Below are 129,699 nucleotides of genomic sequence, written 5' to 3'. Positions count from 1 at the left end.
GTGGGCAACACCGAGGAAACTATTTCAAAACACTTCGGTAAAGTTGTAAGAATAACTCTTTAATGAAACGTCATCAACACATTAACAAAGCTTCTTTCAATCGGTATGAGGTGGACGACATGCTACCAGCTGATCTGATCTAAAGTAGCAGCAGAAACAACGTTGTTCTGTACTAGTAGCAGCTGTGAGGCAGTGAGCAGGGACCGTCTGCAAATTACCAACCTGCAACAGTGAAGACAGAAACTATAGAAACATCTACTATCATCACTGTAGTCTCACGATCATCACTGTAGTGCATCACTGTCGTGCATCACTGTCGTGCATCACTGTCGTGCATCACTGTAGTGCATCACTGTAGTGTATCACAGTGTTTCTGGTCTCCTGTTGGTTTGACCTCCATAATGTCAATATTCTGATTGAATAAATTAACAGTGAAATCTTGTGAGAAGGAGCCTGTTTGTTTTTCCTCCCCTTCATCATTCTGAACACGTTTTTGTTTTTTATTCATTCATTTCAGGCATGTGGCAATTCAAACGTTTGTGCAATCACATATCCATATACACACACACATATCCATACACACACACACACATATCCATATATACATACACACATATCTATACACACACACACACACACACACACACACACACACACACACACACACACACACACACATACATACATACATCCCCATATACACACACACACATCCATATACACACACATATATCCATATACACATACACATATCCATATACACACACACATCCATACACACACACATCCATATACACACACACATACACACATATCCATATACACACACACATCCATACAAACACACATATACATATACACACATATTCATATACACACGCACATATCCATATACAAACACACACATATCCATATACACACACACACACACACACACACACACACACACACACACACACACACACACACACACACACACACACATAGCCGTATACACACTCCATCCACAACGCTGACATCTGCAAACCGCTCACCCACACGACGCCACACACTGCCATCTGCCCCGAACAGTAAAAACCAGGATTCATCCGTGAAGAGAACACCTCTCCAACGGGCCAGACGTCGTCCAATGTGAGCATCTGTCCATTCAAGTCGGTTACAATGAGGAACTGCAGTCACGTGGAGACCCCGATGAGGACGAGGAGCTGCAGTCAGGTGGAGACCCTGATGAGGACGAGGAACTGCAGGCAGGTGGAGACCCCAATGAGGACGAGGAGCTGCAGGCAGGTGGAGACCCTGATGAGGACTAGGAGCTGTAGTCAGGTGGAGACCCCGATGAGGACGAGGAGCTGCAGTCAGGTGGAGACCTTGATGAGGACGAGGAGCTGCAGGCAGGTGGAGACCCCAATGAGGACGAGGAGCTGCAGGCAGGTGGAGACCCCAATGAGGACGAGGAGCTGTAGTCAGATGGAGACCCCAATGAGGAGGAGGAACTGCAGATGAGTTTCTGACAGTTTGTGCAGAACGTATTTGGTTCTGCAAAGCGATTGTTGCAGCAGCTGTCCAGATGGCTGGTCTCAGACCATCATGGAGGTGAACATGCAGGAGGTGGAGGTCCTGGGCTGGTGTGGTTACACCTGGTCTGCGGTTGTGAGGACGGTTGGATGTAGTGCCAAATTCTCTGAAACGCCTTTGGAGACGCTTATGGTGGAGAAATGACCCTTCAATCCACGGGCAACAGCTCTGGTGGACATTCCTGCAGTCAGCATGGCGATTGAACGCTCCTCAAAACCCGTGACATCAGTGGCAGTGTGCTGTGAGATCGGACTGCACATTCCAGAGTGACCTTTTCTTGTGGCCACCCCAAGACACACCTGTGCAATATCCATGCTGTCTATCAGCATCTTGATCTGCCACACCTGTGAGGTGGGCAAAGGAGAAAAGCTCACTAACACACATTTAGACAGATTTGTGAACAATATTTGAGAGAAATAGGTCTTTTGTGTTTTTAGAAAATGTTTTACATCTTTGAGTTCGGCTCATGGAAACTAGGAGCAAAAACAAAAGTGTTGGGTTTATATTTTTGTTCAGTGTAAAATCAGCAATAATGATAATAACAACATTAAAGCAAACAGCACCCTGGTATCGGCATAGTATCGGTATCGGCAGATATACAAATTAAGGTATCAGGATCGGATCGGAGGTGAAAAAATGTTGATCGGTGCTTCCCTAATCCCAACGTGAAAGGCCCCTGAGTTGCCATGAATGTGTGCATATTGTGACTTTCACTGGAACCGTCTCAGCATTGGTGGACTTCCAGAATGAAGGAGCCTGTGAGCCTGAGCTCAGGGCATTAAAACCCAGGCTTTACAGCTTTGAATCCTGTCAAGACAGAACCACAGCAAAAGTCACATGTAGAAAAAAATAAAACAGCCAATTGTCAACCTGCTCTACTCATAAATGGGGAGTTGTCTGTATTTTCAGCATTTGAAGCTGAAAACAGACTTTTCAGCGACAAATATCTTTGTAAGCATTGACAAATCTTATTACATGTACAAATTCTAATACAGATAAGCATATTTTTTTTACATATTTAGATACCTTATTACAGACAGACAAATTATAATACGACTTTTGCAGATTCAGTTTCACATTGATGAATTCTTTTACACATTGACACTCTGACTTTGGACAGATGGATTGAAATACAGACAGACAACTCTCTGTACGCATTGACAAATAGCTTTAATACAGTAATGCCCCCATAGTTGCCAGAATTCCCTTGTCGCAGTAGAGTCAAGCCAGAAAAACACAGCTTACATTCGCTATAATGTTTCTGTCTTTATGCTCAACTCGAGTGAAATAATGAGCGTATTTCTACTTTGAGTAACTGGCCTTGCTCTCGCCTTGACTCTCCATGACCTTAGCAGAGCACACTGATAAAAAGAAACACACCCACAATAGGCCAACACTGTACACAGGAAGAAACACAATGTGTCTTGTCAACAATTAATACATTTACCAAGTAACGAACAAACGCACTATGTTGTAACGGTAATTGAGTTACTTCATTTAACAAGTAATACCTTAGAGTATTAGTTACTATCAGTTACTAGTTGCCTCCTAGATTGAAGGGTTTTTTCCAAAATCATGCAGCAACAGAGGGTAACAGGGTCACCAAAATTTCCTAAATGAATTACATATACATTTTTTTCTCTATGTATTTTTGTATTCATTCTCTGTGTAGGTCTGCAACACCATTCTGGGACACCAGGGAGCGCTTCTCCCTCACAGACCATCTTGTTGCAGGGTTGCAGGTTTGAGGAACATCACAGGTCACTTCCTGAAGCTGCACTGGGCAGCACTTTGAAGGCCGACCCAATGATGAATGGAAGCAAGCAGAAGACAGAACTTGGTCTCATCTACAGCAAAGAAGTGTTCAGAGCCTGTTGTGGTGCTGTGGACCTATTCCAGCTCTTCACGGAGAACAATGTTGAAGAGGTCTTTTCAGAAACTGTAACTCTTTTAAAAATCATTATCACCACACCCGTGACCACAGCAGAAGCTGAGAGGTGCTTCTCAAACTTGAAGAGAGTAAAAGCTTTTCTCAGAAACACCATGGCCCAGGAGAGGCTTAATGCACTGGCCATGTTCTCCATGGAAAATACACTTGTTTGAGAAATGACAGATTTCAATCAGAAAGTGATTGAAAAATTTCCTGGCCTGAAGGAGAGGAGAGCAGAATTAATGTTTAAGTAGTTTATTGTTTTGTTGTAATACCCGCCCTCCAGTGCGCCCCCCAATTTTCTTTTTTACCACCAGCTGACAATGGCTAAAGCTGTGCCAGGATATTCAGACCTCTGCTGACTGTGGGAAGATCCGCGCCATGTACCATGGCATCACCTCGGGATCACAGACCGCAGCAAGCAGATGGAGAGCTGGGCAGAGCACTACCAGGAACTGTACTCCAGGAAGACATAGTCTCCCCCACAGCCATGGAGAACACCACTCCATTGCCTACCATGGAGGAGCTTGATGCCCCACCCACCATCGAGGAACTTGGCAAAGCCATCGACTCACTGGACAGCAGAAAAGCACCAGGTAATGACAGCATCCTGTTGGAAGTCATCAAAGTGTGAAAGGACAGCTGTATCCTCTACCATCTCCACCAACTCCTGCTGCAGTGCTGGGAAGAAGGGGCAGTGCTCTATGCCAAGATCATCTCACTCTACAAAAACACAGGGGACTGTAGTGATTGTAACTAATGTCCTGGAGTGTCCCTCCTCAGTGTTGTGGGAAAAGCCTTCGCCCGAGTTGTCCTCAACAGGCTGCAGCTGCTCGCCGAATGTGTCCACCCAGAGGCACGGTGCGACTTCAGAGCCACAAGATCGACGATCGACATGGTCTTCTCCCTGAGGCAGGCGGTGGGTGTTACGACCCAGTCTAGGGGCAAGGCCGCAACATAAAAGATTAAAAGAAAGTAAGGAACATAAACCGTGTTCCAAAACAAACACTTGACAAAACAAGTCAGATCACTTCAATGGTGGATTTATTTAACAAAAAGAGGCCTGATTTCCAGGTAAAAAGGTAATTAAATCAAAGTAAAACAAAGAAAGTACTGAATATGTACAATGGTACAAATAATCTCAACCAATACGAGAGCCACCAGTTCTCACACAAAACTCTCACCGAATCACACAGAAATGCTGCTCAGGGGGACAGCACCAGTTCTGACAAAAACTCTGACAAGAAAACACACAAACGCAACACAGCTGCTGTCAGGCCGAGTCCCCCCTTCCTCCACACTTCCTGCACCTTTTGGCTCCTGGCAGGTGAAGAGCTGACCAATAGGGGCTTGACTCCACTTGACGTCTGGAAGTGGGCGGGGCGAGCAGAGCTGCTATGAAAAAAACAGGACTCACACAGAGAGGTACGAAGTAAAACAAAAACACAGGAGGACATAAACAGAACTAAAACATACGGCCAAGGCCGTAACAGTGGGATCCTGCATTTGGAGCTTTGACGGCTAATAAAATAGAAACCACTTGACTAGTCTAGACTAGCTTCTCCTCAGTCATTTAATCATGTTTTGAAGCCGATACGATATTCGATCTCAAAGGAGCAAGCGTTTGCACAAGGGCCTTTTTTGGGTGAAAATCTTATTTTGAAAGGCAAATGGTGTATTTCCTGTTAAATTTAAGTGAGGGGTATCGGCCCGTGATTTTTAAGTGATAATGAGACGAACAATTGAGTTTTGGTTTGATCGCTCTACGACATTCCTACAGGCCTTGGTGGCCATTTTAGTATTTCTCGATGGCCGTTTTAGTGTTCTAGGAGGTGGTAGAGAGCACATTTTGGCACTCTGGGGGTTCATTTTTACATTTTCTTAAATTTCTAACATTTTTTGCCACTCCTGATAGGGATGCCAAATCTGGTGAGTATTCGAGCGTGTTTAGGGGGTCTACTTTGGGCCTAATGACGCACAGAAGGATGAGGTCAGAACCAGACCTTGAAACGGTCATCACACTTTCATTTCGTGGCCTTGACAACTGCAGTTCTTTTTTCACCTGCTTCAATAAGACTGTCCTCGCCTGCAAACTTTTGACAGGTTCGCCCAAAACAGCCCACATCACCCCCATTTGATCTCCCATTTCTTCATTGGCTCCCAGTCAAGTTTAGAAATGACTTTAATATTTTAATTCTCACTTTCCAGGTGTGCATAGTCAGACCCCTCAATACATCACTGACATGCTGAGCCTGACACCTCAGGGTCACCCTCCAGTCCTCAGGCTCACCCTCCGATCCTCAGGGTCACCCTCCAGTCCTCAGGCTCACCCTCCGATCCTCAGGGTCAACCTCCAGTCCTCAGGGTCACCCTCTGATCCTCCAGTCTTCATCTTCAGGGTCACCCTCCGATCTTCAGGGTCACCTTCCAGTCCTCAGGGTCACCTTCCAATCCTCAGGGCCACCCTCTGATCTTCAGGGTCACCATTCGGTCCTTAGGGTCAGGGTCACCCTCCGATCCTCAGGACAGAGTCTCCTGAAGGTCCCAACAACACATTATAAACCCCGGGGGACCTGTCCTATCAGGATGTAGCTCCTCCCCCAGGGGGGACCTGTCCTATCAGGATGTAGCAGAACCAGACTGAGAAGGAGAAACCTGCGAAACCAGACTGGGCGAAAGAGGCTTTTTGCTGGCCGGTTGGGGTGAGAGGATAGAGGAGAGAAAAGGAGAGGACAGACAGATTGGGGGAGGTAGAAATAGGGAAGATGAGAAGGAGGTGGGGAAAGGCTGAGAAAGAGAGGGGCTTCAGAGAGAAGGGGTAGAGAGAGAGGTAAAGGTACAAAGAGAGGGGTAGAAAAAGAGAGGCTGAGCGGTACTGTATGTAGAGAGGAAGAGAGAGGTAGAAAGAGAGAGTGGGAAGAGAGGTAGGTAGAGAGAGGTAGCGGTCATGAGAGGTAGAGTGGGGTTGAGAAGTATAGAGAGGGAGTATAAGAAAGGCAGAGAGAGAGCAGCAGACGGGGCAAAAAGAGAGTTCAGTTAGAGAAAGATAGAGATAGAGGTAGAGAGGGGGTGGGGGACTTTAGTAAATAGAAAAGTCTTGAGTCTGGCCTTTAAAATAGTGAGCAGATGAGTCCAAATAATTCCTCCTACCTCCCAATAGTCCCTCCTATCTCCTAACAGTCCCTCTTATCTCCTAACAGTCCCTCCTGTCTCCTAACAGTCCCTCTTATCTCCTAACAGTCCCTCTTATCTCCTAACAGTCCCTCCTATCTCCTTTCCTATCCACTTCTCCTTAACCCCAGAAGTGTTAAAGTTGTGGCCATGATAAAAAGCGTTGCAATTCTCACCAAGCTGAGGAAAGGAGGCTAAATGCTTCCTTTAGAACCTCCTTTAGCCTAGGAACCACTGATGCTTCCTTTACCAAAGGAGACCAGCTCATGCTGCCCCACAATTCCTTGCGGTGACAACATTTAAAGGGACAGGCTAATCGGAGTGTTCAGGGAAACTCAGGATGACTGAAAAGGGAGCAGATCATGTAAGTTACCAAAGCGATAATCTGCCTAGAACAGCTTGAAAACATCGAGAACCCAGATCCCAACTAAGAATGTTCTGGATGTTGTAGAACCAACACAGTAAAGTTTTAGTGCAGCCTATTCTCACTCTGATTGGTTCTTTATTCACGTGGCAGTCGTTTACCGTTAGTTCCTCTTTTCCTTTGATTGACATTCAAACCTTGAGATATTTGACATTATATCAGAGGTTAGAACCTCAGGGGAAAGTGAGCGGAATCACCTTTATACTACTTTTTATCACATTTCTAGTTTTTTAACCACCACAGACGTCACTAACCTTCACCGCCATCGGATTATCATTGCGCCACCTAGTGGAAGTGTGGTCTGATTGTCACAACATGATCGCCTTTCCTAAACTCCTTTAAGAACCCTCCTAACACTTCTCCCTGGATGATGTCACGGGGTTAATGAGAAGTGGATAGGAAAGGAGATATGAGGGACTATTAGGACACACCCACAGTGTCAGCCTCCCTAACTGAAACTGGGATCTGGTTCCACATCAGAGGAACCTGAAAGCTGAAAGCTCCGCCTCCATTCTACCTTAGAAAAGCTAGGAACCTCCAGTAAGCCAGCACTCTGAGAACCAAGTGTTCTTCTGGGGAGATCTGGGACTAGCAGTTCTTTAAGATATGATGGAGCCTGGTTGTTAAGAGCGTTCTAAGTTAGAAGAAGGATTTTAAATTCTATTCTAGATTGAACAGGGAGCCAATGAAGCGAGGTTAGTATTGGAGTGATGTGATCTCTGATGCTGGTTCTTGTCAGGACTCTGGCTGCAGCATTTTGAATCAACTGAAGACTTTTGAAGCAGTTTTTGTTTCACCCTGATAATAGGGAGTTACTATAGTTACTCTGGAGAGAACAAATGATGGATTAATTTTTCAGCGTCACTCTGAGTCAGCATGTTTCTAATGTTGGAAATATTACGGAGGTGAAAAAAAGCAGTCGCAGTCCTGGCCCTGGCCCTGGCCCTGGCCCTGGCCCTGGCCCTGGCCCTGGCCCTGGCCCTGGCCCTGGCCCTGGCCCTGGCCCTGGCCCTGGCCCTGGCCCTGGCCCTGGCCCTGGCCCTGGCCCTGGCCCTGGCCACAGTACTAAATAAAACTGATGACATCACATTGTGTGTATTACATGGTTGTTACCAACATCTGGTGGAACTTCATGTCAACAGCACCTGAGGAATGTATTCACTGAGAAAACTGCAGAGGTGTTCAACATGTAGCAGGATGAACTTTGACCTCTGCAAAGTCTTTGTTGCTCTTTGACCCTGATTCCTGATTAGTGGGCAGAGCCCTGGGGGAGGAGGGTCAGACCAGGACAAGTTACCAGTTGTGTTTTTTTTTAATAAATTCTTAGTCTGAGAACAGAAATATTTACAACATACAGGAACATATATGGAGCCGTCACAGGCCCTTGTCTCTGGAACAGCTGGATAGACCAGGTGTGTTCCTGTCACTCCAGATGTCTTCTTGTCACTCCAGGTCTGTGGCGTCCAGTTGGTTGAGGAAGCGTCGACACTTCACCATCAGGACTTTAATGGCTTCAGTCACCAGAACGTCAGGAGGAAGGATTCCAGTGGACTCCACTGTGACTGCAGAAACAGGGACAGAGCAGGTCAATAACCCCTACTGTGACTGCAGAAACAACCAGACCCTCCACTGTGACTGCAGAAACAACCAGACCCTCCACTGTGACTGCAGAAACAACCAGACCCCCCACTGTGACTGCAGAAACAACCAGACCCTCCACTGTGATTGCAGAAACAACCAGACCCCCCACTGTGACTGCAGAAACAACCAGACCCTCCACTGTGACTGCAGAAACAACCAGACCCTCCACTGTGACTGCAGAAACAACCAGACCATTGTGACTGCAGAAACAACTAGACCCTCCACTGTGACTGCAGAAACGACCAGACCCTCCACTGTGACTGCAGAAACAACCAGACCCTCCACTGTGACTGCAGAAACGACCAGACCCTCCACTGTGACTGCAGAAACAACCAGACCCTCCACTGTGACTGCAGAAACAAATAGACCCTCCACTGTGACTGCAGAAACCACCAGACCCTCCACTGTGACTGCAGAAACAATCAGACCCTCCACTGTGACTGCAGAAACAACCAGACCCTCCACTGTGACTGCAGAAACAACCAGACCCTCCATTGTGACTGCAGAAACAACCAGACCCTCCACTGTGACTGCAGAAACAACCAGACCCTCCATTGTGAATGCTGAAACAACCAGACCCTCCACTGTGACTGCAGAAACGACCAGACCCTCCACTGTGACTGCAGAAACAACCAGACCCCCCACTGTGACTGCAGAAACAACCAGACCCTCCACTGTGACTGCAGAAACAACCAGACCATTGTGACTGCAGAAACAACCAGACCCTCCACTGTGACTGCAGACACAACCAGACCATTGTGACTGCAGAAACAACCAGACCCTCCACTGTGACTGCAGAAACAACCAGACCATTGTGACTGCAGAAACAACCAGACCCCCCACTGTGACTGCAGAAACAACCAGACCCTCCACTGTGATTGCAGAAACAACCAGACCCCCCACTGTGACTGCAGAAACAACCAGACCCTCCACTGTGACTGCAGAAACAACCAGACCCTCCATTGTGACTGCAGAAACAACCAGACCCTCCATTGTGACTGCAGAAACAACCAGACCCTCCACTGTGACTGCAGAAACAACTAGACCCTCCACTGTGACTGCAGAAACAACCAGACCCTCCACTGTGACTGCAGAAACAACCAGACCATTGTGACTGCAGAAACAACCAGACCCTCCACTGTGACTGCAGAAACGACCAGACCCTCCACTGTGACTGCAGAAACAACCAGACCCTCCACTGTGACTGCAGAAACGACCAGACCCTCCACTGTGACTGCAGAAACAACCAGACCCTCCACTGTGACTGCAGAAACAAATAGACCCTCCACTGTGACTGCAGAAACAACCAGACCCTCCACTGTGACTGCAGAAACAATCAGACCCTCCACTGTGACTGCAGAAACAACCAGACCCTCCATTGTGACTGCAGAAACAACCAGACCCTCCATTGTGACTGCAGAAACAACCAGACCCTCCACTGTGACTGCAGAAACAACCAGACCATTGTGACTGCAGAAACAACCAGACCATTGTGACTGCAGAAACAACCAGACCCTCCACTGTGACTGCAGAAACAACCAGACCATTGTGACTGCAGAAACAACCAGATCCTCCACTGTGACTGCAGAAACAACCAGACCCTCCACTGTGACTGCAGAAACAACCAGACCCTCCACTGTGACTGCAGAAACAACCAGACCCTCCATTGTGACTGCAGAAACAACCAGACCCTCCACTGTGACTGCAGAAACAACCAGACCCTCCACTGTGACTGCAGAAACAACCAGACCCTCCACTGTGACTGCAGAAACAACCAGACCCTCCACTGTGACTGCTGAAACAACCAGACCCTCCACTGTGACTGCAGAAACAACTAGACCCTCCACTGTGACTGCAGAAACAACCAGACCCTCCACTGTGACTGCAGAAACAACTAGACCCTCCACTGTGACTGCAGAAACAACCAGACCCTCCACTGTGACTGCAGAAACAGAGACGAAGCAGGTCAACAACCAGACCCTCCACCGTCCTTCCTTAACAATGTATAGTCTCTCTGTGGTGACGGCACACCTTTCAGGTGTGAATCCCGCCCCCCTCTGTCCCTCCCTCTCTCTGTCTCTCCCTCTCTCTCTAGAAGATGATTGGATGAACTGTTGCCATGACTTATAACTATCAGTGAAATGATGAATTGATGAAATGTGTTAAATGCTTGAATGTTGATTAAACAATAGCGTCTGCTCTAACTGCTGAACACATGACTTCTGTACTGTCTCACTGTTGAACACATGACTGCTCTAACTGCTGAACACACGACTTCTGTACTGTCTCACTGTTGAACACATGACTGCTCTAACTGCTGAACACACGACTTCTGTACTGTCTCACTGTTGAACACATGACTGCTCTAACTGCTGAACACACGACTTCTGTACTGTCTCACTGTTGAACACATGACTGCTCTAACTGGTGAACACATGACTTCTGTAGTGGCTCCCTGTTGAACACATGACTGCTCTAACTGCTGAACACATGACTTCTGTAGTGGCTCCCTGTTGAACACATGACTGCTGTAACTGGTGAACACATGACTTCTGTACTGGCTCACTGTTGAACACATGACTGCTCTAACTGCATGAAACACACGACTTCTGTACTGGCTCACTGTTGAACACATGACTGCTGTAACTGGTGAACACATGACTTCTGTAGTGGCTCCCTGCTGAACACATGTCTGCTGTAATGTCTCCCTGGTGAACACATGACTTCTGTAACTGGTGAACACATGACTGCTGTAATGTCTCCCTGGTGAACACGACTGCTGTAGTGTCTCCCTGGTGAACACATGAAGAGGGTGAAAAGTTGAGTCAGCGTACAGATGAAGTGGTCCCGCACTCGGCCCAGCTTCACCAGGTCCTTCAGGTCATTGTGTCGGAGAACTTCACGGCTGCACGTGTCCAGACGACTGTTCACCACCTTGGCCACTCGTTTACCTGAGGATGACAGGTGAGACAGGACATGTGTGACAGGTGAGACTGGTGAGATAGGGCTGGTGAGACAGGTGAGACTGGACAGGTGAGACAGGACAGGTGACACAGATGAAACAGGACAGTGGACACTGGACCAGTAAAATGGTGTGAACGTACATCTACAGGCACTTTCCTCTTATAGATCCAGTCCACCTGGAAGGTGGCTCCGCCCTCAACACGCCCACTTTCTACCATAAATGGTCAATGCAAAGGGCCTCGTCAATATTTTTACAACTCAATCAGCCTGTTGATCGCCGTAATTTTACGCTAAATCAGAGAGTGACATCATTAAGGAGAGTGACATCATGGAGGAGAGTGATGTGATGGAAGAGAGTGACGTCATGGGAGTGTTGTAGAGGAAGGAGACATTTTGGTGGAGACACAGCAGACTGATAAAGTTCAGTTTTATCTGTTTATTTAAGGTATAAATTAAATATTTGAATGTGAAATGGTTCAGTGGACTTTGTGTTTTGTCCTCAGTCACTAGAGGTGGAGGAGTATTCAATCAGTTCTATCCGCTCTGTATCATTAGTAATCAATCAATCAACTTTATTTGTATAGCACAAGTTTGACATATGAACATAGAGCTGCTGATTCAGCAGTTCCGGCAGGACTTGACATTAAGGATTTTGAGCAAGTGCTTTCAACTTTGTACTTGCCTGAAGTTTAATGAAAATTTATAAGGTTGGGTAATGTATGAATTTGATCAATAAATACATTGTAATATGTTTCTGTTAGGGATGTCCCAATCCGATCGGTAGATATCGGATCGGGGCCGATATTGGTTATTTGTGAGTGATCGGGATCGGCAAATCCAGCCGATCACCCCGGCAATCTAAAAAAAAATAAAATAAAAAAAAACGCGGTCCGCAACGTCACCTAATAACCACAACAATCACGGACTACAAGCAGAAGTCCGAGTTGCAGAAGAAGCGGGGCCATAGACCTATAAAACTAGAGTTATATATAGTGGTTTATGTGTTTTTGTGCAGAAGTCTACTTCTACATTTCTATGTGGTCTGTCTTCTTCTGCCTTTTTATTGTGTTTGGTGAGTCACAGCGCCCCTAAAGGCCTGGCATGTGTACTACGTGCCCTGAAGCCTCGTGTTGAGCCGTGTTCATAGTGAGGTGTGGACGGTTTTTTGGGAGAAGGCCAGGGAGGACAAGGATCGTTTGTTCGTCGTGTGGATGTACCCTCAGTTTACAACAACAACTAAAGAGAAAGAGAAGAATTTTGATTCAATAAGTGAGTTTTACAATAATTTCTAGCTGAACAAAGCTTCTGCCAATAGTGCTTTTAGCTTCAGACATCTTAGTTACTCCAAAAATAGACTACTGAGTATATTTGCAATAGCAATGTGAGTATCGGATCTGGAAAGTATCGGTATCGGCCGATACTCAATTCTGAAAAATCGGATCGGAATCGGGGGCCAAAAAGTGTGATCGGGACATCCCTAGTTTCTGTAATTGTTTTTTGAATAAGCAAGTACATGTACTTGAATTAATTTGACTCTAGTACTGGACCCTAGTGAAGGAGTCGGGGGGTCAAACATGACTTGGGGTCCAACTCGCTTGCTTTAATGTTTGAGTGTAAGTTTTTCGATATTTACTACATTTACCCACCCTTGAAATTTAACTACTGATGTATGTCAAGTTAGTCCCCCGGCTAGCTCAGTTGGTAGAGCATGAGAGTCACAATCTCAGGGTAGTGGGTTTGTGTCCCACGCCGGGCGCCACCTTCCTGTGGGCTCACCACCTGCAGGAAGGTTCTTAAATGGTGCAATGTGATCTGGGTGACGGTGCTCAGACTGTCACCCCCGCGACCCGGAAACGGATAAGCGGAAGAAAATGAATGAATGTCAAGTTCCATGTTATAATCTCGCGAGAGCGAGAGAGAAGGAGAGAGAGAGATGAGTGGATGTCACTACACCATCCTGAATAAGTTCATATATACTTTTATTGTCCCTATGGGATTTTTATTTAATCAGTCTGTACTGCAGTACATGTATTGGGTGTAATTCAAGGTGTGATTGTGAAAAAAAGCTTTAGTGAATCCATTTGAAAAGTGACCTCGAGGAACCTGGGGTCATGTAGGAATGGACAGGACAGGAACCTGGTGCAGTTTGCTGAAAACTATTTGAATTGAATATTTCGGAAATATTCTGCCTGTAGACCCCGGCTCGCTCAGTTGCTTGACTGACAGTGCTCAGACTGCCACCCCCGTGACCCGGAAACGGATAAGCGGGAGAAAATGGATGGATGGATGGATGGTTGGTTCTGCCTGTACAGTATTATAATGATTTAAGTGTGTAATTGTGAAAAATGTCGATCACGTCAATATGGGCCACAGACAGTACAGTGTAAACTATTTTTAAAAAACAAACATAAGCTGCACCCACCATATTAAAAAATAAAAAATCTATTTATACATATACAATATAAGCTGCACTTGTCTAAAAGCATGTGTGTCCACGTTGTAACAGGGAATGAATTTCACTGTGGGGTTGCAGGTTTTTCTTCTTTCTTTTTTTTTTTTTTTAAGAGAGAGTTTTAAACTGCTTCCGTGGTGGGGCCACGGACTGGACTGGGGGGGGGGAGAGGGCAAGTGAATGACTGCAAAAATACACAAACACTATCTCTGGTCATAAAGTATTTGCTGATTGTGATTGTGAGGAGAGCAGATTTTCCTCTGAGATCGACTGGTCAGCCCCGGAGCGCAGAGTTACGTGATGCACCTGAACGCATCACCATGTATTGTCGGCATGAATCTCGTTTACCAGTAAAAATCCATAAATTAACCTCATTGTTTAAGTCACTGGGTTCATAGTGTGTGAATAAAGTAGTGGCTGACAGTCATGACATGATGAAAAGTTCCGGTACGTGCGGTACGCCAAAAACAAAGTCCCGGTACGCTGAGGGGTCAAATTTAAAAGTGCCGGTACGGCGTACCGGTTCATACCAGCCCACTTAAAGCACTGGATGGTACCAATAAAATACGACTATATTACCAGCAGCGAGAATCACGTGATCACGCTCTCGGGGCGAGATCTCGTTGAAACATGACACAAAAATGGCCACGCCCAGCGATGTTGTGATCCTTTGGTGATACCAAGTGATGTTTGCCCAAAAAATATCAAAATATCGCCAAAAAACCACTAGCCCGTTCGGGCAAGGTGGGTAGATGATTCACTTGCCCGAGCAAAGCTTTTACTAGCCCCGGAAGTTCGGACAAGCCTTAATGTAGAGCCCTGAACGTCTCAAGCAAGAAACATCTAGAACACCGCAGCTTGGCCGTTTATGATTACGAGGATCAATAAGTCTGATATTTGAAGATAATAAATGTATGAGATGAATCTGGTTTAATTCACCGCTTCACCACCAGGTTCCTTGTCTCCAGAATGTGCTGCTCAAGGTCCAAAGTTGTCAAAGTTTATTTTAATAGATCCCAAACTTTGCGTGGGAAGTGCCGTACGCATCTTTCAGGACCTTTTGTGCTTCAGCAACCTTTATAGATGAGGCCCCTGGTGAGACAGGTGAGGCAGGACAGGTGAGACTCCAGGTGCTCTCGCTCCCTGCAGGTGTTCATGCTCACCGTGGCTGTCCTCCAGATCGATGACTCCTCTGGAGAAGCAGCTCTTCAGACGTTCAGCCTGCTCCCCCTCCACCACCTGCAGCAGACTGACCTCTGGCAGCAGCCGGTAGCTTGCTGTGGCCACCGGGGAGAACTTGGCATGATCCTTCCCTGAAACCAGAGGAACCAGATGAACCAGAGAAACCAGAGGAACCAGATGAACCAGAGAAGCTAGAGGAGCCACAGGAACCAGAGGAGATAGAGGAACCAGATGAACCAGAAGAAACAGATGAACCAGAAGAGACAGAGGAACCAGATGAGACAGAGGAACCAGAGGAACCAGAAGAAATACAGGAACCAGAGGAGATAGAGGAACCAGAGAAACCAGATGAACCAGAAGAAATAGAGGAACCAGAGGAGATAGAGGAACCAGAGGAACTAGATGAACCAGAGAAGCTAGAGGAACCACAGGAACCAGAAGAGACAGAGGAAAGAGATGAACCAGAAGAACCAGAGGAACCAGAGGAGATAGAGGAACCAGAGGAACCACAAGAGACAGAGGGACCAGATGAACCAGAGGAACCAGAAGAAATACAGGAACCAGAGGAGATAGAGGAACCTGAGGAACCAGAAGAGACACAGGAACCAGCAGAGACAGAGGAACCAGATGAACCAGAGCAGATAGAGCAGGGGTCTCAAACTCAAATCCTGGAGGGCCGAGCCCAGCATGTTCTCCATGTGTCCCTTTTTTAACACACCTGAATGTTCCTGATGGTTCATCACCACGTTCAGCATAAAGCCAGAAAACGAGCTGCTCATTGTAATCAGCAATGTTGAAGCAGGGAGACATGGAGAACATGCAGGGCTGCGGTACTCCTGGACCGGCGTTCGACACCACTAAGATAGAGGAACCAAAGGAACCAGAGAAGATAAAGGAACCACAGGAACCAGATGAACCAGAGGAGATAGAGGGGCCAGATGAACCAGAGGAGATAGACCAGGGGTCTCCAACCTCGGTCCTCGAGGGCTCCTGTCCTGCATGTTTTAGTTCCTCCCTGCTTCAGCATACCTGAATCTAATGATGATGTCTTCACCAAGGTTGTGAAAAAGCCCAATAACGAGCCTTTCATTGAAATCAGGTGTGTTGCAACTGGGAGGAGCTAAACCTGCAGGATGCTGGCCCTCCACGACCGGGCTTGGACACCCCTAAGATTGAGGAACCAGAGGAACCAGAGGAGATAGAGGAACCAGAGGAGATAGAGCAGGGGTCGGCAACCTCCAACACTCAAAGAGCCATTTGAACCCGTTTTCCACTTAACAGAACACACTGGGAGGCCCGCCCGAATTTAAGCATATTACTAAGCGGAGGAAAAGAAACTCAAACTATATTATGACTCAGGGTGTTATACACATTGCACGGCCTAAGTCAGCCTTAATAGACTTTAATACACGTGTATTGACAGCAGGAAAAATAACGACATCGACCAATCAGAGCTTTTGCCAGAAAAATAGCCAAAGTCGCTTCAGTTCCGTGACGGAACAAATATACACTGCCTTATTGAAATATGGCAGCACCGCGGTCTCCTGACGAGGTTCAGACGCTCCTCTCAGTAGCAGGATAGGACGCTGCAGTCCAGATTGAGAAAGTTTCCACTGTGTCACAGATAAAGGAAGCTCACGGCTTCAGACGACCGTGGAGCTGCTGCTGCCGGGAGCTGTGACCGCAACTACTGCGCTCTTCACGCCACTGTTGTTGCGTAATGACGTTACATCCCCGCGTCGGTCACAACCAGCCTACATTTTACCATACTCTCTGTAGTGGGACCGCGCAACACAGTTGGTCGGGGTGTGCTTTACCTTACTGTACCGCTTTACCTTACCGTACCGCTTTACCTTACTGTACCGCTTTACCGTACTGTACCGCTTTACCTTATTGTACCGCTTTACCTTACTGTACCGCTTAACCATACCGTACCGCTTAACCTTACCGTACCACTTAACCTTACTGTACCGCTTTACCTTACTGTACCGCTTTACCGTACTGTACCGCTTAACCTTACCGTACCGCTTAACCTTACCGTACCGCTTTACCGTACTGTACCGCTTAACCTTACTGTACTGCTTTACCTTACTGTACCGCTTTACCGTACTGTACCACTTTACCTTACCGTACCGCTTTACCTTACCTTACCATACCGTCGCGGCCCACCCTGCTAAGGGATGAACTGCAGTGGGACCGAGGCTCAAGGAGCCGCAGCAGAGGGACAAAAGAGCCGACCCCTGAGATAAAGGAACCAGAGGAGCCAGAGAACACGTCAGCTGCTGCAGGACCAACCTTTACAACATGTACTTTAAAGTTTTTTCAATACTTTAAAGTTCTAGAGCCGTTACATTTCAACATTTTCTCTTTTGGTTCGGCTTCCATGTCAGGAGAGGTTCTGCTGGTCGGCTTGGTTCCTGTTATACACTGGTTGTTCCAGATTCACATGGGTTGAGTTCGGTTCTTCTCCACTCGGATCAGACGTAGTTTACATTGCAGTTTGTTTTTTCATCACCCGCTCCTTCTGAGCTACGGCTCTACATAACACTCCCAGCTGGCGGCCATGACACTCCCAGCGAGCTGAGCCACCTGAGGACGTGATGTCACAGCGAGCGGCGTTCTCACCGAGTCCTTTGATGCAGTGCATGGTGATGTCCAGCTCCTGACCCGGACGCAGCTGAGCGATCAGGATGTCTGGGTGAACAGGGCCGATGCTGCAGTCCGCAAACACGTCGGCCTGGTTCCCGATGGGAACCCACTGGATGTCCCTGGAGTACACTGAGCAGAAGAAACGACGGTCAGCAACTCCTCACTGTAATCCCATTACTTTCTTCAAGTAACCAGCAAAGGAAGGGATTACCGTTACTTTCCTACAAGCAGGCTGCGTTACTAAACAACGATTTTGTCTTGTCTTGTAAGACTGATGTAAACAACTCAGTGTAAACAACAGACAAGAACAAAAACAGAGAACGAGAACAAAATGAAGAACGTGAAGAACAACATGACAGCTGATCAGGTCCAGACCAGACTAATCATCTGTACTTGATGAACCGTTGTTATTGATTCACCCGGTCGACCTCAAGGACGTAATAACATCATCGGCGTATAATTATCCATCTGTATGTCTGTTAGCAAGATGACCTGAAAACTACTGCACGGATTTAGTGGAAATATTCACCACAGACAGAGATCAGGTCCTGGAAGATTCCATTACACTCTGGAGGTGATCCGGATTCTGGTTCTGGATTCTGGATCCGGATTCCATTTTATAGACCACAGACTTTCACCTTCAGACGTTGCAAATCTCTGATTGTTATTGTACTGATTTACAACACTGATTGACCTCAATTCATTTGTTAATACTAATACTAATACTAATACTAATACTGGTGTTTTTTGCTGAAACTGACGGAAACCTTTTCGAGCTTTCATCGACTAAAACTGAACTAAAACTATCACGTATAAAATGACTGAAATGTGACTAAAACTAAAATGGCCAAAAACTACATGGTGGAGAAGCTATGTGATGGGGGGAGCAGCAGGGTGATGGGTGGAGAAGCTGTGTGATGGTGGAGAAGCTGTGTGATGGTGGAGCAGCACGGTGATGGGTGGAGCAGCGTTTCACCCACCCATGTGGTGGCGGTACAGCTCCTGGGGGTCGGAGGAGTCTTTACTGGCTGCAGGGTTCCTGCTACATTTAATCTTCAGCTGCAGCTGGATGGTGTCGATCTCTGAACCCTCGTCTTCTGCAGCCTGGTCACCTGGAGCAGAGGTCACAGGTCAAACTCCCGGAGGTCAAACTCCCGGAGCAGAGGTCACAGGTCAAACTCCCGGAGCGGAGGTCACAGGTCAAACTCGTGGAGCAGAAGTCACAGGTCAAACTCCTGGAGCAGAGGTCACAGGTCAAACTCCCGGAGCAGAGTTCACAGGTCAAACTCCCGGAGCGGAGGTCACAGGTCAAACTCGTGGAGCGGAGGTCACAGGTCAAACTCGTGGAGCAGAAGTCACAGGTCAAACTCCTGGAGCAGAGGTCACAGGTCAAACTCCTGGAGCAGAAGTCACAGGTCAAACTCCTGGAGCAGAGGTCACAGGTCAAACTCCTGGAGCAGAGGTCACAGGTCAAACTCCTGGAGCAGAGGTCACAGGTCAAACTCGTGGAGCGGAGGTCACAGGTCAAACTCCTGGAGCAGAGGTCACAGGTCAAACTCCTGGAGTGGTCTCCAGAACTGTAAGTGTGTACCTGAGCTGCGGTACTCAAACAGACGAGGGTCTGCTCTGATGGGGATGAGTCCCAGGCGGTGGGCCAGCACTTCGTCCTGGACGATGGAGGTGTTGTTGTAGATGAAGACCTTCTCGATGGCCATGGTGGGAACCTGCAATTCAATTCAACTTTATTTATACAGCATCAAATACACAGTCAAACAGGCAGGGGCGGCGCTGACTCGCTGGAGCAGTCAATCCAGGAAGAGGCCTGGTGCAGCTTCCTGCTAAAGCTCCACACTTCCTGCTGCGGCTCTACACGTCCTGCTAATGCTCCACACTTCCTGCTGCGGCTCTACACTTCCTGCTAATGCTCCAAACTTCCTGCTAAAGCTCCAAACTTCCTGCTGCGGCTTTACACGTTCTGCTAATGCTCCACACTTCCTGCTACGGCCCTACACGTTCTGCTAATGCTCCACACTTCCTGCTACGGCTCTACACGTTCTGCTAATGCTCCACACTTCCTGCTACGGCCCTACACGTTCTGCTAATGCTCCACACTTCCTGCTAAAGCTCCAACCTTCCTGCTGCAGCTTTACACGTCCTGCTAAAGCTCCAAACTCCTTTCTGTGGCTCCACACTTCCTGCTGCGGCTCTACACGTCCTGCTAATGCTCCACACTTCCTGCTGCGATTCTACACTTCCTGCTGATGCTTGACACTTCCTGCTGCGGCTTTACACTTCCTTCTAATGCTCCAGACTTCCTGCTAATGCTCGACACTTCCTGCTAATGCTTCAGACTTCCTGCTGCGGCTCTACACTTCCTGCTAAGTTTATTTTAATTTGAAGAACAGAAGGTAAGACCAACCATAGTGGAGAAGGTGATTATGGAGTTTCACTCACTGACTGGAGGCTCCTGTCTGACTCTCATGTGGAACTGATGGAGGGCGGAGGGTAGGTGGAGTTTATGAAGGGACGAGGGAATGGAGGAGGGAAGGTGGAGATGATGGAGGGATTAGAGAAGGTGGAGTTTATGGAGGGAGGAGGGAAAGTGGAGATGATGGAGGGAGGAGCGTAGGTAGAGATGATGGCAGGAGGAGGAAAGGTGGAGATGATGGAATGAGGAGGGAAGGTGGAGTTGGAGGGAGGAGGGAAGGTGGAGTTGATGGAGGGAGGATCGCAGGTAGAGATGATGAAAGATCAAAGGTGGAAATTATAGCGGGAGGAGGGAAGGTGGAGATGATGGAGGGAGGTTCGAAGGTGGAGATGGTGAAGGATCACCACTTCCCACAATGCACTTGTCATTTAAAGTGACAGGCTCAGCATGTTACATATATAGTGAAATTAATTTTTAATCTGCATCCCCACCAACATTTACTGGGTTCTTCCTTTGATTGATCAAAATGCTCCTGAGGACCAATGTTCATGAAGGCTAGCTGGTAAATTGATAAATCCTGTTACCAGACGACTGACGGGTGATTTGAACCCCCGATCAGGAAGAAACACCTGGAGCTTCATCTATAAAGGCTGCTGAAGCACAAATGGTCCTGAAGGTCCACGCAAAGTTTGTGATTTAAAAAAATAAACTTTGTGGCAGAATGTTCATACCGGTACGCAAACTTTGAACCTTGAACAGCACATTTTGGAGATGAGGAACCTGGTTGTGCTGATGGTGAGGTGGAGAATTGAACCAGATTCATCGAATACATTTATTATCTTCAAATAGCAGACTTATTGATCCACGTGATCATAAACAGCCAAGGTGCAGTGTTCTAGATCAGTGGTTCTCAACCGTTTTGGGGTCCTGGACCCCCTGCAAATTTAAGATCAACCCTGAGGACCCCCTGTAAATGTCATAGGACAGGGGTCCTCAATTATTCCCCCCCGAGGGCCAGAATCAGACCAGCATGATCAACCAAGGGCCTGAACAGTCGCAGGTGTTTTGCTCTATGTCAGTAAAAGTTGTTTTAATTGCAAATATTTTATCTGATGTTACCATTATTACTATTATCATTGTTGTTATCATCATCATTCTAGTAGTAGTAGTCAAGGTGGTTGTAGTAATAATTTAACCCTGGGATTTTCAAAACTTAAGAAAAGTAAGTGTACAAGCAGCCATCTAATTATTTACTCACTGAGAGACGGAGACAGAAATACAGGGAGAGATTTTCAGTTTGTTACTTTTTAAATTCCATAATTGTTGTTTCGGTGCTGCTTTTGTTTCTGCTCTCACTTCATTATTTTATTGTTATTAATTGTGCTCTGTTGTATTAGAAGTATGAAAACTGCTATATAAATGAACTTATTAGTGCTATTGTTGTAATTTCTGTTCTAATACACCAGTTAGATACCAAATAAACAAAAAGGAATGAATTGACTGACCAATCAGATGAGAAAAGTGACGGATGAGGAAATCCCTCTGATGTTTGTTGCATCAGAAAGTCTGTTTCTGGATTCTGTTTCTTTAAGTCGGTGACCAGAGGTGAAGAACACTCCTCCACTAAATCTTCCACTCTTCTTGTCGCAGTATTATCAGACAGTTACCAATATCATTTCCCATCGTTCCTGCCACATTCCTGATGTTCTTTATGTGACCTACTGCATCTGAATATAGATCTTAAATGGGCCTGACATTCCTGGAACATCTTTTTGGCTCCAATCAATCTTCAAGAATGTCAAGAATCACCTGTATGATGAAGTTAGTAACTGAGCGTGTGGATTAGTAGTGATGTGTGTTGATATGTTCTACAGAGTGACAGCATTCGCTCCCTGCAGCATCCTCCTCTCTGATCAACTCCATGGAGTTTCTCTGAATGCTGAGCACTCTGGAGTGTGTCCACTGTTCAGTAGCTGCTGGTAGAATAACTGGGGGGGTGGAGTCAGATGTTTTTAAACTCAGTTGCTGATCGGACTTGTTTTACGCCCTGGGCGAACCCCCGCCTCCACCAGACGCACCTGAGACGGTGATTCTTATTTCCTCTGCTGCGCTCCTTCACAGATTGAGCCCTGGGCGGCTGCCCACGTCTCTCACAGCAAAATCCACAACTGAATAGAACAAATTCTCCAGATTCACCACATTCCTGACAGATTAATCAAAGTGAGGATGAGCAACGGCCACAGCAGCCCGCCGCAGCGCAGCTTTGGACATATTAGTTTACAACACGGTGGAACAATAATGCTGACGGTGCGTAACGACTGGTGATGATCCTCCACGTTTCCTGCTCTTGCTTATAACTCATGATAAAAGGTGACGACTGTCCGTGATGGCGTGACGCCTCGACCCTGAATCATAGAATTCAGGTCAAAATCCTGTTCCTGGTCAGGAACTGAGATTCCTGCCAAACTTGTGGTCGTCGTGTGTAAACGCTCCTTTACCAGCGCCACAACCATTTTCTTTCTTTTCTCCTCGTCACTTCAAACTATATCAACCATATTAATGGTTTTTTGAATTACCTCAGCATCAGCAAAAAGTTTCTTAGCTTTGACAATGTTCCATGAAACAGGCGATGATGCCGCTGTTGCGTTTTCTTGTGCGGATGTTGATCTACATATCGTAGACTCTGAGTGATTTTATGACGTCATATTTTCAATTTCTGTTTTGTGGCTGTGGGACTTTGGAGGATCGTTGGTATTAAAGCTGTTGCATGCAGAGAGTTGAAGTGCTGATCCACTCTGCTGACAACTCTGGTCTGCTGCAGATCAAGTATGGGCCGGTAATATCAAACTAAACTGTTCAGTCCAGTCAGAGTTCAACTGAAGTTTTTGCTGCTGCAGCTCAGGTTGTTTAATTTTTTAATTTTGACTCACTGCTGGATGACGGGGGGGGGGTTCACGGGTCGTGAAATTGAAATCCGTGGACGTCCGAGCGAAGTAGCATTGACGTGATTACGTCAGATGTGCTCAGACTCGGTGTGGGATGAGGATTAAAAAGGTAGAGCAGCACTTTTTTTTTTTACCACAAATCACCCTTTATTTCAGGTTGATGTGCAGCTAATGGGCCGCGGGCCAGACAGGTGGCTCCCGTGGGCCGCCGATTGAGGACCCCTGTCATAGGATCTTTTTTTAAGAGATGTTTGATTTTCACAGACCCCTTCCAATTACACCACGGACCACAAGGGGTACGCGGACCCCCGCTTGAGAATCACAGGTCGAGATGTTTCTTTAGTTACTGCTGAATCAGCAGCTCTATGTTCATATGTCAAACTTTCATCTTCTAATGATACAGAGCAGATAGAACTGATTGATTAATATTGATATAGAGCAGATATAACTGATTGATTATTAATGATATAGAGCAGGAATGAGATAGATGGCAGATATATGGCAGAAAGATGTTAGCAACACATCTTTAACAGTTGTAGTTTACAATTTAACAGAAATTAGGTAAGTTGAGAAGGAATAAAACACAAACAAATGAATTAAACTAAGGGCAGGTTTATTGACGTTCCCCTCAGTCACAACAAGAAACAACAGTTATTCAACGCCAACTGGCGAGAAACAAGAACTTATTACAAGACTCGTCCAACATCAACACAAAGGGTCCAGCTTTGTTGATGCTGTCAACAAGCTGCTGCTTAAAGAACGGTGCTGACCCAAATCTTATCACGTATCCAGTTTTGTCCTTGCCCCAGGTGAACGTCTTAGCAATGCCCGGAAGCATCGACTTAAAAATATCTGCAATACCTTCGTTTAAGTTCAATGAGTGGTGATTTGCTGCTGTGTTGAGACACCAGATAACCTCTGAACACAGCGTTGGTGCGCCGCCCATAGTCACCCTGATGTCAGCAGACGATGAAGCTGAGGTCGCGGTCGTAGCTGTGTTGGCTAGCTCACCTGACACGTTACCAGGTGGTCGTGTTGCTGGTGGACCAAAGAAAGATGCTGCCAACAGCAGTCTTGTGGCTAGTACCTTGCATACGGGACTTCGGGCAGGTGCTTTCAACTTTTTACTTGCTCAGGCAAATATTTACTTGCCCGAAGTTTAATGGAAATCTATAAGCTGGGGGAATGTATGAATGTGACCATTAAATACATTGTAATATGTTTCTGTAATTGTTTTTTGAATAAACTTGAGGTATATTTGACTCCAATTAAAAATGACTAGACAAACATAGTAGGATTTCACAAATTATTTTTACAATTTAACTTCTTTCCATGAGAGTATCTGTGCAGATTCTGACATAGTACTGAAACATTTAGACATTTAGCCTATCAGAGTTCATTTACATATTTAATTTATTTACACATTAACAGTTATTTCAATTACCTTAGAATACTTGAAAACAACTGTCTGTATTATATACAAGTACTCCACTAATGATTTAAAGGGAAGAATTAAATTCTTGTGCATACTAGAGGATTATTGACTAGTTTTAGACAAAAAATAAATTGTAGTATCACACATTAACTGATATTATTCAGTGACGAGAGTACACCAATAAAAAGACACAAAACTGAGGCATGACAGAGTCCAGTACTGTAGAACACAAACTGACAAAATGTGGATCCAGTTTGTCTCTAAAATATTTTGAAAACAAGTATTGAAGCATAATTCATGAACATTCAAATGTTCTTATTTCAGGTGTCTGATGGAGGGACAGCTTCAGGAACTTGTTCATCTACATTGCAGTAGTGATGCACTGATCCACGTTCTTTCAATTCCGATCCAATCCCGATACTTAAATTTGTATATCTGCTGATACGATTCAGACACCAGAGCTCTGTTTGCTTTAATATTATTATTATCATTATTGTTGACTTTATATGAGGCTGTAATAAACTCCTCTCTACAGTAAAGTATGAAATGTACTAATGTATGCATGTATTCTCTCAAAAGACAACTTGAGGTTAGTATCAGGTCAGAAAAGGAAGCAGTACAAAGTATTTTTGTTCCATTCGGACAATGTGGGGGTCTGCGTGACGTCATCATCTCATAATAAACTAGTTCTATCTTTAAAAGCTCAGAATCACTTTATTAATTCCTGGAGAAATTCTTTAGCAACGCAGCACCAACAGAATGTTTCCAGCTCTAACGCAGCTCCAACCATTGGGACTATTTTCAGGGAGTTTAGCGCGGAGTAGGACGCAGCTTCACGGAGGTGTGAGTCGGCTGCTGACAGCCTGGAGGAGCTGCTGTTCATTGTTTTGATGTCAGTGCTGTTCTCCTCGGAGAGCTGGAGTTTTAAAACAGTGACGTCTGACTGCAGAGCGCCGCCTCGCTGTGCTACGGCTTTGTAAACATCCACGTCGATGTTTTGAGATTAAAATCTGTCCAAACAGCAACATGTTGTCATGAAAAGTTGGATAGCTCAGTGCCACTTCCCTAGCCTGCTCGCTGGCTGCAAACTGTGGAATGGATTTCCTGACTCATTCCTCCTGGTCTCATTGAGACCCGCCTCCCTTCAGGAAATCCAGTCCACAGTTTGCAGCCAGCGAGCAGAGCAGCAGCAGGGAAACACTGTGGATCATTTCAGCAACAGTGAAGCAGACGAGGATCATGGATCAGAAATCTCTGCAGGTTGGATCGGAAATTTCTTCTTGTCTGTTTGTGCGCCGGAATATTCGCTGTGACATGATGACGTCGCACCCATACGCGCGGGACCCGGAGGCGATCTAGCTCCGAGAACGCAACCCAGTCAAAGCGTATAAAATTCAATACCTGATAGAGTCGCGATTAAGAATGTTTTAATACTTTTAATGGCCTCAATTTTCCCACAATTGATTTCTCAACTTTTAATACTTTTTAGGACACCCTGTCTGACCTCCATAATGTCACTCTCCTCCACCAAAATGTCTCCTTCCTCGACGACACTCTGACACAAGGTGGTGTCACAACCATGATGTCACTTTACTCTGACCCTGACGATGTAACTCTCCTCCATGATGTCACTCTCCTCTGAACCCCATGATGTCACTCTCCTCCATGACGTCACTCTCCTCTGACCTCCACGATGCCACTCTCCTCTGACCTCCATGACGTCACTCTCCTCTGACCTCCATGACGTCACTCTCCTCTGACCTCCATGATGCCACTCTTCTCTGACCTCCATGACGTCACTCTCCTCTGACCTCCACGATGCCACTCTCCTCTGACCTCCATGACGTCACTCTCCTCTGACCTCCACGTTGCCACTCTCCTCTGCTCTCCTCTGACCTCCATGATGTCACACTTCTCTGACCCTCATGATGTCACTCTCCTCGGACCCCATGATGTCACTCTCCTCCACCAAAATGTCTCCTTCCTCTACGACACTCTGACACAAGGTGGTGTCACAACCATGATGTCACTTTACTCTGACCCTGATGATGTAACTCTCCTCCATGATGTCACTCTCCTCTGAACCCCATGATGTCACTCTCCTCTGAACCCCATGATGTCAGACTCCTCTGACACCATGATGTCACGCTCCTCTGACCCTCATGTCACTCTCCTCCATGATGTCACTCTCTTCCATGATGTCACTCTCCTTTGACCCCCATGCTGTTACTCTCCTCCATGTCACTCTCCTCCATGATGTTACTCTCCTCTGACCTCCATAATGTCACTCTCCTCCATGTTGTCACTCTCCTCTGACCCCCATGTCACTCTCCTCTTCATGATGTCACTCATCTCTGCCCTCCATGATGTCACTTTCCTCCATGTCACTCTCCTCTGACCTCCATGGTGTCACTCAAATTTAATCAGTGAGAAACAAACATTTCATGCTCTGTAAAAGAGCTATTTTTAATTATAATAATTTTATTTTAGTTTCTGAACTAGATTTAAGTGTTGGTGACCCATGCTCTATTGATTGACGATGAAACAGGACTACAGTGACAGGAAGAATAGGGTTGTAGGAAGTAAAGAGTGACAGGAAATGAACAGACAGGAAGTAAACAGTGACAGGAAGTAAACAGTGACAGGAAGTAAAGAGTGACAGGAAGTAAAGAGTGACAGGAAGCAAACAGACAGGAAATAAACAGAGACCGAAGTGAAGACTGGCAGGAAGTAAAGAAAAGCAGGTAGTAAAGAATGGCAGGAAGTAAACAATGACAGGAAGTAAGGAGTGACAGAAAGTAAACAATGACAGGAAGTAAAGAGTGACAGGAAGTAAACAAAGACAGAAGTTGAGTGACAGGAAGCAAACAGACAGGAAATAAACAGAGACCGAAGTAAAGAGTAGCAGGAGATAAAGAGAAGCAGGTAGTAAACAGACAGGAAGTAAAGAGTGACAGGAAGTTTACAGATAAGAAGCAAAGCGTGACAGGCAGTAAACAGAGACAGGAAGTAATGATAAACAGGACGTGAAGAGAAGCAGGAAGTAAACAGTGACAGGAAGTAGAGTGACAGGAAGTAAATATAAGCAGGAAGTAAACAGTGACAGGAAGTAAAGAGAAGCAGGAAGTAAACAGTGACAGAAAGTAAAGAGAAGCAGGAAATATAGAGAAGCTGGAAGTAAAGAGAAGCTGGAAGCAAAGAGAAGCAGGAAGTGAAGAGTGGCAGGAAGTAAAGCTCTGACCTCTGCCAACAGGATCCTCCTGAAGGCGTTGGCAATGGCGGCGTCGATTCCCACCATGTCGAACTCCAGACTGCTCTCGTCCAGCTGCACGATGTCGATCCTGAAGTTCTGACAAACATCTGGGATCAGTACCTGCACCAGAGGCGCAACTACCTGTTTTCATACAGCCCCCCCCACAGACTTTTTACTTGCTTTACTTTTGTTAATATTCACATTTATTAACCATATTCATTCATTGTTTCTTGATTGACACGTATAATAATGAACTAACATGTAGACGCAGTGATGCCCAGTCAGCATATGCAGCATTCTAATGCATTGTGGACTACTAAATACTGCGTTGTGACATGTGATAAATTGTAGTACCAGTCGAATAAACCAAACACCAAATAAGTTATGGAAGGAAAGCACAAAACTGAAGATGTATACAGTATACAGACCCTTTCCAAAAAATTAGAATATCATGGAAAAGTTTATTTATTTCCATAATGCCATTCAAAAAGTTGAACTCTCATAGATTATAGATTCAAACGATTTCAAGTATTTATTTTGACATACTTTGGGCTTCCAGCTCATAAAACCCATGAAAACAGGAATTCAAAAAATTGTAATACTGTGAAGAAATCAGCCCAAGTTTTGCAGGGCCTGAAAGAATGTTTTAAACTGAGTGTCACACTAATCATCTACTAATTCAAAGCACCTGCACAGGTTTCCCCAGGTGTCATTAAATTGCTTCAGTTGGGTTTAACATGGGGAAGACTGCAGACTTGACAACTGTCCAGAAGACCATCATTGATCCCCTCGATAGGATGGGGAAGCCACAAACATTCCTCGCTCAGGAGGCTGGCTGGTCAGAGTGCCTTGTCCAAGCATGTCAATGGAAAGTCTAGTGGAAGGGCTAAATGTGGCAGGAGAAGATGCACCAGCAAAAGATATGGCCGTGGGCTTCAGCGGATTATCAAACAGAGAAGATTTAAGAATCTGGCAGAGATCCAGAAAGAGGCGAGAGGCACTGCTTCAAAAACCACCACATTCAGACGCATCCGGGAGATGGACTCCAACTGTCTGGTTCCTCGGGTCAAACCACTTCTGAGCCTGAGCCAACGTAGGAAACGCCTCAACTGGGCCAAGGAGAAGGACAAGACTGTTGGCCAGTGATCCATTGTCCTCCTTTCCCATGAAAGTAAAGTGTGCCTTTCATTGGGGAATCAAGGTCCAAGGGTTTGGAGGAAGACGGGTGAGGAACAGAACCCAAGCTGCTTGAGGTCAAGTGGGAAATCTCCACAGTCAGTCATGGTTTGGGCTGCAATGTCCATGCAGGTGTTGGTAAACTCTGCTTTCTTAAATCCAAGGTTACCGCAACGGTCTACCAGAATGTTTTAGAGGGCTTCATGATTCCTTCTGCCGAGGATCTGTATGGAGGTGCAGAGTTCCTCTTCCAGCAAGACCTGGCCCCTGCCCATGCCGCCAGAAGCACCTAAACCTGCTTTGATGCCCCCGTGCCATCACAGTGCTTGACTGGCCAGCCAACTGGCCGGACCTAAAGCCCCCTGAGACTCTCTGGGGTATTATGAAGAGGAAAATGAGGATCACCAGACACAAAAACAAAGAAGAGCTGACAGCAAGCATCAAGGAAATCTGGGCTGCCATCACTCCCGGGCAATGCCACAGGCTGAGTGCCTCAATGCCACGGCGCATCGAGGCAGTGATGAGACAAAGGGATTCCCAACCAAGTATTGAAGATTGACTTATCACTTTGAAAGTACCATATTTTGATTGATTTCATGTGATCCTAATTTCTTTCCTTTTTTTCCTGCAAAAACTGATAAGTAAATGGTGGTTCTCTTCACAGTATTCACATTTTTTGAAGTCCTGTTTTCATGGGTTTTATGAGCTGGAAGCCCAAATTATGTCAAAATAAACAAATAAATACTTGAAATCGTTTGAATCTATAATCTATGAAAGTTTAACCTTTTGAATGGCATTATGGAAATAAATAAACTTTTCCATGATATTCAAATTTTTTGGAAAGGGTCTGTATATACATCTATAAACACGTATATAACATATACAAAGATATGTGCATAATAAATCCTAAATAAAACTACTTCAGGGGCCACATACAGTCCAGTTTCATCTTGAGTGGCCGGACCAGTAAAATATTGCTATAATAACCTTTATGTTTACTCTTGAAAGTGTTTCTTTGTTGTGGTGGTACACAGTGTATGTGATTAAACTGTCTAGAATTCTGCAAGATCAAACAATTAGTACTCAAAAAGACTAAAATCATTAAGTCTATCAACTAAATATGACTATAAACATAAAGTCAATTTTAATGAAACATTCTGGTGAAAATACAGTGAAATGTCAAAATCTCCTATAAATCCTATTTAACCTCCTCGCTTGGTGGAGTAGAACCTTCAGCGGCCGGTTCTGGCCCGCCGGCCTCATGTTGGACCGAAGTGAGAGTTAGAGGCCAGTGGAGACGTTTACCTGCTGGAACTTCTTCATGTCCCAGGTGTCATCGTGTCCCGGGTAGTTTCCAGGGAAGTCTGTGGTGTGAGTCTGTGGGGAACCGGAACCAGAACACTGCGTCATGTCTCAAGGTACCTGGTTTACAGTAGTCAAGGTAAAATCACAAGTAACAGACATCTGCGGCAGTGAGGAGGTACAACACCTACCACCAGGTGAGGAGAACAACAGAGACTTTACTTCCCCTCACTTAACCCCTGCTGATGAACTTCTACAGGAGCACCATGAATGCTCCTGACCTCTGCTGCAGGTGGAGAGGCTGGAGAACCACTGGGACCACACCACCTCTCATTAAAGACATTTACAGCGGCTCCAGAAGAAGCTACCTCCATCTCCAATGATCCCACTAACCTGGACACCCCCCTCCAGGTGTCCCCCCTACCCTCTGGCAAAAGGTCCCGGGCATTAAAGACCAAAACAAACTGCTGCAGGCAAAGCTTTTAGGTTCAGGGAGTCCTACAGACTTTTATGCTATTCTTCTACAGACAACCCCTTCCAGTCTCCCTCCAGTTCCCCTCCAGGACCCTCCCCAGTCCCCCTCCAGCCTCCCTCCAGTCCCCCTCCAGCCTCCCTCCATTCCCCCTCCAGTATCCTCCCGAGTCCCCGTCCAGTATCCCACCAGTACCCCTCCAGGACCCTCTCCAGCCTCCCTCCAGTATCCTCCTCCGTCCAGTCCCCCTCCAGTATCCTCCCCAGTCCCCCTCCAGGACCCTCTCCAGCCTCCCTCCAGTCCCCCTCCAGTATCCCTCCAGGACCCCTCCAGGACCCACTCACATTCTTCACACCGAACTCCCCCAGTATGACCCGTGTCCGGATCTCTTCCACGTTCTTCGTGCTCGCCGCCATGATGCCTCGCAGTCTCGGTAGCTCCGCCCAAACTTCCGCTGCGTTCACAGCAAATCCGGTTGCGTCGATGTAGTCGCCATATTGGACCGGGCAGGCGAGACGTCGTGGTCGCATTGACGCGCAGACGAGCCATGGAGCTGAAGGAGGCCCCGAGGGACGGCTGACATCAGTCAATTTCAATGACAAAATAATGTAACTGCTTTGAGACGCTGCAACGACAGCGCATCGAAAATCCCCCGCACGGGGCCCTTTCGGATGTAGTCACTGGCTCATTGCGAGTAGGGGGCCCCCGAGAGACGGCGGATATCAGCGACACAACTTGAAACGCCCAGGACACATTACAATGACACATCGGGAACCTCCCTAATGGGGCCCCACTACTACCCTGCATCAACGTGCTGTCCTTGTCAAACACCGAAAAAATGAAGAGGACAAATCCGTCAGGACACATGAAGAGAAAAGAACATATGAAAAGAAAAAACGTGATCGTGGTAAGTGAGAGTGTGTAAGCTGTGTGTGTTACATTTTAAAAAGTTAGTCCCAGTTAGTCCCAGACACTTTGTCCCAAACTCCCAGTCATCCACCAAGAAGCAGGAAAGTTCACTGCACGTTTAAGTCCATGTAAAGTGACTTCAGCCATTTTCTTCTAAACACATTCATAAAGTGTGTATATATGTATTTAGAAATGATTCAGATTTGACAGTGTGGTTAACAATACACTTCTCTGGTATGACAAACTTAGAGCAGATTTCTATTCTAACGTTATACCAATTTAAACGGGTTTATTTAAGAAGTAGTCCAGCTTTGCTTACACACTTTGTCATGAGTCTTGTGTTCATACATTCATAGCCACACAATAACTTAGTCCTTTGCTGACAATGATATTTTCTCCCAGAATAAAGTGTTTGTTGTCAAATGCTAAAACTAATACCAGCATCAATGCTGCTGTCAGTTTATAGACTGTGGTGATAAGATAGTAATATAGTAATATATTCATCAATTTTCTGCTAGAGTCTAAATGTTACATTAAATGAAATGTTAACATGAAGCATTAAAGTTGTTACTGGAATTGAATGTTCATCAATTATTCCATACGTATCTCAAATGTTGAGTATTTGTATTGTTGTTTGTTTTGCTTAGTTGCATTTTTATCGTCCTTAAAATTTTGCACAATTGAGTTCTGTTTGTTTTTCTGGAATTTATATATTGTGTGTAAAGTTTGCATTCAGTTTAGATAGTTATGTTAGTTCTTATTTATTTGATATGTTAATTATTTAATTATGTATTTCTTTACTAATCTGTTGTGCTGGACTTTATCCATCATCATTCTGGGGCCGGGAGGCCCCATAGTCCTTCTTGCCTCGGGCCCCCAGGGGGTCTGGAAACGTCCCTGCTCTTGTCTACTCATTGTGCTGCTTTGCAGTGAAGTCTGTTTGAAGATTTGAAATGAAATGATATAATAAGTCCACGTCATAAAATAACTAAGGAGTTTAATAAAGTGTGTAAGAATAAGATGAACAGGAATTTCAAAGTTCTACTTTCATCTAACCAGAGTAGAAACTAAGCTTCTCTTAGGTTCCTCCTTAATGAGGTTCTTTTACCTCGAACCCCCAAAAGACTCTCCAATGTGTCTTTGTCACACACACACACACACACACACACACACACACACACACACACACACACACACACACACACACACACACACACACACACACACACACACACACAGTATATAGAAATATGTATTTCACCCTGTGATTGACAAAAGAATATTTACATTCATGAATAATAATAGTCTAGTGAAGATCCTCCTGCTTTTTGGAGGTGAAGAAGCTGAAGATGGAGGGAATAACATCCTCTGAGTCTCTGAGTCTTTGGCTAAATAAAGGCTAATTAAAAACACAACTTGTCCTGCTGAACTTGTCCAGTTGAAAATGGTCCCTCCAAACCTCAAAGCCACCTCCCTCTTCTTCCTCACATCTTTGTCTTTGGGAAACCTTCAAAATAAAAACAGGAAATGTGAGAGAGTCAAAACAAAAGCCTTTTAAAAAAGAAGATTAAGCTTGTTTTCTTCCTCCTTGCTATTTTCTTCCCACCTAACCTTTCTTCAACAGAACTCCTATTTTGATGCATAAATGCTGATAACGAACCAAAGCTGCTGAAGCTGTAGTAAACCTGTTTCAGTCTTTTCTCCACTCACATGTCGTCAGTGTTTCTCCGTCAGCGAGGACGAGGAGACACGAGAGGAATCTGACTTCTGTTAGGGGGAAAGAATTACATGTGAACAATTCAGCCTGTGTCAGCTGGTAAAAGGTGCTGGTCCATGTTATACCTGCAATATTTGCTTTGTTTCTACAACAGCCTTCTTGAGTCAGTTATAACCTCAGTCTGTATTGTGAAACATTTGATTTATAAAGTCTCAGTTGGACTAATAGCAGGAGAACAAGCTGTAACCAAAGTCTCAGGCAGCTGCTATGAGTTCACTGGTGGACAGAAATACACAACAGTAAGTTTATATTGGCAAAAATTCAAATAATTGTAATGTTCCATCTTACCTGTGAAAAGGAATGCCCCGAGCCCTGCTTCCTACAGCCCATTGATCTGCAGAGAAATACTCCACACGGTGCTCTGGTGTAGTTTGTGTTTACAGGCTTGACCATAGACATAATACACGCCTCACTGCCTGCTGCCTAGCAGAGCTGACGTCGCAGTGCGACACCATCTTGGATGGGTCACCCTCGCCTCAAGTCCTTTTGTTTCTACTGTAGTCCAACTATAATAATCATCACTCGCCCAATTTTCGCACACCAAAATATGTGCTTTCATGCTGAAATACTTTGTATTATGCTTCTTCAGAAATACTTGACATATGATATGGAATGTTAATAAATGTATAAATTAAGAAACTGATTGATCATTTGAAGTTGTTTCTCTCGCTCTGTCTCGCACACACCAGACATCTCATACAACCTGTTGGCATTAGTATGTTTTTAAGTTTTATGGCCACTGAAGAAAAAAAAAAATTTGGAGGCTAAAAAACCCCAAAACCTTCGTGCGCTTCAGAAAAAGTCAAAAATCAAAGTTGAGATTTTTTTTCTTTTCACGGAGAGACGTCTGTCCAGCCCTCATCATTTGTCCGTCGATGTGAATTCACATTAAATCACTTAATTCAGACTATATAGGGGTTGATTACTGCTTATGGACATGTGATTTTACACAGGACACAGGTTGCTATGGAAACAGAAATACTAAATGTGTGTGTGTGTGTGTGTGTGTGTGTGTGTGTGTGTGTGTGTGTGTGTGTGTCTAAAAAGAGTTGCACAAAGCAAAGGAGAGATTTTAATATGAGCAGATTCATGATGCTCACAGCTTTATGCAACTTATCACAGACTCACATCATCAGACTGAGGTTCACGTCCAGAGAAAGGCTGAGGAAGGTCCACTGGTCGGTTCTCTTCAGCTTCTTCAAGTTTTTGTAAACAAAGCACGGACAAAGTTGCTCGTTCAGCGTTACCTCCTGTTGGTTCTGGTGCTATCGAGAGCGGGATGCCCCATCCAATATGGCGGTGATGCTACATCGCTCTCCAGCACGGAACGAGGCGTCTATCCTTTCTGTCTATGGGCTTGACCACCGGACCAAGATGGCTGCTGTACTTCCTGCTCCTCGACAGCCAATGAGGAGTCTGCTCTTTGTAAAGTCTATGGTTTACAGGTCAGCGCATGTTGGTTCTGTTCAACGTCACTGAAGGGAACCACAAAGTCGTTGGCAGCTACGTCACTGAAGAGAACCACACGGTCATAGACAGGAGCTACGTCGCTGAAGGGAACCACACAGTCGTAGGCAGCTACGTCATTGAAGCGACCCACACAGTCATAGTCAGGAGCCACGTCACAGAAGGGGGCCACACACTCGTAGACAGGAGCTACGTCACTTAAAGGAATCACACAGTCGTAGGCAGGAGCTACATCACTTAAGGAGACCACAAGTTCGTAGGCACGAGCTACGTCACTTAAGGAACCCCTGCAGTCGTAGGAAGCTACATCACTGTGGGGAACCACACAGTCGTAGGCCGGAGCTACGTCAATGAAGGGAACCACACAGTCGTAGGCAGGAGCTATGTCACTTAAGTGGACCACATAGTTGTAGTCAGGAGCTACGTCACTGAAGGGAACCACACAGTCGTAGGCAGGAGCTACGTCACTGAAGGAGACCACACAGTGGTAGGCAGGAGCTACGTCACTGAAGGGAACCATACAATTGTTAGCAGCCACATCACTGAAGGCAACCACAAAGTCGTAGGCACGAACTGCGTCACTGAAGGGAACCACATAGTCGTAGTCAGGAGCTATGTCACTGAAGGGGACCACACGGTCGTAGGCAGGAGCTCCGTCACTGAAGGGGACCACACAGTCGTAGGCAGGAGCTACGTCACTGAAGGGAACCCCTGCAGTCGTAGGAAGCTACATCACTGTGGGGAACCACACGGTCACAGGCAGGAACTACATCACTGAAGGAGACCACAAGGTCATAGGCAGGAGCTACGTAACTTAAGGAACTCCTGCGGTCGTAGGAAGCTACGTCACTTAAGGGAACCACACAGTCGTAGGCAGGAGCTACGTCACTGAAAGAGACCACACAGTCGTAGACAGCTATATGATGGAAGGGAACCACATGGTCGTAGGCAGGAGCTATGTCACAGTGTTTCGTCTGTAGTGGTGAAACATAATTGTGACATTTGGAACATGAAGGGAAAACAAACAAAGAGGCTGAAACATGAACCTGTAGCTGCTCACTGCTTCTTCTTTACCACTGAACTCTGCTGCTCCACCCACAGCAACCTGTACCACTGGTCGACTCACCCAGTCTCTCAAATGGATTGAGAGCTTAGCATTAACAGCCTCTTAGCATGAGCAGCCTGATAGCATTAGCAGGCTCAGCATTATAAGCCTCCTAGCATTAGCAGCGTCCTTGCATTAACAGCCTCCTAGCATTAGCAGCCACCTAGCGTTATAAGCCTCTCAGCATTTAGCAGCCTCCTAGCATGAGCAGACTGCCGGTGGTGGAACCGGTTCGACTGCAACTCTTCTCCCATCAAAGACCAGAAACTAATGCTGATTAGATAAAGCTCATGTTTTTCAGATTGAAACTGAACATTTATTACTTCTTTAAATATATCGATAATGATTCACTGCCTTTTTTCACCTCCGTAATAATTCTAACATTAGAAACATGCTGACTCAGAGTGATGCTGAAAAACGAATTCATCATTTGTTCTTTCCAGACTAACTATTGTAACTCCCTATTATCAGGGTGAAACAATAACGGCTTCAAAAGGCACTCTCTTCCATGATGGAGTCACTCTCCTCCACGGCGGCGTCACTCTCCTCCACGGCGGAGTCACTCTCCTCTGACTTTCAAGACGGAGTCACTCTCTTCCATGACGGAGTCACTCTCCTCTACGACGGAGTCACTCTCCTCCACGACGGAGTCACTCTCTTCCATGACGGTCTCACTCCCCTCCATGATGTACCACTGTGAGGAACCTGGGAGTTCTTTTGGACCAGGATTTATCCTTCAACTCCCACATTAAACGAATCTGCAGGACTGCTTTTTTTCACCTCCGTAATATTTCCAACATTAGAAACATGCTGACTCAGAGTGACGCTGAAAAATTAATCCATCATTTGTTCTCTCCAGAGTAACTATAGTAACTCCCTATTATCAGGGTGAAACAAAAACTGCTTCAAAAGTCTTCAGTTGATTCAAAATGCTGCAGCCAGAGTCCTGACAAGAACCAGCATCAGAGATCACATCACTCCAATACTAACCTCGCTTCATTGGCTCCCTGTTCAATCTAGAATAGAATTTAAAATCCTTCTTCTAACTTAGAACGCTCTTAACAACCAGGCTCCATCATATCTTAAAGAACTGCTAGTCCCAGATCTCCCCAGAAGAACACTTGGTTCTCAGAGTGCTGGCTTACTGGAGGTTCCTAGTTTTTCTAAGGTAGAATGGAGGCGGAGCTTTCAGCTTTCAGGTTCCTCTGATGTGGAACCAGATCCCAGTTTCTATCTTTCTCTCTACCTCACTGTCTCTACTGCTCTCTACCTCTCTCTCTACCTCTCTCGCTACCTCTCTCGCTACCTCTCTCTACCTCCCTCTACCCAAACCAGGGTTTGTATCCCCCTCAATCTATCTCTCTGTCTATCCTATCCTTTCCTCTCCTCTATCCCCTCCCCCCACCCGGTCAGCAGGAAGCCTCCACCTCTGATTCTGGTTCTGCAGGTTTCTTCCTGTTAGAGGAAGTTTTTCCTTTCCACAGTTGCTCTGCTGCTCATGTGGCTCTGTTGAGTTTTTCTCTGTAAAAAGCGCCTAGAAATGACTGTGTTGTATTTGGTGCTATATAAATAAAGTTGAATTGAACTGAATTGAATTCAATCTTTAACTCTTTAAATTTGTGGGTTAAAATAGTCTTTTATTGTGAAGCTGCTCATTGGTTCCGACACACAGACTGAATCTGAAACGGTCCTCTCAGCTTGTGCTTAAAGGGAGTTTAACTGGAGCACAGTGTTGGGTTCCTATTCCTTCCAGACCCTGTCCCTTCCAGACCCTGTTCCTTCCAGGCTCTGTCCCTTCTATGCCCCGTCCCTTCAAGGTCCTGTTCCTTCCAGACCCTGTCCCTACTAGGTCCTGTTCCTTCCAGACCCTGTCCCTTCTCGGTCCTGTTGGTTCCAGGGGCCCTATTCCTTCCTTTGGGTCAGTCCTTGGTGGTAGTCCTGCGACTGCAGCAGCCCGGACCTCGGAAGGAGTCGACCAGTCGACTCCTCTTGTGGGCGGAGCCAGTCTGCCGGGAGGTGTTAGTGTCTTGGCGGGCCAGCTTGGCAGCGCGGCTTGCCGTCTCCTTGATCTGCAGCTCCAGGTGCTTCTGGATGGCCAGGCCCAGCTCCTCGGGGTCTACAGAGGCCCCGTACACCTCCCAGGTCATCCCCTCTGCGTCCCACTTCACCTCTTTGACCGGCGACTTGAGAGTGCCACCCTGTTTCTTGTTCCGGTCACTTTTTGGGGTCTTTGCGGCAGAAGTGTTGCTCCTGCTGTCGTCTGCCAGACAGATGTGAGGGAAGACGTGAGAAGTTTGACCGGTCTGACCGGTCTGCACCCCGACGTCCCTCAGGACTGTGGTGGTCGTCATGGTTCCCTTGTCCCGGGACCAGATTGGTGCTCCAGCAGGACTTCTGCAGCACTCTCTGGATTGTTGACATGGCGGGGTAGGTCCGGGAGGCGGCGGTCCAGGAGGCAGTGGTCCGGGTGGCGGCGGTCCGGGTGGCGGCGGTCCGGGAAGCAGCGGTCCGGGAGGCAGTGGTCCGAGAGGCAGCGGTCCGAGAGGTGGCGTACTGCTCCACGTGCAGTTGAGGTTGCAGCATCGCAGCAGGTGTTTACTATCCAGGCCTGTCTCGCTGATGGAGGACATGAGGCGGGGCAGGCTGAGGTGGGTGGAGGCTGCAGGTGGGGCCATGACTCGCTGGGTGGTGCAGAGTGGCTCCATTCCGGCCAGACGGGGCAGCAGCGGGGCGGGTGCTGGGATTGGGTTGGGGTGGCAGTACGCAGCCAAAGTGTGGTAGAAATTGGTGTTGTGGACATAAGAGCCACAGCAGACGGCCTGGTCACATGGAGGGGGGCGGCGGTGGTCTGTCTTGCTTGGTGAGATGCAGCTGCACCTGCTCTTGGGTGGAGATGCTCCACCTTCTCCACCACTGGATCCTCTGCACACTGTGGTGATGGTGCCGCTCTGCTGCAGCTGCAGCGGTTGCTTGCAGACCAACATGGCCGATGACTCTGTGTGAACCTGCACGTCCAGGTCCTGGCTGACCGGATCAGAGGGAGTCCTGTGACCCTGTGCCTGCTGGAGAGCACCTACCGCCCCCTGTGAAGGGTCTAGAGACGTACAGGGCCTGGACCGGCTATGTTCATCTGGCTCTGCAGTAACAGGCCCTCCACTGAAGGTCCTGTCTTCACAGTGTTCAGTCATGATTTCTTCTCCCAGCTGCTGCCGCCAGATGTTCTGGTGTCTGGTTCTGTCCTCCGCCGTCGACCACCTTCAAGAAAAAAACACAACATTTAGCTGACGGCTGATCAGCTGGAACAGAGACGATGGGAAGCCTGTGTGAGACGGAGTTTTAAAACAATAGTGTCATGCCCTGCACCTCGGCTGCCACAGGGGGGCGCTGTTGCTTCAGTTCAGAGCTTCTCCCCATCCTCCCTCTGTTCTCTCCAGGTGGGTGTGTCAGGGCTTGTTTATGGAAGCGGCGATTGCTGACGGTTAGAGGCGGTCACCGTGTAGTTTACTGCTGCTAGTAGTTTACTGTTGCTGGTATTTACTGTCGCTGGTGTTTACTGTTGCTGGTGTTTACTGTCGCTGGTGTTTACTGTCGCTGGTAGTTTACTTCCACCGGTAGTTTACTGCTACTGGTAGTTTACTGCTACTAGTAGTTTACTGTCGCTGGTGTTTACTGTCGCTGGTAGTTTACTGCCACCAGTAGTTTACCGCTGCTGGTAGTTTACTGCTGCTGGTGGTTTACTGCTACTGGTAGTTTACTGCTGCCGGTAGTTTACTGCCGCTGGTAGTTTACTGCTACGAGTAGTTTGCTACTGCTGGTAGTTTACTGCTGCGGGTAGTTTACTGCAACTGGTAATTTACTGCCACTAGTAGTTTACTGATACTAGTAGTTTACTGCTGCTGGTAGTTTACTGCTGCGGGTAGTTTACTGCCGCTGGTAGTTTACTGCCACTAGTAGTTTACTGATACTAGTAGTTTACTGCTGCTGGTAGTTTACTGCTGCTGGTAGTTTACTGCTGCGCTGCCGCAGCCAGTACTGCAGTATGATGCTCTGCAGCTCTCTCTAGTGGACGGAGGCTTTATGATAGTTCATCTTGAGCAGTGGAAGCTCAGATACTTAAACAGCCAAACTAATCTGCTGCTTCCAGTAAACTAATCCAGAGAGCTGTGCTGCAGCTGCTCCTCCATCAGCAGACAGAGTTCGAGGAGTTCCACCCTCCGTCAGGATGCTGCCGGAGCATGGAACTGCTCCGGCAGCATCCTCCGTCAGTTTTACTGGTCATCCGGTGTGATCAGCTGGTTTCTCTCGTCAGTGTGAAGCTGAAGCCTCGTTGTTTTCATTCTGTTCAGCCTCATCATTCCTCCTCAGCAGGTGGAGTCGCCTCCGTCAGGTGGAGTCACCCGGTCTGGCTGGTCTATCATCAAACACACACAGCTCCCTCACCTCACACAGCTCCGTCACCTCATACAGCTCTGTCACCTCACACAGCTCCATCACCTAATACAGCTCCATCACCTCACACAGCTCCATCACCTCATATAGCTCCATCACCTCACACAGCTCTGTCACCTCACACAGCTCCATCACCTAATACAGCTCCGTCACCTCACACAGCTCCATCACCTCATACAGCTCCGTCAGACTCACCTCTCACAGTGAGCCGCCTCCATCTGCTCTCTGCTTGTTGTCTGAAGGTCTGTTCCTCCGAAAGCCTTCTTCCTCCTCCTCTTCCTCTTCCTCTTCTTCCTCTGCTTCCTCCCCCCCCCCCCCCCCCCCTCACATCCACAGGTGCCTCCTCCCCCCTTTGCTCTGTCTTTATCTATCTACATCGCTTTCTCTCGCACAGCCTTCTTTTGTCTCAGCAGCACCGCCCCCACCCACCCCCCCACCCACCCCCTCACCCCCACCCCCGGGATAATCCTCCTCTACATCTGATTACAAATGTGACAAAGCAATCTCCAATCTCCAATCTTCAATCTTCAATCTTAATCCCTGCCGCATGACGAGGAGATGGGGAGGGGGGGGGGGGGGGGGGGGGGGGGGGGGGGCTTTTTGCTCTCTGGTATTTTCCTACTCCACTTCAACATTTCTCCATCTCTCCATCTCTTCATCACCATCTCTCCATCACTACATATCTCTATCATTCCATCTCTCATCACTACATCTCTCCATCTCTCTATCACTCCATCTCTCCATCACTCCATCTCTCCATCACTGCATCTCTCCATCTCTCTATGACTACAGCTCTCCATCTCTCTATCACTCCATCTCTCCATCACTCCATCTCTCCATCACTGCATCTCTCCATCTCTCTATGACTACAGCTCTCCATCTCTCTATCACTCCATCTCTCCATCTCTCTATCACTCCATCTCTCCATCTCTCTATCACTCCTTCTCTCATCACTACATCTCTCATCAGTACATCTCTCCATCTCTCCATCTCTCCATCACTACATCTCTCCATCACTGCATCTCTCCATCTCTCCATCATTCCATCTCTCATCACTACATCTCTCAATGTCTCCATCTCTCTATCACTCCATCTCTCCATCTCTCTATCACTCCTTCTCTCATCACTACATCTCTCATCAGTACATCTCTCCATCTCTCCATCTCTCCATCACTACATCTCTCATCAGTACATCTCTCCATCTCTCCATCACTACATCTCTCCATCACTGCATCTCTCCATCTCTCCATCATTCCATCTCTCATCACTACATCTCTCTATCACTCCATCTCTCCATCTCTCTATCACTCCTTCTCTCATCACTACATCTCTCATCACTCCATCTCTCAATCACTCCATCTCTCATCACTACATCTCTCCATCACTACATCTCTCTATCACTCCATCTCTCTATCACTCCTTCTCTCATCACTACATCTCTCATCACTACATCTCTCCATCTCTCTATCACTCCATCTCTCATCATTACATCTCTCCATCACTACATCTCTCTATCACTCCATCTCTCCATTGTTCCATCACTACATCTCTCTATCTCTCCATCGCTCCATCACTACATCTCTCTAGCTCTCCATTACTACATCTCTCCATTGTGCCATCTCTCCATCACTACATCTCTCCATCTCTCTGTTACTACATCTCTCCATTGTTCCATCACTACATCTCTCTATCTCTCCATCACTACATCTCTCTAGCTCTCCATTACTACATCTCTCCATTTCGCCATCTCTCCATCACTACATCTCTCCATCTCACTGTTACTACATCTCTCCATTGTTCCATCACTACATCTCTCTATCTCTCCATCACTACATCTCTCTAGCTCTCCATTACTACATCTCTCCATTTCGCTATCTCTCCATCACTACATCTCACCATCGCTCCATCTCTTAATGACGACATCTCTCCATCACTCACCCTCCTCTCACCAACTCCAACCCACTCCCCATCATGATCCAGGTTGCTATGGAAACAGAAATACTAAATGTGTGTGTGTGTGTGTGTGTGTGTGTGTGTGTGTGTGTGTGTGTGTGTGTGTGTGTGTGTGTGTGTGTGTGTGTGTGTGTGTGTGTGTGTGTGTGTGTGTGTGTGTGTGTGTGTGTGTGTGCTGCTCGTCACAGAAGGAGACGCTGACTCAGCTCGTCATTGGTGTTTTAGAGAGTTTCCTTCATCAGGATCATCAGCGATGTTGAGTTTGGGCAGTTTGTCTAACGATATGAATAATCAGTGGTGCCGCCAGCAGGAATCCTGTACACACCGTGTGTACAATGTTTTTAAAGGTGTGAAAAACAATTTTTTAAAGGCAGTGGCATGCCGTCAGGGCCTGCCAGGCTTCTCTGGAGGCCTAAGAAAAAGATCTAATTATAAATGTTGATTATATTTTGTCCATGAATACTTAATAAATAATTCCAAACTGTCTGTCAGCTTCCTCTCACAGCTTCTCCCCTGGCTGCTGCTTCCAGACTGTACTTCCATATTAAAGCATTTGACCAATCACATTGCAGCCATCACCTGTTGCCAGGTAAAGAAATCTGCCTGAGGCCTTCAGATTAATTTTTTTTTTTCTTTTTCTTTGTCCTTGTCCTGTTCGGCAGCTTGGGCCAACAATATGATGTGATTGAGAGCCTTCGGAGTCAGAACAGTTTTTGGTCTTGCAACAGGGAGAGACCCGGAGTCTCCTCCTGTTGCCTTCTCCGTCAGAAGTTGGCATGGCTGCCGTACACGACCGGGGGGGAACGCTCAAAGAGAGAGAGAAGAGAAAAGAGAGAAAAAGGTTGAGGGAGGAGGGGGGAGGGGGAGGGGGATAACATACAATATCCTTGTTGTGCTACATATATTATTTGCAGTTATCACACTGATCCAAATATTTTCCAACTGTTTTTGGATTAAACCAGCCTGAGCAGCTCTATCTAGACAGTAAAATGATTTCTTAGATTAACCAGCCAGAGCAGCTCTATCTAGACAGTAAGATGATTTCTTAGATTAACCAGCCAGAGCAGCTCTATCTAGACAGTAAGATGATTTTCCAGATTAACCAGCCAGAGCAGCTCTATCTAGACAGTAAGATGATTTCTTAGATTAACCAGCCTGAGCAGCTCTATCTAGACAGTAACGTGAAGCAGGAACATGAATTAACAAAGAGGTGACAACAAAAGAGGAACATGATTTTTAAAGTTTGAGCAAATGATGATAGAGAACAAGCAACTTCAGAAGCACCTTTCGTGAGGAGTGGAAGTGTGTGTGTGTGTGTGTGTGTGTGTGTGTGTGTGTGTGTGTGTGTGTGTGTGTGTGTGTGTGTGTGTGTGTGTGTGTGTGTGTGGCTTGTCCACTGGGTGTGACCGGAACTGTTGTGGGGGGACCCGTGGCGACACCCCGGGGTCCGAGGCCATCGGGCCCGGACACTGCCACCCCGGCAGACGGAAGCCCCCCAGGCCCGGGGAGACCCCAGCGAACCACCCCAGAGAGCCACGCCCCCGCCCAAAAAGCACCCGACGGAGAATGCAGAGAGGAATCCCCCCCAGGCAAGAGGAGCCCACAAGAGAAGGATAAAGGGCACAGGGCCCCAGGCCCCGACCCAAGCCACCAAGCCGAGCGGCCGGCCTAGGACCCGGGGGGGCCACACCCCCCCCAACAAGGCGCCGTAAGGGGACCCGGGCAGGAGCCCCCACCCCACCCAACGGCCAGACAGCAGAGTCTGAGACCCGCAGGGCCCAGTGCGAGCCCAGCCGGAGGCCAGGGCACCCCCCCTCATTCGCCCACACACACACATACACACACACACACACACACACACACACACACACACACACACACACACACACACATCAGGCCCTGGAAGTCACTCTCAGTAAACCGTCCATCCACAACCCGGAGCCCCCGAGTCCCCCGCTCCCCCCAATCCGGGAATGAGGCAGACCCGGAGCGCGGCAGCAGGGGCCAACCCGCCCCACTGGGGGAGGGGGCCAGAGGGAGGACCCACCCCCAGCGCCGCAGCGGGCACTCAGATTTTTTTCATTCATAAAGGTATTTATTCTGGCTACACGAGTATCTACCTGTGATGCGAAGGCTTTTTATACTGCATTTCTGCATGATAACATGGTTTTTGTAGCCATAAAAAAAGTTATTGAGTGGGGAGTGGGGGGGGAGTGGGGGGGGGGGGGGGGGGGGGGGGTCTGTGCGTACTATGAAATTGAATCCTGGCGGTGCCACTGTGAATAATGATGATCAAAGATAGTTATTATTTGATTAAAAATGGAATCTAGAGCAGGTCTCCGTCGGTCGGTGTCCACCATGGATGATCCACCCTGGTTGACATCTGGTGATGCTGTGGGTCCAGACTGGAACCGCCAACATGGACACTGTGATGGCAGACCATCACAGTGTCCTGTCTTGTCTCACCTGTTCTGCCTCACCTGTCCTGTCTCACCTGTCCTGTCTCACCTCTCCTGCCTTACCTGTCCTATCTCACCTGTCCAGTCTCACCTGTCCTGTCTCACTTGTCCTGCCTTACCTGTCCTGTCTCACCTGTCCTGTCTCACTTGTCCTATCTCACTTGTCCTGCCTCACCTGTTCTGCCTTACCTGTCCTGTCTCACCTGTCCAGTCTCACCTGTCTCACCAGCCCTATCTCACCAGTCTCACCTGTCACACCTGTCCTGTCTCACCTGTCATCCTCAGGTAAACGAGTGGCCAAGGTGGTGAAGAGTCGTCTGGACACGTGCAGCCGTGAACTTCTCCGACACAATGACCTGAAGGACCTGGTGAAGAGTCATTTGGCTACTTTCTTTTGTCATTTTGATTTAAAAAGAGTAAACACAGTTGTTTGCCAATAAATAGCTTCACCCAACCATCAACCATGTGTGGAAGAAAGGTTTTTGTGTTATCATTCATATTTTCTGAAGAATGGCCAAGAAATCATAAATTCTCCCAGGGTATGTAAACTTATGAGCACAGCTGTACTACTAAACTCTAATGTAGCTCGTGGCAAATCGGCCACCACCTAACCCCAACCTGAACCCAAATTTTTCTGGTTTCCAGAGAAAAGGATCTACTCTAGTGGGCGTGGATGGTGGGGGGTGTTGAGAGAGACCTTTTTCACAACAACCGGAAGTAGCGTCTCCTGGAGCAGGTCACTTTCTGTTTGTGCCGGTCTCATTAAAAATGGACCTTATATTTTCACCAACGCTCCTGAACTTGCCAGTTTTGTCATTTGCTGATGCGGAGGCCATCGCAGCGGCACATACACAAGCAAATAAACTTGAAAAGGGTTAGGGTTGTTTTCCTTTTGGAATATCATTTAGTATGTGACAATCTCCTTAGTAGTTTTAGCAATTTAAGTAAAAATCTTAACTCTCGCAAATCTATCCCTCCATGTCCTACCAAATTGCTCACCTGTCCCTTTATTTATTTGTTTACTTCTTGTAAGGGGCTCCATCCTGAACCTGCCAGTGAGGTGGTGGTGGGAAACAGATGTGTGCAGTCCAGCTGTGCAGAGCTTACACAGGTATTATTAATTAATGTTTTTATGCTTGTAATGTTTCCTTTGTCATAACTTACTGTGATTCTGTCACTCGTGTGTTTGAAGGACCACTTCCTGATCCCGACATCCTGACATCAGGAGAAAAACTACGTCCACTGGAGTACCAACCACTCAGTGCTCTCCTTTTAGATTTCTTCTCAACTTTGGAGTGAGTCCCAAACAAATGTGTCTCAGGTTGCTGACCTCAAGGTTCAGGATGACCACACAAGTCTGAGGCGTTCACACACATACTACTGGCAGGGACAGGGTCAGCTGGTAATCACCGGATTGGAATGGTGCCACTTTGTCACTGACATCCGGTTTAAAACGTGGAAGTGTGAAAAGGCCTATAAAGGAAAGCAAGCCACTTTCAGCTCTAGTTGGTCCTGTAACCCTAACCCTAGGGTGGGGTGAAAAGTGGATGAGACCCAGCTAATTAGCTAGTGATCCATAACCCTAGCCCCCCTTTAGGCCACTCCCAAAATATCGGCTGAACTGAACAAACTTTGTTGGCATGCTAACTAGCATGCTAGGCTAATACTTGTTATCTACCCGAAAATGACACAGGTTACTCCCCAGGTGTCCCTGACCTGGAATCTGGTCTTATCTCACATGCTAATCTGCTAAGCTAACTAGCCTAGCATTAGCATTAAAAAGGATGCCAGCGAGCATTTGCTAACGTGTGTGTGTGTTTGTGTATGTGTGTGTTCCTTTCACCTACCCCCTCTCAGCAGGGAGCCTGCACCACTTATAGTCAGAGAGAGAGAACAGTCGACAGACACCTCCCGAACAAGTCATTGTGAATCGAGAACCATTTAAAAGAAGGACAAAAGTAGCCCCTCATTCAAAGCACAAGACCTCTACCTACGTTTTGGTGTTATTTCATCAACATCAGCGTGTTTAGCGGGTGAAATGTGGGCTCAAAGCCCCGTGAAGGAGGCGGGATTCGGCGTTCTTAGACGGTTAATAAAAACAAAACCGTTGGACTAATCAAAAAGTTGTTCTGGATTAATGAGCAGGAGAGTCTCCTCTGTCATTTAATAGTGTTTTCAAGCCGATACGATGTTCGCACTCAGAGTAGCTCGCGTTTGCAAATCTTATTTTGAAAGGCAAATTGCAGACTTCTTGCTGGATTTAGGTCAGGGGAACCAGCACGTGATTTGTAGGTCTCGATGAGACGCACAATTCAGTTTTTGTTTTAGGTGGCCATTGAAGTGTTTGCAGGTGGCGCTAGAGAGCACATTTTGGCACTCTGGGGGTTCATGTTTACATTCCCGTAATTTTTTCACCAGGCTTGATGAGCGTGCCAAATGTTTATCAACATTTGAGCGGATTTAGTGGGTGAAATTTGGGCTCAAAGCCGCCACAGGAGTGCAAAACATGAAGAAGAACAAAGAAGAAACATTCTAAATACAACAGGGTCCTGGACTCCAGGCCCAGGCCTCCTTGGCCTTTCTGCTGGGTCCCTAATAAAGATTAGAAAAACAATAGGGCCTTTGCCTCCAACGCAAACGCAGCTTCAATGTCTGCGTGTGTGTGTGGTGTGCACCCCTAATTAATGTCCCCCTCTGCTACAGCAGGTAAGTGGAACCATTTCAAGAACTTTGTACATAAACAATATAAACTAAATAGTGTTGAGGCAGTCCGTTATATTCACTTTTAAGGCAGAAAATATCACAAAGTGGTTTTGAGAATGTTCACAGAATGAAATAAAATAATATTTCAATATAAAATGTTTACTCAGCTACATTAACAGAGGTCAAAGTTCATCCTGCTACATGTTGAACACGTCTGCAGTTTTCTCAGTGAATACATTCCTCAGGTGCTGTTGACATGAAGTTCAACCAGATGTTGGTAACAACCATGTAATACACACAATGTGATGTCATCAGTTTTATTTAATACTGTGACAGTGTAGTACTGTGATGTCATCAGTTCTGTGTACTATGGAGACAGTGTAGTACTCTGAAGGGAATCAGGAAGTATTGATCACACAGAGCAGCAAGACATCAAGTGACCGTGTTGTCACCTCCTTCAGCTTCAGTTCTGTCATTTCACTCCCTCATTATTCTGTCATTTCACTCCCTCATTATTCTGTCATTTCACTCCCTCATTATTCTGTCATTTCACTCCCTCATTGTATCATTTCACTCCCTCATGCCGTCATTTCACTCCCTCATTCCGTCATTTCACTTCCTCATTATTCTGTCATTTCACTCCCTCATTCCGTCATTTCACTCCCTCACTCCCTCATTTCACTCCCTCATTCCGTCATTTCACTCCCTCATTATTCTGTCATTTCACTCCCTCATTCCGTCATTTCACTCCCTCATTATTCTGTTATTTCACTCCCTCATTCAGTCATTTCACTCCCTCATTTCACTCCCTCATTATTCTGTCATTTCACTCCCTCATTCCATCATTTCACTCCCTCATTATTCTGTCATTTCACTCCCTCATTCCGTCATTTCACTCCCTCATTCCATCATTTCACTCCCTCAATCTGTCATTTCACTCCCTCATTCCATCATTTCACTCCCTCATTATTCTGTCATTTCACTCCCTCATTCCGTCATTTCACTCCCTCACTCCCTCATTCCATCATTTCACTCCCTCATTCTGTCATTTCACTCCCTCATTCTGTCATTTCACTTCCTCATTCTATCATTTCACTCCCTCATTCCCTCATTCCATCGATTCACTCCCTCATTCTGTCATTTCACTCCCTCATTCTGTCATTTCACTTCCTCATTCCATCATTTCACTCCCTCATTCTGTCATTTCACTCCCTCATTCCGTCATTTCACTCCCTCACTCCGTCATTCCATCATTTCACTCCCTCATTCTGTCATTTCACTCCCTCATTCTGTCATTTCACTTCCTCATTCCATCATTTCACTCCCTCATTCTGTCATTTCACTCCCTCATTCTGTCATTTCACTCCCTCATTCCGTCATTTCACTCCCTCACGCCCTCATTCCATCATTTCACTCCCTCATTCTGTCATTTCACTCCCTCATTCTGTCATTTCACTTCCTCATTCCATCATTTCACTCCCTCATTATGTCATTTCACTCCCTCATTCCGTCATTTCACTCCCTCACTCCCTCATTCCATCATTTCACTCCCTCATTCTGTCATTTCACTCCCTCATTCTGTCATTTCACTTCCTCATTCCATCATTTCACTCCCTCATTATGTCATTTCACTCCCTCATTCTGTCATTTCACTCCCTCATTCCATCATTTCACTCCCTCATTCTGTCATTTCACTTCCTCATTCCATCATTTCACTTCCTCATTCTATCATTTCACTTCCTTATTCCATCACTTCACTTCCTCATTCTATCATTTCACTCCATCATTCAGTCATTACACTTCCTCATTCTGTCATTTCACTTCCTCATTCTGTCATTTCACTGCACTCTCCCTCATTCTGATATTTAACTTCCTCATTCTGTCATTTCACCCCCTCATTCCATCATTTCACTCCCTCATTGTATCATTTCACTCTCTCATTCCGTCATTTCACTCCCTCATTCTGTCAATTCACTCTATCATTGTCATTTCACTGCACTCTCCCTCATTCAGTCAATTGCACTCTCCCTCATTCTGTCATTTCACTCCCTCATTCTGTCATTTAATTGCACTCTCCCTCATTCTGTCATTTCACTCCTTCATTCTGTCAATTCACTGTATTCTCCCTCATTCTATCATTTCCTTCTCTAATTCTGTCATTTCAATGCACCCTCTCGCTCAATCAGTCATTTCACTTCCTCATTCTGTTATTTCACTGCAGTTTCCCTCATTCCGTCATTTCACTCCCTCATTGTATCATTTCACTCCGTCATTCTGTCATTTCACTCCCTCATTGTATCATTTCACTCCCTCATTGTATCATTTCACTCCCTCATTCTGTCATTTCACTCCTTCATTCCATCATTTCACTCCCTCATTGTATCATTTCACTCCCTCATTGTATCATTTCACTCCCTCATTCTGTCATTTCACTCCCTCATTGTATCATTTCACTCCCTCATTCTGTCATTTCACTCCTTCATTCCATCGATTCACTCCCTCATTGTATCATTTCACTCCCTCATTCTGTCATTTCACTCCCTCATTCTATCATTTCACGTCCTCATTCTATCATTTCACTGCACTCTCTCCCTCATTCTGTCATTTTACTACCTCATTCTATCATTTCACGTCCTCATTCTGTCATGTCACTGCACTCTCTCCCTCATTCTGTCATTTCACTACCTCATTCTATCATTTCACTCACTCATTCTGCCATTTCACTGCACTCTACCTCATTCTGTCATTTCACTCTCTAATTCTGTCATTTCAATGCACCCTCTCGCTCATTCAGTCATTTCACTTTCTCATTCTGTCATTTAATTGCACTCTCCCTCATTCTGTCATTTCACTCCCCCATTCTATCATTTCATGTCCTCATTCTGTCATGTCACTGCACTCTCTCCCTCGTTCTGTCATTTCACTACCTCAATCTATCATTTCATGCTCTCATTCTGTCATTTCACTCTATCACTGTGTCATTTCACTCCCTCATTCTGCCATTTCACTGCACTCTACCTCATTCTATCATTTCACTCTCTAATCCTGTCATTACAATGCACCCTCTCGCTCATTCTGTCATTTCACTCTCTCATTCTTTCTTTTCAGTTTTTATGTGTCCAATCCATCAGGAGGCAATAACTGTAAGTTGTGTGTTGGACTAGTATGACAATGACTTATGAGAGAATATGTTAGCATAAGCGCTAATGCGCATTCACACTAATTAGCATAATTACCGCAGTAGGCAGTTTGTGTTGTGACAGTTATATGTACCGAGTTTGACTCTGTTTGATTGTCAGTGACTTACCAGGAAGGAGTCATTAGAGGAGCAAGGCTGCTCTCTCCCCTGCCTCTCAGAAGAGTTTGGCTGCTCTTTCAACTGTGTCAACACTGCAGCAATAGAACACGGGTATAACACAGTACAGTGAAAAGTTATATCATCAGATGGATTCACCCGTCAAAAACTATGGAAGACCAGACAAAGTTAAAAGAAGAAAAGGTGTCATCAGTGTCCAGTTCAAGGCACTCCTCCTCCTCCTCCTCCTCCTCTAAGTGTTGAACGGCCAGTGCTGCTGCAGGAGCCAGAGCTAAAGCTGAAGCTGCACACCAGGGTCACATCTGAACTAAAGGAGCTGGAACTGAAAAAAACTGAAGGCTGAGTTAGATTTAGAAAAGGCTACTCTCCAAGCAGACTTAGAAGCACTGTTGCCAACTTTGTCACTAAATCTGGTGACTTTTCAGGTCCTGTTGGCGACTTGTTTGGTGAAAAGCGACTAGCGACAAATCTCCTGACTTTCTCTGGTGTTATTGGCGACATTCTAGTGTGTTTGGCGACTCTGAGGTGAAAGCAGGTCTGGTTCTGCAGTCACTGTGGTCAACGAGCAGTGGGTCCTGCTGTGAGCCCCTCCCCCGTCCTGAAGCATTGACAGACCTGTGGTCAGTCTGACAGTCCCTCCTTCCCTGCTGCAGTCAGACCAGAGGAGACCCTCACCACACTGCGTCCACACTGAGAAGGAACCACACAAGGCCGCCGCTGGTTTACTGAGCGGCAAGTAAATATAAATGTTTCTTCAATCACATTAAAATAGATCCAATAAATCACTGCATTGGACTCACAGTCTCAGTCCCTTCCTCACCTTGCCCGAGTGTGTCTCTCTGTGACATAAGCCAGCTCATCATGTCTCAGTCAAACTACTCTCAAAAATACAGAAAGGTGTGGGAATCAAACACAGAATTTAAAGGCTGGTTGAAGTCGTTTATTGGAGACGAAGTAAGGCTGTAAGGCTGATTTCTGTGCCAAAATATCAGATATTAAAAAAAACACATGACAACTCAGAAACATACCCAAAAGGCAAATCCTCATATCAGTTCCACCCAAAGCAAGCTGCCATTCTTCAATAAAAAAAACTGACTATGCAAAACAGGCTGAAGCCACTATAGCACTAGCTATTGCTGAACACTGCTCCATGCTGGCATGTGATCACATTGGGGAAGAATGTAGAGCTGCGTTCTCAGACTCCACTGCTGCTTCTCACTTCAACATGCACAGGACAACGTGTACTGAAATGATTAAAGGTCTTCTTAGCACCGTACTTCCTAAAGAAGTTGGTTGCAGATGTAGGTAGGCAGAGATTCAGCCTCCTCCTTGATGAGGAGGAGGCTGATGAGGCCACAGATGTAAGTGTTTCTAAATACCTGGGGGCTGTGATAAGGTATTTTATTTATTTCAATGACAAAAATAAAAACAAAAAAACACTAGAATCAGCAGCAGAAAGCTCATTTGCAGTTCTAAACATATTAAGGGCGGGTTTTTTTTTACTAACTTTGTCTCCTCCACGACGTTATTTCTCTTTCCTACAGCAGGGAGAGAATGTGAAGACATATGCAGCACAAAGAGCAGCATCTCCTCAAAAACAAAAAGAAGTCAAGTTGGCGCATATTTAGAACAACAAGCTCAACTCAGCTTTAACACTAATGCACTCCCTCCAGACCAGCCAACCTCTCTCTTTGGAAAAGACCCCCCACCACAAACACGACGGGAAGCCCCTGCATTGAGCCGTGCACACCACGATGATGTTTGCCTTCACCATGAAGGCACACAATGCAACCTGAGTACTTGCCAGCCCGAGAACACCAAATACACCCGCCGCAGCACCGCAGCACATATCCTCGCTTCCCCTACAAAGACGGCCAGGATCCGGGCCCCTCATCATCCAGACATGGCAGCTATCCAGACCACTCACCTGTTGCTCCAGCCCCCCACATGATGGACTTTGCAAAGTATCTTGCCTGTAAAGAGCTGGTCACCACTGGGCTCATTAAAATTGATGATCAGCAGAGCATGGCAATCAAGAAATAGGTAAGAAAAGCAGCAGTGACCCAGCTAAACACTGTCCCCTTCACAACAAACTTCATCTCCTGGACAAATGTAGAGCTTTTAAAATGAAACCTCTGATGGAACACAAACAGCTCCTGAGAGAATACCCACGATGTTTCAGATGTTGATCTGCTCGTCAAGTCGCCAGAGAATGTTCAGTCCAGCTCAAAAGTAATGAGTGTGAGAGTGACCGCCACTGCACCATGATGCATCCAGACTCAACATCCCCACGAGCAGCTTCTCCAGTGGTGGAGCCCAGCAGGCAGCATCATGACAACGTCCCACCAGAGGTAACCTCAAGGTGCACTGTGTGGTGAAGGCCTCCCAGCTCGATCTTCTGCAAAAATATGCTTGGTGTGAGTTTTCCCACACGGGCAAAGAGAACGCTCAGTCAAGATGTATGCAATCCTTGACGACCAAAGCAACCGCTCGCTAGCCTGAGCTGAGTTTTTCCAGCTGTTTGGCATCAACGGTGGTCATTCCACATATCTAATGAGGACGTGTGCTGGCACCACCGAAATGACTGGTAGGAAAGCATCTGGTTTCCAGATCGAACCACTGAATGGCGGCACATGCTGAGACTCCACTTATTGAATGTAATGAGATAATGTTTAACAGAGCAGAAATCGCTTCACCTGATGTCGCTCTTTCCCACACTCATCTAAGGCCTGTGGCTCCTCACATCCCGCAGCTCGATCCTGAGGCACAAATCCTACTCTTACTGGGGAGAGACATCATACGTGTTCACAAAGTGAGACAGCAAATTGATGGGCCTGACAACGCACCCTCTGCCCAGCGCTTGGACTTAGGCTGGGTGATAGTGGGAGAAGTCGGCCTCAACAGCGCTCATAAACCCACTGTGCCCGTCTTCAAGACTAACATCCTGCAAAATGGACGCCCATCTTTTCTGACACCGTGCCAGAAGCACATCTGTGTTAAAGAAAAGGAGAGTCTGGTTTCTCCCATCATTCGTCCAGCTGCTCTGTTCCATTTGTGCCAACTGAAGATGGACTTGGATCGAAGGTGTTTGCAAGAACCGAAAATGAGAACTTTCTTGCTTTGTCTTTTCATGACGAGACCTTCTTGAACATCATGCACACAGAGTTCCACGGCGATGAGGATAACAGCTGGACTGCACTACTTCCATTCAAGTCACCTAGGCCACGTCTCCCCAACAACCGTGCTGAGGCCCTCTCCAGACGACACTCCCTGCAACGCACGCTGAGGGAAAACCCTGAAATGAAAGAGCCGTTTGTTGCCTTAATGGAGAAGCTCTTTGAAAATGGACATGCAGAGGAAGCAGCTCCACTTCACAAAGATGCAGAGTGTTGGTGCCTGCTGATTTCCGGGGTGTACCACCTCCGGAAGCCTGGCCAAATCAGAGTAGTGTTTGACTCGAGTGCAGAAGAGTGTGGCGTCTCCCTAAACAGCGTGCTGCTCTCAGGCCCCGACTTATACAACTCTCTCCTGGGAGTGCTGCTTAGGTTCAGAAAGGAACCCATCGCACTGACAGCAGACATCCAGCAAATGTTCTACGGATTTTTGATGAGCCGAGACCACAGAGACTATCTACGTTTCCTGTGGCACAAAGAAAATGACTTGACAAAGAAGGTAGCTGAATTCCGAATACGAGTGCACGTTTTCGGAAATAGCCCTTCGCCGGCAGTGGCTATATACGGTCCCCGGAAAGCTGCACAATAAGGTGAACAGAAATACTCCTCAGACTCACGCCACTTTGTTGAGAGACACTTTAATGTAGACGACAGGCTTGTTTCCCTCCCAAGCAAAGCCAAAGATATCGATCTGCTCAAGCGCACGCAAGCAATCCCTTGCAAAATCAAATGTTAAGCTGCACATAATCGCCTCAAACAGCGTCATGTCATGCAGTGTCATGCAACCGTTCTCACCTGGTGACCAGGCTGCTGGCATGAAAGATTGAAAGCCTTGACGACGAAGCTCTTCCTGTCCAAGGGAGCCTTGGTTTGTGCTGGGACATAGACTGTGACGTGTTCACATTCAGAGTACGAGCAAACCAAAAGCCATTTACCCGCCGGGGAGTGCTATCCACAGTGAACAGTCTCTGAACCACTAGGTTTTGTGGCACCAGTAACCGTTCAGGGACGAGCATTACTGAGAGAACTTTCTGCTGATGTGAAAGACTGGGACTGAGCTTTCTGCAGACCACCTTAACAAGTGGGAAACTTGAGTAGCCTTCAACTTCCCGGCTCGTACATACAACCAGTGCTGCATACACTGAACTGTGCCTCTTCTCAGATGCTTCCTGCTGGGCCATAGGAGCAGTGGCTTACATAAGAGCCATCGTGACAGACGGACAGTGCAGAGTTGGATTTGTGCTCGGGTAGGCAGCGTAAGCTCCTCCACCAGAGCCCACCATCCCTCGCCTTGCATTGTGTGGAGCTGGACTCGCTGTCAAAATGGCTGAACTGATTCTCAGCGAGCTTGACCACAAGCTGGATGCTGTCAAGTTTTACTGTGACAGCAAAGTCGTCCTAGGATATATACACAATGACTCCAAGCGGTTCTTTGTGAATGTGAATAATGGCGTTCATCGCATACGCCTGACGACTTCCCCCCAACAGTGGCATTATGTGCATACAGATCAAAACCCAGCAGATCTGTCCACCAGGTCTGTACCCGTATCACAGCTTACCAACACAATGTGGTTCACAGGACCAGAGTGCCTACACAAGCCGTTTCAGTCTGAGACGCAGGAGTCTTTTACTCTTGTGGATCCAGAAAACAATATGGACGTAAGATTCCAGCTGACCACCTTGGCTACCCATACATTTGAAGACAAACTCAACTCAGAGCGGTTTCAGCGCTTTTCCACATGGCAGTCTTTGCTGAGAGCTGTGTCTTCCTTGGTCCATGAAGCCAATTCTTTCAAGTCAGACAACGCAGAGTGCAAAGGGTAGCATAAGTGCAACAAACCTCGTACTCCAGAAGAGCTGGTCACAGCTAAGTCAGTCGTACTTCGATGTGTGCAAAAAGATGAATATCCAGAAGAGTATGCTGCACTTCAAAAGAACAGAGCCATCTCAAAATCAAGTGCAATCCTGAACCTTGACCCTTCCATGTGTGACGGTCTCTTGCAGACTGGAGGACGACTGAAATATGCACCTGTAGAAGCTGAGGTGAGAAACCCAGTCATTCTTTCAAAACATGGCCACATCACAAAACTGTTTGTGAGACATTATCCCGCCAAGGTAGAACACCACAGGTGACTGTTAACAAAGGGAGCAGTGAGGGCAGCTGGCCTATGGATTGTTGCTGGGAAAAGAATGATAGGCGCAGTACTCCATCACTGCGTTACCTGCCGTAAGCTCAGAGGGAAGCTTGAGATCCAAAAAATGGCCGACCTCCCTCCAGAACGCCTCAGCTTGGCCCCACCATTCACTTATGTGGGTTTAGATGTTTTTAGCCCGTGGACCGTGGTCACCAGATGCACCAGAGGTGGCGTAGCAGAGAATAAGAGGTGGGCTATACTTTTTACGAGTGCCAGGGCGGTGCATGTGGAAGTCATTGAGTCTATGGACACAGACAGCTGCATCAATGCCCTCAGAAGGTTTTTTTGCTGTGAGGGGGCCAGCAAAACAGCTTAGGTCTGATCGAGGTACAAACTTTGTTGGAGCCAGTGTAGAGCTGGACATGAGGAAGGAGGATCCAAATCAACAAACAATCCAACGGTACCTAAATGCACATGGCTGTACATGGGAGTTCAATCCCCCACACGCATCCCCCATGGGGGGCCTATGGGAACGCATGATTGGCGTAACCCGCAGGATACTGGATCACAAACATACTTAGCTGACTCATGAGGTCCGTTGTAGCTTGCTGGCAGAGGTGTCTGCTATCATCAATGCGAGACCATTAGTTCCTGTTTCCTCTGATCCCACTTGTCCGATGCTGCTGACTCCGGCTATGCTCCTCACTCCAAAACCAAGTTCTGTTCAAGTGTCAGTGGAGACAAGTTCAAGCGTTGGCAAATGAGTTTTGGAAACGATGTGAATACCTCCACACTCTTCAGCCATGTCTAAAGTGGCTCACCGAATGCCGAAACCTTCAAACCGGGGACATTGTGCTCCTCAAAGTGACTCTCTCATCTCGCAATGAGTGGCCAATGGGCGTGGTCATTTCTACATTCCCAAGCAATGATGGAAAGGTCCGAAAAATAGAAGTCGGGACAACATCACAAGAAAAAGATAAGACGTCTCTGACGTAGGTTTGCTTGTGCCAAAGGAAGGTTAAAGGACAATATGGACCGTTGTTAAGTGGCATCCGTCAATGCCAGACAGAGGCTGTTCTGCCTTCAATAATAAATGTTCAATAACTAGATTGTAAATTGCTAGGTTCAGACTTCCTGTTCATCAGAATGTATTTTATCTTATTTGTTGTTCATCTTTTCCATAGCACCTTTATTTTGACACAGGAAGTGATTCACCTGAAGGAACAACTAAAGTTCAGTGACAGCTGTATGATTCCTTCCCGCATCCTCTTTCTTCAGTTTTTATGTGTCCAATCCATCAGGAGGCAATAACTGTAAGTTGTGTGTTGGACTAGTATGACAATGACTTAAGAGAGAATTTGTTAGCATAAGCGCTAATTAGCATTCACACTAATTAGCATTTGCGCTAATTAGCACTGAAGCCGCTAAGCTTTTAATCTGGCTCCCAGGGTGGAAGGATTCTTTCACGGCTGCTAATCCCTCCTGCAGAGACTGATGGAGGCTACAGAGCCTGTTACTGCACATGCGCATCTCTCCCCCTCCCTCCTGCTGATCCAGTTGTAAACAAACATGGCCGACCCCTAGTGGTTTGACTGGTGGTCGTATTCTAGATTTATGGTCCAGATCAGTAGTTTAATAGTTGAGACTCTCCCCTGATAGCATCCGATGCGTCATCAGTCCATGCGGATGTCAAGTGCTCTCCATTTTCTTCATGTTTATAGTGTTTTGTTCTCTGCACACATCTGTGTAGTTTCCATTACAAAATCAAGCAACAGCGCCCTCCAGTGGCCCGGCATACTAACTACATCGTTGTCTCTGTGTCTGCTGCTGCAGTGGAAACACGCTCATTTTTTTTAACGGATTAGGTGTCACGTGAAACGTTGTGGTGGAAACGGGGCCTCAGTCTGTTTGATTGTCAGTGACTTACCAGGAAGGAGTCATTAGAGGAGCAAGGCTGCTCTCTCCCCTGCCTCTCAGAAGAGTTTGGCTGCTCTTTCATCTGTGTCAACACTGCAGCAATAGAACACAGGGAGAACAGTGCAATTATCATGAAGCGTGTTCTCATCATGTGATGAAGAATCATGAAGCATGTTCTTTTCATATGATGAGGAATATCATGAGGCATGTTCTCATCATGTGACAGATTATCATGATGTGTGTTCTCATCATGTGACTGAGGAATATCATGAGGCATGTTCTCATCATGTGATGGAAGAATATCATGAGGCGTGTTCTCATCATGTGACAGATTGTCATGAGGTGTGTCCTCATCATGTGAAGGAGGAATATCATGAAGCGTGTTCTCATCATGGGACAGAGGAGGAATATAATGAGGCGTGTTGTCATGTGATGAATATAATGAAGCATGTTCTCATCATGTGATGGAGGAATATTATGAGGCATGCTCTCATGTGACGAGGAATACAATGAAGCGTGTTATAATGTGACAGAGGCATATCATGAGGCGTGTTCTCATCGTGTGACGGGGGAATATCATGAGTTCTCATCATGTGACAGGAGGAATATCATGAGGTGTTCTCATCATGTGACAGAGAAGGAATATCATGAAGCATGTTCTCATCATGTGACAGGACTATCATGAGGCATGTTCTCATCATATGACTGAGGAATATCATGAGGCATGTTCTCATGTGATGGAGGAATATCATGAAGCGTGTTCTCATCATGTGACAAAGGAATGTCATGAGGCGTGTTCTCATCATGGGACAGAGGAGGAATATAATCAGGTGTGTTTTCATGTGATGGAGGAATATAATGAAGCAGGATCTCATCATGTGACGGATGAATATCATGAGGCATGCACTCATTTGACGAGGAATATCATGAAGCGTGTTCTCATCATGTGACAAGAGGAATATCATAAGGTGTGTTCTCATCATGTGACGTCAGTGAAGGAAACTGTTCAGTCATTTTATTGGAACCTTCAGAACAAACAAGTTGTCTTAACGGAGCGCCGAGGCAGAAGGAACAAACAAAGACCGACTGCAGCAACATGAAAACCGACGTCAACGTGATCCGGGGAGTTTTGCAATTGTAGAAATCGGTAACGCCTCATGATTTTGTTGAGGCGACACGCTAAGTCAGCAGCTATTCAGATCACTGCTAATGCTAACAGCTAATCAGGCTGTGGCGGTTCACTAATTAATCCACTGCAGTGTCACATGATTCGGATCAACATCTCAACATGTAAAAGGCATGTAGCTTCACACGGACTTGACACTTCAACCGGCTGCTACGTCTGTTTGCTCGTTCCGCCGTCTCCACACAGAAGAAGTCGTCACGACAAACCTCTGCTACCTGGCTGCCACGCCTCCTCCATTCAAGTGTTCTGCTGCACCCGGGAGGAGAGCTGCAGGGAACCACGGAGAACTTGCACAGTTGTTCCCTGAACATTCAGTGAACAAAGACAAACAGTCAGGGAACCACGGAGAAGGTTCAGGGAACTCAAATAATGTTCAGGGAACCACGGAGAAGGTTCAGGGAACTAGAGAGAATGTTCAGGGAACCACGGAGAACGTTCAGAGGACCACTGCTTGAAACCAAACTTAAATATCAACGAGTGTTGTGACTTCAGTAGTAACGTCTGTCTGCGAGGAACCGACAGTCAACAACAACGATCACATGTGACCCTGTCAGTGGTGCCAAGTCCTGGTTTACTGTCCAACACTCTGATCCAGTCCCGGGGGGGGGGGGGGGGGGGGGGGGGGGGGGGCGCGTACACACACAATCCCCACATAGTTTTGATGGGGAGGCTTTTTACCCAGCTCACAGACAGTACTGCTTCCAGTTGGTTGAGAGAGGTCGAAGGTCGGGGGAGGTCGGAGATGGGGGTAGGTTGGAGGAGATTGGGAGAGGTCGGAGGAGGTTGGGAGAGGTTGGAGTAGGTTGGGAGAGGTCGGAGGAGGATGGGAGAGGTCGGAGGAGGTCGGAGGAGGATGGGAGAAGTTGGAGTAGGTTGGGAGAGGTCGGAGGAGGATGGGAGAGGTCGGAGGAGGTCGGAGGAGGATGGGAGAGGTCGGAGGAGGATGGGAGAGGTCGGAGGAGGTCGGAGGAGGATGGGAGAGGTCGGAGGAGGATGGGAGAGGTCGGAGGACGTTGGTGAACGTTGGAAACGAAGGAACAAAGTGAAGTGAGGCAACAGGAAGTCACTTCTTGCTGCGCAGCCGTTTGGATTGCCGGGGAACATCGGAGCTCTTTCTGGTGCGTTTGAGTGACAAGGCGTCCTCTGGCTCCGCCTCTGGCTCGCCGGCTGAATCTGCGCCTGTCCCGCCTCCGCCGCCGCGCTGACTGGCAGCGGCGGCGGGAGACACGACGGGGCCGGCGGATGTGGAGGGCACGGCGGCGGTGCTGCTGTCCATCAGTTCGCGAAGCTTGTGCTCCAGCTCGGCCAGCCGGGCGTTCTGCTCGCCGATCACCTGCGTCTGTTCCAGAAGCTTCTGCTCCTGGTCCTGCAGCTGCTTCTGCTGCTCCAGCTGCTTCACCCGCACCTCCTGCATCTCCCGCCGCACCACCGTCATGGACGCCCCGTTCACCTTCACCTGCTGCTGCACCTTCGTCAGCTCCGAGCGCGACGGCGTGTTCTTGGCCAGCAGGGACATGGTGGTCAAGGAGGTGGAGGGCCCGGCCACTGGGGGGGGAGGGGTCAGAGGTCAGAGGTCATCACACTCAACTCTCTCTGTCCCCAGAGGGCTGCAGGGCAACAGACGGAAACGTCCAGTACAACCAAAAACTAATGACAGACCCGGAAGTAAATAAAATACAAATAAATAAAAAAAACGAACTAAAAATAAAACACAAAGAAATTACAAATAAAACAAACTAGAAATAAAGAAAAATAACTACACATGAAACTAGAAATTAAAATAACTAATTATAAATAAAACACGAGATAAATATACAAGCTCTCAATAAAATAAATATACACAGAAGCAGACTGGCAATGAGTGAGAGTGTGTGTGTGTGTGTGTGTGTGTGTGTGTGTGTGTGTGTCACCTGGAGCGGAGCCAATGAGGCGTCCTGACAGCTCGGCTCCCGGGAGCTTCTTCTTCAGGATGGGGACTATTTTCTCATCGAAGTACTCCATGGCCATGGAGGAGATGTCCCGCAGTTCCTGCAGTACCTCGTGCGCCCTCTGGGGGGCTCGGGTAGAGTTGACGTAGCGCAGCACACGGTAGATTTCATCGATCACCTGATGACAGAACAGCATGAGGTCAGGGTCTTAGGAAACACTGATGCCCCCTTGTGGACCCAGATGGGACTGCAGCTGGGCTCCGACATGGAAATTAAGACTCAACTGGTCTCAGACCGTGCTCCATCCTTTTCCCCTCCCCCTTCCCATGACATCACGGAGAGGGTCGGGGGTTATAGGTCAAGACGTGGGGACATGACATCATCGTTTTCAGCTAATGTGCATCTTGTCCGTCCACACGTGAAAGCCAAGGCGGCGTTTTCTCATTCCTCCAGTCTGGAACTCGTTTTAAAAAAAGTCTCCTAGAACTCCATGTTGACCATTGGACAGAAACCATGGCGACAGGAAACGGCATTGCCGTGGTGACGGGACCTTTACTTATACATCAAATACAACTCAGTCACTGACAAGAACTTTACAGAGAAAAATAACAATTCACCATCAAGTAGATCAAAAAACCACAGAACCAGGCTCAGAACCAGAGGAGGATAAACCTGCAGAACCAGGCCAAGAACCAGAGGAGGAGAAACCTGCAGAACCAGACCCAGAACCAGACACAGAGAAGGAGAAACCTACAGAACCAGGCTCAGAGCCAGACCCAGAGGAGAAAGCTGCAGAACCATGCCCAGAACCAGATTCAAAGGAGGAGAAACCTGCAGAACCAGGCTCAGAACCAGACTCAGAGGAGGAGAAACCTGCAGAACCAGACCCAGAACGAGAAACCTGCAGAACCAGGCCAAGAACCAGACCCAGGGGAGGGGAAACCTTCAGAACCAGACTCAGAGAAAAAGAAACCTGCAGAACCACACCCAGAGGAGGAGAAACATGCAGAATCAGACCCAGAACCAGAGGCGGAGAAACCTGTAGAACCAGAGGAGAAACCGGCAGAACCAGACTCAGAAGAAGAGAAACCTGCAGAACCAGACCCAGATCCAGATCCAGAGGAGGAGAAACCTGCAGAACCAGACTCAGAGGAGGAGAAACCTGCAGAACCAGACCCAGAGGAGAAACTTGCAGAACCGGACTAAGACTGTTAGCAGTACATGACGTCGCTGTTTTCAAGACAGATATCTGTGGTTTAGCTTAGTACTTGCAAGCAGGCCAGCTGACAGTTGCTCGTACTAAGGTAAACATTGTTAGTCGCAGCAAAGGTAGTTTAGTTTAGTAGTCTCAAAAGGAGTGGTTCCACCGCACTTTCTGTTGCGGAGCGGGTTTTCGCGCGGTCCGACTGAAAAGTTGTGGATGGTATGGAAAGAACCCGAGACCGCTGGCTACCATCTTTTAATAAGATACAGACGTTCCTCTCAGGAACAGGAGGAGATTCAACAGGAGCTGGACGCTGCAATGAGAAAGTTTAACCTAAGTCACAGAGAACAACTTCGCCGGCCGCTTCCATGTTCTTCACTGGACCAAGTCGTTCACAACCCCGCCTATATTTTTACCGTACTTTCCGTGGAGGGACCTGGGTGCGCTTTGCCGTACTGTAACCTCCCGCTCCACCCCGCTCCGGCACGTACTTCGGAGGAACAGCGGCTAAAGTACCTTAGTACTTAGTATAAGAGCATGAATTCCTGCCCTCTGCCTCTGAATTCTGTTGCTCATGCCTGAAGTTTTCTCTCTGTGTCGTCACTTTATTTGGCCAAACTGCAGGATCACTCCATGCAGTACTGCAGTTTTACTTCCCACTGAAATGTACCTGCTGCTACCTCAACTGGTTTCAGCAGCCAAAATACTTCCTGGGTTCAGGCTCTTCTCCTGAGCACCAGGAACTAATGCCCCCCCAATACAGCACCAGGAACTGCAGCCTCTGGTGCCAGCTGGAGGAACTGCTGCCTGTACCTGGAGCCACTTGTAAACGAGGTTTATCCTCCACTCTCATTTATCCTCCACCCTCCGATGATCCCTCATTGACAGCTGGTAAGATCCTCTCTTCCTCCATCCTCATATTTATCCTCCACCTTCCGATGATCCCTCATTGACAGCTGGTAAGATCCTCTCTTCCTCCACCCTACTCTAACACACACACACACCTCCACCCAGTTCACTCTCACACACACCTCCACCTTGCTCACTGGCTCTTCAGTCAGTGAAGTGAACGGCTCACAACAAACAGGATGAGTCTCCACCTGACCTCCACCCTCTGGACAGACGATCCTAATGACGTGGTTGGTGTGTGTGAGTTCTGAAAAGGCCTGGACATTAGTGCGGAGCGGCGGCGCAGCGACCATGAAGGGGGGAGCTCACCTTTCCTGGGATGAAGCAGCACAGGTTGGAGTCCACGTACTTCATGAAGGTCATGTTGAGCAGCGACAGGCGAGTTTCCACCGCCGCCAGGATGTCAGCGTGACGGGCCAGCGAGTGATTCCTCCGCTCAGACTCCCGCCTACACACACACACACACACACACACACACACACACACACACACACACACACACACACACACACACACACACACACACACACACACACACACACACACACACACACACACACACACACACACACACACACACACACACACACACACACACACACACACACACACACACACACACACACACACACACACACACACACACTACAGTTGACAGGCTGGTTGTACTGCAGTAGCAGGAAGCTGTAGTACTGTAGTACCAGGAAGCTGTAGTACTGAGGTATCAGGAAGCTGTAGTACTGCAGTACTGCGTCTACCACTCTCGTCTGGCTCTTTAAAAACAAAGTCCCAGAGTTACCAGAGCACGGGTGTCCAACCTCGGTCCTCGAGGGATCCTGTCCTGCACGTTTTAGTTCCTCCCTGCTTCAGCATACCTGATTCTAATGATGATGTCATCACCAAGCTTGGGAAAAAGCCCAAAAACGAGCCCCTCATTGCAATCAGGTATGCTGCAACTGGGAGAAGCTAAACCTGCAGGACAGGGACCCTCGAGGACCGAGGTTGGGCACGCCTGTATTCGAGGATCCGGCCGGCTGGACGTTGGCTGTTCTGCTCAAGTTGGTTTCTCTCAGAAAGGATCAAACGAGATTTTCACAACTTTTCACGACCAAGGGTACTTGCTCCGTTACAGTAAGTTTTTAAGTTAAACTTTGTGTTATTCCTGCTTTCTTTAGGATTTCAAGTTGTTTAGAATTGTGCTGTGGTCACTTTAAGAATTGTTAGTCAGTGACTTAGGTCATGTGACCAGAATCTGGCAGTGAAGAAGGTTACGGTTCTATCTGCATACGTCTTTTGTCTAATGTACCATTGTAGGTATTTTTAATGTTTAACTACTCTTGCTACTCATTATTTTTGGAAAGAATGGTCAATTTTGAAGTATATTTTGAGTTACTGAAGAAAGTGATTCTGGTGCTTGTCAGTTCATTGAAGTTTGTCAAACACCCTCTTGAGTTAAAAACCCGATGATACTACGGATTACATTTAAAAACTGATGTCATTTATTATGATGCATAAAAACCTGTAACAGTAAAATAACATGAGTTATTCATATTCCTAAAGACTTTACATTGTGAATGTTTGGACATTTTAATATTAAGCAGAGTTAATTTAGTTTTCTGTATGTTTTAGTTTAACCTTTCCCTGAATCGACAATAAACCTGTGGACAAGAATACGACTCTTCGGTCTTGATGTAGGGAAAGTGTTTACCTGACTGTCCAGTCATATACTCCACATGTAACGAGGACAGCACAGCACCAGACTCAGAGGAGCACTTTGTTTAACCTCCAAAACAAATCTCAGCAAGAAATCGAAAGTGTGTATCAAGACCTGCAGTAAGCCTTAGTTTGAAGTTTCTACTCAGGTGTAACGGGTTGATCAGTGAGTGAGATATATGGTGTCATGTTAACTGATGACCAGGTGTAACGGGTTGATCAGTGAGTGAGATATATGGTGTCATGTTAACTGATGACCAGGTGTAACGGGTTGATCAGTGAGCGAGATATATGGTGTCATGGTAACTGATTACCGGTGTAACGGGTTGATCAGTGAGAGAGATATATGGTGTCATGTTAACTGATGACCAGCTGTAACGGGTTGATCAGTGAGCGAGATATATGGTGTCATGTTAACTGACCACCACAGACCGGGTGTAACGGTGTGATTTGAGTGAAAGGGTTGAGTGATGTGTATGAATGAATGACTGACTGGGTGAATGAGTGAATGGTCCCTGGGGAGGACAGGTCTCTGTGTCACACTGACCGGGGCAGCTGGGCCTTCACCTGCCGCTGACACAGGCTGTGGTAGCGCTCCACTTTGAGGAAGCCCTGGTTCAGCACCCGCTGGCAGATCATGTCCATGCGCTTGCACACCTGAAGAGAAGAAGGTGCTGTGGTCAGTGAACTCCTGAAACATGACAGGGTGAATGTCCGTGGCGGAGCGGAGTCTTGTTCTGGAGTATTTGAGCGTGAGACGCGACGTAGGCCTTCATTTATCCAGAGAAACTGCTGACACCAGAAGGGATTTCCTGGAAGAATCCTGCGATCAGATCGCCATTAATCAACAATGTGCTTCACCTGCGCTGTCAAATATGAATTTTTATTCTACATTTATGGAGTTTCCTTTTGAATGAGGAACAGTCTGAAGATAAAAAGACGGGAATATATTTGCACTTAACGTGTTTATTAAATAGGGAAGCCTCTTGAATTCACTTGAAATAATTAAAATCTACCTTTTCCCTCCAAATGATCAAGATAATAGTTTTGTGAAAAATCTAAACTCAGCTCCGTTTTTCTGAAGCAACAAGAGAATTCATGGTTTTCTGCATTAATGGGCCAGTGGCTCCATGAGACGGTGGGAGGAGCCTCAGATTTGATCAGGTTAGTTTGTTGGGCTCCGACACTTTGGGAGACGCTACAGGCGTACTGTACTGCTATTCGACTTTCGAGGAATTCAGGAATGGCGGCGGGCCGCCATTCCTGAATCCTCGCCACCGCTCCTTCAAATTGTCTCAAACACCACCACCTCAAGCTCCACCTTCACAACAGTGTCTTGCACTGGGTCGGGTACTCAAGCACTACGATAAACTACAGATAACTCCCAGAAAGAGCAGACACCAGTGCTCGTATTCACGAAGCGTCTCAGAGTCTCTCAGAGCTCCTAACTTAGCCTAACATTTCCTCGCCAGCAATCTCAGCTGCAAAGTGACGGAGGAAGTTTCGAAGAGCAACTCTGATCAAGGAGTTGGCAGCAACTTTGATCTTAGTGAGGAGGTGTGGTCGACCCCGTTGCTATGTATGATGCAGTCTGCTGAAAGCTGATTGGTCGTTAGAGAAAGGAAGAAAGACAAAAGCCTCTGTGCTCCTCATGGACAGTAAAATTAACCCTTCAAATATTAAAAATGCGGAACCGTGAAAATTATTTTATGTCTAATTTATGAATTTCAGAATTTTTAAAAATTTGTTCACAGCTTAAAAATGATTGAACTTACCTCGTTCACGTGCCGATTATTACATTGATTTGATTATTGTTATCTTTACTGTTCACGCTGGTTATTTTAACTTCTTAATGTATTTGATATTAATGGTGGAGGCGACACCAATTCCTGTGATTTACCAGCAATGTGGGGCTGTGAAAGAACCGTAACGGACAGACTGACACTCTGACGGAGGGTTGGGACAGACCCAGTCATCACTGCTACACTGCTGCAGCTCACCTGTAGACAGGTATTGCAGTGTTGTGCTGCTGCAGCTCACCTGTAGACAGGTATTGCAGTGTTGTGCTGCTGCAGCTCACCTGTAGACAGGTATTGCAGTGTTGTGCTGCTGTAGCTCACCTGTAGACAGGTATTGCAGTGTTGTGCTGCTGCAGCTCACCTGTAGACAGGTATCGCAGTGTTGTGCTGCTGTAGCTCACCTGTAGACAGGTATTGCAGTGTTGTGCTGCTGCAGGTCACCTGTAGACAGGTATTGCAGTGTTGTGCTGCTGCAGCTCACCTGTAGACAGGTATCACAGTGTTGCAATCACCTTCATCTCGGTGTTATTGCGTTGCTTCGCTGTGGGAGAAATAAGATCCTCCCTGATGAGGTCGACCACAAACATTATTCCTGCATGATCGAGCCGGTAGCGTGTCATTAAATCATTGTTGTTAAACAAATGGAGAACATCTTTTCTTTCTCTTTCCACCATCTTGTCTGTTTAAGAAACTATTAAGGCGCCTTCATGCTACCAATGTCCGCGAGTGTCGCGAGTGTCGGCAGGGCGCACACGACTGTGGCCATACTACCCTCTGGGCTCACTTGCATGCGCGTTCAATAACGTAGTGTAATGATGCCAAGACTATCTCTGCTTCTGCTGCCCGGCGTTCTCCACCTTTCCTAAAGTAGTTTATGTTTCACTTCAGGAGTTCTGAGCCTCTGGCTCTTCATTTGCTTTTAAATTGTGATTGTTCAGACGGGGAGACGGAGGATCTCTTACACAAGTGACTGGTCGCTCTGGCGTATTCGCAGTTGGCGCATACAGTCGTGCACAGGTCGCACGATCCCAAACTTTGGGCTGCGCGCGGTCTACCGCCGCGGGTTCGGAGCAAACACTCATGCACGGGGGCGACTTTGATGTCACGAGTACCGCGCGTAACGCTAACATTACTGTAGCGTCACCAACACTAACATCACTGCAGTGTCACCAACACAAACGTCACTGTTGTGTCACTAACACCAACGTCACTGTTGTGTCACTAACACCAACGTCACTGTTGTGTCACTAACACCAACGTCACTGTTGTGTCACTAACAAAACTGTATTGTGACTAACATTATCATCACTGTAGTGTCACTAACTTCACTTTAGTGTCACTAAGGCTAACATTACTGTAGTCTCACCAACACAAACATTACTGTAGTGTCACCAACACTAACATCACGGTAGTGTCACCAACACTAATATCACTGTAGTTTCACTAACATCACTTTAGTGTCACTAATGCAAACATCACTGTAGTGTCACCAACACTAACATCACTGTAGTGTCACCAACACTAACATCACTGTAGTGTCACCAACATCACTGTAGTGTCACCAACACTAACATCACTGTAGTGTCACCAACATCACTGTAGTGTCACCAACATCACTTTAGTGTCACCAACATCACTTTAGTGTCACTAACATCACTTTAGTGTCCCGAACACTAACATCACTGTTGTGTCACTAACACTATCATCACTGTTGTTTCACTAACACCACTGTTGTGCCACTGACACTAACATCACTGTTGTGCCACTGACACTATCATCACTGTAGTGCCACTGACACTATCATCACTGTAGTGTCACTAACACCAACATCACTGTAGTGTCACTAACACTACCATCACTGTAGTGTCACCAACACCAACATCACTGTAGTGTCACTAACACTACCATCACTGTAGTGTCACCAACATCACTGTAGTGTCACTAACACCAACATCACTGTAGTGTCACTAACACTACCATCACTGTAGTGTCACCAACACCAACATCACTGTAGTGTCACTAACACTACCATCACTGTAGTGTCACCAACATCACTGTAGTGTCACTAACATCACTGTGGTGTCACCAACACTACCATCACTGTAGTGTCACCAACATCACTGTAGTGTCACTAACACTACCATCACTGTAGTGTCACCAACATCACTGTAGTGTCACTAACATCACTGTTAGGGATGTCCCGATCAGATCGGTAGATATCGGATCGGGGCCGATATTGGTGATTTGTGAGTGATCGGGAATTGGCAAATCGAGCCGATCACCCCACCGATCTAAAAAAAACAACAAAGCGAGCCCCGTTTGCGACCTGCCGTAAACTGACGTCAGCAGCATAAAGCCATTGAGAGGATAAAATGTCAGCAGTCTGGAGGTATTTTAAGGTTGACAACGAAACCAGTCCAGCAGCCAGTTGTACTATTTGCTTCGCCACAGTCCCGAGAGGTGGAGCACCAGAGCTACGTTTAACACAACTAATTTGATAAGACATCTCAAAAGTAAACATGCGGCGGAGTACGCTCAGGGGCTGTCCACACCAGGAAACCGGTTAACCTGAACGAGCTGGTCCTAGAGTGGGTAAATTCTCAAACCCCTGCAAAGACGATCATCCGTGGAAAAAAGATGACATAAGCGCCCCCCTCCTCCCCCCACCGCGGTCAGCAACGTCACCTAATAACCACAACAATCAGGGACTACAAGCTCCGGTCGAGCTGCAGAAGCTAGAAGCAGGCGGAGCGGGGCCATAGACCTATAAAACTAGAGTTATAAATAGTGGTTTATGTGTTTCTGATCAGAAGTCTACATCTACATTTCTATATGGTTTGTCTTCTTCTGCATTTTTGTTGTGTTTGGTGAGTCACAGCGCCCCTAAAGGCCTGGCATGTGTACTACATGCCCTGAAGCCTCGTGTTGACCCGTGTTCATAGTGAGGTGTGGACGAAAGTTTTTTGGGAGAAGGCCAGGGAGAAACAAAGATCGTATTCTGAATAAGTTTTTGAGAGAACTATGTTCAGACTACTTTTGTCAAACAGGTTTTACCACTTTGAAGTGCAATTAAGTGTTTATAATTCACATTGAAATGTAAATGTTTTGTGACAATTCAGGTCAAACCTCTCATACTGCTTTAAGTGAAACTGAAATTTAATACACAAAGAAGATACATTCCCTAAGAGCATTTATGTTTAAGCTTTATTTATTTTTATTATTGTATTTGCACTTTTTTAGGACTTATTTTCAACCCAACCAGTCAAAGACACTTTGAAGTGGAATTGGGTTCTTCTGACTGGTTTTACTGAATACTGTTTATGTTGTAGTTTTTTATAGGTTATATGTTAGTCAAACTGATTCACTGGGTTTCATTTAAAAAATATATATATTATTTGCCTCCAAATCCAGGTGAAGTTGTTTAAATTAACACAAATAAGAGATACAAGATGGCAGAGTGTAAGTGGGGTTTTTTGTTGTCATGACTGAATAAAGTTTAAATAAGTTCTTAAGTCATTCTGAGAAGAGTTTTGATTCAATAGGTGAGTTTTACAATAATTTCTAGCTAAACAAAGCTTCTGCCAATAGTGCTTTTAGCTTCAGACATCTTAGTTGCTCCAAAAATACATTATTGAGTATCTTTGCAATAGCAATGTAGGTATCAGATCTGGAAAGTATCGGTATCGGCCGATACTCAATTCTGAAAAATCGGCTCGGTATCGGGGGCAAAAAAGTGTGATCGGGACATCCCTAATCACTGCAGTGCCACTAAAATCACTGTAATATCTATCATCACTGTAGTGTTTCTAGCAAAACTGTAGTGTCACTATCACTATCATCACTGTAGTGTCACCAACATCACTGTAGTGTCACTATCATCACTGTAGTGTCACTAACACTATCATCACTGTGGTATTGCTAACATCACTGTAGTGCCACTAAAATCACTGTAATATCTATCATCACTGTAATGTCACTAGCAAAACTGTAGTGTCACTATCATCACTGTAGTGTCACCAACATCACTGTAGTGTCACTAAAATCACTGTAGTGTCACTATCATCACTGTAGTGTCACTATCATCACTGTAGTGTCACTAAAATCACTGTAGTGTCACTAACACTATCATCACTGTCGTGCCACTAAAATCACTGTAATATCTATCATCACTGTAGTGTCACTAGCAAAACTGTAGTGTCACTAACACCAACATCACTGTAGTGTCACTAACACTACCATCACTGTAGTGTCACCAAACACCACTGTAGTGTTACTAACACTAGCATCACTATTGTGTCATTAACATCACTGGTAGTTCACCGACCGGGTGAGATTACTAACTAAACACCGCCCAGGGGTGATTACTAATTAACCGGCGGGTGTGTTTGTTTCCTCTCTATTCAGCTCAGCTCCGGCGCCGTGCCGTTAGCATTAGCATCAGCGTTAGCATTAGCTGCTAGTCTCCTTACCGAGCGCAGCAGGCTGATTTCGTCGTACGACAGGAAGTTGAGGATCGTCTCGATGGCCACGATGGGCAGCCCAAGCAACGGGTTGTTCTGGTGCGGCTGCTCAGGCAGCGGGGTGGCTTGTCGCAGGGACACAGAGTCCGAGTCCAGCGACCCCACTCCTCCGTCAGCCCGCTCCACCACGGCCGCCATGTTGCTTCTGAGGAGGAGGCGGAAGTGACGTAGGAGCTGGACGCACGGGCCATCTTTCCAAGGTGGAGGCGAGTTACTTACATGTTGAATAAAACATTTCAAACCTTCAAGATTCTATGAAAACATTTCAAAACCTTCAAAAGCTTTTAATAACCTTTGAAAAGCAGCAAAATCTGTCAATATTGGTGAGAATGTTGGTCAATAAAACCTCTAAGAATCCCATCAGAATGTTTCTATAGCACCAGTCCAAAGTAATTCAAATACTTTACTTGCTGTGAAATATGCAATTAAAGTAAACAGCAAGACAACTATGGAGGACTGATTGTGCCAAAATCAAATAAATAAATATAGAAAAACACCATTAAATCATTAATTAAATGTGTCACAAATTTATTGGAAATAAATCTATAAATGTGTCATTAAATCATTAATTAAAATACCAATTCATTTTATGGAAAAAAACAAACAACCAAACATGTTTAATTATTTCAGAATTTAATGAATTATTTCATGGCCCAGTGTTGAACTGCTTCATAATTAATTTTGTCTGTCAAAGTCACCCATCAAAGTCAGTGGGCGGATCCTTACGCCTGATTGTTTCCCCTGCACATCCAGTCAGAACAGGTCAAGCTCAGATAAAGGATCGATGCAGAGCTAGTGAATACATTCGTATACACTGGGTGGCTCTACATGTTAATGTCTGCTCCTGACTCACAGTCAAACTCCAGACTCATCTTGTTTCCACCCAGCAGGTGTAGAACTTTTATTTCTTAACTTGTGAGGTTACATTCAGCTTGGTCAGATATCCCAGGTGTCGCACACTAACACGTCCCTGTAGTAACACATAAAGGTGGAGGCTTCCTGCTGACCGGGTGTGGGGAGGGGATAGAGGAGAGGAAAGAATAGGATAGACAGAGAGATAGATTGATTACAGTCATGGAGGAGAATGACATCGTCATGGAGGCCAGAGGAGGGTGACACCGTCATGGAAGAGAGTGACTCCGTTATGAAAGTCAGAGGAGAGTGACTCTGTCATGGAAGAGAGTGACACCATCATGGAGGGGAGTGAGACCGTCGTGGAGAAGAGTGACTCCGTCATGGAGGAGAGTGACTCTGTCATGAAAGTCAGAGGAGAGTGACACCATCATGGAGGAGAGTGACTCCGTCATGGAAGAGAGTGACTCCGTTATGAAAGTCAGAGGAGAGTGACTGTGTCATGGAAGAGAGTGACACCGTCATGGAAGAAAGTGACTCCGTCATGGAGGGGAGTGAGACCGTCGTGGAGAAGAGTGACTCCGTCATGGAGGAGAGTGACTCTGTTATGAAAGTCAGAGGAGAGTGACACCATCATGGAGGAGAGTGACTCCATCATGGAGGAGAGTGACTCCGTCATGGAGGAGAGTGACTCTGTCATGGAGGAGAATGACACCACCATGGAGGAGAGTGACTACATCATGGAAGAGAGTGACTCCCTCATGGAGGGGAGTGAGACCGTCGTGGAGGAGAGTGACTCCGTGGTGGAGAAGAGTGACTCCGTCATGGAGGAGAGTGACTCTTTCATGAAAGTCAGAGGAGAGTGACTATGTCATGGAGGAGAGTGACACCGTCATGGAGGGGAGTGAGACCGTGGTGGAGGAGAGTGACTCCGTGGTGGAGGAGTGACTCCGTCATGTAGAAGAGTGACACTGTCAAGGAGGAGAGTGACACCGCCATGGAGGAGAGTGACACCATCATAGGGGAGAGTGACTCCGTCATGGAGGGAAGTGAGACCTTCGTGGAGGAGAGTGACTCCGTCATGGAGGAGAGTGACACCATCATGAAAGTGAGAGGAGAGTGACTCTGTCATGGAAGAGAGTGACACCGTCAAGGAAGAGTGACTCTGTCATGGAGGAGAGTGACTCCGTCATGGAAGAGAGTGACATTGTCATGGAGGCCAGAGGAGGGTGGCACCGTCATGGAGGAGAGTGACATCGTCATAGAGGGGCCAGAAGAGAGTTACGTTGTCATGGAGGAGAGTGATGTCGTCATGGAGGCCAAAGGAGGGTGACACCATCATGGAGGGAGTGACATCGTCATTGAGGAGAGTGACTCCGTCATGGAGGAGAGTGATGTCATCATGTGATTGAGTTAGTCAGTTAGTTCGTTAGTTACATTTGCCAATGAAAGTTGGGCTGAGAAGGTTTTTTTTATCTTCATGTATTTAATTCTTAGTACGTATGTATGTACGTATGTATGTATGTATCTCAAAAAGCTGTGAAAACATTTTCAATACAAAGCAGATGAACAAGGCACCTTATCGAGGAGATCAGTGTCTGTTGCCATGGAGCTGCTCCATGCTCAGTGTTTCACACAGTGATGTAGCTACCCGACCAGTCAGTCAGTCAGTCAGTCAGTCAGTCAGTCAGTCAGTCAGTCAGTCAGTCAGTCAGTCACTATTCAGTCACCAGTCAGCCAGTCAGTCCATCAGTCAGTCAGTCACTAGTCAGCCAGTCACCAGTCAGTCAGTCCTGCCCTCGGCGGAGCTCCCCGCTCTCACGGACAGCCGTGGTGATAAGCAGCAGCGGGCAGAGCCGGGACTGCAAGCCGGGGGAGGAGCTCCAGCTTCGGGCAGAGCCGGGACTGCAGGCCGGGGGAGGAGCTCCAGCTTCGGGCAGAGCCTCCGTTGAGTCCCGCTGAGCAACGGGAGGACGGAGGAGCGGCACCGGGCCTACGGAGGAAGAGGAGCAGTGTAACCTCGTTTCTGTCGGAATCCGGCGGGTTTGGACTGAAAGCAGCGGGATGGGGAACCGAGCGTCCCGGGAAGATTATGAGTGGGTTTATTCGGACCAGCCGCACGCCGACCGGAGGAAGGAGATCCTGGGTGAGCCGCTAACCGTTAGCACGGTGCCTTCCCCGGATGTCGCACGAAGTCGGTTCTGAGTCGTGAAACAGCTTCCGTTACACTCTGTGTGAAGGTGCTCCCCTGGTAACTGAGCTGGTAACTAGTCCGGTAACTTACCGGGGAACTAGTCCGGTAAATATCCCGGTAACTGAGCCGGTCGCAAGTACGGTCACTGACCGGGTAACTGGCCCTGTAACTCGCCCGGTAACTTACCCGGTAACTGACCTGGTAACTAACCTGTTAAGTAACAGTTTGGTACGGCTCGGTGGGGGCTATCATGCTAGCTCCGGTGACAGGGTTTCTAACATCCGAGACCCGGTGAACTGGCGGTAGTCACATGACTCTCTCTGTCTGCCTCTCTGTCTGTCTGTCTCTCTCCCGCTACTCTCTCTCTCTCTCCAAGGTGAAGTGGTGAACACAGTGTCTTCATTGTGCTGAGTGATTGCAAAGCTCAGAACAAAATACTCATTGACGCCTCTGGTGAATTATTCATGTTCAGTATCAGGAGATACAAGTCCTGAGAAGTTCAGGAAACAAGTTAATCTCTCTCTTCTATGTTCAGAGAACAAGTTCCTCTCTCTTCTATGTTCAGGGAACAAGTTCCTCTCTCTGTTCTATGTTCTGGGAACAAGTTTGTCTCTGTTCTATGTTCTGGGAACAAGTTTGTCTCTGTTCTATGTTCTGGGAACAAGTTCATCTCTGTTCTATGTTCTGGGAACAAGTTCATCTCTGTTCTATGTTCTGGGCACAAGTTCATCTCTGTCCTATGTTCAGGGAACAAGTTCATATCTGTTCTATGTTCAGGGAACAAGTTCCTCTCTCTGTTCTATGTTCTGGGAACAAGTTTGTCTCTGTTCTATGTTCAGGGAACAATTTCCTCGCTCCTGCCTTCACCTGGAAACCTGTTGGAGGTTTTCTTTTAAACCATGAGTACCAGTAGTACCTGCAGTATTTACCTGCACCAGTACCTGCAGTAGTTACCAGTACCTGCACTAGTAATGTGTACCAGTACCTGCAGTAGTTACCTACACCAGTAGCTTTATGTTGAAATACTTTGTGGTGACAGCAGAATCTGCTGGACTGTCCAGCTGACGATCTCTGATGTGGTTTCTTCTGCAGCCAAATACCCGGAGATCAAGTCCTTGATGGGTCCGGATCCCCGGTTGAAGTGGATCGTGGTCATGATGGTGGTGATCCAGTTCCTGGCCTTCTACCTGGTCCAGGATCTGGACTGGAAGTGGGTTTTGTTCTGGACGTACGCGTTCGGCAGCTGTATTAACCACTCCATGACTCTGGCCATACACGAGATCTCTCACAACACGGCCTTCGGGAACAACAAGGCCTTGTGGAACCGCTACTTCGCCATGTTTGCCAACCTGCCCATCGGCCTGCCGTACTCCGCCTCCTTCAAGCGCTACCACCTGGACCACCACCGCTACCTGGGCGGAGATGGTGTGGACGTGGACATCCCCACCCACTTCGAGGGCTGGTTCTTCTGCACGCGCTTCCGCAAGTTGGTGTGGATCGTCCTGCAGCCGCTGTTCTACGCCATCCGGCCGCTCTGCATCAACCCCAAGCCAATCAGCCAGCTGGAGCTCACCAACGTGGCGGTGCAGCTGGCCTTCGACGGGCTGCTGTTCTGGCTGGGCGGAGCCAAGCCGCTGGTCTACATGCTGGCCGGCTCCCTGCTGGGCATGGGCCTGCACCCCATCTCCGGACACTTCATCGCCGAGCACTACATGTTCCTCAAGGGCCACGAGACCTACTCCTACTACGGCTCCCTCAACCTGCTCACCTTCAACGTGGGCTACCACAACGAGCACCATGACTTCCCCAGCATCCCCGGTCGCCGGCTGCCCTTGGTGAGCTCAAACACGTTACCAAAACACGCTACCAAACATGCTACCAAACATGCTACTGAAACACACTACCAAACATGCTACTGAAACACACTACCAAACATGCTACTGAAACACACTACCGAAACACGCTACAAAACACACTACCGAAACACGCTACAAAACACGCCACCAAACACACTACCAAAACACACTCCACCATCACCACCACAGCACACTACTGAAACACACTACACCATCACCACCACAACACGCTACTGAAACACACTACCAAAACACACCACTGAAACACACTACCAAACACGCTCCACCATCACCACCACAGCACACTACTGAAACCTGAAACACGCTACTGAAACACTCTACCGAAACATGCTCCACCATCACGACCACAACATCCTACTCAAAGCGTAGGTCCGGAGCCTAACACCATTAAATCAGTGGTGTCGCGCTGGCGCCCCCCAGTGTTTAAAAAGCAAACAAACATTGGATGAAAGTCCTTCCTGAACTATTGATTTAAACGGATTCTGGTTGCGTCCTGACGCCTCATCAGCTGCTAAAGTTTAGTCAACATGGTGGAACGATAACCAGCTCCAGTGCTGAAACGATGAAGCTGAAGGTAGAGTGGCTCCAGACCAAACGGTGAGTTAAATAAACAGTGAGGTTGTAAAGCGGCAGTCTTTTCTCAGCTTGTTCAACTTATCAGACTGGAGCGTGTCGAGTTCCGTCGTAAAGATAAGAGACTGTAAAACCTCTGCTAGGCTCCAGGAGCTGCTGGAGCTACTGGAGCTCATGAAGCTGGTCAAGCTGGTGGAGCTCGTAAAGCCGGTGGAGCTCGTAAAGCTGGTGGAGCTTGTAAAGCTGGTGGAGCTCATGAAGCTGGTGGAGCTCGACTTGTCCTGTGAACTGGCTGCTGCTTCCGTGGAGACGTTTGGACGTCCTTCTAGTCCAGGGGTCGCGACCTTCAACACTTGGAGGCTTTTGGACCTGATTCCCACTGAACAGAACCTCTGTCTGTGGTAGTGAGGTGAAGGACCTTCAGCATGGTTAATCCAGCCGTCTGCTGATTGGTCAGTGACGGTCACTCTGGTCAAGCAGCAATATTTAAATATCTTCTCGCCGTATAAACCCTCGGTTGTTGTTTTTCTCCGCCGCTTTGCTCACTGGTTGCTTAGTGAACTGGTTTATTGAATTGTGGTGCTCCACTGCACCCTGGTGTTCAGACGAGGTGCAGACGCTCCTCTCAGTAACAGGAGGGGCGGAGCTTCAGCAGGAGCTGGAAGCTGCTGTTCACAAGGAGAAAGTTAAAGGAGACATATCATGCTTTTAAATCCTTCCTTTTTACATATAAATCATACAGTTGTGGTCTATATAAAGCGGAACTGCAGTGCTTGGGTCTGAATTCCTCATTATTAGAGCTCCACAGGCCCCTTTTCTACCCCTTTTCTGATGTGCTTCTGAGAGCAACTGGTTTTGGGGCAGTCTCTTCATACCCCGCCTCCTCTCCAGGTTGCAGAGGTGACACTCGGTTCAACTCCACCCTGTTCGGCCATCTTTGTAGTTTGATAGAACAGATAGAATTATCTAGCGGCGCAGAAACTTTATATTCACACATTATTTACAAAATGTCAACAAGGGAAGATTTGTCCATCCAGCCATACATGTTGGAGCCAGAGTCGGACCCGGCGGAGCCAGATGAAAATGACCATGATGCACCTGAAGAACAACGTCTTCATATGGATGTAACGCAATGGTGTGTTACTATATTTACACTAACTTCTCCATCCATGCCCACTACTACAATACTGCCTGTATTACAACGACTATTTAACACAGAAGTTACATTCTAATCTAAAACGAGCACACAGCGCTAACATATGAAGACGGTGCAACTGCTAATGCTAACAAAACAATGACAGGGACGTCTTATCATCACACTTTTTAGCGTTATATACAGCTTACCGAAGTGCTCTGTTCGTCGTCTCCATAGATAGAAGGAACTGACCGCTCAATCAGACCAAGTCTTTTGGCAAATCCTTCTTTATACTGGCGGAGGTTGCTGAAGCAGTCGTCCTTAAAGTGCTTCGCGCACACAAAAATGACCTTACCCACAGATGTGGGTACATTTCTGTGAAAAATAAAACTCAACCAGGCACTTGGAAAAGGTTCTGATGCTGGGAGACGGTGTAACGAAGCTTGTGGGTTACTACATCCAACAACCGAACATTTCCACTTATCCTCTCGTAACTTCGGTTGGACTACAAAATCGCAGCGAGAAACAAAAATGGCGGATTGCTCGAAACGTTGATGTCCTAATTTGGCAGTTCCGCTGAGAATACTGTGACGTCATTGTTCAAAAAACGTAATAGAGAATAGAAAAATCGAAACCGATCGCAAAATATGACCAAAACAGAATATAAAGATATCAACGGACCACCTGAAGAGACTACTTTGAACTTTTCTGTACTTCTAAACACTCTAAATATACAACAACATGCATTTAAGGGCTAAAAAAGTGGATTTAGCATGATATGTCCCCTTTAAGGTGTGTCACAGAGAACGAGGCTCATGGCTGCGGCAACGCAACTTTCTCGTTGGTCTAGAGACGACGCCAACATATCATACCTTACCGTACCATGCATTACCTTACCATACCCTCCCCTCCCGTCCAGCACGACGACAGTCACCAGAACTGGTTAAAAAGCTCCTCCAAGCTCAGATCAATGACAAGTGATACTGCAGGTTAAACTCAGATTAAAGCAGGAGCTCAGGTTAAACTCAGATCAAAGCAGGAGCTCAGGTTAAACTCAGATCAAAGCAGGAGCTCAGGTTAAACTCAGATCAAAGCAGGAGCTCAGGTTAAACTCGGATCAAAGCAGGAGCTCAGGTTAAACTCGGATCAAAGCAGGAGCTCAGGTTAAACTCAGACTAAAGCAGGAGCTCAGGTTAAACTCAGCTCAAAGCAGGAGCTCAGGTTAAACTCAGACTAAAGCATGAGCTCAGGTTAAACTCAGCTCAAAGCAGGAGCTCAGGTTAAACTCAGCTCAAAGCAGGAGCTCAGGTTAAACTCAGATTAAAGCAGGAGCTCAGGTTAAACTCAAATTAAACTCAGATCAAAGCAGGAGCTCAGGTTAAACGAGGTGAAGGACAGTCTAGCAGAACAACTGTTCAACAACCCACTATATTCACTTTAATCTTAACACTGCCCCCCGTGGCTCCTGCCGGTACTGTAACACTTCAAACAGCCGGAAGCTTCCAGACCAACAGATGAAGGATGGATCATCTCTCCACCCTTCATCATCCCTCCCTCATACTCTAGCTCCACCCTGATCCCACCCTTCCTGTGTCCCCAGGTGAAGCAGATTGCAGCAGAGTACTACGACGACCTTCCTCAGTACTCGTCGTGGGTGAAGGTTCTGTACGACTTCATCATGGACGATTCGCTGAGTCCGTACTCTCGCATCAAGAGGAAGCTGAAGGGCGACGTCAAGCAGGAGTGATGTGGGACGACGCGCCTCCACCAGCCCGCGCCTCCGCCCACTGCTGCAGTTTATTAATCCACCGCATTCCTGGTCGTGCTCTCTGCCGCCGCTCACGACTTCATTTAGGTCAAAACATTAATGTTCCAAGTTTCTGTCTGAGCGACAAAGAAAGAGTTAATTCTTCTGTGTGCGCGTGTGTGAAGTTCGACTCCTTTATTTTCTTTCAAGATGAGATTTTTAACCAACAGCCCAGAATGAGTCAGCTCAGTGACCTTTGACCCCTGAGACTAACATGATGGGGACAGCTCAGTGACCTTTGACCCTTGAGACTAACATGAGGGGTCAGTTGGCGTAAATCTCTTTTTACATAGGTTCGCTTCAGACTGAGTCACATCTAATGATATAATACATGTTCTGCTCTAGGAGTACTTCCTGTATGTCTTTCAAAACAAATGCCTCAAAGTCACGCATAGCTTTGGGTTTTATTTTCATTGTTGGGGACCCAAAAGCTTCTGGATAAGCGTTGTGCCTTTTCCCACAAGTTTTTTTATCTCTCAATCTGTTCTATGAATTTAATGAAATAAAATCGTGGAAAGATGCAAGTTCTGTCTGATCTCGGCACTGTTTGATGATCCTGGCTCTGTTTCTAATGATACTGGCTCTGTTACTGATGATCCCGGCCCTGTTTCTGATGATCCCGGCTCTGTTTCTGATAATCAGCTCCAGGATCAGTAGACCTGTTTGTTTTGCCGCCCCAGAACCAGGTGAGTTATTGGTGGATGAAACAGGACGGTGGTTCAGTCTGGTTGTTCTCATCAACATGAGCTCAGATTAAACTTAACGAGACAGAACGAGGTTAGAAGAACTATGATCTCCACTATGGTTAGACTTTTTCACATTGGTTTTATTCATATTGATTTTGTGCTTCACTGAAAGTAAATGTTCAGGTGAAACCTGCAGCACGGAGGAGGGACCATCATGGCTCAAGGCCTCAGGACCTGAACGTCACAATGGAGGAAAGTCAAACCCGCAACGAAGCTTCATGTTTTTACAGTTTTAAGATTCGAGTCATTCAGTACAAAACATGAATCATCTGCTGATGATCATCATCTGAGATCCAGCCGACGCTGATGATCATCTGCTGAGAGTCTCTCTGAGCAGCTCGTACATCCTCTGGTCCTGCAAAACACACACACAGAGTGTTGGAATGCGGTGAAGGCGGAGCCGAGCTCTGCGGCTTCTCGACTCGTTCAGACGCTTTGTTGAAAATTGGAACTGATTTCCTCTCAACAGGAAGGAAACACGGCATCATGTGACCGTCTGGTTTCCTCTGATAGCAGGAGGTTACGTGTGTGTGTGTGTGTGTGTGTTCACTCTGCTCACACACACTCACCTTCTTGGAAACGGATGGTCGGATTCTCCTGAACGCATCGTCAAAGTTCTGTCTGCTCACCCGGATGTCGGCCGCGGAGTCGCAGGAAGTGAGGCCTGAAACAAACAGGAAGTGACATCCTTGCTGATCACATGATCAATCATTCATATTGAACCAGGCTCCACGCCGTTATGGCTGACAGGTTTACAAAGAGGCTCAATGGATGATCTATCAATATTGGAGGATTTCTCCTGAAAACAGATCAAATAAACGATATTTCCATCTAAATCAGGGGTTCTCCATCCTGGTCCTGGAGGGCCGGTGTCCTGCATGCTTTAGCTCCTCCCAGCTTCAGCACACCTCAATCTGATGGTGATGTCATCATCAAGCTTGTGAAAAAGCCAAGTAAGGAGGCCATATTGCATTCAGGTGTGTTGCAACTGGGAGAAACCTGAAACATGCAGGACACCGGTCCTCCAGGACCAGGATGGAGAACCCCTGCTCTAAATAATCTGAGGAGAGGCTGCATTCTCCATCTCTACCTCTCTCTATTCATCTCTTCCTCTCTCTCTCTCTCTCTCTCTCTCTCACTCCATCACTCTCTCTCCATCACCACCTCTCTATCCATCTCCACCTTGCTCTCCATCTCTACCTGTCTCTACCTCTAGCTCTCCGTCTCTACCTCTTGCTCTCATCTCTCCCTCTGTCCATCTCTACCTCTCTCTCTCTCTCTCCATCTTTACCACTGTCCATCTCCACCTCTTGCTCTTTCCATATCTACCTTTTGCTCTCATGTCTACCTCTCGCTCCATCTCTCCATGTCTACCTCCACTTTTTGCTCTGTATCTCTACCTCCCTCTCTCTGTCTCTACCTCCACCTCTTGCTCTCCATCTCTACCTCCCTCTCTCTGGCTCTACCTCTTGCTCTCCGGCTCTACCTCTTGCTTTTCATCTCTTCCTCTTGCTCTCCATCTCTACCTCTCTTTCCATCTCTACCTCTTGCTCTCCGTCTCTACCTCTCTACCTCTTGCTCTCCATCTCTTCCTCTTGTTCTCCATCTGTACCTCTCTCTCCACCTCTACCTCTCCATCTCTACTTCTCTCTCTCTATCCAACGCTCTCCCTCCCTCCCCTGCAGCTAGACAGTGTGATGCGATCAAAGACTTGAGGAAAAAGGAGATTTTACCAGCAGGCGATGAAGGACGTCCAGACTTCATGTGAGTCCGCAGAGCGTTTAGAGACGCTTCTCTGACCAGGGCAGACAGGTCAGCTCCACTGAGAGAGGGGGAGAGAGAGAGAGAGAGAGAGGTCAGCTCCACAGAGAGGGAGAGAGAGAGAGAGGTCAGCTCCACTGAGAGATGTAGAGAGAGGTCAGCTCCACTGAGAGAGGGAGAGAGAGAGAGAGAGAGAGAGGTCAGCTCCACTGAGAGATGTAGAGAGAGACAGAGGGAGGTCAGCTCCACTGAGAGAGGGAGAGAGAGAGAGAGAGGTCAGCTCCACTGAGAGAGGTAGAGAGAGAGAGAGCGAGGTCAGCTCCACTGAGAGGTAGAGAGAGAGAGACAGAGAGAGAGAGCGAGAGACAGAGAGAGAGAGAGGTCAGCTCCACTGAGAGAGGGAGAGAGAGGTCAGCTCCACTGAGAGAGGGAGAGAGAGACAGAGAGAGAGGTCAGCTCCACTGAGAGAGGTAGAGAGAGGTCAGCTCCACTGAGAGATGTAGAGAGAGACAGAGAGAGAGGTCAGCTCCACTGAGAGAGGGAGAGAGAGAGAGAGAGAGAGAGACAGAGAGAGAGAGAGAGAGAGTGAGGTCAGCTCCACTGAGAGGTAGAGAGAGAGAGACAGAGAGAGAGTGCGAGAGACAGAGAGAGAGAGAGGTCAGCTCCACTGAGAGAGGGAGAGAGAGGTCAGCTCCACTGAGAGGTAGAGAGAGAGAGAGACAGAGAGAGGTCAGCTCCACTGAGAGATAGGCAAGGGGTCCTACAGAGGGTCCTGGTCCTAGAGAGACTCTTGGTCCTACAGAAGGTCCTGGTCCTGCAGATAGTCCCGGTCCTACAGAGGGTCCTGGTACGACAGAGACTCTTGGTTCTGCAGGGGGTCCTTGTCCTACAGAGGGGTCCAGGTTCTTACCTGAAGCAGTTGCAGCGCTCGTCGAAGGCCAAACATTCCAGACTCACATCTGGGTCCAGTGGAGGTCTGGTCCCGCCCTGCAACACACCAGAGTCCTCAGTCATCATGGAGAACCAGCAGAGTGGCCCTGGACCCTCTGGACCCTCTGTCACCTTGGTGATGGTCTGCAGGATGCTGTGGCGGTCCACCGCAGGAGGCAGACCTACGTAGAGCGTCTTGTCAAGACGACCCGGCCTCAAGACGGCAGGATCAATGATATCTAGAGCGACAACAGAGTAGGGAGATGCTCTATAATCTGTTGTTAGAGGAGGAATATGCTCTGTATTCTGGTGTTAGAGGAGGAAGATGCTTTATATTCTGCTGTCAGAGGAAGATGCACTATAATCTGATGTTAGAGGATGAAGATGCTCTATATTATGCTGTCAGAGGAAGAAGATGCTCTACGATCTGATGTTAGAGGATGAAGATGATCTGTATTCTGCTGTTAGAGGAGGAAGATGCTTTATATTCTGCTGTCAGAGGAAGATGCACTATAATCTGATGTTAGAGGATGAAGATGTGCTATAATCTGATGTTAGAGGAGGAAGATGCTCTATAATCTGATTTTAGAGGAGGAAGATGCTCTATATTCTGCTGTTAGAGGAGGAAGATGCGCTATAATCTGATGTTAGAGGAGGAAGAAGCAAATGCTCTATATTCTGCTGTTAGAGGAAGATGCGTTATAATATGATGTTAGAGGATGAAGCTGCTCTATATTCTGATGTTAGAGGCCCGCAGACAGAGTGTCCCTGGAGGACCCGGAGTCTGCAGGAGTACCTGGTCTGTTGGTAGCAGCCATGATGAAAACCTGTCGTCTGGACTCCAAACCGTCCATCTCTGTCAGCAGCTGGTTGACGACCCGAACGCTGGCTCCAGACTGGAAAAGAACCAGGTCAGAACAGAACTGGGTCAGAACAGAACCTGATGGGTCAAAAGAGAACCTCATGGGTCAGAACAGAACCTGACGGGTCAAAACAGAACCTCATGGGTCAGAACAGAACTGGAATGGCACAAGTGTGGAAGAAAGAAAAACAGAACCGTTTGTCATTCAACGTGTTCCAGAAAAAGCTTCACCAGAAGAGATGAAGAGTCTAAAATCAAAGAAAACACTTTCCAAGACAAAAGACAGTAAAAACGTTTGAGTTGCGCTGTGCTCCACCCACAGGTGAAGCACCCAGCAACACTTCCTAGGAGCTTCATCGATAAAGGTTGCTGAAGCACAAAAGGTCCTGAAAGATCCGTACGCCACTTCCCACGCAAAGTTTGTGATCTAGAACAATTTACTTTGCAGGAGAATGTTGGAACCGGTACGACAACTTTGGACCTTGAGCAACAAATTCTGGAGACGAGAAACCTGGTTGGGCTGATGGTGAGGTGGAGAAATGAAGACAGATTCATCTCCTATGTTTAATATCTTCAAATATCAGACTTATTGATCCACGTGATCATAAACAGCCAAGCTGCAGTGTTCTAGATGGTTCTTTAGTGGAACATTACTACTGAATCAGTAGAACCATGTTCATATGTCAAACTTTCATCTTCAAATCATACAGAACAGATAGAACTGATTGATTATTAATGAGACAGAGCAGATAGAACTGACTGTATGGTATGTAACCTTTTAATCAGGGTCATTTGGGTACTTTCTTTTGTCGTTTTGATTTAAAAAGAGTAAACACAGTTGTTTGCCAATAAATAGCTTCACCCAACCATCAACCATGAGTGGAAGAAAGGCTTTTGTGTTTTCATTCATATTCTCTGAAGAATGGTCAAGAAATCATAGACTCTCTCAGGGTATGTAAACCTATGAGCACAACTGTACCTTTGATTGACCATTTATGGTAGAAAGTGGGCGTGTTGAGGACGGGGCCTGAATTGTCAACCTTCCAGGTGGACTGGATCTATAAGAGGAAAGTGCCTGCAGATGTACGTTCACACCGTTTTATAGATCCAAATGTTTTTTTGCGCATGCCATTATCTGCTTTTGGGCTCACAAACATTTTTAGTAGGAATCCTACGCAAGGTTTTATAGATGAAGCCCTTGGACAGTCCGAGATCCACTTCACTACCCAGAAGTTACCATTCAGAGGTTCGTCACCGAGGTCAAGGTCAGGAGCCACAGTGGAGCCACACTAAAGGGATTTTCCACCAAATAGAACCAGGTTCTAGTTCAGAGCCGGTGTCAGAGCCAGTTCTTAAATGAGCACCACCAAAGAACCGGTTCTTTTTCCACCGTTACCGGAGCCAAGTGAGAGCCACGTCATTGCGTCACTCCAAAACGTGATACGTCACTGATTTCAACAATTTCCCGCTGACAGCGCTCATCCAGGTACAAGGAGACGGACTGTATTCATCGGTTTAGTCCGGGTCGCTACATCTAGTTTGGCCTGAACCTCTGATGCACCAAAGAGCCAGAAAACATTACGTCTCTTCGTATCTCTATTGGTGTTTTTTTGCATCCGTCTTGCTTTAGTCCAGAGCCCCGGAGTGGACATAGAGGGGAAAAAATAACGCGTATATGAGTTTGGGGCTTATTTTTCAACATTTGGGCGTACATAGTGAATTTCTGCTCCTTTCACGTTATTTCTGGGAGTGTCTGAATCAAATGCTTCAACATCGGAGAAGAATGGAGGTGTAGAATGATAGAACGCAGCTCTAAAAGCTGTTTCCAACGGCAACCTCTGTAAACACACTGATTAAAGTTCTCTTTCACATGAAGCCGTTAAAAGGCTCATTTTATGTCTATAAACTCCAACTTTCATTTACAGTAGTATGTAGTTTGTTTTTTAGTTGCTGATGAACCAAAGGTATTAATTCTAAAGAAGTTCTGTGGGTTAGAAAATAATATTGGAGCGTCTCGGAGCGGAGCGCCCCCTGCAACCTCACACTGCATTGCTCAGCGGCTGCAGCTCCTCAGCCTGCGGTCAGAACGTGAAACAAGACCTGGACGTGACGTTGGTTATAATAATGTCACCATGAAAAGTGTGAAAAATAAACGACAATGAAAAACTGCTTCTAAATTATATCCGGCGTAGCTGACTGACAGCGGAGGAGCACGGCAGCGCTCTCGAGAGCCGCGGTTCCGTGAACGCGAATTAAATAATCCCGTTCCCTCGTATTATTAACTTCAGGAAGCGACTTATTATATCGTTCCCACGCGTTATTTTTATTTTTTTCTCTACAACCACTCTGGGGCTCTGTGTTCACTGTAGTTTTCAGAAAGCCAGTTCAGCTTCGCTTCTGCCTTTTAGGTAGCGATACCTCCAGCGATAACCCCGCCCCCAGCTGATGACGCGTCGGCTCCCAGTCTAGCTCCGCTCTGGCCCAGCAACGAAGTGGGGCCAGCGTAGCAGCAGTTTAGCCCCAGTTTGGCCGGAGTTTTGGCAGTGGAAAGACAAAGAACTGGTGCTAAGTCTGGCCCTGGACCAGAACTAGCACCTGGTTCTTTCCGGTGGAAAAGCCCCCTCTGGAGCCACAGTGGAGCCACAGCCACGATGGGTGAATCCTGCTTTACCCTTCGACCGGACTAAAGCCACTTCACCCTCTACTGATGTAGGAATGGGTTGTTTTGGAACGACTGACGTGGCAGATTGATGGAAGGAGCTCCAGAGACTCTCACTGACCTTCTGCATTGATGAGGAAGATGATCTGTTCAGACGCACTCCTCACTGCTTTTATCGCAGTCAGAGGGAATGTTGGTCTACTGCGGTGCAAAGGAACCATTTTGGTTGGAGTTTGAAAACGTCTTGAAAGATTCAGACCAGGAGGAAGAGGAAGTACTTGGATGTGAATCTCTGGTGACCCAGCAGGCCACATGGCGGAGGAGAGGCACGACAGAACCATCCACAGCCAGAACTTCCACAGTCCATCCTGGAGAACTTGCTGTAGTGAGTCAGAACCTCCAGTCCGTCCTGGAGAACCTACTGTATTGAGTCAGAACCTCCTGTCCATCCTGGAGAACCTGCTGCAGTGAGTCAGAACATCCAGTCCATCTTGGAGAACTTGCTGTAGTGAGTCAGAACCTCCAGTCCGTCCTGGAAAACCTGCTGTACTGAGTCAGAACCTCCAGTCTGTCCTGGAGAACCTGCTGTACTGAGTCAGAACCTCCTGTCCATCCTGGAGAACTTGCTGTAGTGAATCAGAACCTCGACAGTCCATCCTGGAGAACCTGCTATACCGAGTCAGAACCTCCAGTCCATCCTGGAGAACCTGCTGTCGTGAGTCAGAACATCCAGTCCATCTTGGAGAACCTGCTGTAGTGAGTCAGAACCTCCAGTCCATCCTGGGGAACCTGCTGTAGTGAGTCAGAACCTCCACAGTCCATCCTTGAGAAACTGATGTACTGAGTCAGAACCTCCTGTCCATCCTGGAGAACCTGCTGTAGTGAGCCAGAATCTCCAGTCCGTCCTGGAGAACCTGCTGTACTGAGTCAGAACCTCCTGTCCATCCTGGAGAACCTGCTGTAGTGAGCCAGAACCTCCTGTCCATCCTAGGAAACCTGCTGTAGTGAATCAGAACCTCCAGTCTGTCCTGGAGAACCTGCTGTACTGAGTCAGAACCTCCTGTTCATCCTGGAGAACTTGCTGTAGTGAGTAAGAACCTCCACAGTCCATCCTGGAGAACCTGCTGTCGTGAGTCAGAACATCCAGTCCATCTTGGAGAACCTGCTGTAGTGAGTCAGAACCTCCAGTCCATCCTGGAGAACCTGCTGTAGTGAGTCAGAACCTCCACAGTCCATCCTGGAGAAACTGATGTACTGAGTCAGAACCTCCTGTCCATCCTGGAGAACCTGCTGTAGTGAGCCAGAATCTCCAGTCCGTCCTGGAGAACCTGCTGTACTGAGTCAGAACCTCCTGTCCATCCTGGAAAACCTGCTGTAGTGAGTCAGAACCTCCAGTCCGTCCTGGAAAACCTGCTGTACTGAGTCAGAACCTCCAGTCTGTCCTGGAGAACCTGCTGTACTGAGTCAGAACCTCCTGTTCATCCTGGGGAACCTGCTGTAGTGAGCCAGAATCTAGTCCGTCCTTGAGAACCTGCTGTACTGAGTCAGAACCTCCTGTCCATCCTGGAGAACCTGCTGTAGTGAGCCAGAACCTCCTGTCCATCCTAGGAAACCTGCTGTAGTGAATCAGAACCTCCAGTCTGTCCTGGAGAACCTGCTGTACTGAGTCAGAACCTCCTGTTCATCCTGGAGAACCTGCTGTAGTGAGTAAGAACCTCGACAGTCCATCCTGGAGAACCTGCTGTACCGAGTCAGAACCTCCAGTCCATCCTGGAGAACCTGCTGTCGTGAGTCAGAACATCCAGTCCATCTTGGAGAACCTGCTGTAGTGAGTCAGAACCTCCAGTCCATCCTGGAGAACCTGCTGTAATGAGTCAGAACCTCCACAGTCCATCCTTGAGAAACTGATGTACTGAGTCAGAACCTCCTGTCCATCCTGGAGAACCTGCTGTAGTGAGCCAGAATCTCCAGTCCGTCCTGGAGAACCTGCTGTACTGAGTCAGAACCTCCTGTCCATCCTGGAAAACCTGCTGTAGTGAATCAGAACCTCCAGTCCATCTTGGAGAACTTGCTGTAGTGAGTCAGAACCTCCAGTCCGTCCTGGAAAACCTGCTGTACTGAGTCAGAACCTCCAGTCTGTCCTGGAGAACCTGCTGTACTGAGTCAGAACCTCCTGTTCATCCTGGGGAACCTGCTGTAGTGAGCCAGAATCTCCAGTCCGTCCTGGAGAACCTGCTGTACTGAGTCAGAACCTCCTGTCCATCCTGGAAAACCTGCTGTAGTGAATCAGAACCTCCAGTCCGTCTTGGAGAACTTGCTGTAGTGAGTCAGAACCTCCAGTCCGTCCTGGAAAACCTGCTGTACTGAGTCAGAACCTCAAGTCCATCCTGGAGAACCTACTGTACCGAGTCATGGCGGGTATCAGCAGCTCTATGCTCATCGTCTGATCCAACCTGAAGGTTCTAACTATGGAGTCCACCATCGCTCTGCTCCACCAAGAGAGCCCATGAAAGGAGACGTGATCCTCAAAAGAGACGAAGAACGGTACAATAACTGTAAAGTGAGTTTTGGATCGGTTGGAGGAAAGACTGTTTGCTGAACACAGAAGAGAGCAGCAGATAAAGGACTCTGTGTCCAGCAGGCTAACGTGAGGAAAGGTCAACCTTTGGTCGGGGAAAGGACAGAAGACAAAGTCGCGACCACAACATTGTTGTTAGAATGATTTTAGTTTTGCTGAAGCAGAGTAAGGTTTTATTTATCTTTCATGTTCAGACTGTCAGTTAGAGTTTAGGTGATAGAAATGAAAACTGTAAGAGTTGTGACAGTTGGTGGGAGTGTATCTATTTTCTATGTGTTGTTTGTTATTATGGTTGAGCTCCACCAGAGGGCGTAGTGGTGCAAAAGTAAACCTTTATATGCAGAGCAGAGATTAATTACATGAAGAAGTGACCTCAGGAGAGATGGCGGTACAAATCAAAGCTAATTCAAGTTTTAGGGAGAACTAGAAACTGAGACTAATTCCTCTCAGTACTACGAGGGCCAACGAGGTATTTCTATATTCTGTGTATTTGGTGGAAGTAGTTTTATTTGACAACTGTCTTTTTTTCCCTTTATGCTCATTATTGTCTTGTTTGTGCCTTTTACTTTTCACTGTCCACGCAGACTATAACTGGCTAGTAGTACTTCAGCTGGCTGGTAGTACTTCAGCTGGCTGTGTTGACTTGTAGAGATGCCACTGCACTGGTCACAACAGTACTTCTCACAGTATGTGTGTGTGTCCCACCTCGTGTCCGGAGCGTCGAGGACACAGAGCATCGACCTCATCAAAGAAGATCACACAGGGAGCAGAGTTACAGGCTCTCTGGAAGACCTGACGGACCGCCCGCTCACTCTCCCCCACGTACTGTAAAACACACACACACTTTAGGAACTCAAACTGACACACTGCTGGAGCAGAGCAGAAGAGTTTACTGTGGGTCACAGACAGAATGACTGACCATGTTGAGCAGCTCCGGACCTTTAACGGAGATGAAGTTCAGACCGGACTCGTTAGCCACCGCCTGCACAAACACAAACACAAACACAAACACAAACACAAACACACACACACACACACACACACACACACACACACACACACACACACACACACACACACACACACACACACACACACACACACACACACACACACACACACACACACACACACACACACACACACACACACACACACACACACACACACACACACACACACACACACACACACACACACACACACACACACACAGTTTGATTACTTCTAGAGATGAATATCTGCATTAATGAAAGTGTCGAAAAGGCTTGTAGCATTGTGTGTGTTTAATGAAGCAGAACCTATTATACCAGAGAGATTACTTTATGGCTTCAAAAGATTACTTTATCAGCACGGATGGGGTGGATGAATGTGACTGATTGGATGAATGTGACACACTGGGTGAATGTGACACATTGAATGAATGTGACAAACTGGATGAATGTGACACACTGGGTGAATGTGACACACTGGATGAATCTGACACACTGGGTGAATGTAACTGACTGGATTAATGTGACAGACTGGGTGAATGTGACAGACTGGGTGAATGTGACACACTGGGTGAATGTGGCACACAGGATGAATGTGACAGACTGGGTGAATGTGACACACTGGATGAATCTGACACACTGGGTGAATGTAACTGACTGGATTAATGTGATAGACTGGGTGAATGTGACAGACTGGGTGAATGTGACACACTGAGTGAATGTGACACACTGAGTGAATGTGACACACTGGGTGAATGTGGCACACAGGATGAATGTGACAGACTGGGTGAATGTGACACACTGGGTGAATGTGACACACTGGATGAATCTGACACACTGGATGAATCTGACACACTGGGTGAATGTAACTGACTGGATTAATGTGACAGACTGGGTGAATGTGACACACTGGGTGAATGTGACACACTGGGTGAATGTGACACACTGGGTGAATGTGGCACACAGGATGAATGTGACAGACTGGGTGAATGTGACACACTGGGTGAATGTGACACACTGAATGAATGTGACACACTGGATGAATGTGACACACTGGATGAATGTGACACACTGGATGAATGTGACAGACTGGGTGAATGTGACAGACTGGGTGAATGTGACAGACTGGGTGAATGTGACAGACTGGGTGAATGTGACAAACTGGGTGAATGTGACACACTGGATGAATGTAACTGACTGGATTAATGTGACAGACTGGATGGGTGAATGTGACACACTGGGTGAATGTGACACACTGGGTGAATGTGACACACTGGATGAATGTGACACACTGGATGAATGTGACACACTGGATGAATGTGACACACTGGGTGAATGTGACACACTGGGTGAATGTGACACACTGGGTGAATGTGACAAACTGGATGAATGTGACACACTGGATGAATGTAACTGACTGGATTAATGTGACTGACTGGGTGAATGTGACACACTGGGTGAATGTGACACACTGGGTGAATGTGACACACTGGGTGAATGTGGCACACAGGATGAATGTGACACACAGGATGAATGTGACAGACTGGGTGAATGTGACATACTGGGTGAATGTGACATACTGGGTGAATGTGACAGACTGGGTGAATGTGACTGACTGGGTGAATGTGACGTCACCTTGGCGAGCAGAGTCTTTCCACAGCCCGGCGGTCCAGCTAGCAGCACGCCTGATGGAGCGCTGAGACCGAGAGCTCGGAACTGTTCTGGAGAACGAACCGGAGCCTGTAGAACAGACACGCACGCACACACACACAAACACACGTAAGACCTATCAGAGATGTACTGTGTTTATAGATGTGTATGTGCATTACTCTGCACAGCATATAAGCATCAGTCATGATGTTGTCGTTGTGGAGTTTTTCACTTCATTTCAATAATTACTGGAAAAATGTTGTGTTAAAAATATTTGATCTTTTGTCGCAGGGGATTAGAGAAATGGTCTCCTTCGCAAGCCGCCGAGATCTCTGCTTCTAACGTCAAACCAACGTTACCATGACGACTGATTGTAACAACAAACACTGTGGCTTGTTACCATGACGACTGATTGGATCATCAAACACTGTGGCTCATTACCATGACGACTGATTCCTACAATACTGAGATCTTTCTGCTTCACAGAGAACAAGAGTTCCAGTAGAGTAGAAACAAGGAAGAAAAGGACAGAAACGCTGGTTGAAGACCAAATGAATGAATGAATGATTGAATGAATGAAGGTTAGTTGAGTTCAAACAAATGGTCAGAAGGTGACGGAGCTGACTGATGGAGGCTGATGGTCAGAAAGTGACGGAGGCGTGTCCTACCAGGATGGCCATGGTCAGCTCCTCTCGGACGTCCTGTAGAGCGCCCACATCGTCCCAGGTGACGTCGGGCACGGTGGCGAAGCCCTCCCGCTTGGCGGACGGCTGGACGCTGCTCAGGGCGCGTTGGAAGTCGGCCATGACGATGGAGAGACGCTGCAGCTCCTCCTCAGTCAGGCTCTCTGTGCTCTTCAGCAGGAGGCGCAGGTGGAACAGCTCCCCCTGCTGGAGGCCGCAGGCAACGCAGCCGAACCACAACGGTGTTCAACTCAACGGGTGAGACCTCCACCCTTCATCTAAAGACATCCACCCTTCATCTTAAGGCCTCCACCCATCATCTAAAGGCCTCCACTCCTCTAGAGACCTCCACCCTTCCTCTAAAGACCTCCACCCTTCATCTTAAGGCCTCCACCCATCATCTAAAGGCCTCTACTCCTCTAGAGACCTCCACCCTTCCTCTAGAGACCTCCACCCTTCATCTAAAGGCCTCCACCCTTCATCTAAAGGCCTCCACTCTCTTCCTGCTGTTCTTTCAGTGGAAGATGTTGTAGTAAAGCAGATGTTGTGAGTATAAACCCAGACTACCTGTTCAGGACCTGCTGCAGGGTCTTGGTTCAGGTCCTGCTTCAGGTCTTGGTTGGCGTGAGTGTCCTGGGTTGGTTGGACCTCCACCCTTGTCTGGGTGGGGTCCGACCCCACCCGGGCCTCCAGAAGCACCCGGTTCACGGCGCTCATGGCGGCCTCGCGGCACAGCGCCATGAGGTCGGCGCCCACGTAGCCAGGGGTCAGACGGGCAAGATGGCTGAAGTCAAAGTCTTCTGGAAGCTTCAGCTTACGACATAAAGTCTTCAAGATCCTGGGGGGGGGAGGGGGGGGGGGGGGGAGAGAGAGAGAGAGAGAGAGAGAGAGAGAGAGAGAGAGAGAGAGAGAGAGAGAGAGAGAGAGAGAGAGAGAGAGAGAGAGAGAGACACAGAGAGACAGAGAGACAGAGATGAAACCATCTGTTCACACGCAGATACAAACAAACTGCACACCAGAGGCCTGTACTACAAACCGTGATTAACATACCAGGATATCTCTGTTACCTGGATTAACATACCAGGATATCTCGGTTACCTGGATTAACATAACAGGATAACTGTTACCTAGATTAACATACCAGGATATCTCTGTTACCTAGATTAACATACCAGGATATCTGTTACCTAGATTAACATAGCAGGATATCTGTTACCTGGATTAACATATCAGGATATTTCTGTTACTTGGATAAACGTACCAGGATATCTCTGTTACCTGGATTAACATACCAGGACATCGCTGTTACCTGGATTAACTAACCCAGACATTCTGGATCATGATCAGCATTAACAAGAAGCAGGTTATCAACTCACTGGTTCCCTCCAGGATCAGAGCGTTCACATGAAAGGTGCGGAGTTTGCAGCGTGTGACCAATCACAGAGGGAGAAACCCTGCAGAGCAGCTGACTCTACCATAGAGGAGCAGTTAATCTCTGAGATTATGAAGAATTCAAACACATCCAGCAGCTAAAAGCAACACTGCTGCTGCAGCCAAAGCCAGAACCTTCCTGACTTGTTAATGCTGACTTGGTGAGATTAGAGCAGATTAATTCATGGGACAATAGAAACTGACTCAATTTCACTTTATTACAGCAGAAAGGTTTCAGGCAGAGCTTCCCCACTGCTCTTCTTTTACTTTACATTTTACATCCACTTGTTTTGAGGCTGAGGTTCCTCCGTGTGAGTGTGTTTCCTGTTGAAATATTAATTCATCACCGTGACGACAGGAGTAGTTCTGGTTCCATACATTCCCGTTTGTGGAGTTCTGTCAGCGTGAGCATTATTACTAAGCTCAATATTCCAGCTCAACCCTCGTGGAGATAAACAGACTTGGAACAAGTCAAGAACAAGAACATCCTTCAAAGCTCCGTGAGCAGGATTTATTGGATTCTGTCAAAAAGATTGTTCTAAATACTTTCTCCTCTCCTCTCCGCTGCAGCTCAGCGCTGAACCCGCCCACCAATCACCATCATTTAAGAATGGGCGGGGCATTTCCCAAGAGATCTGATTGGTCAGCTTTACACTCACTGTGATCTTATCCAGAACGTATCCTGCTCCGGAGCAGGTTAGACATTCAGAGTCAGTTACCATGGTGATTTATCCTGGGAAGAAGTGAACCAGCGTCATAGTATGGAAAACCAGAGTTTCCATGAGAGAAAACCAGAGTTAATCCTGAAGTTACCTAGATAAGAGAACACCAGAGTTAATCCTGAAGTTATCTGGATAAGAGAAAACCAGAGTTAATCCTGAAGTTACTAAGATAAAAGAAAACCAGAGTTAATCCTGAAGTTACCAAGATAAGAGAAAACCAGAGTTAATTCTGAAGTTACCAAAATAAGACAAAACCAGAGTTAATCCTGAAGTTACCGCCATAAGAGAAAACCAGAGTTAATCCTGAAGTTATCTCCATCAGAGACAACCAAAGTTAATCCTGAAGTTACCTAGTTAAGAGAAAAAAAAAGATAATCCTGAAGTTACAGTTGTGAGAAAAAGTATGTGAACCCTTTGGGATTACTTGGATTTCTGCATAAATTGGTCATAAAATGTAGGGATGTCCCGATCACACTTTTTTGCCCCCGATACAAATCCGATTTTTCAGAATTGAGTATCGGCCGATATGGATACTTTACCAATCCGATACTTACATTGTTATGGCAAATATACTCAATAGTGTATTTTTGGAGCAACTAAGATGTCTGAAGCTAAAAGCACTATTGGGAGAAGCTTTGTTTAGCTAGAAATTATTGTAAAACTCACTTATTGAATCAAAATTCTTCTCAGAATGACTTAAGAACTTATTTAAACTTTATTCAGTCATAACAACAAAAAACCCCAATTACACTCTGCAGTCTTGTATCTCTTATTTGTGTTCACTAAAGCCCCGTTTGCACAGTGCCCCTTGGTACCGGTGCCGGTCAGGTGGGGTTGACTATCCGTATCCAGACCCGTATCAGTGGAGCGTTTCCATTACACGGGGAACGGTTTGAAATGTAGGCGGGGTTATGAACGGTTGCGTAATCATGCAGGATGTGACGCAATAACGGGAGAACATTTTCAAAAACGTTTCCTGATTGCTGCAGAAGAACTGATTGGAAATGGCTGCTTGCTGGGAGAACAGCGGTCGTCACGGACCAATGAGCAGACTGCAGTGTTGAAGCTCCTCCCCCTCATATCCGGCACATTGTGCCTGGTACCCCAAGTGGAGGGGTAGCGAGAAATGGTTACCAATGGTACCGGTTGGTAACGGTTCTGAGTCAGTGGAAACGCACAACAACCGGTTCCGACCTGACCCGTACCGGCACCAAGGGGCACTGTGGAAACGGGGCTTTGAACAACTTCACCTGGATTTTGTGGCAAATACATTTTTTTTAATGAAACCCAGTGAATCAGTTTGACTCACATAGAAACTATAAAAAAACTAGTTCTGGCTTTTGCTTTTAGCTGCTGGATGTGTTTTAATTCTTCATAATCTCAGAGAATAACTGCTCCTTCAGTAATCTGTAAACTGCGCTGCAGAGTTTCTCCGTGTGTGTGATTGGTCAGACGCTGCAAACTCCGCCCCTTTCATGTGAACACACACACGCAGGTCTGGGTTGAACCAGAGAGTTCATAACCTGAATGTGTTTGTCTATTGTTGTGACTTCGATGAAGATCAGAACACATTTTATGACCAATAAATGCAGAAATCCAAGTAATCCCAAAAGGTTCACATACTTTTTCTTGCAACTGTAACTTCATAAGAGAAAACCAGAGTTAATCCTGAAGTTACCTCCATAAGAGAAAATCCAGTGTCGTAGTAAAGGACAACTGTGTGTGTGTGTGTGTGTGTGTGTGTGTGTGTGTGTGTGTGTGTGTGTGTGTGTGTGTGTGTGTGTGTGTTTCTTTCGGAAAATGTTGAGAAACGGGTCAGAACTGACTTGAGGCGTGCAGCTTGGTCCGGGATTCCCAGGCAGACCTCCCTGTCGAAGCGTCCAGCCCTGCGGAGCGCCGGGTCCAGAGAGTCGGGCCTGTTGGTGGCGCCGATGACCAGAACTTGAGCCGTCATCGTCAAACTGTTCAAGTCTGTTGGCAACAACCAACCAGTCTGTTAGCATTCGTATCATGTGAGCCACGGCATCGTTTGTTAGCGTTAGCATCCTCTGTGAGCATTAGCATCAGCATCCTCTGTTAGCACTAGCATCCTCTCACCGTCCATGCAGGTCAGCAGCTGGGCCACGATCCTCCTCTCCATGTCTTTGGATGCAACTTCTCGTTTAGGCGTGATGGCATCGATCTCATCAATGAAGACGACACAGGGGGCAGAGCTCTACACACACACACACACACACACACACACACACACACACACACACACACACACACACACACACACACACACACACACACACACACACACACACACACACACACACACACACACACACACACACACACACACACACACACACACACACACACACACACACACACACACACACACACACACACACACACACACACAGAGAGAGAGAGAGAGAGTCAGATTGGAAGTGGGCAGGGGAAGGAGGCTGGTGTTAAATGACAGACTGACCACGGCCAGGTGGAAAAGCTCCCGGAGCTTCTGCTCAGACTCTCCAGACACTCCAGACACCAGCTCCGGGGCAGAGACCTTCAGCAGGGGCAGCTCCAGCTCCTGAACAGGCACATCAATCAATCAATAAATCAACCAACCACCCAACCAGGCCACATTTACAAGAACCCAGTATTATATTATTTAATCCTTCAACAATTCTCCTAACGATTCCTGAGTATTTGTTTGAGGGGGAAAAGGTAGTTTTCCACAAGGAACAATTAAATTTTTTCCAAACATGAAACTTGAATTATAATTTTTCCCTTAAAAAAGAACAGTCAAATGTGTATTTGCCTTCATTGCCCCCTGGAATTGACACTTTTTCAAATTTTGAGCGGTTGACAAGTTAAGCCTCACACACGGTGTGTGACGTCATGCAACGTCATGCAACGTACCGCAACGCGACATGACGTCATGCTGGGAAATGAATCGTTAAGAAGAATCAAACACATTTAAGGTGTACGATTCTGATGGAATTGATCAATTGGAACCGGTTTTCGATTCCCATCCCTATTCGTGACGTGTTTTTTTCCAGGACTCTGATTGGCTATCATGGCTTCATGCTTCTCGTTACACTGCCCCCTGCAGGTCTGGCTGCTCATAGCAGCTCTGAATCAAGAGGATATGCAGGTCTGTGGAAATTAAGATTAAACAGGGAAATATCTGTTTTGTGAAAATCCGGGGACATGTAAACGTGGCCTGCTTCCCTGCCTCCCTGCCTCCCTCCCTCACTCACTCAATCACACTGACCAGAGAGGAAATAAAGCCTGACTAAGAAGAAACTGGCTCATTGATTGGTCCCGACCAAAGAAGAAGTCCCGCCCCTTTAGTCTGTGGCAGCTAATGGTTAGCAACCGCAATATATAGTCGTTAGACCACAAATCAATGAACCTCCTTCAGCCAAGGAAACACTGATGGTTCCTTTAGAACCTCCTTCAGCCAAGGAAACACTGATGCTTCCTTTAGAACCTCCTTTAGCCTAGGAACCACTGATGCTTCCTTTAGAACCTCCTTTAGCCTGGGAACCACTGATGCTTCCTTTAGAACCCCCTTCAGCCAAGGAAACACTGATGCTTCCTTTAGAACCTCCGTTGGCCTAGGAAACACTGATGCTTCCTTTAGAACCTCCTTTGGCCTAGGAACCACTGATGCTTCCTTTAGAACCACCTTTAGCCTGGGAACCACTGATGCTTCCTTTAGAACCTCCTTCAGCTTAGGAACCACTGATGCTTCCTTTAGAACCTCCTTCAGCTTAGGAACCACTGATGCTTCCTTTAGAACCTCCTTCAGCTTAGGAACCATTGATGCTTCCTTTAGAATCTCCTTTAGACTAGGAAACACTGATGCTTCCTTTAGAACCTCCTTTAGCCTAGGAACCACTGATGCTTCCTTTAGAACCTCCTTTAGCCTAGGAACCACTGATGCTTCTTTTAGAACCTCCTTTAGCCTAGGAAACACTGATGCTTCCTTTAGAACCTCCTTTAGCCTAGGAACCACTGATGCTTCTTTTAGAACCTCCTTTAGCCTAGGAACCACTGATGCTTCTTTTAGAACCTCCTTTAGCCTAGGAAACACTGATGCGTCCTTTATCAAAAGGAGACCAGCTCATGCTGCCCCACAATTCCTTGCGGCGACAACATTTAAAGGGACCGACTCATCGGAGCGTTCAGGGAAACTCAGGATGACAGAAAAAGGAGCAGATGGCCAGTTACCAAAGCAATAATCTGCCTAGAACAACTTGAAATAATCTAAAACCCAAATTAACTTTTTGGAGTCCATTTTCACAAACTTGTAGTTCTTTCCCCACCATGGCAGACGTCACTAACTTGCGCCGCCGTCGCATTATTATGACATCACTAAGTGAAAGTGCCGTCCGACTGCCACACCACCGTGATCACCTTTCACTAACTCCTTTAGGAAGCCTCCTAACACCTTTCCCTAACTCCTTTAAGAAGCCTCCTAACACCTTTACTAACTCCTTTAGGAACCCTCCTAACACCTTTCACTAACTCCTTTAGGAAGCCTCCTAACACCTTTCCCTAACTCCTTTAAGAAGCCTCCTAACACCTTTCCCTAACTCCTTTAAGAAGCCTCCTAACACCTTTCACTAACTCCTTTAGGAAGCCTCCTAACACCTTTCCCTAACTCCTTTAAGAAGCCTCCTAACACCTTTCCCTAACTCCTTTAAGAAGCCTCCTAACACCTTTCACTAACTCCTTTAGGAAGCCTCCTAACACATTTCCCTAACTCCTTTAGGAAGCCTCCTAACACCTTTCACTAACTCCTTTAGGAAGCCTCTTAACACCTTTCACTAACCCTGTGATGTCATCCAGGGGTTAAGGTAAAGTCCATAGATAAGGAGATCGGAGGGACTTTTCGGACGTACCCTTCCTCTCGACTTCCGCTTCACGACTTTCGCCTCACTACTTCCTCTCTACTTCTGCCTCACTATTTCCTCCTCTACCTCTTCTCTACTTTCTTCTCTGCACTTCCTCCTCTACGTCCTCTCTCCTTCCTCACCACTTCATCCTCTACCTCCTCTCTCCTTCCTCCTCTTCCTCTTTTCTCCTACCTCCTCTTCCTCATCACTTCCTCCTCTACCTCCTCTCCACTTCCCCAATTGTACTAGAATTCACTTGTTCAGGAGTTTCACATGTGAACAAAGGAAGCGGACTTTCCCTGAAGCGAACTCTGGTCTGGATCAAACAGGGCTGGTGTGACTAAGATGAGGCTGGTGTCAAATGACTCACAGCATGAAGAGAAGGTTGCAGGACTCACCCCGGCCACAGCCTGGGCTAGCAGGGTCTTTCCACACCCGGGGGGGCCGTGGAGCAGGAAGCCCCGGGGGGGGACCATGCCCAGCCGCTGGTACACCTCCGGATGGCGCATGTGGATCAGCAGGCGACACAGATCCTGCAGCACAGACGCACAACCTCAACCGCTGGAACAGACACAGAACCACTAGAACAGACACACAACAGCTAGAACAGACACATTACCTCCTCTCTACTTCCTCTCCTTCCTACTCACCACAGACACACAACAGCTCGAACCGACACACAAGCACTAGAACAGACACACAACAGCTAGAACGGACACACAACCTCAACCACTAGAACAGACACGCAACAGCTAGAACGGACACACAACCACTGGAACAGACATACAACCTGAACCAGGGGTTCGGGTTGAGGTCACTCCATTGGAGTGACAGCGCCTTGCACGGCTGCAGCCTCCAATGGTGTGCTGGAACAGACACACGATCTCAACCGCTGGAACAGACACAACCACTAGAACAGACACACAACAGCTGGAACAGACACACAACCGCTCGAATAGACACAAAACAGCTAGAACGGACACACAACCACTAGAACAGACACGCGACCACAAGAACAGACACGCGACCACAAGAACAGACACACAAGCACTGGAAAAGACACACAACCACTAGAACGGGCTTCCCGTCAGGGCTCCTCACCAAAACGTTTCCTCACCGTTAACATTTCTTCGTTTCCTCCGACGTCCTCAAACACAATGGCAGGATAGTGTAGCTCGGTGGACGTCGGATTAGCTGAGGAGTGAAACAGGAAGTCACTGACTACCCCCATGCTCTAGAGCATCTTCCTCTTGTGAGTTCCAGGCTCAACACTCGGTTACCTTTCTTCTTGGCGGATCGAGATTCTGCGGCGTCGCTCCGGCTCTTCGTCCTCTTCCTGTACTGAGATTTCTGCGGCTGCCGCAGCGACTCCTCAGTCTCCTGGAAAGAGTTTTCAGTTTGAACAATGTCATGAAAGAAGACTTTCCATCTTCAACCAAACAAATACCAAAACACTGAACTGACCCCTGAAATCCCCTGGGGGTCAAACTGTTCCTCTCGTGTCCACCGGGGGCCTCGCTGCTTCACTCAGCTTCGCTCTGCTGCTCCACCGAGCAGCGGCGGAAGCTCATTAGCTTAGCATTAGCATCGCAGCTATGTTCAGGGCTCTAGTTAGCATTAGCATTACTGTAAACGAGGCAGGGATGGAAGGTCATTACGCAACAATAGTGGCGTGAAGAACGTGGAATTGTCAACAAAACCACCAGTGTGCAAAGTGACGTATGTGAACAATAACCGGAGGGGGTTTAAGGCAGATGAGATATTTTAATATTGCCGACTTGTTGCGAGTGACGATCGTCACGACCAGTCAGCAGATGTGTGGAGGTACGACGCTTCATGCTAAAATTGGAGGACAACTCATCCACCTACAGCCCCCTCAGCAGACAACTCGTCAATAGATGAGATTTCTGAATTTTTGGGAGAAAATAAATCCTGTACAATGTACTTTTACATATTTCTAATAAACATTTCATATATGTTTCATATATCTAGTATAGTATCATATGGTTGAAGAATGGTCTCTGCGCACGACGCCCCACCCCCGAAACCTTGGCACTGCCATGCATGTCAGAAGGCGCACTAACGTGATGCACCTGAACGCATCACTCAAAGCTCTCAGCTACAAAAATCAGTCCGCGTTGGGCAGGTTGTCCGCTCATTAAGGTGTGTTAACAGTTAAATACCTCTACGTGCACAGTGGCTACTTTGAAATCCAAACCTTCAACTCAATAATGCTGAAAAAGCATGTAACGTCACTACTGTATGAGCCCTGCAGCTCGTTAACGTGTCGGAAGGCTGGCTTCCAACACGTTAACAAGCACCTGAACGCATCACTCAAAGCTGTCATCCATGAAGGGTTGAGGGACCAACATGAAAGCAAAAAAACTAAACAAAAAAAAACAGCCAGTGAAAATCCGGATATGTTAACAACAGAGGATTCATTCAGCCACATATTAATATATTGAGGGCGTGTAGGATATCACTGACCAATCAGCAAACGGCTCCTCAAAACCGTACCGTTCCATGGTCCTAAGTACCCCGACGGAGGGGTAGCGGAAAAGCTCGCCACCTTTGGAGTGGTATTTTCTGGAAAATCCCAAATTCTTGCGGTGGAAACCCGAACCATACCGGACTATACCAGTCCTCTCCTGCACTTTTTTGCGGTGGAAACGGGGCTTTTGAGTGTTGAAAGTTGGCGACCCCTGCCCTAGACCTTGACCTGGCCCTAGACAAACCAGCTCGTGTGCCGAGGCGTCCAGTGCTAATGGATCATGTAAATCAGGAGAATAATGGACTGATGAGTGGCTGAGGCTCGGTTGGGAGAGTGGTTGGCATAGCAGTCATCTCTCAATCCATGGGTTGTAGGTTCAATTCCCCTCTCCCCGTCCAGATGGGGGGAAGAGTCCGCCTCCTGGTGTGCGAATTTGTGTGTGTGAATGTGATTAACAGTGTAAAGCTTTGGGGCTGCTCACGCCATGGAAAGCACTTATATAAGTGAAATAAAGAAATAGAAAAGATAAAGTTGCTTGAAACAAAGTTTGTTTCAGGATCTGTTGGGTTTCTCTGCTCCTCAAAGTGACTGTTGCAGTTGGAGCTACTTCAATAAAGTTTAACCGAATTGAATTTCTTTTTCTAGTTTCGATCACCTCCATGACGTTACCCAGAGGTGACTTTCTGTTACATACGTTCGCTGGCAGCTCGTCTTCACACAGGTCGATGACGCCGCTCCTCTCGGGGCCGCGGCCTCGGTCCACGAACCAGCCGCCAGGGGACACAATGGTGGGAGGGGCCACATCGCCGGGAGGGGGCGGGGCCATGCCTTCGGCAGTGGGCGGGGCCATGCTTTCGGCAGGGGGCGGGGCCATGCTGTCAGCGGGGGGCGGGGCCTTCCGATACAGAGATGTCAGAGAGCTGTTCATGTGGTTGGCGGACTGTGGGAAAGTAGGAGGATTAGAGTCAGTGCGTCTGAGCGGCAAGGGGCAGCAGTGAGTCGGGTCAGAGAGTTCGCTGGTTCATCAGCTGATGAGGGTCGCCCTTAAATTATCTTTAAATCAATTCTTTTTTCAATTCTAAAATTTATTAAGACAAACAAAATCAAACATGGAGCTGATTCTGACCCTGTTCCATACCAACCCCCTCTGGTGGAGCACGAGAGCTTTGGACTGGTACGGATTGGCCACAAGAACTCTACATCATAGCGATAGTGAAGCGACAGCATAGCAGTCCTTTGCTCACACAAACAATAAAAGTAACAACCGACGGTGGCGCTTCTACTGCAGAGCAACATACTTAACTGAAATACAGAATCATTTGTAAATCCCATGGGGGTCAAAGGTTACACTAGTCACATTAGGTGCTCACCGCTAGTCATTAGCAGCTGGAGGTTAGCAGCTAACGGCTAAATTTACCAGAGGTGGTTGGTGATTTCAGCCTGTTGACGACAATCAAAAGTTCTCACTTGCTAATCAAGGTTATTAATTATAACTTTAACGAGAAATGTTAGCATTTTACAAACATTTCATTGACGGGACGGAACTGCTGTTTCATCTGGAAGACTCAACAAGTGTAGTGGGATTACTACAGATTATCACAAGATCTACTAATAATCTCTCCATAATCTGCAGTTTAAAAACTACAGATTGTAGAGACAGTAGACGGGATGTCGGACTACAGATTAAAGAGACAGTAGAAGGGATATAGAACTACAGATTATAGAGACAATAGACGGGATGTAGAACTACAGATTGTAGAGACAGTAGATGGGATGTAGAACTACAGATTATAGAGACAGTGGATGGGATGTAAAACTACAGAATATAGAGACAGTAGACGGGATGAAGAACTACAGATTGTAGAGACAGTAGAAGGGATAAAGGACTACATATTAAAGAGAGAGTAGACGGGATATAGAACTACAGATTATGAAGTGTTAGTAGATGGGATGTAGAACTACAGACTATAGAGACAGTTGAAGGGATGTAGAACTACAGATATTAGAGACAATAGACGGGATGTCAAACTACAGAATATAGAGACAGTAGACGGAATGTAGAACTACAGATTAAAGAGACAGTGGACGGGATGTCGAACTATAGATTATAGAGACAGTAGACGGGATGTAGAACTACAGATAATAGAGACAATAGACGGGATGTCAAACTACAGAATATAGAGACAGTAGACGGTATGTAGAACTACAGACAATAGAGACAATAGATGGGATGTCAAACTACAGAATATAGAGACAGTAGACGAGATGTAGAACTACAGATTGTAGAGACAGTAGACAGGATGTAAACTACAGATTGTAGAGACAGTCAACGGGAGTTCTTACGGCTGCGTGCTCCTCGCTGTCGGATGACGACTCAGAGCTGCTGCTGCTTGCGTCTCTGTGGAAACAGACTTTGTGGGATGAGCAGTGAACAGAGGAAGTAAACCGGAAGTGTTGCCGTGGAGACGAGTCCTCACCCAGTGTCGGTATGTTTGGCTCTTTTAGCCAAGTGTTTGCTCTCCAGCTCGCTGAGGCCAGACTCCTTCATGATGGCTGCATACACTGATGCACACACACACCAGAAAACAGATGGTCATGTCTCTCTCACACACACACACACACACACACACACACACACACACACACACACACACACACACACACACACACACACACACACACACACACACACACACACACACACACACACACACACACACACACACACACACACACACACACACACACACACACACACACACACACACACACACACACACACACACACACACACACACACACACACACACACACACACACACACACCTTTTTCCACCTGAATCCTGAAGGCTGTTTTATTTCTGCGGCCGTAGTCCATCCTGGAGACACAAGTGTTAGTTACATGACCTGGTCCAGCCTGGTCCACAGACCCAGTTGAAGAACCTCACCGGTGGAGCTTCTGCAGGTCCAGGGCCAGTGCTGACAGGTCCACATACTCACTGCGACTGGAGGCCAGATACTGAGAACAGACACACATCAAACATCATCAACCAGACTGCCAGAGCTTCTCCAGTTACTCAAGAGCTTCTCCAAAGTTACTCCAGTTACTCTAGAGCAGAGGTCTCCAACCCTAGTCCTCCAGGGTCCCTGTCCTGCAGGTTTAGCTCCTCCCAGTTTCAACACACCTGATTTCAATGAAAGGCTCCTCATTGGGCTTTTTCACAACCTTGGTGATGACATCATCATTAGATTCAGGTATGCTGAAGCAGGGAGGAACTAAAACATGCAGGACAGGATCCCTCGAGGACCGAGGTTGGACACCCCTGCTCTAGAGCTTCTCCATAGTTACTCCAGAGAGGAACCAACAGGACAGAAGAGAGAAGGAGACACTTCACCTGCTCAACTCTCTGTCTCAGTCTCTGGTCCAACGAGGAAACTCCCATCCTGTTCTTCATGGTGCCTGAAGCCTGCAGAAACAGACTCAGTGTTCAAACTGTCAATGAGCTGGCTCCGCCTCCCTCCATCCTGTCAATGAGCTGGCTCCGCCTCCCTCCCTCCCATCAACGAGGCTCTGGGGGAACCAATCAACTGGCTGCCCAACATGCTGGCGGCAGGTTGAGGAGGCGGAGCCATGAGGTGTGCAGAGCTCACAGGGTTCCTCCAGGTTTCTACAAGTTCAATTTAGGATCTTTTCAAGACGACAACAGAATATAATGTCCATTTCAAAGCCTATTTTACAGTTGGGCTCTAATTGGACCCTGGGCCACTGATGTCACTTCCTGTTCAGCCTGGACGCTTCCCAGACAATCTCACCACAACAGACAGCAACAAAACTTTAGTGTGGCTCCTCATGGCTAATTTTCCAACGATAAATCGTTCAACAAATTTTTCGATTAATCAACGACTAATAAAAAATAAAATAGAATAAAAACCAGTTGCTATTTTATTTGTGTTCATCTTATTTTGAAAACAACTCAGGGGCCAACACATAAAGGCTCACCTGCACCATGACAAATGTAAACAAAATATGACCAAATAAATAAAATGAAGCAAAAAAAAAAAAAAACCCGGCTAAGTTTCCAAATATAGTTACTATGTATGATTATAAACTAAATATATATCAATACAATAATCACCTTTCCTCAAACATTCCTGCTGAACAGTCTGAAGTACTGCCAATCTTCCAGAGACTCACTGTTCTTTTAATAAAGTCCACATTATCTCAGTTTCACTCAAACCAGATACTGCGTTCTGTGGTTTATTGATCCTGGAGAAGTCGGTACTCGCTCAGTTTTCTCCTTTCAAAGCAGCTCAGAAACACGTTTTTACTACAACTGGGTGCATTCCTGAATCCTCGCCGAAGCCCCTTTAAGTTCATTGATTTATTTAGTAATTGTCGCCAACACACAGGTGCTGTATTGGGGGGGGGTTATTAGTTCCTGGTTCTGTATGGGGGGGGGGCATGAGATCCTGGTGCTGTATTGGAGGGGGGTTATTAGTTCCTGGTTCTGTATGGGGGGGGCATGAGATCCTGGTGCTGTATTGGGGGGGTCATTAGTTCCTGGTTCTGTATTGGGGGGGTCATTAGTTCCTGGTGCTCGGGGGAAGAGGGTTGAAGTAGCAGTTGAAGTAGCAGCAGGTACATTTCAGTGTGAATTAAAACTGCAGTACTGCATGGAGTGATCCTGCAGTTTGGCCAAATAAAGTGACGACACAGAGAGAAAACTTCAGGCATGAGCAACAGAATTCAGAGGCAGAGGGCAGGAATTCGTGCTCTTATACTGTAGAGTACAGGAAAACCCAACTAGCACAATACAGAACAGGAAAACCCAACTAGTACAGTACAGGAAAACTCTACAGGTGTGTGGACCTTTTCAACCATTTTACACCTCCACCCATCCATCCTACACCTCCATCTCTCATCCTACACCTCCACCCCATCCTAAACCTCCATCCATGGAGTAGTGATAAGTGGTGGAGGAGTGGAAGAGGAGTGATGGAGCTGCTGCTCCACCCTGACAGGAGCCAGTTGAAGTCCATCTGATCCAGATCCCTATAGAGGTCTACCAGGCTGGTCTGGTCTGGAACAGACCCGGGAGTCGGTCCGGGAGAGCTGGAGGACGTTAGAGGGACAGAAATTCTGGACTCTTCAGACCCTGTCCTGCCTCCGAGACTCGTGAAGACTCACGGGGACAAGAAGGACTCGGTGGTCCAGAAGTTACAGGCTAAAGATTCAGAGTTTGAAGCTGAAAAAAGAGAAACGATTAAAACGAGACGCGGAACTTTTACCTGGGAGACGATCCACGAGTCCCAGCGCGCCCCGGAAGTACCACTGTGTACTTCCGGGGCGTGATTTCCACGATAAAATAGCTCTCTCGCGATATATAATCTATTGTTGGATATCATTTTATTCAATATTTTCACTAGATTCTGCATATTCCTAAAACTGTGGCTGGCTCAAGAACAACAGATCTGAGATAGTTACGAATCAACACAATTATTTATTAAACAAAGACATTCTCACCACATGGTCAGCTGCACAGGACACGGCCCATCAACTTAAGGATGGGAAATAGAGAGATTCTACCCAAACATTGACTTTTGAATCAGACAGGCGGTATCTCCTTCCGTCTCTGTGAACCGCCTCCTGTGACCACTTCCTTGTTTACACATCAACAGGCTATTGTCTGAGAAATGGAGGGGAAAACACATGGGAGGATGCAATCCTATTGTCTCGAACAGTGGAGCTAAAATGGCAGACTGCACAGAAGAGTTTAAGTTAAAATAATCCGACATTCCCCCTTTTGGCACGTGCTATGTGCCAACACAAACAACTAAACAATTAACACAGAAAATAACAAACAAACAGCACATCCCCTTAACATTACCACCCCCTTTTGCATCATCATTATCATCACATTCGTTATAATCAATTTTAATCAAACACATCAAATTCTTTATTATCATATTCATCCTGGAATTCCTCGGGGGCCCTGTTCAGAAGAGGCTTCTCAGTTTCTGTGCTCTTCAAAGACGTCTTCTTCCAGAGCTTCACAAAGATCTTGCTGAGAGTCATTGGTCTTTCACTTCAGGATCCACAGCAAAGTCCCAAATCATTTCCTCCTGAGCTGCTGCACTTCAGTTCATGTTGGTCGGTGGCAGGGACGTTTCCAGACCCCCTGGGGGCCCGAGGCAAGAAGGACTATGGGGCCTCCCGGCCCCAGAATGATGATGGATAAAGTCCAGCACGACAGATAGTCGTAAAGTAGTAAAGAAATACATAATTAAATAATTAACATATCAAATAAATAAGAAATAACATAACTATCTAAACTGAATGCAAACTTTACACACAATATATAAATTCCAGAAAAAGAAACAGAACTGAAATGTGCAAAATTTTAAGGACGATAAAAATGCAACTAAGCAAAACAAACAACACAAATACTCAACATTTGAGATACGTATGGAATAATTGATGAACATTCAATTCCAGTAACAACTTTAATGCTTCATGTTAACATTTTATTTAATGTAACATTTAGACTCTAGCAGAAAATTGATGAATATATTACTATATTACTATCTTATCACCACAGTCTATAAACTGACAGCAGCATTGATGCTGGTATTAGTTTTAGCATTTGACAACAAACACTTTATTCTGGGAGAAAATATCATTGTCAGCAAAGGACTAAGTTATTGTGTGGCTATGAATGTATGAACACAAGACTCATGACAAAGTGTGTAAGCAAAGCTGGACTACTTCTTAAATAAACCCGTTTAAATTGGTATAAAGTTAGAATAGAAATCTGCTCTAAGTTTGTCATACCAGAGAAGTGTATTGTTAACCACACTGTCAAATCTGAATCATTTCTAAATACATATATACACACTTTATGAATGTGTTTAGAAGAAAATGGCTGAATTCCCTTTACACGGACTTAAACGTGCAGTGAACTTTCCTGCTTCTTGGTGGATGACTGGGAGTTTGGGACAAAGTGTCTGGGACTAACTGGGACTAACTTTTTAAAATGTAACACACACAGCTTACACACTCTCACTTACCACGATCACGTTTTTTCTTTTCATATGTTCTTTTCTCTTCATGTGTCCTGACGGATTTGTCCGCTTCATTTTTTCGGTGTTTGACAAGGACAGCACGTTGATGCAGGGTAGTAGTGGGGCCCCATTAGGGAGGTTCCCGATGTGTCATTGTAATGTGTCCTGGGGGTTTCAAGTTGTGTCGCTGATATCTGCCGTCTGTCGGGGGCCCCCTACTCGCAACGAACCAGTGACTACATCCGAAAGGGCCCCGTGCGGGGGATTTTCGATGCGCTGTCGTTGCAGCGTCTCAAAGCAGTTACATTATTTTGTCATTGAAATTGACTGATGTCAGCCGTCCCTCGGGGCCTCCTTCAGCTCGGGGCCCGAGGGAATTGCCTGCGTTGCCTACCCCGTTGCGGCGCCTCTGGTCGGTGGCATCATCAACATCCGTCTTTCTTCGGGTCCATCTTTAGCATCTCACACCAGGAGCCTCATCTATAAAGGTTGCTGAAGCACAAAACAGGTCCTGAAAGATGCGTACACCACTTCCCACGCAAAGTTTGTGATTTAAAAAAATAAACTTTGCATGAGAACGTTCGTACCGGTACGCAAACTTTGAACCTTGCACACACACATTTTGGAGACGGGGAACCTGCAGCACTGATGGTGAGGTGGAGAATTGAAGCCAGATTCATCTCAAACATTTAATGTCTTCAAATATCAGACTTACAGACCCACGTAATCATAAACAGCCAAGCTGCAGTGTTCTAGATGGTTCTTTAGTGGAACATTAATACTGAATCAGCAGCTCTATGTTCATATGTCAAACTTCCATCTTCAAATGATACAGAGGATAGAACTGATTCATTATTAATCGTGACAAAGTGAGTAACAATCAGTCTAATTTCAGAATAAAGACATAAATAGCGAGGTGATAGCCACAGCGTGTAAAGCTTCAGGTTTCTCCCAGTTGTAACACACCTGAATCCAATAAGAGCCTCCTTACTTGGCTTTTTCACAAGCTTGATGATGACATCACCATCAGATTGAGGTGTGCTGAAGCTGGGAGGAGCTAAAGCATGCAGGACACCGGCCCTCCAGGACCAGGATGGAGAACCCCTGTTCTAAAGGAAGCATCAGTGGTTCCTAGGCTAAAGGAGGTTCTAAAGGAAGCATCAGTGGTTCCTAGGCTAAAGGAGGTTCCAAAGGAAGCATCAGTGTTTCCTAGGCTAAAGGAGGTTATAAAGGAAGCAAGGAGCCTTCTTTCCTTTGCTTATTGAGAATTCAGACAGTCTTTATCATGGCCGCCACACACTGGATAGAGAAGGAGATAGGAGGGACAATTTGGACGTACCATTAGAGTGGATATCAGCGGACAGCAGGGCTGACACGTTCAACAGCTCACTGGACATCCGAAAACAACCCTGAACACACGTTAGGGCCAGGACTTTCAGAATAAAAGCCCTCCCTCCCCCCAGGGAAACTGGTCGAGAACCGCCACTGGAAAATGTCAATGTGACCTTTTGTAATCATTTAATGATCAATCATGAAAACACACTGGATCACCTTCAGTTTTATTCAATCCAACGAGAAAAACACGTTAAACAATGATTTTTCTGTTAAAACTAGGGGTGGGACTTGGTTAAAATTTTTGACTAATTAACTTGGGGCTTTGTAATTAATTAATCAAAATTAATTACATTTTAAGTGCATAACAATATTTGCCCTAAAATCCAACACTTCTCAATCTAAATGGATTTTAGTGAATGAATGAATCAAATAATAAATAGACAAAAATACAGTCAACTCAAACTATTTTAATGTTTAAGAAATTAAAAATATCCCTGGCCAAAATGAAACAAATCCAAGTAAAAGTGTTATCCACTATTTATGAAAAGTAAAATTTCAACAATAAATAATCATTTGGCCTAAATCTCTTTGGAACTCAAAGTACTAAATAACAGTCGTAGATAAACATTCAGCCTCACAACACCTCCAGGCTTATGTCTTCTCCTTCAGCCAGTCGCTCAGACAAACCAGCCAGTGAACATTGTCAGAGCTCAAGGAAGCTCTTTTTTTGGTCACCATGTGACCTGCAGGTGAAAAGAGCCTCTCACATGGGACAGAAGTGGCAGGGCCAGTCAGAAAGCTGCGGGCCAGGACAGACAGGTGTGGGTGGGTCGCTGCGCGACTAGACCACCACTGCAGTGGGCAGTCTGCGTCGCTGGCGGTGGATTCAGCTTTGTACAAAGTCAGGGCCCTGTTACCCAGTTCTTCTTCCTCTGAATCAGAGTCTGAAGACAAGGAAGAGAAGAGGAGGATCTTTTCCCTCGCTGGCTCCTGTGTGGTGGAGGTATCTTTACACTGTTCCTGCAGCAGAGCCTCAAGGCTGGTCCAAACCTTTTCTCGCTGTCCCCTCGGAAGACACTTTAGATCCTTAAAGCGTGGGTCCAGCACAGTCGCCATCTTGAGCCATTCGCGGTTGAGTGGAGCAACACGTTGGGACAGGTCCTCTGTGAAGGCAGCCTTGAATTTCCCCATGTAGGCTGCGTCCTCATCAGAGGGCTCCATGGTGCGGGACAGGTGGCGGAGAGCAGGTAAAACCACTGAAAGTGAGACATATGTCTCACCTCCCAGGAGCTCAGTCACAAACCTGCAGAAGACAGTTCAGGAAAAAGATTATTGATCTACAAAATAACAGTCAATTATAGAGAAACGGTAACAATAAATGCCTTTAAAATAGCTTTTATTTACCTGCATGTCTCAAGGAGACATTTTTACCAGCTCTGATGGAGTCAACATGACCAGCTTGCGCTTCAGTCTGTCTGAAGCAGCAACAGCAGCCTCTTGATTCTTCAGCAGACGAGGGGTCATTTGAAGCGTTGACGTCCACCTCGTGGAAACCTCCTGGATAAGTGGCTCTCGTTCTTGCCCCAGTCTTCTTTGTCCCTGCTGTAGTTCCTCAGTATTAGCAGGGCTGTCTTTAAAGTCACCCACTATCAGCAAGGCTAACAGTGGAAGATGTGCGGCATGTGTTGAAAGGGGAAGTGTCTTGCTGCAGCCGTCGTGTTCCGGGCACTGTCTGCTCCAATTGTGGTGACCTTTGGTTGAATTCCCCATTCCTCTGCCACAGAGAGAAACTGTTCAGCGCAGTTTTCAGCAGAGTGTCTGGTGTGCGTCTTCTGCACAGTCAGGCCAGAAGACTGGAGATGCCATGTCCCATCTGTGACATCAGCAATGTGTGCAGTCACACCAACATAATTGGAATTACTAGCGGAGGTCCAATGATCCCCAGCCAGAGCCACAAATTCAGCTTTCTACAATGCATCCATTTTTACTTGCTTTTCAGTTTCATAAAGCTGTTGGAGCTTATCTGAAATAGTTTTTCTGCACGGCAGCTGGAACGTTAGATTGCATGTTGCTATCTGTAGCACATTTTCTAATCCTTTATCTTCGACCACTGACAGTGGTCTACAGTCCAGAGCAACCCGTTTAGCGAGTGAATTTGTGAGTTTATCCTACGTTGACTTAATCATTTTGGTCCTGAAGCCAGTCATCTGCTGGAGTTTGGGCTGCAAACGCCTCTTGTTTGTACTCGTACCGGAGCTGCTAGTGCTACTACTAGCTCCGGCGGGTTCTGTGCTCGCTCCCACATGCTTTGCATTGAGATGGTAGCGGACGGTGGAGTTGCTTCGGTGGTATGCAAACTCTTTTTTGCACAGTTTGCACAGAACCACGCTTTTCTCAAGGCTACCGTCAGGTCGTTTCTTGAAATAAAACTTTGCTTCCATTGGCCCCACCAGCGAGCTTTCATCCAACTCCTCCATTTTGGTAGCCTTTAGCCGAGCTCTGACGTCACGCGTGCATCGTGTAATCGGTGTACCGGAATGTGATGGAGCGGCTCCATCAGCAACGGGGCAACAAACACACGCACGCGCTCGCCCGCACTCCGCCCTGCTGTTACGCAGGCAGCGGAGACCCTCGGTCAGTGAACACGTCGTTCCCCACCTGTTAGCATAGTCAGCCAGGGGTGCACACTTGGACTGGCTATGTTTTACCTGCGCAAACATTCAAACATCCTCACACACACACACACACACACACACACACACACACACACACACACACTGACCGGTGACATGACGCCGTGGAGCTGGTGACAGGCAAGACGGGGTGGAGTTAACCCGGGTTTATAACGAAGCCTGAGCGGGACTTTAGGGTCAGGTGATCATTTGGTGTTTAGTTTAACTATTAATTTTTGTTTATAAAAGGAATTATTACGTGACTTTATTTGGAAAATGTTTTTGTTCATTTTATTAGAAAAATAAACTGACCTAAAAGTAGGATGTAATTATTATTTGTGTTATGAACTTATGATTGGTGAAGAAGACTCAATCACACCCCTGGGAGGGGCGGAGCAGTATAAAAGGAGTGGGCACCCAGCTAAAGGAAGAGCTGGGATCATGGTTATGTTTTTCTGTTCTTATTGTAAATATTTTTTGCTCACTGTAAATAACGAGCACCGGCACTGTTTGGGGACAATAAAAGGAAAAAGTCGACTTGCCATTTGGAATTGCGGTGGTTGTTCTTTGAACGGGAGCGAACCCCGCCACACGGAAAAAACGTGCAATGACAAACAGTTCCGCGCTGTTTATGGAGCATACTGTGATCAAATATGTAAAAAAAAATTTATGAATTATTTTTCTTTTAATAAATTTATTGTAATTAACGCGTTAAAGTCCCACCCCTAGTTAAAACAAAGAAAAAGAAAAAACATCAAGGTTGTTGTCATCAGATCCCGGCAGGTTTTATTATTGTGTGTGTGTGTGGGTGGGTGTGTCTGTGTGTGTGTGTGTGTGTGTGTGTCAGAGCAGTGTTGCAGGCAGGATCTGCTCTCGGATTTCTTCGTACTGGAGCATCATGTCCTGAAGGTCGAGGTCTGCAGGAATCACCTGAGAGAGGTGCAGAAAGGTCACAGGTCACATCCATCACCAGGGGTCTCCAACTTCGGCCCTCGAGGGATCCTGTCCTGCATGTTTTAGTTCCTCCCTGCTTCAGCATACTCCATATAGACTCCAGTGACTCTGTAGAGACTTTAGTGACTCTGTAGAGACTCTGTAGTGACTCTATTGGCCCTGTAGAGACTCCAGTGACTCTGTGGTGACCCTGTAGAGAGCCCAGTGACTCTGCAGTGACTCTGCAGTGACTCTAGAGACTTTGGAGACTCTATAGTGACTCTATTGACCCTGTAGAGACTCTAGTGACTCTGTATTGACTCTGTAGTGAATCTAGTGACTCTGTAGACTCTAGTGCCCCTGTAGAGACTCTGTAGTGACTCACCAAGACCGGAGCAGGAAGGGAGAACGAGGTCCCTCTGATGAGCCAGTCTTCATACAGCTGGTGGATGGACTGCAGGTGCTCCTGGTGACACACACACACACACACACACACACACACACACACACACACACACACACACACACACACACACACACACACACACACACACACACACACACACACACACACACACACACACACACACACACAGAGCTGACACACACACACACACACGCTGTGCTGTGGGTGAACACATGTTGTGCTGCTTCCTCACCAGTGGAATGATTTTCTCCTCGGTTCGACATCGATGCTGGAGCCGCTGGAGGCAATTCACTGGAGACGTCTGCAGGTAGACTGAGAGAGAGAGACACTGGGTCACACACAGAGAGAGAGAGAGACACTGGGTCACACAGAGAGAGAGAGAGAGAGAGAGACACTGGGTCACACACAGAGAGAGAGAGAGACACTGGGTCACACAGAGAGAGAGAGAGAGAGAGAGACACTGGGTCATCACAGACAGACAGACAGACAGACAGACAGACAGACAGACAGACACACACCAGAATCACACACACAAACACACTGGACGGGCCCTCAGAGCATGTGCCAATGAGCTGACAGACATTCTCACCTCCATCTTCAACCTTTCCCTCAGCCAGAGCACCATCCCCTCCTGCTTCAAGACCACCACCATCACCCCCCTCCCCTGGAAGAGCCCCCCTCCGCCATCATCCCCCTCCCCAAGAAGAGCCCCCCCACCTGCCTGAATGACTACAGGCCAGTAGCACTCACTCCAATCATTATGAAGTACTTTGAGAGGGTGGTGCTGAGCCACATTCAGAGCAGTATACCGGACCCACGGACCCCCTGCAGTACGCCTACCGTCCCAACAGGTCCACCTCAGATGCCATTGCTGCTGCCCTTCACTTTTCCCTCTCTCAACCGTAAAATAAAGCCTCCTCCATCGGGATGCTCTTTAGTGACTACAGCTCTGCTTTCAACACAGTCATCCGCCATCATCAAGGACCCCACTCACCCCCAACACAGACTGCTCTCACTTCTACCCTCAGGCCGGAGGGACACAAGTGTGAGATGTAAGACCACCAGACTGAAGAACTCTTTCTTTCCCTCTATCAGACTCTAAACAGCTGACAGGAGTCCAGCAGACTGTTCATGCCCCCCATACCTCTCGTTTACACTGAATTTACACGTCTGTACTGAATATGCACTTTAGATGCACACGTGTCCAGTTCACATCTGTCCCATCTACTGCCGACTACCTCACACCTTTATGTACAGACTGGAGCTTAATTACTTCCACCTTCAATTGTATATATCACTTGTATTTTTGCACAGTTTTAATATATAGGTTTCTACTTCTACTGCTTAAGTTTATTATAGTTTGTATAGTTTCTAAATGATGTGGCGTTCAGTGTGGGCAGCAAAGTAAGAATTTCATTGTTCAGGGAAACACGTTTCTTTGCTGTGCACATGACAATACACACTTTGAATCTTGAAACACACACTCGCTCACTCACTCACTTTATTCTAAAGTTAATATTTGACTCATGCTGACTTTATATCTTGAAACTGTAGTAACAGTGTGAAGCAGTGTGTGTGTGTGTTTTTGTGTGTGCATGTTTGTATTTGTGTGTGTTTCAGTGTGTGCGTGTTTCAGGGTGTGTGTGTGTGTTTCTCTCACCAATCAAATCAACAGGAAGTGACACGTTGCAGGTGATCCAGTCGAACCACTCACTGAGCACAGCGAAGTCCACCTCGGGCATTTTCCCACTGCAGGAACATTCCACAGGAGACTCATTCATTCATTCATTCATGAGTTAGTCTGAAGAGAATTGACGACGTCAAACAGTCTGTGCTCATACAGTTGTCTTCTTCTTGATTAGTCAGAGTGTGAAACTGTTCAGTGGCAGCCAAAAGGAACAGCTGATAGGAACAGCCCATAGGAACAGCTCATAGGAACAGCCCATAGGAACAGCAGATAGGAACAGCCCATAGGAACAGCTCATAGGAACAGCTGATGGAACCAATACCATCATGAAGAACCAGCACCATGAAGAAGGAGCTGCAGTTCAAACCTTCTGAAGAGATTCTCCACAAAGATGTACTTGGCACTGAAGATGGACCTCTCCATCATCCTGACAGGAGCCTCCTGACACACACACACACACACACACACACACACACACACACACACACACACACACACACACACACACACACACACACACACACACACACACACACACACACACACACACACACACACACACACACACACACACACACACACACACACACACACACACACACAGTATGTTCAGCAGTGTGTTCAGCAATATGTCCAACAGTGTGTTTATCAGTATGTTCAGCAGTACGTTCAGCAGTGTGTTCAACAGTGTGTTCAGCAGTATGTTCAGGACTCACTGCAGTCGATGTGTGTCGCTCCAACATGGTGAGCTGGACGAAGGTCTGCAGCGTCAAACCCCAACGTTCAGGGTCCTGGTACATCAGAGCCTGCAGGGACAGAGTCCTAAGACTATAGCTCCACCCACATCACCAGCCCCACCTCCACCCACACTTTAAGCTCCATCCAGACCTCTACCCCACCCAGGCCCTAACCTCCACCAGATCCCACCACCACCCATACCCTAACCTCCACCCTGACTACAACCTCCACACACAACCACACCCTCACCCAGAACCCACCTCCACCCACACCCTAACCTCCACCCAGACCCCAGCCTCCACACAGACCCCAACCTCACCCTCCACTCAGACCCCAACCTCCACACAGGCCCCAGCCTCCACCCAGACTCTAACCCCACCCTCCACACAGACACACACTTTAACTACTCTCTCCTGGGTCCCTGTAGTCCATCTAGAGTCCCTGCAGTCCCTCCTGGGTCCTGGTCTACCTGCTATCAGACTGAGCAGGTAGACCAGGTCTTACCAGAGGGTTGTGTCCTCGTACGTTCCTCCACTTGGAGACCGGCTCTGGGAGGACCTGCACCCAGACAAGACCAGAAGATCAGAGGGCAAGAGGATCAGGAACGGACGAGAGGACCAGGACCAGAGGACCAGACCAGAGGTCTATAGGAGATCATGCAGTAACAGGGCTGTTGTACCTCGATGTTGCTGGTTTTGCTGAAGTACTCCAGACATGTGGTCTTTCCACTGGCAATGTTCCCCTCAATACAGACCTGCAAGAACAAACAGAGACCAGGTCTACAGAAACAGGGACCAGGTCTGCAGAAACAGGGACCAGGTCTACAGAAACAGGGACAGGAGCTCACCACAGTTTTCTTTTCTTCTCCGTTCCGCTGAAGCTTCCCTTCAAACACAAACAGACAAGAGTCAGAGAGTCTCTGTTACTGCAGGTCAGCAGGACCAGAGACCAGAAGGTCCAGAGACCAGAAGACCAGAGAACCAGAGACTGTAGCAAGACCAGCACAGACCAGTAGAGTACATTACAGTAGAGTAGAGTACAGCAGAATACAGTACAATATTGTACATTACAGTAGAGCACATTACAGTAGAGTACAGTACAGTAGAGCACATTACAGTAGAGTACATTGCAGTAGAGCACATTACAGTAGAGCACATTACAGTATAGTAGAGTACAGTACAGAAGAGTAGGGTACAGCAGAATACAGTACAATATTGTACATTACAGTAGAGTACATTACAGTATAGTACAGTAGAGTACATTACAGTAGAGTACAGTACAGTACAGTACATTACAGTAGAGCACATTACAGTATAGTACAGTAGAGTACATTACAGTAGAGTACAGTACAGTAGAGCACATTACAGTGGAGTACATTGCAGTAGAGCACATTACAGTAGAGCACATTACAGTATAGTACAGTAGAGTACAGTACAGAAGAGTAGAGTACCGTAGAACTGACCTGTGCGGTTCTTCCCTGCACTGAAGAGTCTCCTCCATCCAGAACTAGGAGCTCTGATCACCTGGAGGAGGAGGGGGCGAGCGGAGAGCCACATCTCTCTCTCTCTCTCTGTTTCTCCTAGTGTCTCTCTCTCTCTCTCTCTCTCTCTCGCTGTCTATCTCTCTGTCTATCTCTCTATCTCTGGGTCTCTCTCGCTGTCTCTCTCTGTATGTGTGTGTCTGTCTCTGTGTGTGTGTGTGTGTGTGTGTGTGTGTCTCTCTCTTTCTCTGTCTCTCTGTCTCACTCTCTCTCGCTGTAATCCACTCATCACACACACACACACGCAGGTACGGAAGCAGCAGGATGAAGAACTCGGAGTCCTCCTCTCTGCTGCCATCTGCTGGTCCGGAGGTGAACTACACCACCAACATTCGATCAGACGTTGATCTATGGACAGTTCAGTGCTCAGCACCAGTACACACACACACACACACACACCCACACACACACACACACACACACACACACACACACACACACACACACACACACACACACACACACACACACACACACACACTACACAGAAAAAGTCTACTTGTAAAAACACTGCAAGTACATAATATAACAATGTCTGATATCAAAATAATAAACACTGCCAATGCAGATGGAGAGAGAGAGAGAGAGAGAGAGAGACAGAGACAGCTGGAGAGAGCGAGAGATGGAGTGAGACAGATTTGTAAATCCTGTATATATAAATCTCAATATGTGAATAACTGCGTTTTTATCTTGACAGTTTTTTTTTACATTATTTCTGCCTGAAGAAACCAAACCCTGATATATTTCTCCGATTCAATCATTGAAAAAGTGTGACGACTCAGCAAGGTGGAGTTCACTGGGTTTCAAGATGTTTTAATACAGAGTCAGTGTTTAAATCATAACTCATCATATTTATATGGATTAAACCCTGTTCAACCGGGATGAAGCTCAACTTCTCTCTTTCTGTCGCCTCGTCCAGAAGGAGTCCAACCAGCGCTTCAGTCTGACCAGACGTTACAGGGTCAGGCTCAGCAAAGATGAATAAATTAACAATCATACTAATGTGCAGTCAGTTCAGTTGACATGGAACCAGACGGTTCAATACAGCCGTGCAGCCGCAGCGCTCCTCAGAGAAATGAATGGGTGAATGAATGAATGAATGAATGAATGAATGAATGAATGAATGAATGAATGAATGGATGAATGGCTGTGTGTTGCCACATCAAGCATACGCTCTGGAGTCCAGAAGGGGGCAATTGTGCATCAGTGTGCACACATCAGGCAGCAGAAAAAGAAGCATGTAGATCGATCGATCTGCTGAGAGCAGTGGTCTCAGCAGCTGCAGCAGCTGCAGCAGCAGCAGCAGCAGCGTGGATGCAGCTGTGCGGGAATCCAAACTTTAGCAGGTCCGCAGGCACATCCGGGAATTCCCAGACTTTCCAAAGAAAGCCTTGGCCGTTTTCCAATACCCATACTGTCCATACTTGTGCTCTCGTGTACCCGTGAAACGTCATCAGTGGGAGACCAAGTACTGGTCTAATTCTTAGGCCGTTTCTCACAGAGTACACATGGGGTACGTCCGAATTGTACCTTCTCACTCCTTAACTATCGACTTCTCCTTCACCCCGGAAGTGTTTTGTGTGGCGGCCATGATAAAGACTGTCTGAATCCTCAATAAGCAAAGGAACGGAGGCTTGTTAGAACCTCCTTTCTAACCTCTTGTAGGTTACCAAAGCAATAATCTGCCTAGAACAACTTTATATTACATAAAACCCAGATGAACTTTTTGTAGTCCATTTTCAGAAACATGTAGTTCTTTCCCCACCATGGCAGACGTCACTAACTTGAGCCGCCGTTGCATTATTATGACATCACTAAGTGAAAGTGCGGTTCGACTGCCACACCACCGTGATCACCTTTCACTAACTCCTTTAGGAAGCCTCCTAACGCCTTTACTAACTCCTTTAGGAAGCCCCCTAACACCTTTCACTAACTCCTTTAGGAAGCCTCCAAACACCTTTCCTAACTCTTTTAGGAAGCCTCCTAACACCTTTTCTAACTCCTTTAGGAAGCCTCCTAACACCTTTCACTAACTCCTTTAGGAAGCCTCCTAACACCTTTCACTAACTCTTTTAGGAAGCCTCCTAACACCTTTCCTAACTCCTTTAGGAAGCCTCCTAACACCTTTCACTAACTCCTTTAGGAAGCCTCCTAACACCTTTCCTAACTCCTTTAGGAAGCCTCCTAACACCTTTCACTAACTCCTTTAGGAAGCCTCCTAACACCTTTCACTAACTCCTTTAGGAAGCCTCCTAACACCTTTCCTAACTCCTTTAGGAAGCCTCCTAACACCTTTCACTAACTTCTTTAGGAAGCCTCCTAACACCTTTCACTAACTTCTTTAGGAAGCCTCCTAACACTTTTCACTAACTCCTTTAGGAAGCCTCCTAACACATTACCTTAACCCCCGTGACATCATCCACTGGGTTAAGATAAAGTCGATAGTTAAGGAGTTAGGAGGGACAATTCGAACGTACCCTGTTTCTCACAGAGTACACATGGAATACCCGGATGTGTCCTCGCTCCGCCCACTTTATCGAGGATGCAGCGACACGGACCCGTGCAGTCTTGGGAAGCCAATTTACCCATAATGCATTTGGCAAGAGATGCCGAAGGAGATCGCGGAGGAGGAAACACACAACGGTGAGTGAAAAATCTGAAATCTTAGCGTCATTGTTTAACAGAGTGTAGTTTTAAGAGTGTTTTAGGCCAGAATATAGTTGTTTAAAATGTTGTTATGAGGTTGATATTTCAAGATCATGCTGACTTGAACATTTGTTCCAATTAGGGCTGAACGATTAATTGCATTTGCGATAATATTTTCAAATCACAAGGGCTGCAATTTGACTGCTCACGTGATCTGGTCACGTGACGACTTGCGCGTCCTGCGCATGTCATCCACCCACCTTGCCCGAACGGGCTCGTGGTTTTCAGGGATGGAGCCGATCCGATCTGGGATCGGGTTCCCATATCAACGTAATTCACGGATCGGAAATTTCCGATCCAACCTGCAGAGATTTCTGATCCATGATCCTCGTCTGCTTCACTGTTGCTGAAATGATCCACAGTGTTTCCCTGCTGCTGCTCTGTGGACTGGATTTCCTGAAGGGAGCCGGGTCTCAATGAGACCAGGAGTAATAAGTCAGGAAATCCATTCCACAGTTTGCAGCCAGCGAGCAGGCTAGGGAAGTAGCACTGTGCTATCCAACTTTTCATGGCAACATGTTGCTGTTTGGATAGATTTTACACTTAAAACACCACAAAGCAACACAGCAACGTGGATGTTAGCAAAGCAGTTATACAGCGAGGCGGTCGCTTTGTCAAGAGACATCTCCATTTTAAAACTCCAGCTCTCCGAGGAGAACAGCACTGACCACGGCATCAAAACAATGAACAGCAGCTCCTCTGCCGTAGCAGTCGATTCACACCTCTGTGAAGCTGTGTCCTCCGCGCTAAACTCCCTGAAAATAGTCCTAATGGTTGGAGCTGCGTTAGAGCTGGAAACATTGTGTTTGTGCTGCATTGCTAAATAATTTCTCCAGGGATTAATAAAGTCATTCTGAGGTTCAAAAGATAGAACTAGTTTATTATGAGATGATGACGTCACGCAGACCCCCACTTTGTCCAAATGGAACAAAAATACTTTGTACTGCTTCCTTTTCTGACCTGATACTAACCTCAAGTTGTCTTTTGAGAGAATACATGCATACATTTGTACAAGTTATACTTTACTGTAGAGAGGAGTTTATTACAGCCTCATATAAAATCAACAATATCGATTGTAGCCAGGTTGAAAATTGTGGAAAAGAAAGTTTTTTTTTCATGTATTTCATTTAAGTTAAAATGTCAATTTCGAGTCTGTGATTTTTTTGTTCCTTTTTATTTCAATCGCAGCAATGCTTCAGGTTGTTCTGTTTTGATTTGTTGTGTGAACCTTCACCTGTGACGGGGAAAGGAGCGTCAGAGATCAGGTGAAGGGAGAGGTTGATTTAATTAGGAGGTCAGCTGGAGACTCGAGGCGTGTTGGTGATTGAGACACACCGGTCCGCACCCAGGGAAGGAAGCGGGTGTTTTGCATGCCGCGGTGGACAGATCTGTCGGTGAGACGATCTGGGAGAGGACTGTGAAAGGACAGCTGGATGCGCAACAGATAACTTCCACCCGAAGTCTGTGGCTTTGACAGCTGGAGGATCACTCACTAGTTCAGTGAGTGATTGATTCACCTCACCACCGGCCAGCGGCTTCAGGGGCAGGCACCACAGCTGAGCAGGTAGCTCACCCTGCTGTTTCCCACCTGGAGACAGCAAGACGAAACCAGATAGCGCTCTGAGTGACCGGAAAACTCAGAGTTCCTCTGGCAACGGGAAGGACGCTCCGCTGGTGCTGCAGTGGCGTCGATCAGCTGTTTCCGGCTGTCGTCGATCAGCTGTTCCCGGACTGAGCCTGTCAGACTGGTAGGAGGGAATCCTTCCAGTTCCGTGGGACCAGGTACCACTTTGTTTTGTTTTTTCTCCTCCTCAGGGAGGAAATGACTGAGGATATTCCTTATTTTGCTGTGTGGAATCCCGGGCAACGAAGCAGGCCTGCGCTTTGAGTTTTGGGTTAAAATGATTATGAACTAATTACCAGTGTGCACACTGTGATAGAAAATACATTTTATTCAACCTGATTATATCAATTGGATAATTTTGAGTTATTGTGAATTGTTGCCAGTATCTTTTGTTTACGCACCTGTTTAATGGAGTTTGTTTTTTATTAAAATGGGAATGATTTTAGTTAACTGTTTTCCAGGAAGTATTCATTTCAAATAAGTAGTTGTGCCATTAGTGTAAACAATATCAGAAGCCCAAGCACAGAAAGACACAAAAGATAGTCAAGTAAGACTTATCAAAATACGAGAGTTATGTGTCACAGACCTCAGAGCCCTTTCCAATAGAGAATAGGAATAGCTGGGCTACACGATGATAATAATAATATTAAAACAAACAGTGCTCTGGTATCAGAATCGTATCATCAGATATACAAATTTAAGTATCAGGATCGGATGGGAAGTGAAAAAACGTGGCTCGGTGCATCACTACTGCAATGTAGATGAGCAAACCGCTCAAAATCCTTAATGTCCAGCCCTGCATTAGTATAGTGACCCAGCCTGGGTTCACGGCTTTGATCAGCACAATGGACAAGTAGTTGGCTTGTTGTGGTGAACGCTTACAAGACTGCAAGTCACAGTACTTAGTAAGTTTACTACTGTAATTGAAGTAGAAGATAAATAAACTGTCTTTCATATTAATACATGCTTCATTTGACTTTATCTTAACATAAGCCTCGCCTATAAGAAAGAACAATTTTTGTAGAATAAATCTTATATTGTTTATTATAATACACATTGATTTATTGCTTGTTTGTTGAAAAATACATGAGAAGAGGACCTTGAAAAAATAATTGCATATTAAATCGCAATTAGATTATTTTCCAAAATCCTTCAGCCCTAGTTCCAACGTTTTCGGAGATTGTGGATCCAGATTGAGACGAGGCTGGGTGTGGTTCTCTACTGTGGTTAAACATGAGATCTAAATGTTTTAGTGTAAATCTAACAGTGCTCATGTACATTTAAATTTGCTGCTGAGGGGAAAGATCATGTTTATAACTATCTAACTTGACTGAGAGGTGAAGGTACTACTGGACATATTCTTTTAACTCAGTCGTACAAATGTCTTCTACCGTTATACTGAAGGCTCTTCTGGAGGCTCTTCTGGAGGTTCTACTGGAGGTTCTACTGGTTCTACTGGAGGATACTGAGAATGCTGTGGATTCAAACTAACACCAAGCACTATTTGAATCCAGGACTACTGAGGAACCTGAAGCCTGGTCCAGTGGAGAAGAGGAACTCCTCCAGATGAGGAGTGAGGATTGTTTTTGATGCTTGAATTATTACATGTTTATATTTTATTCATACATGAGTTAATTACTTACTGAACTGGGAGTGTGTCATTCTTTTTGTTCTATGTCCTCCTCATAGACCTCATAATGGTTGAAATTCCTCCGAGACAATTTCTTCTTTAAAGCAACATTATGTTGTTTATCAAATAAAACAGACAAATGTTCAGTTCTATATTTTACAGTCATATACAATCATTTACAGTCTGTTGATCTCTGTTTTTATCCATCTATCTCCATATATTTACACATGAGTAGAGAACATGACCACATGAGGAGAGCTTCCTGTCTAGATGTGGTTCTGCTCTCTGAGGCCTGCAGGTCGTTCTTCAGCAGCAGGGAGCTGGACAGTGAGTGTCGCTCGCACATCACTTCCTGCCAGGTCCCTATGGACGTCCTCAGTGTCACCTGGTTGTCTCCATCATCATCCCTGGACCGTCTTTCTCCTTCCTGGACCGTCCTTGTCCTCCCTGGACCTTCCTTCTCCTCCCTGGACCTCCCTCTCCACCTCCATGATGTCACCCGATGCCACACAGACAACACTCAGACAGCAACCAGAGGACGTCTCTCCAGGCTCTCAGAAAGACGGAGCACCAGCAGGTTTGTCCTGGTGTCTGTTGGGTTTCAACCTGCCTGTCAGTTAAAATTCACATGAAAACATTTGATATATTTTGATGTAATCATGAATCAGAATTTATTATTTCCTTCATGTTCATGATTTAGATTATTGAAATAAAGCAGGTTGCCATTACAGTGATATAATAACAACTGTGCGCCGCAGGCATGGATATAGTACTTCCTCTGTCCCCCATCAGAAAGTACTTGGCGGATACAGTACTTCCTCTGTCACCCAGCAGAAAGTACCCAGCTGGTACCAGTACTTGCTGGTACATGGAGGATCTGTGCAGGACAAGAGCATCCTGCACAGATCCCCAGTTGCCAATGTACACATCAATAAGCCTCATATATTATAGAGTCTTTTTTAACGACAGGTAGATGCAGGGAAGATTCTACCTTGCAGACATGTTTCAGCTTCATCTGTAGTCTTCCTCAGAGCATCGTCTGGTTGTGATGACATGTCGGTCTTGATCAGGTGACCGGCCAGACGATGCTCTGAGGAAGACTACAGATGAAGCTGAAACATGTCAGCAAGGTAGAATCTTTCCTGCATCTACCTGTCGTTAAAAAATACTCTATAATATATGAGGTTAGAAAGAACTTTAGAATTTTACAAAACAATGTCATAATTCTATGTACATAATGTTTCTAACTTGTGTTTTTACTGTTGTAGGTTCTGCTGAAGTTTATTAAATAAAGTTTCCTTTATTTTCTGCTTGATATCTTTCTTTACTCGACAGTGTAAGCGATGTGTGTATTTATGTATTTACTCTCACACAGTATAAGCCATTTATGTATTTATTCTAAAGAGAAAATACAGCTAATGATTGGAGTGCTTAACTGTAGGATGTATATTAGACAAATGTACTACAGTACATATTAATGACATGACCAGAAGGATGACAACAAGCAGCAGGTATGTGGAATCCTGGTTACTTCATTTAATAAACATCAGGGATCTTCAGTAAAACAGTAAAATACTAGTTTGTATTAGTAGAACATTTCTGATCAGCTGCTTTCATTGTTCAAGGAGATGAAGAGTAAAATAAAGGCTGTATAGGAGGTAGAAGTAATAGTAACCCTGTGCTATACACAGAACTATACACTGTACTTTATACAGTACTGTACATGGTACTAAACACAGTACTGTACATTGTACTATACACTAATATACACAGCATGTATGCGACAGAAAAGGTACTATTTTACAATAATGTTCTAAAATGTAGATCATCATATAAAATATCATGTACAAATCACCTTCCTGCTGAACCTGAGAGACAACAGGTTCCTCCTCCTCCTCCTCCTCCTCCTCAGCTTCAGGGTCCATCATCCAGCCATGACAGCCACCGCTTCATCAAGTACTTGTGCTCCAATTCTCCTTTAACGCCGATGCTTCCTCGCAAATTTGCATTTCCGCACTTCCGAGGACGCCTTGCAAGTAGTTACTCATGATGTAGGCGAGTACACACTGGCGCTCTAAGAATTGGAAAACGGCCACTGACATGGCAGGTGTTGTCTATCCCCACCACCATTTTGGTGGAAGAGGACACCGTCAAAGGGTGTATGCTGAGTGTGCAAAACCACTGGAGCAATACACCACTGAAGAACTGGACGCTCTCTTCCCCTTTGGAAATGCTGATATTAAGTACATTGCAGACCTTGTCAGGCCAAAACTTCAACGCAGAACCCAAAAGAGTCCCAGTCTGTGGAAGAACAGGTCCTCATTGCTCTGCGCTTCTATGCATCTGGGACTGAACTATGTTCTGCTCGGTATGTTCAGTGACTCTGCACCTGTAGGATCATTATCAGCCACCATAAGGTATTTGGTGGTTGGTCCATTTTGGTCCTACAACTTGTCCTCATGACTAGACCCTCTGAAGAGGAGAACCTGTCTTCAGGGGACTCTTGTCCTTGGATTTCAGGGTGTCTCTACATCAGAAGTTTTCCTGTATAAAATAAGAAGAATGTTGTTGGGAGGATTCGAACCTACACAGGGAGACCCCAATGGATTTCTAGTCCATCACCTTAACCACTCAGCCACAACAACATGCTTCAGTGCAGTTTTACATCAGGATAAACCTACTTTGTTTCTTTTTGAGGAGCCCAGGGTTCAATTCCTCAAAGGGTAGTGTAAGGTTCTCTGTGTGTTGTTCCTGATAACCTTCAGGCCAGACGTTCTTCCCAATCACTCCCTCTCAGGTCACTTAAGGTGTGTTTCCACCGCACAAAAAGTGCAGGAATGGACTGGTATAGTCCGTTATGGTTCGGGTGCAGACATTCACTACACAGGACAGATTGACGGCAGAGATGTTGTGGGGGTGCTGAGTGACGTCATCGCCGTATAATAAATGTGTTATGTCTTAAAAACGAAAACTGCAAAAGATATCATTCTTTCGGCACAAACCAGCACTAACGCAGCACAAACGTTTGGGAGTATTTTCATTGATTTTTGCGAGAGGTGGGGGGCCAGCTTCATGAAGGTATGCAAGGCTTGTTTTTCAGTGCACGCTCCGTGCACGTTCAAAACAGCTGTAACGTGCACGCTCCTGAAAAGAGATCAAACTGCAGGCTGCGCAAAACAAAAACAAAAACCAAAAGCCTCTTTTCCTATTGGTTAAGAAGAAGAAACCCGCAGCCCTTTGATAGACAGGGAACATTTGGGATTTTCAAAGTAAAAAAAAATCCAACTTTTTTTCATTCGAATTGATCATTTTAATGGTCCTAGAGCCACTGTGTCAATACAGTATGTCAAATTGAAGAAAAACAATCCAGAGTCACATTGGTGAGGTGGTCCTAAATAAAATGACACCAAATAAGGCAAGGTTATGTGTGTTTTAATTAAAAGAGTCCTGGCCAACCTACGTTTCACTTTGGAATACTTTTCAGGCTACATTTATTGAAATTCTGTCATGGCATTGTACATCTTGTCTTTCATTATAGTCTCGTAAAACAGTGAAAACTCCAACTGACATCAAAACAAGCATAGAAAGCCGACCTCAACATGGCTTGTGCATCAAGGAGTGCAGGGTTTACCAGGCCTATGGATTTTGGGGAGACATGTGCAAAGATCTTCGACTTCCAAACACCTCCATAAATCGATAAAAAATCAGAAAGGCATACTTGGAACACTTGAAGGTAATTCTATTGCACTGCAGACACCTATGTCTAGTAATGTACTGAAGTGAACTGGGCCCTCCGTCAGCCTCGATACTTTGATTTATTGAATAATATTATGTACTTTCCCACCACCAGGGCGTCACTGTAAACAAAGATGGAGATCATACAAAGACTCCTGTTGACTCCACCACCCCAGTAAGTTTTCTTGCTTAATTATTGAAGCTCATTTTCAGGGTATTCATTTGTCCATGGTGGAGTCTCTAAAGCTATTATCTCGCACAAGATACAAAAATAGCTTGTGTGAAAGCCTAAATTCTCCAGTTAAAAAATGAACTTGAGCATCATGAGTGACGTCACAGGGGAACAGTGGTTTAACTTTTGCAATCCTACAAGTATTAACCTATTCATTTTGTGATTCAGGCTGCTTGGGAAGTGATGATGATCATGGTGAAGCCCTGTTGGCACCTGTCAGGGAAGAGCCTGGTTCCAAATCTCCATCGTTACCTGAAGAGGTATTATAATTCCTGAATTGTTTACGCTCAGTCTTTGTTTGTGTGACCTTTAATTCTTTTTTCACGAACAATAGGTAGACTGGATGCCTTTCTCTCACTTTACAGCTTAACAAATATCACATTTTCTCATGTGACATAAACTATTATGGTTTTATATTTCATCTAACACTCTGGATTTTAATTAAACAGAACAACAATCAATAGAAATCTGTAGTGATATATATATATAGATAGATATATATATATAGATATATATATATATATATATATATCAGTGTTTGGTTGAAATGTTGGAGTCATGGGACCACGTGGCCCAATGGATAAGGCGTCTGACTTCGGATCAGAAGGTTGAGGGTTCAAGTCCCTTCGTGGTTATCATGTAGTTTGTGAAGTACCGTTAGAGAGTCTCGTCATGGTTTCACCACATTTACTAGACTTCATCTGGAAAAGCTGCTTCTGCTAACGTCACAGATGAAATTACTCAACAGTCATCGTGTCAAAAACTTGATCTCCTGATAGCATCTTAAGTTTACATGTCGTCACTCCGTCCTCATTGTCCTTTTTCATCGCCTGCTGTTAACAAGTGAAAGAGCCAATAGGTTGTTAGGGCCCATGACTCCACCCCTCTGAAATGTGACACTTCATGCAAGTAGTTA

At 46.6% G+C, this 129,699-nt stretch overlaps 6 protein-coding genes across 8 annotated transcripts; 1 reads left to right on the top strand and 5 right to left on the bottom strand.

The window, feature by feature from the left end:
- Positions 1–8,388: 8,388 nt before the first annotated feature.
- Positions 8,389–31,445, bottom strand: polr1c (RNA polymerase I and III subunit C). Of its 2 annotated transcripts, XR_013936033.1 has the most exons (10): positions 31,344–31,431; positions 30,531–30,602; positions 28,038–28,145; positions 19,580–19,712; positions 18,969–19,100; positions 17,965–18,117; positions 17,486–17,579; positions 15,321–15,470; positions 11,576–11,692; positions 8,397–8,662 (listed from the first exon to the last, which is right to left on the bottom strand). XR_013936033.1 is itself a non-coding variant. In XM_080481688.1 (9 exons), the coding sequence occupies exons 1-9, from the start codon at positions 31,413–31,415 to the stop codon at positions 8,544–8,546; spliced, it is 1,056 nt and encodes a 351-aa protein (XP_080337814.1). In that variant the 5' UTR covers positions 31,416–31,445; the 3' UTR covers positions 8,389–8,543. The 2 variants fall into 2 exon arrangements, 1 of the variants encoding a protein (XP_080337814.1); XM_080481688.1 differs by lacking the exon at positions 17,486–17,579 and having other exon boundaries at positions 8,389–8,662; positions 31,344–31,445.
- Positions 31,446–37,876: 6,431 nt separating this feature from the next.
- LOC308121022 (uncharacterized protein) lies at positions 37,877–40,946 on the bottom strand. The gene is made up of 2 exons (XM_080482041.1): positions 40,902–40,946; positions 37,877–39,512 (listed from the first exon to the last, which is right to left on the bottom strand). The coding sequence occupies exons 1-2, from the start codon at positions 40,922–40,924 to the stop codon at positions 38,177–38,179; spliced, it is 1,359 nt and encodes a 452-aa protein (XP_080338167.1). The 5' UTR covers positions 40,925–40,946; the 3' UTR covers positions 37,877–38,176.
- An 18,416-nt stretch (positions 40,947–59,362) lies between these two features.
- fbxo28 (F-box protein 28) lies at positions 59,363–71,762 on the bottom strand. The gene is made up of 5 exons (XM_080481781.1): positions 71,571–71,762; positions 65,850–65,959; positions 63,899–64,037; positions 61,459–61,654; positions 59,363–61,093 (listed from the first exon to the last, which is right to left on the bottom strand). The coding sequence occupies exons 1-5, from the start codon at positions 71,757–71,759 to the stop codon at positions 60,612–60,614; spliced, it is 1,116 nt and encodes a 371-aa protein (XP_080337907.1). The 5' UTR covers positions 71,760–71,762; the 3' UTR covers positions 59,363–60,611.
- Positions 71,763–74,197: 2,435 nt separating this feature from the next.
- On the top strand, positions 74,198–80,587 carry degs1 (delta(4)-desaturase, sphingolipid 1). The gene is made up of 3 exons (XM_080481782.1): positions 74,198–74,619; positions 75,760–76,502; positions 79,853–80,587. The coding sequence occupies exons 1-3, from the start codon at positions 74,538–74,540 to the stop codon at positions 79,997–79,999; spliced, it is 972 nt and encodes a 323-aa protein (XP_080337908.1). The 5' UTR covers positions 74,198–74,537; the 3' UTR covers positions 80,000–80,587.
- nvl (nuclear VCP like) lies at positions 80,581–107,784 on the bottom strand. The gene is made up of 24 exons (XM_080481780.1): positions 107,752–107,784; positions 105,858–105,929; positions 105,411–105,481; positions 105,289–105,341; positions 104,940–105,024; positions 104,806–104,860; positions 103,157–103,402; positions 101,252–101,351; positions 101,089–101,165; positions 100,370–100,504; positions 97,553–97,654; positions 97,171–97,288; positions 96,900–97,044; positions 93,488–93,758; positions 92,906–93,127; positions 92,223–92,327; positions 90,515–90,577; positions 90,301–90,420; positions 84,293–84,392; positions 83,629–83,735; positions 83,477–83,553; positions 82,539–82,627; positions 81,375–81,469; positions 80,581–81,160 (listed from the first exon to the last, which is right to left on the bottom strand). The coding sequence occupies exons 2-24, from the start codon at positions 105,915–105,917 to the stop codon at positions 81,116–81,118; spliced, it is 2,541 nt and encodes an 846-aa protein (XP_080337906.1). The 5' UTR covers positions 105,918–105,929; positions 107,752–107,784; the 3' UTR covers positions 80,581–81,115.
- A 6,434-nt stretch (positions 107,785–114,218) lies between these two features.
- tk2 (thymidine kinase 2) lies at positions 114,219–119,108 on the bottom strand. Of its 2 annotated transcripts, none has more exons than XM_080481783.1 (10): positions 118,779–119,108; positions 118,164–118,201; positions 117,996–118,070; positions 117,821–117,874; positions 117,295–117,384; positions 116,946–117,019; positions 116,552–116,640; positions 115,124–115,203; positions 114,850–114,930; positions 114,219–114,461 (listed from the first exon to the last, which is right to left on the bottom strand). In XM_080481783.1, the coding sequence occupies exons 1-10, from the start codon at positions 118,870–118,872 to the stop codon at positions 114,375–114,377; spliced, it is 762 nt and encodes a 253-aa protein (XP_080337909.1). In that variant the 5' UTR covers positions 118,873–119,108; the 3' UTR covers positions 114,219–114,374. The 2 variants fall into 2 exon arrangements, with proteins under 2 accessions (XP_080337909.1, XP_080337910.1); XM_080481784.1 differs by having other exon boundaries at positions 114,300–114,448.
- Between the last annotated feature and the right edge of the window lie 10,591 nt (positions 119,109–129,699).

This window comes from Lipophrys pholis (genome assembly GCF_963383615.2).
Source record: "Lipophrys pholis genome assembly, chromosome: 15".
Lineage (NCBI taxonomy): Eukaryota > Metazoa > Chordata > Actinopteri > Blenniiformes > Blenniidae > Lipophrys > Lipophrys pholis.
Note: the sequence above shows the minus strand (reverse complement) of the source record. Positions and strands in the feature narration are given on the sequence as shown.

Bases quoted from the DNA above. Each gene is read 5' to 3' on its own strand.
- fbxo28 (XM_080481781.1), bottom strand. From the start codon at position 71,759: ATGGCGGCCGTGGTGGAGCGGGCTGACGGAGGAGTGGGGTCGCTGGAC. The intron at 61,655-63,898 runs GTGAGCTCCCCC...TTCTGTCATCAG, and splicing joins GCTGCTTCATCCCAGGAAAG to GTGATCGATGAAATCTACCG. The intron at 61,094-61,458 runs GTGACACACACA...CTCCCCCCCCAG, and splicing joins CCTCATTGGCTCCGCTCCAG to TGGCCGGGCCCTCCACCTCC.
- degs1 (XM_080481782.1), top strand. From the start codon at position 74,538: ATGGGGAACCGAGCGTCCCGGGAAGATTATGAGTGGGTTTATTCGGAC. The intron at 74,620-75,759 runs GTGAGCCGCTAA...TTTCTTCTGCAG, and splicing joins CCGGAGGAAGGAGATCCTGG to CCAAATACCCGGAGATCAAG. The intron at 76,503-79,852 runs GTGAGCTCAAAC...CTGTGTCCCCAG, and splicing joins CCGGTCGCCGGCTGCCCTTG to GTGAAGCAGATTGCAGCAGA.
- tk2 (XM_080481783.1), bottom strand. From the start codon at position 118,872: ATGTGGCTCTCCGCTCGCCCCCTCCTCCTCCAGGTGATCAGAGCTCCT. The intron at 117,020-117,294 runs GTGAGTCCTGAA...TGTGTGTGTCAG, and splicing joins AGCGACACACATCGACTGCA to GAGGCTCCTGTCAGGATGAT. The intron at 114,931-115,123 runs GTGAGGAAGCAG...GTGTGTCACCAG, and splicing joins AGGAGAAAATCATTCCACTG to GAGCACCTGCAGTCCATCCA.
- polr1c (XM_080481688.1), bottom strand. From the start codon at position 31,415: ATGGCGGCGAGCACGAAGAACGTGGAAGAGATCCGGACACGGGTCATA. The intron at 30,603-31,343 runs GTGAGTGGGTCC...GGTTCCCCACAG, and splicing joins GGGAGTTCGGTGTGAAGAAT to ACTCACACCACAGACTTCCC. The intron at 11,693-15,320 runs GTGAGCATGAAC...TGTCATCCTCAG, and splicing joins CGATCTGGAGGACAGCCACG to GTAAACGAGTGGCCAAGGTG.
- LOC308121022 (XM_080482041.1), bottom strand. From the start codon at position 40,924: ATGGAGGCGGCTCACTGTGAGAG. The intron at 39,513-40,901 runs GTGAGTCTGACG...TTTTTCTTGAAG, and splicing joins GAGGCGGCTCACTGTGAGAG to GTGGTCGACGGCGGAGGACA.
- nvl (XM_080481780.1), bottom strand. From the start codon at position 105,917: ATGAAGAACAGGATGGGAGTTTCCTCGTTGGACCAGAGACTGAGACAG. The intron at 104,861-104,939 runs GTGAGGACTCGT...CTGTTTCCACAG, and splicing joins GCCAAACATACCGACACTGG to AGACGCAAGCAGCAGCAGCT. The intron at 90,421-90,514 runs GTCAGTCATTCT...TGTGTTTTACAG, and splicing joins GTCCGGAGCTGCTCAACATG to TACGTGGGGGAGAGTGAGCG.